General features: G+C 39.1%; 7 protein-coding genes and 1 non-coding gene across 12 annotated transcripts; 5 read left to right on the top strand and 3 right to left on the bottom strand.

Moving 5' to 3' along the window:
- Positions 1-1,969: 1,969 nt before the first annotated feature.
- LOC134004806 (E3 ubiquitin-protein ligase TRIM21-like) lies at positions 1,970-3,451 on the bottom strand. Its single transcript, XM_062444200.1, has one exon. The coding sequence runs from the start codon at positions 3,449-3,451 to the stop codon at positions 1,970-1,972; it is 1,482 nt and encodes a 493-aa protein (XP_062300184.1).
- A 3,152-nt stretch (positions 3,452-6,603) lies between these two features.
- Positions 6,604-8,247, bottom strand: LOC134004805 (E3 ubiquitin-protein ligase TRIM21-like). Its single transcript, XM_062444199.1, has one exon. The coding sequence runs from the start codon at positions 8,245-8,247 to the stop codon at positions 6,604-6,606; it is 1,644 nt and encodes a 547-aa protein (XP_062300183.1).
- Positions 8,248-13,788: 5,541 nt separating this feature from the next.
- glt8d2 (glycosyltransferase 8 domain containing 2) lies at positions 13,789-20,974 on the bottom strand. Of its 2 annotated transcripts, none has more exons than XM_062444006.1 (9): positions 20,956-20,974; positions 18,276-18,380; positions 17,431-17,605; positions 15,902-16,019; positions 15,682-15,766; positions 15,430-15,542; positions 15,065-15,231; positions 14,232-14,344; positions 13,789-14,013 (listed from the first exon to the last, which is right to left on the bottom strand). In XM_062444006.1, exons 1-9 carry the CDS (start codon positions 20,972-20,974, stop codon positions 13,835-13,837), a joined length of 1,074 nt encoding a protein of 357 aa, XP_062299990.1. In that variant the 3' UTR covers positions 13,789-13,834. The 2 variants fall into 2 exon arrangements, with proteins under 2 accessions (XP_062299990.1, XP_062299991.1); XM_062444007.1 differs by having other exon boundaries at positions 17,431-17,621; positions 18,295-18,380.
- A 4,874-nt stretch (positions 20,975-25,848) lies between these two features.
- Positions 25,849-30,995, top strand: ankrd16 (ankyrin repeat domain 16). Its single transcript, XM_062443653.1, has 7 exons — positions 25,849-26,273; positions 26,932-27,152; positions 27,308-27,350; positions 28,007-28,115; positions 28,195-28,356; positions 29,524-29,602; positions 30,164-30,995. The coding sequence occupies exons 1-7, from the start codon at positions 25,936-25,938 to the stop codon at positions 30,328-30,330; spliced, it is 1,119 nt and encodes a 372-aa protein (XP_062299637.1). The 5' UTR covers positions 25,849-25,935; the 3' UTR covers positions 30,331-30,995.
- trnay-gua (transfer RNA tyrosine (anticodon GUA)) lies at positions 26,384-26,471 on the top strand. The gene is given in 2 exon segments: positions 26,384-26,420; positions 26,436-26,471. It is a non-coding gene; the product is annotated as a tRNA-Tyr (tRNA).
- Positions 30,996-32,699: 1,704 nt separating the features above from the next.
- gdi2 (GDP dissociation inhibitor 2) lies at positions 32,700-47,890 on the top strand. The gene is made up of 10 exons (XM_062443652.1): positions 32,700-32,841; positions 39,978-40,085; positions 40,299-40,398; positions 40,566-40,700; positions 41,860-42,058; positions 42,194-42,325; positions 43,315-43,414; positions 43,611-43,782; positions 44,968-45,167; positions 46,586-47,890. Exons 1-10 carry the CDS (start codon positions 32,797-32,799, stop codon positions 46,736-46,738), a joined length of 1,344 nt encoding a protein of 447 aa, XP_062299636.1. The 5' UTR covers positions 32,700-32,796; the 3' UTR covers positions 46,739-47,890.
- A 594-nt stretch (positions 47,891-48,484) lies between these two features.
- Positions 48,485-51,507, top strand: asb13a.1 (ankyrin repeat and SOCS box containing 13a, tandem duplicate 1). Of its 2 annotated transcripts, none has more exons than XM_062443875.1 (6): positions 48,485-48,603; positions 49,158-49,345; positions 49,640-49,796; positions 49,872-50,006; positions 50,774-50,965; positions 51,043-51,507. In XM_062443875.1, the coding sequence occupies exons 1-6, from the start codon at positions 48,561-48,563 to the stop codon at positions 51,198-51,200; spliced, it is 873 nt and encodes a 290-aa protein (XP_062299859.1). In that variant the 5' UTR covers positions 48,485-48,560; the 3' UTR covers positions 51,201-51,507. The 2 variants fall into 2 exon arrangements, with proteins under 2 accessions (XP_062299859.1, XP_062299860.1); XM_062443876.1 differs by having other exon boundaries at positions 48,492-48,603; positions 49,139-49,345.
- A 117-nt stretch (positions 51,508-51,624) lies between these two features.
- asb13a.2 (ankyrin repeat and SOCS box containing 13a, tandem duplicate 2) lies at positions 51,625-95,235 on the top strand. Of its 3 annotated transcripts, none has more exons than XM_062443874.1 (7): positions 51,625-51,779; positions 53,029-53,216; positions 53,401-53,557; positions 53,683-53,817; positions 55,280-55,471; positions 56,032-56,186; positions 95,179-95,235. In XM_062443874.1, exons 1-6 carry the CDS (start codon positions 51,737-51,739, stop codon positions 56,157-56,159), a joined length of 843 nt encoding a protein of 280 aa, XP_062299858.1. In that variant the 5' UTR covers positions 51,625-51,736; the 3' UTR covers positions 56,160-56,186; positions 95,179-95,235. The 3 variants fall into 3 exon arrangements, with proteins under 3 accessions (XP_062299858.1, XP_062299856.1, XP_062299855.1); XM_062443872.1 differs by lacking the exon at positions 95,179-95,235 and adding an exon at positions 63,525-63,635; XM_062443871.1 differs by lacking the exon at positions 95,179-95,235 and having other exon boundaries at positions 56,032-57,086.
- The last annotated feature ends 27,964 nt before the right edge of the window (positions 95,236-123,199 follow it).

The following is a 123,199-nucleotide window of genomic DNA, read 5'->3' as shown; positions in this document are numbered from 1 at the left end:
AGACAGTTAAAGTGAAACTGTACTTCACTGAAACTCTTCCAGCAGCCAATAAAAACAAAGAAACTGCCGTTGTTGTTCTTAAACACAGAAAATATGATGTACTGCACTCACCTGTGTGTATATGAGACTGGTGCAGGTCTTTTAAAAGTTTTGAAGAAGCCAGATCTCTTTCTTTTCTTTTCTCTCCACTAACTGTGAGATTTTTTAACTTTCATTTCCTCATTGTGACGCTGAAACACTCCCCCTGTTCTTCCAGTGTTGCTCCACCCTCACTGCACTCACATTATTAATCCATTTTACAACAGAAGGAACTCACACACTTACACACATTCACAGCAGAAGCTGCCCAGTACAACCACAGTCTAATCTGATGGAGCAGTTGGGGTTGAAGGTCTTGCTTAAGGGCATCTCCATGATGGTAATGAGGGAGGGGCAAGATTGTAATTATCAACCCTGAATTAAAGTAAATTCATCTAAAAGAAAACAGAGACCACCTTGAGAGTTTTGTTTTATAATTGTATTATCTGTCAGTCATGTTCTATATACACTTTGAACCTTGTACAACTTGCAATGGCAATATAGTGACAATGCAAATTTGATTTTGAACGATAAAAACAATTATGAAGCCCAAGCAAGTTTCAATACTACTTATTGAATTAGGAAAAGAGAATTCATTTTTAGCAGAGTTGAAAAATCACCAGTAAAATCTTTTAAGAGTAAATTCAAGCTGGAAATCAGTGTGGCTGGATATCTTTACAGCGTATGATTTCTCAGTGCTGCATGTGTGAGTTCTGTGACTTTTTCAATCAGTGCTGTGTGGTCACTCTGTCTGAAATTGTATGAGTTGCTGAGCTCATCCTGACAGAAGAATAGTGGTCAGAGCTGCTGGTTTAACAGCAAACTGCAGCTGATGCAGAACATTTCTGTTGCAAGCAGTTCATCAGATCCTTTAGTGGAGAGTTCCAGGACAATCATGCCCCCTGATGGCCATGATGGGGGCTTACAGCTAATGACAGTAATAACCATTGGTAGAAGAAGTGTACAGATTCTTAAGTAAAAGTAACAATATTGCAATGTAAAACAATGCATTGCAAACATAAGACCGGCATTTAAAACATTATTTTATTAAAAGCAAGTATTGCGTATCAACATATTTAAAGTATCAATAACGACAATACTCATGCTGAATGGCCCCTTTCAGAGTGATTATTGGTGCACTGATGTATTAACATGTGAGTTACATTTTAATGTTGTAGTATGTCGGGTACAGATAATTTGAGCTCTTTGATTCAACATTCAACAACTTTACTGTCATTATGCAAACAAAGAAATCGCAACTGCATCAAACTCAGATGGTGCATTTGTAGACAAATATATATACTTTACAAATATTTAAAAGAAAAAATAAGATATAAAAAAATCAGCAATAAAGAGTGCAGAATCTAAGCAATATAAGTAAAAAATATAAGCAATATAAAGTATAAATGTAATTAACTATAAAATACAACAAAAATAGAACTGACAGTAACAATGTGGTGTTTCCCTCATCTTTAAAATATCCCCACTGTTGAGCTCAGTCTTTACAGTCAGGTAGGCCTGTTTCATTCTCTCAGCCACACAGTTCTCTTGTAAATCTTCCTGACTGGCTCTTTGTGGTGAATTTGCTGCCTATTCTATCGATTGCACCAAAAGTCTCTGACGCATGTAACAAAGAAAACTATGTACCAGTAAAGCAATATTGCCTATGAAGCACACACTATACCATGATGTGCAGCCTATGTAATTGTAATATTAAAAAACAAAGAACAAAAATATTTTACATTTCTTATCAGGCGGGGGCTCACTGCCTCATTGGGGCTGTGGTGGTATACTTTAAGTTGATGATTAGTGTAATGCTTGATTTATTTGCCATGTATAGCATTACATTGTTATTGAGAGGTGCAGTACAAATAAACTCTTCTTGTCTCATCTAATCAGTGTGATTGACAGGAGAGATGATCAGGGGGGCGGAGTTTTTACCACCATTATTAGTACGAGGACCAAAGACCAGGCAGAGTTCTTCCATTAATTTACATCCTGTAAAGGAGTAGATAAGAGCTGCAGCATCTACATTGTAAAAAGAGACCAGACTCTCTTCATAATCCACAAACACCCCCACCTTCTGAGGATTTGACTTCAGAAAGAGAGGAACATGGGTGTCATCAAAAGCTCCATAGTCAAATCCATTTCTCAGACTTATAGTCCAGTAGCCATTTGCAGGGTGCAGGCTGAAGTCTCCCTTCCTGTTAATCGACCCTCTAACCACTCCTAAAGTCCAGTCAGTCTTGTCTTTAACTTGAACCTCATAATAAAATCTTCCTGAAGAGAAACTTTGTTTTCCTAAGACTGCCAAAGAAGGAAAACATCTTTCTGGGTTGTCTGGAAGATTCTGTTTTACATCACCATGACTGACTTGTTTCCCATCATCAGACAGGATGAGATTAGGATGTGCTGTTTCAGGATCAAGTGTCACAATCACTGCATACTGCTGGATCTTTTTCAGCTTAACAGCAGCACACATGTTCTTCATCTTGTTACTGAGTGTCTCCTCCAGCTGATCTACAATTCTCCTCACAGTCTCTTTAAATGATGAATCAACTCTGACCTTTGTCCAGTCTTTGGTGGGTGGAGTAGGGTTCAGGAATGGGAAGCTTTGGAGGAACTGGAGGAGGTCTTCAGTGTGTGAGAGCTGCTCCAATTCAGCACTTGTCTTCATCAGCTCAGAGATTTCTTCTTCCAGTTCTTTTATGAAGCCTTCAGACTGTTTCTCTGTTCTTTTCTGTTTCTCTTCAATCATCTCAATAAGTTCAACCAGACTTCTCTCAACAGACTTTATCAGATCATTGAAGACCTGCACACTGGCAGCTGTCTCTCTGTCTGCTTCTTCCTTGCTGAGCTTCACTGACTGTTTGATCTGCTCAATCTTCAGTTGTCTCGCCTGGATCATCTGCTGAACTTCAGCTTGTTTCTTTCCCTGATCAGCCTTCTTCCCTTCACATTCTTCTATCAGAGTAACAATGTGATGAAGCTTGTGATCTGTCTCAGTACAGGAAAGACACACACACATCTGATCAGTCTTGCAGAACAGTTCCAGAGGGCGATTATGCTTCTTACACATTCTGTCTTCCAGGTTCTTCACAGGATCAATCAGCTTATGTCTGGTCATAACTGTGATTTTCTGATGAAGCTCCAGGTGAGTCTCACAGTAGGAGGTCAGACACACCAGGCAGGACTTCACAGCCTTCAGTTTGGTTTCTGTGCAAACGTCACAAAGAACTTCTTCTGTCTTTGCTTGTTGTTGCTCTGAGCTGCTGGTTTTCTTTTGAACTGACCGTCTGAACTGAGCAGCCATCTGAGATATGAAGGTGTTGATGTGCAGCTCAGGTCTGGTGTTAAAAACCTTTTTACACATGGGACAATCATTTTGGACATTAGTATTCCAGTGTTGTGTGATGCAGTTCTTGCAGAAGTTGTGTCCACATGGTATGGTGACTGGATGAGTGAACACATCCAGACAGATGGAGCACAGAAACTGATCTTCAGAGAGGAGACTGCTGGCTGAAGACATGTCTAAAAACCGAACCAGACATTGAGAAAAACTTGTTAATGTGTAACTTGTTAATATAAATACAACTTGAATAACTGGAATAATAGGTTTTAAAACAGTGTTTTAAATCAGATATGTACATTAAAAAGCTTAACAATGGTGTTATTTATAGAAGTTCTGCTGAATTACATTAGATTGCACAAATCAGGTGTCGATATGAAATAACACCAGGACAGACAGGAAATGTTGAACCCAAACACATAAAATGCACATGTCTCTTAATATTTGTCTTTGTTATTATATGCAGGACTACATCTTTTATTAGATGGCATCTATAACAGGAGATCTGCTTTATATTTTCCTGTTGTTCACAATGTCTTTATAGATCAGACTGTTGTCAGCTGACACCATGCTGATAAAACATATTGGCTTCCTCACTCTTCTGTTACTTTGCAAAAGTTCAAGTATTAAACACAATCAGTCATCTTTCTTTGTCTTTTCAGTGTAAGAGTATCTTGAACCGCAGTGGAAACATTTTTGGACAGTTTGTGCTACTAGTAGACAGTTCAAGTGAAACTTTACTTCACTGAAACTCTTCCAGCAGCCAATAAAAACAAAGAAACTGCCGTTGTTGTTCTTAAACACAGTAAATATGATGTACTGCACTCACCTGTGTGTATATGAGACTGGTGCAGGTCTTTTAAAAGTTTTGAAGAAGCCAGCTCTCTTTCTTTACTTTTCTCTCCACTAACTGTGAGATTCTTTAACTTTCATTTCCTCATTGTGACGCTGAAACACTCCCCCTGTTCTTCCAGTGTTGCTCCACCCTCACTGCACTCACATTATTAATCCATTTTAAAACAGAAGGAACTCACACACTTACACACATTCACAGCAGAAGCTGCCCAGTACAACCACAGTCTGATCTGATGGAGCAGTTGGGGTTGAAGGTCTTGCTTAAGAGCATCTCCATGATGGTAATGAGGGAGGGGCAAGATTGTAATTATCAACCCTGAATTAAAGTACATTCATCTAAAAGAAAACAGAGACCACCTTGAGAGTTTTGTTTTATAATTGTATTATCTGTCAGTCATGTTCTATATACACTTTGAACCTTGTACAACTTGCAATGGCAATATAGTGACAATGCAAATTTGATTTTGAACGATAAAAACAATTATGAAGCCCAAGCAAGTTTCAATACTACTTATTGAATTAGGAAAAGAGAATTCATTTTTAGCAGAGTTGAAAAATCACCAGTAAAATCTTTTAAGAGTAAATTCAAGCTGGAAATCAGTGTGGCTGGATATCTTTACAGCGTATGATTTCTCAGTGCTGCATGTGTGAGTTCTGTGACTTTTTCCATCAGTGCTGTGTGGTCACTCTGTCTGAAGTTGTATGAGTTGCTGAGCTCATCCTGACAGAAGAATAGTGGTCAGAGCTGCTGGTTTAACAGCAAACTGCAGCTGATGCAGAACATTTCTGTTGCAAGCAGTTCATCAGATCCTTTAGTGGAGAGTTCCAGGACAATCATGCCCCCTGATGGCCATGATGGGGGCTTACAGCTAATGACAGTAATAACCAGTGGTAGAAGAAGTGTACAGATTCTTAAGTAAAAGTAACAATATTGCAATGTAAAACAATGCATTGCAAACATAAGACCGGCATTTAAAACATTATTTTATTAAAAGCAAGTATTGCGTATCAACATATTTAAAGTATCAATAACGACAATACTCATGCTGAATGGCCCCTTTCAGAGTGATTATTGGTGCACTGATGTATTAACATGCGAGTAACATTTTAATGTTGTAGTATGTCGGGTACAGATAATTTGAGCTCTTTGATTCAACATTCAACAACTTTACTGTCATTATGCAAACAAAGAAATCGCAACTGCATCAAACTCAGATGGTGCATTTGTAGACAAATATATATACTTTACAAATATTTAAAAGAAAAAATAAGATATAAAAAAATCAGCAATAAAGAGTGCAGAATCTAAGCAATATAAGTAAAAAATATAAGCAATATAAAGTTTATGGGAAAATACAAAAGTCTTATTCATTTTATGTTCCTATAACCAGTAATACTAATGTCTTATATTCATTTTTACAATTGCATTATCAGTTTGCAGCATTATATTTGGTTTAGTGGTGATTGTGCTTTTATATTATTAAAGTATGTGTTAGAATGGTTAGCGTGACTATTTTTATGACTATAGTAATGAAAATAAGTGTGTGCATTACACTCTTGCATTCCACACTTGTAGAGTGGAGGCCACAAAGCTAAAAGGTCAAGAAGCAGTAAATTTCCATCCTGTGTTATGAACTTTTTTGACTAAGAGAATGTAAAGGTCGCGGTGGTGGACGGAGACAAGCACGGGGAGGGCTCCAGAGGAAAAACAGCCCACCACCTGGTGCCTGAGCATTACTTTGTCCACGGTTTGTCGCTGTGTATCTGTTGATTTGCTCCTTCTTGCAAGAATTAAAAGTAACTTGACTTTTGAACTTGGTTTCAGCCTCAGTCTTGTATTTAATTTTTCTATCAAAAGTATAAATGTAATTAACTATAAAATAAAACAAAAATAGAACTGACAGTAGAAATATGGTGTTTCCCTCATCTTTAAAATATCCCCACTGTTGAGCTCAGTCTTTACAGTCAGGTAGTACAGTCAGTCCTGTTTCATTCTCTCAGCCTCACAGTTCTCTTGTAAATCTTCCTGACTGGCTTTTTGTGGTGAATTTGTCTATCGATTGCACCAAAAGTCTCTGACGCATGTAACAAAGAAAACTACGGACCAGCAAAGCAATATTGCCTATGAAGCACAGACAATACCATGATGTGCAGCCTATGTAATTGTAATATTAGAAAACTGCCACCAATGAGGCAGTGGGGGGGCCCACTGCCTCATTGGTGCTGTGGTGGATGATTAGTGTAATGCTTGATTTATTTGTCATATATAGCATTACATTGTTATTGAGAGGTGCAGTACAAATAAACTCTTCTTGTCTCATCTAATCAGTGTGATTGACGGGAGAGATGATCAGGGGCACGGAGTCTTTATCCCCATGAACATTAGTAAGAGGATCAAAGATCAGGCAGAGGTTTTCCGTTAATTTACATCCAGTAAAGGAGTAGATAAGAGCTTCAGTGTCTACATCATAAAAAGAGACCAGACCCTCTTCATAATCCACAAACACCCCCACCTTCTGAGGGCTTGACTGTAGATAGAGACGATCATGGTTGTTACCTAAGGCCATATACTTATATCCACTTCTCAGACCTATAGTCCAGAACCCATTTTCAGGGCGTGGGTCAATGTTTCTCTTCCTGTTAATCGACCCTCTAACCACTCCTAAAGTCCAATCAATCTTGTTTTTAACTTGAACTTCATAGTAAAATTTTCCTGAAGAGAAACTTTGCTTTCCTAAAACGACCGTACTAGGAAAAAACCTTTCTGGTTTGTCTGGAAGATTCTGTTTTACATCACCATGACTGACTTGTTTCCGGTCATCAGACAGGATGAGATTAGGATGTGCTGTATCAGGATCAAGAGTCACATCCACTGCAAACTGCTGGATCTTTTTCAGCTCAACAGCAGCACACATGTTCTTTATCCTTTTAGTGAGTGTCTCCTCCAGCTGATTCACAGCTCTCCTCACAGTCTCTTTAAATGATGAGTGAATGCTGGTGTCTATCCGGTATATGGTGCAAGGAACAGGGGTCAGGGATGGGAAACTTTGGAGGAACTGGAGGTGGTCTTCAGTGTGTGAGAGCTGCTTCACTTCAGCACTTCTCTTCATCAGCACAGAGATTTCCCCTTCCAGTTTTTTGATTAAGCCTTCAGCCTGTTTCTCTGTTCTTTTCTGGTTCTCTTCAATCATCTCAATGAGCTGAGCCAGACTTTTCTCAACAGACTTTATCAGATCATTGAAGACCTGCACACTGGCTGCTGTCTCTCTGTTTGCATCTTCCTTGCTGAGCTTCACTGACTGTTTGAGCTGCTCAATCTTCAGTTGTCTCTCTTGGAGCATCTGCTGAACTTCACCCTCTTGCTTTTCCAGTCCAGCCTTCTTCTCTTCATATTCTTCTATCAAAGGAACAATGCGATGTCCCTTGTGATCTGTCTCAGTGCAGAAAAGACACACACACATCTGATCAGTCTTGCAGAACAGCTCCAGAGGTCGATCATGCTTCTTACACATTCTGTTTTCCAGGTTTTTCACAGGATCAATCAGCTTGTGTCTTTTCAGGCCTGGGATCCTCTGATGAGGCTCCAGGTGAGTCTCACAGTAGGAGGTGAGACACACCACGCAGGACTTCAGGGCCTTCAGTTTGGTTTCAGTGCAGAAATCACAAAGAATTTCTCCTCTCGTTGCTTGTTGTTGCTCTGAGCAGCTACTGGTTTTCTTTTGAACGAACTGTCTGAACTGAGCAGCCATCTGAGATATGAATGTGTTGATGTGCAGTTCAGGTCTTGTGTTAAAAACCTTTTTACACAGGGGACAATCATTTTTGACATTAGTATTCCAATGTTCTGTGATACAGTTCTTGCAGAAGTTGTGTCCACATGGTATGGTGACTGGATGAGTGAACACATCCAGACAGATGGAGCACAGAAACTGATCTTCAGAGAGGAGACTGCTGGCAGAAGACATGTCTAAAAACAAAAGTGAAAGAGTCAAATAAAAACACTAAAATCACAGACAATGGAACAAATCACAGTTTTGGTTTACACAAACTTCCAGGTTCATGCTGCATTCCATTTACCTCGGAAGTTGGAAGTTGGAGAATGATGTCACACCTAAGTTTGATTTGTTTCAGTATAGAAGTCAGAAAACCAGTGTAGCCAGATTAGCCGCTGATAGCAATACCCCTTGTTATAAACGCATTTTATTGTATTTTTTGCATATTTATTTATTTATTTAATTTATTTAATTTTTGCACAAAAATTACACCAAAAAAAGATAATGACAAATAATATACAGTAAAGGGAGAGGCAGAAAACCCAAAATGGGCTTATTTAAAGCCTCCACCTAAAAATGTTAAAAATGTCACAATATTACAGAAGATAATATGACTACATAGAACAAACCAAATGTATTTCAACATATATATATAATAACAATAAAAATAAAAAAATAAAAATAAAAATAAAAATAAAAATAAAAATAAAAATAAAAATAAAAATAAAAATAAAAATAAAAACACAACATGTCAACAGATAGAAGTTGGACAGTGCTATGTGTATGACGTCAACCAGCTGCTGACTGAATCTGAGTGAGTTTATAACAATTGTGACTAAGAGTGAAACTTCTGAGGACATTTCAGTTGAGGCAGAATTAATGAGTCAAATGTAATTTTAAATGATTTTTTTGTTTTCCTTTTGAATGAATTCCTTATTGTTAATAATTTATTTCTATTTGAGTTTTACTAAAATTGTTAATAGGCACCAACATAAATCACTACTAATAATAATAATGTTTGCAGTAGTCATACAATGCAGTAAAATTAAATTGTGCACATGTAAACTATCAAAAAAAAATCTCGTCACTGCTAGATCCGCCCCTGCTGCGGATAACGAGAAAGCGTGGAGGATATGATGGAAAAGTGTTCAGGTTTTTCAAGTGTTTGCGTTTGTAACTCGTTCCACAGTCTCAGACTCAGTCACAACCATAAATCATTCAGTTCAATACAAACAAAGCGAAGCAATACATAAAACAAAAACATCAGAAAGGTCGGACCATTGTGTTTATTTAAACGGTACCGTTACAGCTGAAAATGACTAGGCTACAGAAATCCGAAAGAGACTGCCGTCGGAAAAACTACCATGTCAGACTTCTTTTGACATTGTTTTTTCCTTGTGTGATTATTGTCTGCTTTCATTTTATTTACTGTTTAAATTACAATGAATGTTATCAGCTGTACTCACCGGCTGTACAGAGGCTCTGCAGTAAAGGTCTGGACTCAAAGTTGTAGGTTGAGATGAGGTGTGTGTGTCTTCACTGCTGCTGTATTGTGGACTTGAGTTACTTTCAGTTTGACTTGTGTGACACGTGACTGTGTAATAGTAATCCTCTTTTCCCAGTGTTCATCCACCCCTGCATACAGGCCTGCCAGTTATGTTTTGTAGCCTCCTCACAGTTTAGAGGTGATTATGGTGACTTTAACACAAGATGGACATATTATATTTCACACTGAGCTTACAAAGTAAAACTGATTTTCACCTAAAATATGTTACATCAAATACATAACTTGAGTTTTAAATAGTTACCATGTCTAATAGCAAAATATTATAATATAGAATATCATTGTGTCCGTAATTTTACATTTGTTTGACAGTTGTTAGATGTAGATATTTCAGTTATGTTCATATTTTTATGCAGTTATTTGAAGTTTCATATTTAATTCTAAGGTAACAACGCAGTTATAAAGTCCATCACAGGGGGAAATTGCCAGGAAACCTGTAAATATTGATGGCTGAATGTCAAATTGGAAATAAATGATGTTCCAGGGTACAGGGTAGGCTTCACATAGACTTTACACATAGCTACATATAAGAAATATACATACACATACATATATGTAAATACTGATTACATATAACCTAGTTCTTAATTGGTAACAGTGACCATCAATTCAGTTTATCTCAGAATTGATTTATAAAAGCTCATACTGCAACATAAGTCTGACAATAATTGACACAGTCTATAATGCCCTCTGGTGGCCATAGTGGAGGCTCACAACTCATGACAATAATAGCAAGTGGTGGAAGAAGTGTGCAGATTCTTTACTTAAGTAAAAGTAGTAATATTACAATACATCTTCTATGAGAGGAACAATATGATATATCTACAAATCCTGATTTCTCAGAGTCTGAAATAATTAAAATGGGAGGTCATAACATTACCATTTATTATGATTACATTACCTGGGAGAGTTCAGTGATTCTATGTTGAATAACACTGAAGATATTGTTTTAAAACCCCTGTAAACTTGGCTTCAAGTATAAATATATCATGTATGTCTCTATTATTATTCATGACTAAATAAGCAACATCAAAATTATTATTTATTAAGAGTTTAACATTCAAAAACTAATATTATTATTATAAGACTACTATTATAAGATTCATATTCAAAAGTTGCAAAATCCTCAGTGGTGCATGAAAATGAGTGACACCCCCTTTTTTTGACTGGGCTGAAAAAGAACAGCACACATGGGGGGGGGGGGGAATACAGAAATCTCTATTTGAATATAATGAATATCATATGAAAGGCGCTTCACACCACATGCTTCCAGTAAATGCTAGAATTGAATTTAATGCCTGTTTTTGGTCTGGCTTGAAGCAGCCAGACCCCTCAGCTCATCTCGAACAGGCCGTCCATTGCCAGGGTCTTTCAATTTCAGCTTTTATGCTCCAAACCGCTGGAACATTTTACCCAATCATGTTAGGTGTGCTCCAACATTCTCCAACAATATCTTTTAAAAATAAAACTGAAATATTTCTTTTTAACTGCGCCTTTCGGTAGTCTGGTTTGCTGGTCTTAACTATTTTATTTTATTCCTGCTTTTAAAAATGGTTTTCAATTCATGTCTCTTGTGATTTTTTTACTGGTCAATTGCTGGCTTGCTTAACTAAAGTTTTCCTTTTGCATACTCATGAACCACTCCCACCAGTTTCTCCTCTATTGTAAACAGTTATTTAAACATGATTACAGTGACATACCTTTAAAATCATATGAATTTTCACATCAAATTACAACATATTAGCCATTTTCCTCCAAACTGGGACAGCAGGATTGTCTCAAGGTTAAAGTGATCATCATTTAGCCAGGTGTTAACTGGTTCTTTCCCCAGTGAAAACAAGCACCCATCCTTCTGGAGGGCAAACCAGTGAATTTTCTACTAGATTCAGAGTTTCCATCTTGAAGGTGACTTGTATAGTTGCTGAAAAGGAATTAAAGTTAGAAAATAGCATTGCTGTTACTTAGATTTTTCCGAATAAGTGTTTAAGATAGTAATAAGGAGTGTGACGAATCAGTTTTTGGACACTCTGGGTCCAGGAAATATGTCATAAATCAAAACCAGTGAGCTAAAAGAGAGTGAAAAGCTCCACACAGAGACATAGAAGCAAACCTTTTCTTAGCACACAGTCTTTAGATGAAGTGTTTAAAGCAAAAAACATTTATTCATGCAGTGTGAGAAGCACGTGAACTTTAGATTTTTTTAGTCTTTTAATGTTTTTGTGTTGATGGTTGACATTCATGTATCTGACTTGGTTGTGAGCACTGTTGAGATCCTGGTGTGCCACATGCTCACTTTTAGCTGAAATATGAGCAACATGCATACAAGAATAACAACAATAGTGTCAATTGTGTGACAGTCAAATCATAAACATGAATGATGTAGCTGTTCTAGCATGCTGTTGGAGAAGTCCCTTCCTGTTTGGCTACAATAGAAGCTTCTCCATAAAAATCCAACAAATGAAAATCTTTCTTGTCTCTCCTTCAACACCCGTCCCTGTTGTTGCCCATTTACTCTTACTGGGCTGTGAGCATTGGCTGGATTTACCATACAGGCAAACTGGGCAAGTGCCCAGGGGTCCTTGACGAGAAAGGGGCTTCAATGATGAGAGAGAAAAAAAGTGTGTCGGAAACCTAGTATGTCCAAAACAAAATATGGAGTTACAAGGTTTCCACCCAATAGCAGCCTTATCCAAACGGAATAACTGACTGTTTAATTAACCAGTCAGCTCTTTTTAAAGCCATACAGCCCATCTATGGTGCAATTATAGCAAAGCAAAAATGTAGAGGCTTCAGGTTGCATTCAATGATGCGTTCACAATCTTGCTTAAGCTTCCAAGATGGACGAGTGCAAGTCATGTGTTTGTTACTAAAAATGTCCCCGCTTTTAGTACTGAACAAACAAGGCTGGACTGGTACACCCAGATGCCTATGGACACTGAAGCTTATGTCCCCCAAACAACTTCTATTTTATTCCGATCGGAACACCGTTGTCGGGTGGAAGCCTCGTAACTCCACATTGTGTTTTGGACAAACTAGATTTCCAACAGTGACCATAATTATCAACTAGAGAATCAGTCAAGCCCTGCATCATATTTCTGTGGAGTTTTTTTCATTTTCTCCTCTTATCATTGAGGACCTCTTTCTACTCAAGGACCCCTAGGCACTTGCCCATATTGCCCTTATGGTAGATCTGGTCAGGTGTACAAATTCATGGTTCAGCTAAATGAATCCAAAAATGAATTATAATGGCATTAACTGACCCTACACAAAGTGACAAAAGGTCCTGTATATATCTGTACTGTGTTGTCCTTGTATTGTAATTTAATTTTAACTTTTCTATTATGTCTTGTGTTTATTTTAGTGATGTGTGCATGGATTTATCCGAAATAAAAGTTTCTTCTTCTTCTTCTTGTTCTTTACAGCAGTATGTAGGTGGAAGCTTGTTGTGAGTCTGCAGGTTTTTTCTTGCAGTTTTGCTTCTGTCTCACTAACATTCCTGCATACTGCCCACTGAGCTACATCCTCTTTCAAATGTTCCAGCTCCAAACAATACCTCCTGAACTTTATATGGAGCAACAGCACTAAATGCTGTTGTCGGGGAAATGGGTAATTCTGAGTTTATTTCCAAAGAATGTTTTCAAAGAATGTTCAGAAGCTGGAAAACCTGATTTTAAGTCTACCCAAGATACTCGTAAGTTGCTCATAGCTTAGTGATATGTCTTTAACAGTAACCAGACAAAGTAATTTATGTTCACGTCAAGATTTCATTGCCTTATTTGATGGTTTAAAACTACCAGGAAAGATGGGAAAATGTGAAAAATCTGATTTCCGAAAATTTATTTCAGGTTGTCATGGAGACACATTTCCTCAAGTTTACACAGTTCACAAAGTTGTAGAAATGTCACTATTCTGAGTTTGTTTTAAACACATCCGTACATATAATATTATAATATCTCTACAGGTATCTGTCACCAAAATACAACATTCTTTGGACAACAGATTAGTCACATTTTTTGCAATTTAGCCAACAGGGAACTCACTGTACCAACACTGTTTTATCACACAATGTTTGACCAGCATCGTTTCATATTCAAGGACATTCTTTAGCATTATATTCACTGAGTTCTTCATGCTTTCCAACGTTGTTCAAGTAAGTCCTGAACCTCTCATGCCTCATGCCAACCCGTGGCTCAGACGTGGTACAATCCACAGACCTCAGATCAGGTTCTCAGGTCGTACCAAGGAGAACTTTCGAGAGGGGTCTGGTATGAACCACTTCTCCCATAGATCTATATGCACAGCAGGGTAATTCCACGGTTTGAATGGGCCGTTCCAGTGCAGCAGGTGAGCTCCCTGCAGGAAGCTGTCTGAATAGCGAGCATCTGGACTCCAGCCTAGACACGGGCAAAAGGCAAGCACAGGAAAGCATCAAACTCAATATCTCAAACACTGCAGATCAGATTTAGAGATAAATTAGTCACATTTCTCTGTTTTAAAATTTGTATTGATACACTGAAAGGGGGTAATACTACATTTTCTGACTGACTGGCTCAGTTGAGGACTGCAATTTAACTGAAATTCTCCCATATGTGGAGAAGAGTGATGATCTTACCCAGGTGTCTGACATGCCACAGTGGGTCCAGTGTTGTATGTTTGTCATGAAAAACTATCAGCATGGGTGGAGTTGCCACGCCTCCCGCCATGGCACTGCTGTATATGTTATTTCTATTGGAGAAGACAGAGAAGAGGTGGAGGGTTTTTGATCTGGCAGACACTTCTACTTCTTCCCAACTCTTGAAAGTAAACAAATCAAAATTGATCTCTACTAAAGAACAGGTTCACAATGTCTTAAAATAACAGTCAGGTGTCCATATGAACAGTAAAATATGTTTTTACTGACTACTACAAGATCTCCTTCAAATGTGCTTTCAATGGAAGTGATGGAGGACAAAATCCACAGTGTGTCCACACAGTCATTTAAAAGTATATGTGAAGCTCATATGCGGCTTTAGCAGTCTGAGTTAGTCATATCAAGAGATATCTGACACATTTACAGTGTTTTTAGCATCAAATTCCCTCTTAGTGTTTCCTTGTTGAGCTGTGGTGGAAGGATAGAACAGAAGAACAGCACAGAAAGAGGACTGTGGATTTTGTCCTCCATCACTTACATTGTAAGTGAATTATGAATGGATCTTCTAATGGTCAGTATGGTTTCAATGTTCATTTGGGCTCCTGACTGTTGTTTCAAGACAGACTTGAAAAATAGTGAACCTGTCATTTTAATACGTAAAATAAAGCTTAAATTGCTTGGCACTGCAAAAAAGCCAACAAGCTTGGTAAAGAAAAGAAAAAGACTGGACAACATACAAGTAAATAGAATAAATTAATGAAAGAATGAACTAACAACATGTTTAAAAAAAACCCGTCAGTGGTCACTGTGCATACTCGAAATTTTCTTGCATCCATTTCTCCAGCTCTTTGGTGATCTTCTGTTTCTTCCACTCTTTGACATCTGCCACAAACACTCCAGGGTTGAAAGAACAATCGCTGGGGTTAATTCCCAGATCTTTTACTTCCTGTTTCCTGTAGTCCAGGAAGCCCATGTAGGTTGTCTAGGGGACGAACTCAGAAGAGAGGGAACCATATTTCAATCACTGAAACTAAAACTTTTGAAGGTCTGCTTCAGAGACAATAGACCAACACACATATTTTATTGCAAAAGATCCATGCTGGGTTATTGCTTTTTGATTTTCAGACATGATATTCAGAATGACAAAGAAATGTGGTACAAAATTAACATAAATATCCACCTGCATACCGATGCTGCGCACCATCTCGTGCGTAGAGGGCAGGTCACAGTCAGTGGCGAAAGCAGCAGCATGTCCTGGCTTCAGTTTCATACTGAACAGATCCTTGATGTCACCTGGAAAGAATGGAAAACCTTTCAGTGGTACAACATTTGCACATATTTCACAGTCACCTGTCACATCACTATCATCCTATATGGAAATGTTGTCATATGCACTTTATTGGATTTTTTCCTACCATGATCGTATACATACCTTGCACAATGACATCATCATCTAAGTATATGACCCTATTATGGGTGATGTCTAGCAGAGGTATGTAAAAGCGAACAAAGTTGAGCTGCAAAGCAAAAGATTCAAAAGGTTATTTCACTTATTTGAAAATGCAACTTCACCTCTACAGTAGGTAAGAGCTGCATCTGTCCATGTATAATGTTTGTAACAGTGCATGAACAGAAGCAAACTCAGAACTCACTGGATGTAGCAGATCAGGTCTAGAGGAATCTGGCTTCACCTTTCCTCGAAGAACCATGGGGTTAAACTCCAATAACTTGTACTTGATGCTTTTCAGCTTAGTCTTCTCTATGTAACGTCTAGGAAGAAGAAAAGATGGTAAGATTAGCCTTATAGGGAAATGAACTGAGCAGACAAAGGCCACAAAATGCTGCTGAAAGAGAAAAAACTGACTTTTTGTCAATTTTTACCATTATTTCCAAAGTTGAGAATGAATATCCACCTGATTTGACTGTTATCAGTCTACTGTAGATCTCATATTCTGAATATAAAAAACGCATCACACTTTCAAAACCAGAATGTTTGTGTGCATGGAACTCAATACCATTTTTGAAAAGCCATTAATACTGCAATTCCCATAAATCTCACTGATTTGGAAAATAGTCTAATCAGCATTGCTAAATCGGATTTCAGGCATAAAATATTAACAATGACCAGTCATTGCTCCAAGCGGGTAGCTCCCGGTCTGAAAAGTGAAGCCAATGCTGAAGCACCTTAAACCTACTTTCTCACTTGATTTATTACCCCAGTAAACACTTTCCTAATGAGTTGATGATCTCAATCATTAGTTTCAAGTCAAGAACAGTAAGATTTTCATTTTGTAAATTATTGTCTCAGTTAGAGGAAAATAGATGATAAAGCATTGTAGGCTCCAGGGCGTGGCTACCTTGTTATTGACAAGTTGCAACCACAGCGACAACTTTGGTTACGTAACATAACCATGGTGTAACTCCAGATACCCCATCAGAGTATCAGCATAGCTATTGCTATTTCAGAGTGTCTCTTCAGTTCATGAAAGTTAATAGTAACGTTTTGGTCAACTAAAAAAAGTCTTGCTCAGTGTCTGGTTGTACTAAAAAGATGCTCTAAGGAGTCGGCTCTAGTTTTTCCGGTAACTAATGGTTTTAGGTCTGTTCTTTGCTAGAGAAAATTAGCATTATCACAGTTAACCATACTATAAATACACTGTGCTAACCAAGTTTGCAGCTAGCGCTTGGGTCAGCTCCAATCCTTCATTCAAATATGGTCATTTCTGGCTCCAAAAATCCAAGATGGCAACAGTTAAATTGCTAAATTTGAAGCTTCAAAACGGCAGTCCATAAACCAATGGGTGACATCACGTGATTAAGTCCATATATTTTAATCTATGCATTGCACAATGAACAAGACCCTACACCATGGATGCTGAGTTGATCAACAAATCCAATCCATAATATGATTTCAATTGATGAATTTATTCAACATGTTCTACAAAGCTTTACCTTGACCTTCAGTTTTGTACCTTTTTGTGTACTTTTGCATATCGTTTGTAAGTGAGGATTACACCAGTAAGAACGATCCCAATCAAGTGATTCACAACCCCACTCTACTTGAAACAGTTATAGGTGATAAACAGACATATAAGAGCACATACCAACTTTAATGTAAAAATCATCACTTATTAAACCTTTAAAGACTAACGTGATTCATAGTGGAAGACAAGTCCCAAACCTGGCCATTTTGATGGCATCACGGAGAGTAACAATATAGAAGAACACACTAGCATCTGTGTTGCTATAGATGCTGTTGATGGTCGCCATGGTTGCACCCATACGTTCTTCTGATGCACAGATGATGACAGGGATGACATTATCCTCCTCTGACAGCTTCGCTTGAGGACCTTGTGCTGCGCTGCCGAGGTTCTTCCAGCGATCTAAGAGACACCAGGAGGAAAGGTTACAAGCAGAGGTTGTTTTAGCTTGTATGCAGGTTCCTTCATATATGGATGGTAACAAAGAAAATAAGCACATGTCCTGCCCAGATGTTAAAGAATAAGGCTGTCATCATAGAACTTTTTTTTTTTTTCTTACTGTCAACATAAACACTGAGAAGACTAAACCAGCACAGCATTTTTCCATCTCTTAATACTTTTTTACTTCCCTTCTCTATCCCTTACACTCAGCCCCAAGACCCCGGAATCTGACTGAAGATGTAAATGTTTAAAAATTGGCCACAAATATACAGTCACATGTTTAAAAAAGACTCAGTCACTTCCTAAAACAGCTGGGCACTGCAGTTTTTATTCAAGCTAGAAATAGAGCATTTGTTGGGGACTATTTTCAGCTGTGGACTGATATATATTTAGTGCTCTAGCGAGTATTCCTGACAATGGGACAGTGTAGGAGGGACTGAGCCCAAATAAAAACAGTGTTTGTGTTCATGGTAATGAAGAAACATGTCACCCAGTGATACAGTGTCGCTCATTGATGTGTTTTAATAGGTTTTTGACAACAAGGGAGGAATAAGATATATCAGGTTTTGGATCATTGTAGATCATTGTGGGAAAACATAAAAACCTGTTTTTGTACCTGAGACTTTGGGCCGAATGGAGGCTCTGAGTAGTGTGCTGTGCAGGAGGAGACACACCATCAGCACCAGCAGCACCAGGAGGACCCGATTAACTGAAATGCAGGAAGAAGTATCATGTACATGAACATATAGTAGCTTATATCAAATAAATCATCAAATTAAAAAAAAGAAAATTAATGCCACTTTCATGTCTGTATGTTAAGCAGCCAGGAGGTGACAAGCTTAGTTTAGCATGACTGGAAACAGCATCTCTAAAACACACTAACATGCTGTATTCTGTTCATTTAATCTATACTCAAACAGAAGAAATGACAATCTGTAGTCTATCAATCAATCAGTCAATGAAACTTTATTTGTATAGCACCTTTCGTACAGGTTAGTGCATTTCAAAGTGCTTCATAAATGACTGACAAGCCAGATTTAAAAGGTGTTATAATTCAAATAAAGATATAATAAAAGAATAAACTAGATAAGAAGCTAGATAAAATAGACAAAAACAGACAAATACAAATGATAAGAATGAAAATTCTAATAATATTAATAATAATAGAATAAAAGATGAAATCAAATTTTACAACTCATCACAATAAGTGAATAAAATAAAGTAAATTATGTCTATAAATCATTCTAATCAAAAGCCAGGGTAAGGAGGCAGGTTTCAAGTTAACGTTTAAAGAAGCTGCTGTCAGCTCCTCAGCAGTGTTCCAGCTGCTCACAGAATAAACCCTAAAAGCTGTCTCATCAAAAGTTTTAATCCAGCACTTTGGAACAAATGAAAGCCTCCAGAGGACCTGAAGTGCCATACTGTAACCATGTGAGACATGCAGGCTTATGCAAGACCATGAAGCGCTTTAAAAACAAGTAAAAGAAATTAAAAATCAATACGGAACGTGACAGGGAAACAACATAAAGACTTTAAAACAGGTGTAATTTGTTTTCTCCTTCTGGTCCCGGTCAGGACGTGGACCACAAAGTTCTGAATCAGCTGTAGTTGATTTATAACTTGTTTGGTTAGACCAGACGGGAGAGCATTACAGTAGTCCATCCTGCTTAGTATTAAAGAGTACTCTGTGTCAGTCAGATTGAGAAATGGGAAGACACAGAAATCAGAAAAGAAACAGCTAGCCAAGCACATAACTGCTTGAACGTTTCAGAAGGTCTTTTGTTCCAGCAGCAGTCAGATTTGTTTAATGAGCGCTTTTAGATGTTGTTCTGATGAAATGCTGTAGATCATGTTTCTAATATGTTTTATTTATTTATTTACTTGATTGTACTGTCTGTATGGTTGTATGTACTGTATGTATGAGCTGCTTGTTGGCAAATGAGTTTCCCCTTTAGGAGATTAATAACGTTTTCTAAAGTAAAACCACAAACTGTTGTTTTCACCTCTCTTTTTGTGTATGTATTAACTTGATGCATGTCTTAATAAGTGAGCTTTAGGTGTTTTGTTTTTTTAAAAACACCAACAGAGTTAATTCACCTAAATCCATTATTTATGCTAAGTGAAGCTAACTGTGTCCTGGCACTAGTTGAACAATTAGCATGTGGTATCAATCTTCTCATCTAACTCTCCGCAAGTAAGCAAATTTCCAAAATTGCTCCAATTATTCCTTTTAAAGACGTAATCCATTATCAATTTTTTTTATAGTGTTCTGTTCACTGATTGTAATTGTTTCAACACTAAACATTAGCATAGACATCAGTGTAAACTGAGTTGATACTCCAATAGCTCTCTTATAGCAACCGGACTACACATTGTGTTTCATACCAAAATTTGACTTTTTCCACCAGATGCTTGTCACACAGACCAGAGAGAGGATTAAATCTCCATCTGCTACCACTTACAAACCACTTTTATCATTTTTTGGCTGCTTATCCAGGTGCCATAACTAATTTGAACAGGTATAAGTTCCCAAACGTTCTTCTGTCTGCGCAGTATGCTTTCCAACCAGCAGATTTACACTGTAGCGTAATGTTCAGCCTAATTAAGGTCAAAGGCTGTACATATATAGGTTTTATAATGTTTTATAAAGAAGTGCCAAGTTGTCAGAGAACAGTTTGTTTGGTCTTAAGTTTCATCAGCTAAACAAAAGAAATATTTTAAGATAAAACAAGGAATTCAAGTCTGAAAGTTTTAACTTGAAAACATTACTACTACTTTTTGTACTATGACACATTTAAAATATGCATCGGTTTTTATAAGTCTCATTTTGGAAGCAAACTCCTCCAAGTATTGTGCATTCAGCCCCAGCTGCTGTTCACACACTGGATGGGATCATAAAATTTAACTTCTTACAGCCTGTCATCTGGTTACCTCATTACGCACCATCCCCCTGCACACATACACTTTTTCCCCTCTGTCTCTCTCTGTCTCACAAACACACACATACACACACACATATATATATATATTGCGTATGTTTTCCAACTCCCCTCACTGGAGAGAAATGATGGGGTATTTTACTTGTAGCAGTTGCACCAGTTAATTTTCACTTTTACCACAGAGCCAGGCTCATATTAATGTGTTAAGCCACAAGCAACCAACCGAGTCTGTTAGTGTTACTGCTCATCTACATTAAAACGAAACATGAGCATTTCTTCTCTGTCTCATGAAAATCTATGTCACCAATAATCAGAGATATTCCAATCAAATTTGTTCTCACTTACTTTTTCTCAAAAGAGCCATATTTCATGTTTGCTTCCAGCCACATCTGCGAAAAACACACACAAAAAGATAGAAAAGTTATGAAGTCATTCAAGAGAAGTACACTTTGAGAGAAACAAAAGATGATATATTTCTTGGCTTTAATGATGACGAATGACGGGTTGAAAGATCTGGCCTTTTCCTTTTCAACACCTGGCAACACAGCTGAAAGTTACTTCAAATATATTTGAAATCCATGAAGATGACAGATCTCATATTTTTTTTCGTACAAATAGAGTGGAGGAATTGTAAAATAAAAAACAAAAAAAACTTTCACGACACATGGTTAAGTGTATCCAAGGCTGAAGAACCAGGTTGTTTTTTTTACCAGAGATGAATATGGTTGACAGATGGATGCAAAGATAACTGCACAAAATATAGCTTTTTATATTCTAACATTCATAAATGATATGGCTGATGATGTTCTATATTTTTCTTTTTTTTTCTTCTTATAAATCCCTTTAAAAGACTGAATGTAGTTTGTGTTTATCCAAAGCTTATTAAAAACTATTAAAATTACTGTTGCACTGGGTGATATGTTCCTTAATCCCACACACGCCGTTCTGCAACCAGAAACACTCCGCAAAGTCTCAAACATGTATCAATCCGCTGCTGTAAATAGTCCCCAACAAACAAACAGTTCCCTCCTGTACGAGTAACATCTTCTAAAAACGACATTGCCGAGCTTCTTAAGGAAATTGTTGAGCGTTTTTAAAACATGACTGTATATTTGAGAGCTGATTTTATAGAGACATAGAGTAATGCTAACCAACTACTTTAACATGTTACAATAAATGGCTCCATTGTTGCTCCAGCTTCCCAGAGAAACATTAAGAAACCTCTACACATTCATAGTTCTAGGCCAATATTGTGACTCTTACTGTGTATCATATCGCCTACATCTGTACTTACACTTAATATTTTGAGTGCATAAGTGCGTTCACACTGAGAAGTATGGAAAAAGATAGGGTTAGGGTTAGCACTTTTCTTTGATGGTGAGACATGTTTTAGTATTAAAATAGGATCCTGGAGAGAGTGTTGATATCAGGGGGGCTTTTATTTTTTAGGTATCTGATTAAGAATTATTAAAGGAGGGTTTGATTGCCCCACAAAATCTAATCACAGCAAAACGAACTATATTCTGACATATATTTTGCTTATACTGATGTTTTTGACTGTGACAAACTGCCACTTTGACCTGACTCGCAGTAAATTCACTGAGGCCAAAAGCCAGCAGACACTGGATGACACATGTGGCTGTATTTCATCCAAAACCATCCACCACTGCCTTCCTTCCTGGTGCCAGGGCTTCATCAAGGATTCTACTTGCCTTCCAGCCTTTGAAACGTTTATATAACTCCAATAGCCAATGACATCAAATGACGAAATGCACAAATCAGCTGTGTCAAAGCCTAAAAAATCCCTCTTTGATTATTCTCCCCGATCCGTGTTTCCTCTTAAAGTCAGTAGATAACAAAGGGTTTCATTGAAATAACTATTTATGTGTTCATTGTAAAGTAATCAGACATCATCTCACCTACACTGTCTGCTTTTTCATGTTTTGGCACAACCCCCCTCTCAAAACCCGCACACTCAAAGCGAGCTGAAGCGAAGCAGGACGTACACGCTGTGTCATGCATTCGTTTCTGGTTTGTTTGTCATCGTTTCAGAGCAGCTCAGAACATCTGGAGCTGATTAGTTTCGGACACACTCCTTCCAGAATGCAGCGCTGCCCAAGATACTGTCTCTGGCCTGCATTCGAACAATTGGTTAGTCACTCCAGACTAATATGCTGTTAAGCTTACATCATGTTATACTGTATATTCTCCAATTTCAGTGCATTTGTAGTCACATTATCAGTGTTTTTTTGGAGATTTGTACCACAAAATATAAACTCTCACATTTTGAATACCACATATTCTTTATTTGATGCCCAGTGTTGGAGTTTCTTTCAACATACATTGGCACAACAGTTTCTATTAAATACTCTGGGGGATTTTATCATGCAGCCCTGAGCACAGCCCCGAAATAAGGTTTTAAAACACATATTTACCAACCAAAACATCTCACGCAGAGGCTCCAACACAAACCCACAGATACAAATAGACACGATGGAGCCATTTTACCAGCCTGCATGGCGGATACCAGCCAGACTGTAAAAAACATTGGACAAAGCCACCGTGATGTCATCCATTGGTTTGTGGGTTGTAGACTGTATAAAAAGAAGTTGACACTACTGTGTTTTCTGTTTAATAGCACCGGTTGACAGGTGTGCTTACGCTGTTTGTGTACTCTGAAAGGCACGGCTATCAAGTCAAGGAGGTGATGGACTCCGACGTTAGCATGGAGACCAAAGCAGGGGGAGTTAACAACATTATTAGAATAAGTTCTCTTTCAAATGAAATATCCCAAGATATGAGTGGAAAGTATTGTTCAACTGTGTAGAATTTTAAATTTTTCTTTAAAGAAGTGGAGCAAATCTGGTTAACAAAAAAAAAAGGAATGAATAAATGAAAACGAAAGTTAATAAAGTGATTGAATTAAAGTCATTTTTATCACTGAAGGCAAAACAAAGATATAGTAGCCTTTTAAATAGGAAAAAAACCCTGGCCTCTTCTCCCTCACAAACCATCATGCATTTAAATAACACATTGAAAACATCTGAGAAGAATTTTTAAGGTTTTATTAAACAGGTAATAGTGGAGAGATACAGGAAGGATGGGATTTAGAGAAGGGGGATGACATGTAGCAAAGGGTGTGGGTCGGAATCGAACACGTGCCGCTCCACGAGCACTTAGGCTATCTGTAAACCACTGGAGCGGACTGAGGGGTTTAATGTCTGTTATTACATGCAGCAGGCAGCGATGCTCCACGACTCAGATGGAGCTCAGGCAAACTTTAGACATATAGGATCATTACAAACTTAAACAAAGGGATACTATAAACTTAGTGTGTGTGTGTGTGTGTGTGTGTGTGTGTGTGTGTGTGTGTGTGTGTGTGTGTGTTGGATGGGGGCTGGAAGTTTGTCAAACACATAAGGGCATTAAGTCAGCACACTGCAAAAAGTTCAGAACCCATCCAGTTAACCACTTCAAGACAACAACTCAGTGTAATTCTCATTCATTAATATAAAGCCATGCAACATTTCCTTGATTTTCACTAAAGTTTTACTTGTTGAGACTTTTTAAGGAAGGAAAACCCAAGATGTCCCTCTTTAGTTTGTTTCATTGTTTAAAACAAGCTAAAAAGAGGCAGATCACTCCTCTCAAAGAGTACATCAAAATAATGAAACAATCCCAAAACCGTATTGAATTGTAAATTGTAAACACATTTATGTCATATGTTGCGCATTTAGAATTTTTTTGTTGCTTGTTTTAAAGTTAATTCAGGCTTGCAGTATTTGTAGTAGGACATTTTTTTCAGTGTGGAAGGACAAAAAGTTCTCTTGTCTACCAATGCATCAGGGATGTAAGAAAAGAGCAACATGAGCAATATTAAGGCGCAACTTACAACAATCATACAGCATACTGGAAAAATGTATAGTATTTTAGTAAATATGTACTTTGGAAGACAGAGATAAAACATGAAGGAGGTATGTCAGTACTGGCTTTATGTGTAATTCATCAGTATTTAGCACATGGAAATAAAACACATTTAAAATGTAGTTTACTCACCAGAAAGAAGGGTGGTGATTATAGTCAGTCTCATTCCTGGTGTTCCTGGTCCATGTTGTAAAACCTCTGAGAACTGAGACTCAACCCCAACAGCAATCCCTCTTTTCTCCTCTCCCACCTTTTTTCCCCCCTCTTTCTTTCTTCCAGATGTGACTCATCTTGTTCACGAGCCCCCTTGATCCTGTCATTCAGCCAGAAACGAGACCAAACCACATTTAATTGAATCATTGCAATGATTGTAAAATATACATTTCTGCTGAAAAAGCAGTATTTGTTCCAGCCTTGATGTTTATCCACAATGTGTGAAAGAAACTCCAGTTAGGTTTAAAAAGCTTAACTAACTTTAACTTTGACTAAGTTGATTTATTTGAACTATAACAAAGAACTTTAATATAATATTAAAGTGGCGTGTATGCAGTTTATACAAAGCTAATCTACCAATCTATATCCTGTAAGAAATTTGAAAACTTGTTTCGGGTTCTAAGGTTCTAAACGAGCATAATGCGTGTTGTCATAAAAACTACATTTCCCATAATTCCCACGGATGTCGCTCTACTTGAAAGGACAACTAAAGTCTATCCCTTATAGTGAAGCTTGTGAGAGTCAGTTAGCCTATAATTAACTAGTACTGTGGACGGCAATGATTTTGATCTATGAGCTATTGGATAATAATTAATAATGCAAAAATTAAAAATTAAAAAAAATAAAAAGATTGCCAAACGTTACAAACAAGTTAATTGTTAGACAGCCTTTTATTATTGTTAGCCTCATTTACTCATTTACTTAGGAAATCTTATTATTATTTTTATTAGTAGTCGTTTTGCCTGATTATATTTATTTGTATAATTGAAAATCAGACTATAATTAAAAGTAGTACATTTGTTTGGAAAGGTGTACTAACTTATAAAATATCAGAGCAATCCTTTACAAACAAGTAACATAAATGTAATGGTATATCATTTATTACGGAGTTAATTAAACACTTATAATGCATGGATATACTGTAAGGTGTAAAAAACAATAGCCTAACGTTAGTATCAACAATTTGTACATTTCATAATAAACGACAATGATAATGTGTTTGTGCACTTTTTGTAGCGCTTTGACAGGAACAGTGTAAGGTCATGGTTGGCCATGTAATATTTTGCTACAGTGTGAATAAAGCTGGTAACAACACTTCTCTCCAGCATGTCTCCAGACTGTTCAGAGTAGTATTTAGTCACAGTTGGAAGTCCAGCAGCAGTCTTTACCCCCCACCCAGCATCCAGCATGGACATAAACACTTTAAAACAGCTGGTGAAGCTCACTCAGGAGGGACAGTATGGCTCTCTGGAGGAGCAGATTACATCAGGTGGCTCAGCGGCGGTGGAGACTGTCCGCTGTAAACACTTCGGCCGGTCCGGAGACACCTTACTGCACTACGCAGCCAGACATGGACACCTGGACATTGTGGAGTATCTAATTAAGCGGGTAGGCATGGATGTGGATGTGTACAACAACGACTACAAGAGGCCATTGCATGAAGCTGCGTCCATGAGCCATCAGAGCTGTGTGAGCTATCTGCTGCAGGAAGGAGCCAAAGTGGACAGTTTGAAGAAGGCTGACTGGTGAGGATGGCCCTAATAACCTGGTCAAAATTAAATCCAATATATTGTTAACACATATGGCACCATCTGTTGGCTTTAAAAAGAAATCGTCATCCATCTGCTACCAGCTCCCTTCGATAGCTCAGTTGGTAGAGCGGAGGACTGTAGTGGCGTAATGCTGAAATCCTTAGGTCGCTGGTTCGAATCCGGCTCGAAGGAGGGACATTTTTTGGCTTTGATCAATCACAGAGTGCCCACAAATCAGGATTATTACCAGCGAACATGTTTAATTCTCGAGCCTTCTTTCGTCTCTTTTTTCCTTATATTTACAGGGGAGAGTTCGGCCATTAACCATGAATAGAGAGTTTCTTGCTCTTCAAATATATCAAAATGAATGTTAGAAAAATCTTCTATGGTGTTTTTTCTTTTTAAACAAACCTAATGCAAAATGAATATTCTGTTTGCCACATTTTCATCATCATGACTGCAAAATGTATTTAAAAGGTTGGGTTTTTTTTAGATATTATGATTTGTGTTGTTGTTGCAGCAGATTCTACATATCAGTAATATCTAGGAAACGTCTCTCACTGGTCTCTCTCAACAGCTGTGTAATGTCATGTGCCAAGTAGATTCAGTTCACCTCATTTGTTCAGTGTTGCCTCTTTTCTCTCACGCTCAGGACTCCTCTGATGATGGCCTGCACTCGGAGGAACCTCGAGGTGATCCAGGAGGTGCTGTCCCATGGCGCCGACCCGGGGCTGAGAAACAAGGACGGCTGGAACTCCTTCCACATCGCCTGCAGAGAGGGTGATCCTGTGGTCATACAGCACCTGCTTCTCAACGCGGCTGACGTCTGGAGGACGGAGAGCACGACGCGCAGGACGCCACTGCACACTGCAGGTGAGACAGTCTCACATCCTGATGTCCTGACCTCAGACTCCTATTTAGATCTGAGGCAGTTTTAAGCTGTAAAGATAATGATCAAAGTGTGTGTGCTTTGATTACTGAATGAAAATGTCAGATTATAACTCATGCTCTCTCTGTTCATTATCCAGCGATGCATGGCTGCGAGGAGGTTGTAAGGATCTTGCTGGACAGGTAGGAGCCCTTCCCCCTCAAAATAAATCATTTGTTAAGTCACATTTGTAAAGTGTTCCAGTTGGTGTGTTTCCTCATAGTCACAGACTGAAAATGCCCTTAAAAAATAAAAAAGCTTGATAAAACTGAGATTACTGGTTTAACATCTGGATTAACAGGTTGAATGAATAGGTGGTGCAGTGAAGCTGCTCAGTAGTCAGTAGATCAGATTGTGGTTGAATTGGGCAGCCTCCAAAAAAAGAGCAGTGAAAGTACCCTGCAGAGATAAAGAGGAGAAAGAACGTTTCCAGTTTTTACTTATTATCTGTGCCTGTATATGTGTGCTTTATAAGTGCTTTATATGAGAGATTAAAAAAAGGCATTGAGACGAAATAGATATGATAGTAGACTGATTTTCTTGTATGAATTTTAAAATTTAGACACTAAAATTTCTGGCTCAGTTTGTGGTCTCTAACATTAGAGATTCAAGGCGAGCACTAACATTTAAATGTTACCTGTTTGGTGTCTGAATCATATTTTATGTTTATCCTTGTCTAAGGCATGAAGTTATAATCCTGTTTCAATACATTTGATTTTATGTATTACTTGCTTTGGAATAAAGAGCTCAGTCAGATTTGCAGCTTACTGTCCTTCACCTCCACTGTCCCTCCTTCCAGATGTGGCTACACCCCAGACACCCGGGACAGCTGTGGAGTCACTCCTTTCATGGACGCCGTGAGGAACGGACACGTCTCAGTGGCCAGGCTGCTTTTAGAGAAGCACAAGGTAGAAAGATGCATTTCAATCCAGTAATGTTTCAGTGCACTTTAAAAATGATATTTACATGTGCTTGTGTGCACTGCAGGCTTCTCCAACAGCAGCTGACGTACTCGGGGTTCAGCCGGTGCACCAGGTCGCTGTCACGAGCCAGGATGAGGCGCTGCGGTTCCTGGTGAAGGAGCTCAACTTAGATGTGAACCAGAGGGCGACTGCCATCCAGCTCACTGCCCTGCATTACGCTGCCAAGGTTAAACATACTGTTTCTCTTCCCACAAGTCCTCAAGAGTCAGTTATATCTTAGACTGAAGGAAGCTGTTAAATAAACTAGCTAAAAGTCCAATGCATTACATCTTAAATTGAATTTATTATCAACCATTTACAATAGATAATAGCTGGTTTGTATCAACCTTTCTTTCTGCATTTACAGCCTAATAATCACACTATATTTTCAGACATCATGTTCAATGTTAATCATTTTTCTGTTTGGGAATAATTTTGCCCTTACCTATCTGTACTGACTGATGTAGCTGTCCTACCGACTTTGAGTCCCCCTCCACTTAAAAATACATTTTGCTTCTTGTTTGTTCTATTGGATGTTTGAGTGTCACTGTGCAGAATGATGTATGTGCATCAGCTGTTTTCACAAGGCGGAAAGTTTCTGTGTGCTCATCTTATGGCGCTTTTCCACTACACAGTTCCAGCACGACTCGCCTCGCCTCGGCACGGTTCCAGGACAGACCTTTTCCATTACAAAAAAGTACCTACTCAACGTGGGCGGGGTCGTCATAGCACGGCTCCGCGAAACTGCTGTGACTTTGTTTTATACGCGACACAAAACACATAAACAATGGAGGATATTGGGGCAGTAGTGTACTTGCTGCTGATGTGGCTTTTTGTCACACACAAAGCAAGAAAATTGAGCCGTAGCTGTAACGCTGCTTCCGGTATTTAAAAATGCCGGACGGCTCATGACTCTTCCATCGACAACTCTTCTGACCAATCAGCGGCCAGCAGTTTGTCGACGTCACATTTTAGTACCGGCTTGGCTCGCTTGGAACCTCACCAGAGCAGGTACTAAAAAGTACCAGGTACCAGGTACTTTCCCTAGTGGAAACGCAAAAAGAACCGAGGCGAGTCGTGCGGTTTTCGGTTGTAGTAAACTAATTAAAACGTACTCATGAATATTATATTCCATTTCTGCCAAGTCTGTTCTACTAAATGCCACTAAATTCTACACACTGCACCTTTAATAGAAGTTTATTTACTGTAAATACTTAGATCAAATTCCAAAGTTACATTGAGCGGGTTCTACAATTTGTACAACATATGACCTCTCTCCTTTTATTAGGATGGGAATAAAATAGTAGCAGAATTACAATATGAAGATGTTCTCACTTGAATGTGTGTTTTTCAGGAGGGCCACACGTCCACTATAAAAACACTGCTGGAGTTGGGTGCAGATCTTCATGTTCGGGACACAAAGGGAAGAAGTGGTAAGCAGTGTATCAGACTCCATGTTGTGTTTTGCATTTCAGCTTCATTAGCGAATTTATGATGTGTTTCTCTGTTGTAAAATATTCCTGGCTAAATAAGCAACAATAAAAATTCAAATTTGGGGAGAAAAAAAGTCTCAATTACTGAGAGTTTAATACTTAGCTGATGTGCTTCATCAGGACTATGTGAGTGTGGTTGAAACATCTGCTTGACAGCATTAACAACAGCCCCTCAACTCTCGTCACATTTCGACTTCGATGTCGCTATATCCTGATTGGCGTTCAGAGGCATGTGACATCACTTGTCCCACATTCCAGGCACATGTCTAGTTTTATAACGTTATGAAAATCAACTGGGCAACGAAACTAACTTGCTGCAAGTTTCGTTGCCCAGTTGATTTTCATAACGTTATAAAACCAGACATGTGCCTGGAATGTGGGACAAGTGATGTCATGGATAGACAATCCATCACAGTCTGTGAACAATGGTCAGCACATTTGTTTTGTCAGTTATGGCCCTTTAATACGATCATATTTTCATATTTTCTCTTCTACTCATAGCTCTTCACATGGCTTGCATTGGGCAGCATGCAGACGCAGCCAGGACACTCCTACAGCTCGGACTCAAAGACTCAGAAGACACATCTGGAGTAACAGCACGGCAGCACGCCAAGAGACCAGACGTAGTGAGAGTGTTTGAGTGTAGCTCACCAGATAGGAACAGTTAATATTCCCCAGTGATACGATATAGGTTATGTATTATTTATTTAATATAAGTAAGACAAATAACATGAAACATGGCACGGGACTGCAGTCATCAGTTCGATAACCAATCTTGTATTGAGTTGTGTAGTGTATTCTCAAGAAATGTGTGAACAAAAGTGAAATTAAATGTAATAATCTGCAAGCAAAACAACTCAGCTGCTATGAGAACATTTGTGGTAACTTATGATGGATAATATTAGCAATCTTTAGAAAGACAGTGTTGTTACTGATAAAAATAGAGTCAGATTGACTTTATGACTTCTTTCCGCTTGTCTTATCATTATCCTGTAACTCTAACTCATGACACCAGTTCAACAAAAACTACATAGTCAAGCTTTAAAGTCTTTTATTTTATTTACATGAGACCTGAGCTGGGTTCTACTGACTTCTTGAGACTTGACGTGGACTACAGACCTTAATTGCGTCCGTGGCAATGAGGACCGACCACATCGACCCTTGCACGTATGCATAATTGTTGTTATGCTGCGCAGTGATGTTGTGAGACATGATTGGACACGTTAAAGATAAGCACACCTGCTCGACTGCACGCTTGCGTGGACGTCTGCTAGACTGCAATCTCACAAAACAAGACCTAAGCTTTAAACATCAGCAGTCATGTCTGATAGGTCCATAATTTGTGGCTAGCTGATGTGTCTTTGTCTGAAAATACTGTTTGTAATAACTAGTGTATGCATGTAAGTGTGTATGAAATAAATGTAATTAGAAACAAATACGGTTTGAATGAAAACTTCTAGGTTTTGGGTTATTACTGGACTCTTATTTGTCTTAACTTTGTTTTCTTGGACTTAGGACTTAGAACAGTGACTGGTCCTTGACGTGGTATTTAATATTTAAAGTCAAGACTTAAAAGGGCCATACAATACAGTGTCTTGTATGTGCTTTGCATCCCTTTAGATGCTTTTGAGAATGAATAACTTCATTAGAAAATGCTGAGCTTGTAAATAATGTTACACTGAGTTTTTGGCTTGTGAAAGGGGGAATTTCACCTTTTTAGAATGCCTCATTAATTAGTTAGACTGTATATCCTATAATACAGACTAACATAGGATGTGACTAATACAGAAGCCAACTTCATGAATGTCACTGGGTTTACTAAAGAGGTGTGTCCACTGTGAATCTGCTCCACGCTGGCAACACAAATAGTGACAAGAGAGTTGGATTGCACATCACTGCACTTCAGTTGTTGGTAGAATTCCTGACATGATTTAATGATGAGTTTCTGTTCTAGTAGCGATTTGAACACATTTAGTTAGACTTCATTGTTCAAAAACCAACTAAGAGTGACAGTTGGTTGTGTATGCAGGTTGGGAATGATTAAACTCTGCAGGGAATACGCAAAATGTAAGGGTTCTGATTATTTAACAATAAATAACATACAAAACAAATTACTTCTAACACTTCAAAACTCATTCATTCAAGGTACATTTTCCTCTACTCAAAAATATGTTTTCTTCTTGTTGCTTTAGTTGGATGTTCTCTTTAATATACAGAATGATAAAAGGACAGTTTGTTTTCACATTCATCCGCTGAAGGTGGAAAGTTTCTCCCTGCTCACCTTAAACCTGAGTTTATTAGGCATGTACATGCAAGATGATTTTGTGACATCACAACTTCTTTGGAGCTGATAATGATCCAGTAGCAACTTAAGCGTGATGTGGAAATGTGAAGCCTCCAGTGCACAAACACTGAGAATGGACTTAACATTGAAGCATGAACACTAGTTATATTTACATTTATTAAATTAATAAGCTCAACACCAAACGTGGAATTGAAGAAAAACCTTAGAAAAGTATACAGTTATTGATAGGTCTGGAACAACGCTATTGATTATGGTTGATTGATTTATTAAGTTGCAAATACAATATTCTCTAAAACTGAAACTTTGTATGTGGAAATGTAAAGCCTGCAGTGCTCAAACACTGAGAATGAACTCTACAATGAAGTAGGAGACATCTTGTGTCCAGAAGTTAAACTTTTTAAATTAATAATATTTACATATTCATAAATTCTAGATTTTTTAATGATGGAGAAGGGTGTCATTTTAATGATTTTAACAAGATAATTGTACTTTTCTGTCACACACAAATTATGTCTTGAAGGGATCTTCATATATTGTCTGCCTGAGTTCCTCATAGGAATCTAGCGATCAACAGCACACACACAAAAATAAACAACATAATAATGATTTGCTTCCTTCTTGTACCTGTGCTTCATGAAACAATGGTTCGTTATACTCAGCCATACATGCAGTGTAGGTTGTCAGTAGTCTTCCTGGTGATTGACAGCAGGGAAGCCCCGCCCGGGAGGCGCCTGACGCGGAGAAGCAGCCCCTTCTCATTTCCAGCCCCACTGAGCTCCATTTTCTTCTTTCCCGATAATCAGGACCAGAGGAGTAAAGACTTGGAAAAATGAATGAAGAATACGACGTTATCGTCCTGGGCACCGGGCTTACGGTGAGAAACATTTAAACGGGGTGATTCCGTGCAGAGGGAGTGATTTGCAACCTGTTACCAACGCAGTTAGAAGTTGACAGTTTGGCTTCGAGCTAACTGGGCCTTTAATCGGCAGGGCTAGCGTTAAGTAGCTAGCTTAGCCGCTAACCGAGAGGTAGGGAGTACCTGTTAGTCAATGGAAGCTGTAAGCTAAGTAGCTACCGCTAACTGTTAGCACTGTGCTAACTGCAACTACCCTCTGTCCCTGGAAAGATTAACGCTACGTTAAACTGTTAATTTAGCTTAATAAAATAATTCAAACCATCCATTTCTCTAGTTAATGAGTTATCTGTCGACTCTGGGTGCAATATGCTCCGTAACTAGCCGGTTAACGCTCTTTGGGCGCCAGCTCGAGCAGCTTTTCTCAGTCAAGATAAGATTATACGCGCATAATTAGTCTGCTAACGCTAGCGACCGAAATGAGGCTAACGATAGAATTACGACGTGTCATAGTTTCACCGAATAATCTCTGACGGGCAGTGTCTTTTTCACTCAGGTGTTGATATCGTTTCATCTGCTGTATTTTATATAGGTAGCCAATTATCACATGTAAGTAGTCATACGGTTGTGTAGATAGCTAACTAACAGTTAGCGGTTAACTTAAAGTATCTTAAGCTTCCGTGCGGTGCTTGGACTCAACAGGCTGCGGAGTCAAATTTAGCGTTAGGTCGTCTGCAAGCTCCATAAAGCTAGTTTCAGCAAAGTCAACGAAGCTTCAGCACTGTAAATGACTTAAACGTGAAGGTATTGGAGGGGGAAATGACTGGCTGGCTGCTTATTCAAATAACTGGATTTCCTTTGCACCGTTCAACTGTCAGAAACCTGAGCAGTAACGTTACATTATACACTCCAGTTTAATTCAATGCGTTGATTTGACTGAAATGAAACCTGAAGAGCTCATCTAATATAACGTAAAGTGGCAGTTTACGAGCTATTCTCGTATGTGTACGCTTTGTTTACACGGAAATTACCTTCTTCAACATTAAATATGCCGTAGTCTTCACAGGCAAAATGACACTCTCTGGCCTCCTAAGTGAGCTAGCTGTCAGTTTTACATGGCTGGAGCATGACAGGGAAATCCCGTGATGACTTTAGGACTTTATTAGGGGCCAAGGGGCAGCTTCCAGTACATCTGTTAGTGTCTGGACTGTTCCTACAATTTCAAACATCAGCACATAGTTTTGATGGGAACATTATCTGCTTTCAACCCCTAGCTTTAATTTCCTGTTAAATTATATTTCCTAATGAAAGCAAACAAAAGTTCCAACGCTGTTTTTTATGCTTCAGGCTCAGAGCCTGAAGAGCAAAAAAAAACAGACCATCATAAAGGGGGTTTGGTTAAGTTTTGGTGGGCTGGATGTTGATTAAGCCCACATTTGGGTGTGGTTCCCCAAAGACTGAGGAACCGAAAGTATGCTTCAAGTGCTCTACAGGCGAGGTTGAGCGAGAGTCGGACACACCAGCCTTAAAATCCCTGCAGTCTGTAGCTGAGCTGGCACCGTGTAGTTTTACATAGTTCAGTTCCCTTACGCGAATCAATGACTTTACTTTCTGCACATCTGACAACTTCCCCTTTTTGTACCACACAAACCCTGAAGCTGTTAACTCCACAGGTTATAAAGAGCTGTAATAGGCATATAATCAAAATTCTGAACTTTTACTGTATTCACTGAGTTAATAAGTTAAGTCAAGTAGTTGCAGTGATGAAATAAAGACGCCCTGCCCTGCTTTCATTTTCTGAATGTGAGATTTTGCGTCCAAAACACTTAAATTTGCACTGTCAACCAAGACTTAACATATACTGTATTCTGATGTCAGTATGTTTAGTATAATTTAGTTATTTTACTCACATTAGATCATGCCACTAGACAATACCCACACATTTAGATGCCTGCAGCTTGCAAGTGTTTCATAGGAAGGAAAACGTATTGTACAATGCAGCTTTTACAGGGGAACATACTTCATTGAAGCTTCTTTTTTTCCCCTTCTAAATTCATTCATCCTGCTCCTGTATGCTCCTGATTAGTCAGGCCTTTTGTACTCCCTCTCTGCATTTTTGATAGGTTTTAAGTGGCTGGAGGGGGGATGGGCTCTCCCATCTGCCCACTACTAATGACACATGAAGGGGAGTGGCTTGGCACAAGATATCAAACTGTACCTTAATACAGTCAGGTTGGCGTTATGATGCCGTCGGGTTCTTCCAAGTAAGCAGCTCTCTTTTTTTCACCTGAAAATGACAGAGGCGTTCAGGGCTGCGTGTTAGCAGCGGTTGAGGAGGTGGTGGGTTGAGGTATATATTCATGGCCTGGTGTGACAGTTGGGCATCGATCAGGAACTACATCAGCACCGACTAATGTGAAACCACAAGTGTGGGTGAAGAAGAAGTAAGTGATGGAGCCCACACACTCAAAATTGAAAACATTAGGTCGGTTTCCAGACTAGTGCTAGACTAAAGACAAGATTCAATGAAAATATCATTAAAAACTTTTCTTTTAGCCAAAAATTTGAGAACTTATCCTTATATGACCCATAATATACAAAAATGGAAATATTTCAATTTTTATTTGTACATCTGAAACAAATTTAAACTGAGAAATGCCTGAATATGAGCAGTATGTAAGGGTTAAATCTTAAACTGATTATCTTTGGGTTTTGTGTTATTGGTCGAATTAACAAGCTATTTGAAAACATCACGTTGGGTTTTGGCAAATTGTGACCAAAAAAGAAAGTGTTTTCTAATAGTTCATATGACAAATAATAAATTGAGGAAAAACTGGCAGAAAAAAATCATGAGCTAGCCCTAAATTTGAATTTATTGAAGCATAAAAACTGAATAACATTTCCCATAGTACTAAATGACTTGTGCATTAACCAGTTAGAAGCTCACATTATTAGATGGTGTGAGGACTCCATCGCCACCAAAAGCAGGAAATGATAGTCGAGACAATGCAGCCGCCACAATGCTTGTTTCCTCTCACGCCAAACTAAACAAGCTCAGTTCGTTAGAAGTGCTAGGCATTGCCAAACAAGCAACGCAATGATGAAATAAACACAAACATCTTTTTTTTTTTAAAGAAAGAAAGTTTTCTTTCACTGCCATTAAAGGTCTGTACATTCCTGTCTAATGCTATGAGCTGATCACATGTGCTGCATGTAAAACTTAGTTCTGCCTGTGGCTTACTGACACAGCTGGCAGATTAATGCAGGGAAGTGAAAAGTAGACTGAAGTACCAACACTTTCTAAAATTGCATGAAGGTGTATTTGTTAGTTCCCATCTCCTGATTAAAAAAAAATAAATAAATAAAATTCCACTGTGGTGATTTGTGGTCATTTCTGGCTGCAGCGACTCCAGCACATTACAGTCCAACACATTCTTGTAACTTCAGAGCGGAGTTATAAGCCTGTTGTGTCATTTTCAGTGTGGTTAAATCAAAGCTCGTATGGTCACGCTTCAATAGTGAAAAATCTGTCATGTGATCGTATCTTTTTGAAGTGCAGAGAGCCCCGTGTTGGACTTTGCGGCCTCTCGCCTTCTCTCTCTGATTTTTTTTTTCTTTATGGCTCTTATGTGTTAAAAATTGAACAGGGACTTCGCCTCTCTCTGTCTCCGCTCCGAATGTTTTTTATTGGCTCCAATTTTCCGCACGACTGCACACCGGATCAGCGCGTGTGTGTGTTTTTTTCCCCCTTCCGTCAGCACGGACACTACTATCTGGCAGAGGTAGTGATGAGTAGGCTGCCACCGGCTCTGTGTCAAAGCCCGTATTTATATAAGCAGGCAGCGGGTCGCCATCAGTCACGTCACATTAAAGGACTGACAGTGACACATCAGAACTGCCTCCCCTCCACCACCTCCCCTCCTCCACCTCCCCTCCAGAGATGCCTCAAAGTCAACAGCATCGCAAGATCACACAGGAGCAGACGACACCCAGACGCTCACAGACCGAGGCGATCCGGTTTCACTGCAGCGTGTTTTATTTTAGGGAGAGCACCTATGTAGAAACCTTCTCGGATGGAACAGGATGTAGAGAGGTTGCTGTGTCAGTGAGGTTATGACGGGGATGGCTTAGAGGTACAGTTATATTTAGGTTGAGCACAGCGCCGCGTTTATCTTTGGTAGCTTTATTATCTTCAGGGCCAGATTTCATACCTGCCTATCATTGGAAACTTCACGTTATGCGTGGCGGTAGATTGACCGACACACAGGTTTCACGGCACATCAAACTGCCAGATATGATCCGATAACATCTCAGTACAGTAGCACTCTGTCGCACTGTACAGTTTCAGTTCAGGCAAGTCAGGTTGAGTCATAAATACTCAGTGAACTGAAACACTGGGATGCAGCAGCACTTTTATCCACCAAAAAAATCCCTCAAAACAGGATGACACTGAGGAGCCAACCTCAAAAGGGAAAAGAGGAATGATAGGTCGAAACATATGGTCGTCCACATAGAGTCTGGTTCTGCTTAAGGCTTCTTCCTGTTTAAGCTAGTTTTTCCTCACAGCTGTCACCAAGTGCTGCTCGTGTGGGAATGTTGGGTCTTTTTAAATGAAAGAGTCTAGACCTGCTCTGTGAAAAAGAGCCTTTAGATAACCTTTGTTGTGGTTTGGCCTTAATTAATAGGCAGATAATGTTCTTGATTTGTTGTTTTTTCGTATAGAAAATTGACCTTTAAAATAACACAAACATATGGAGACAACCTAAAACATCTTGTTTTGTTTAAGCATTACACTACAAAATTCAAAGATATTAAGTTAACCATCATTTATGTCACAGAAAAGTATCGAATCCTCAAATTTGAGATGCTGCAACCAGCAAACATTTGGCATTTTTCTTTTTTAAAAATGATTACAAAGGTTATTTGATTATCAAAATAGTAGCAGCTCTGTTGTTTTTTTTTTTTAAACTATCTTGCTAATATACTCTTTCATGCAGTGTGCTAACTGGTTGGTTTGTAAACAAAGGATGTTGCAACAGTCACATTGTGAGAATTTGGTGAGAAATCTTCTAACACCATCAGAGTTGTGACACGTCTTCGGTCGCAGAGCGTCTCGATCGGCCGTTTTTGATTGACAGTCTGGTTTCTGTCACGAGCCAGTTAGAGCTTTTACTACTGAAGACCCAACCAGCCTTTCCCTCCTCTGTATGATGTATGTTATAAGGCAGGAGTGTCAAATACATTTTAGCTCAAGGGCCACATGCATGATCTCAGGTGGGACAGACCAATGAAACCATTGCATAATAACATCACATTTTTCTATAATAAACCAACTATTGACAAAATAGATGAATTTAAGGATTAAAAAAAAAAATCAAGACATTTTTGCAGCCTGGTCTGTCAATCTGGGGTTACCCTGGTAAGAGATACTGATGAAATGTGTCCAGGCCCACTGACACAAATTTGTCCTTCACATCAGTCAGGCATCTCAAGTTGGGTTGGACCTCCTGGCGGGGCTGGATCTGGGCCGCGGGCCGTATGTTTGACACCCCTTTTTATAAGGTTTCATTTCGAGAAACAGAGCTGTACCAAATAGACAAACGGAGCATGAAGTTGTTGTGGTCAGCAGAATTTCCGGTTAAAGGTGTCACAGCAACTGTATGGTTCCTGTCACGTTTCTGTAACACTCTAGTTAATTATTATCTCTGCAGTACTGAGTCATCCACCACTCAAATGAGAAAGTAGTGCCTTAAATTGATTGTAGTCACTGTGAGGATTGTACTGTCGCACTCCGTTAAAATGAGCCTTCATTGACTATAATGTAATTAGGTGTGGCGCATTTTTTTGGCATGTGGAGAGTGACACTAATGAGTCCTAATTGAAAGAAACAAATGGCAGGAACTCTTGTCACTTCCTGTGTCATAAGTCCACAGACGGCACACACAAAAGGGAGGGCGGGTGACATCAGCCAGGAAAAGTGGCAACGCATACTTGTATCTGTGTGTCTTATGTGAGAAAACAAGTTAAACGGTGCTCAGCCTGAGAGTAAAGCTGTCAGTCAGTAGTACAACACGTTTTAAAGTCCACACAGTCACATGACGCCATGTGTTTTCCTTCATCTATACACACTCACTGTTGTAATCGCGTTAAGCATTAAGGCCTCTGGTTCCAGACTCTGGCAAACATGCAGCCCTCCCTCATCATCGCTACCGAGATTTAAAGCGCTGTGAAAGCTGCAATCGCTGTAATCATCCTCCCCGCTCCACACGAGCACGTCACACGGTATGTTGGTACTGGGTGTGTCAGTGTTGGATTCTGGGATCCGCAAGCATTTAGTCATACAGGCTGGTTTGTTTGTTGGTTTTTTTTCTTCTTCCTTTCAGGCATTTGTGGCTGTGAATGAGCTTTTAACAGCTGAGCAAAGAATTTGTTGTCATGGTAACATTTCATACTGCGTTTATGTCATCCTGTGGTTTACAGAGAAATGATTGAGTGTGTGTGTGTGTAGCAGAATCCTTGTAGTTTGTAGCACTGATGCAATCATAATGTCTACACTGTAAGTAAGACATTGGTACAGGAGTCTCTACAATAGAAATATGAGCTGGATGATACAGCCAATAATGTTATGACTGTCTTTTTTTCCTCCAAACATTAATCAAACATTTATTAATGACTGATGTGGAATTTCTGAATGTGAATTTTGAGTCCGCAATAACAGATGAGACTTTTTCTTGGTGCAGCTGCAGCATTTATGAAGTGACTCACTGTAGTCTGTACTGAACATTTACCGCCAGACTGACAACTTACCGCTCACATTTTACCACACACTCATATTACACACTTCCTTATTCCTTAAAGCAGCTACGCTACTCGTATAGCAGCACCTCCCTTGTAGTTGTCCTTTGAGGAATGAAGAGAGGGAAGATTCTGGGATTTATTGCATTAGCCGATGACTCAAAATCATTAGCAGCCCCTTGATATTAGTGATTGTGTGAAATTTTAGCAGCAGCACTGATGAATAAATATAGAGGAAACACTGCAGTAACATTAGCATCTTAGTCCTGCATTGGGTCATGTTACATTTTTCAGCCTCATCAGTTCTCCCTCATCTTCACGTCCTTACTCCTCTTTGTGTTTTGTGATCTCTCTCCCAACAGGAATGCATCCTCTCAGGCATCATGTCGGTGAAGGGGAAGAAGGTGCTGCACATGGATCGTAACTCCTACTACGGAGCTGAGAGCGCCTCCATCACACCTCTCGAAGACGTAAGTTGAACTCTGACCGTTGAAGAAAGACTCCTTATAGATCTATTCTACCAATGACTGCTACTTTTTTTTTTTAAAGATACAATATTCACCTTTATCTTCACTTCTAGTTAAACCTTTTCGGTGAAGCACTGTTTACTTAAAAGCAGGTTTTATTTACTTCAGTTAGTGGTAGCCTTGTGAGTAAACGCTCTTCCTGTGTTTCCCCCGCAGCTCTTCAAGCGCTTCAACCTCCCCGGCAAACCTCCTGAGTCAATGGGAAAAGGACGGGACTGGAACGTGGACCTCATCCCTAAATTCCTCATGGCCAATGGTATACTTACAACACTCAGCTATATATCACATGCAGCTTGAGCTTGTTATATAAACCTCAGACCTTTACACACATAGAGACGGCCTAGTGTAAAACAAAGTTCCACTTTATACTTAAAAATTACCTCATGTAGAGTAACAGTGATGTTTTGTATCTCTCTCTCTCAGGTCAGCTGGTCCGCATGCTGCTGATCACACAGGTGACTCGCTACCTCGACTTCAAAGTGATCGAGGGCAGCTATGTGTACAAGGGGGGCAAAATCCACAAAGTCCCCTCAACTGAGACCGAGGCTCTGTCATCTAGTAAGTTATCAGAGAAATACAGTGAGAAAATGAATGTGTGGATATGTTGTTTTTATGTATTTGTTCTATTGTCCTCTTATTTTCTTCTTTTTTGAAATTCTTTTCTTTTGAGTTGTTTTTTCTTTTTCCTTTCCATCATTTACACCAGTGGTTCCCAACTGGTGGGTCGTGGTCCAAAAGTTGCTCATTCTAAAATGACTTGTAGGTAACGTAGAGCAGAGGTCACTAATAGGCGGACCGCGGTAACTGATGAAATATTGAGGATTGTTCAATTTTGTCCAAGCGTTTCTATTTGAACGGGCGCAGCTTCTCCAGCTATTACGGTAAAAGTGGAGCGGCCCTCGGAAACCCACAGACTACTGTGCATAGCCAATCTTCTCACGTGACGCTAATCAGCCAATCAAATCCGTGCATTCGGACATGCAGAGAGACTGGACTGTCAGTGAGATACACACTGAGAAAAGAGGAGAGACAAAGGTGGCAGATAAGAGCTAAAACTAAGCACTTTATTTAAGAACCACAATCAAAAGCTTTCTGTAATGCACTTTATTTTAAAATGCCATTTTTATTTGATATAAGAAAAGAACATTTATTTATCTTATTCTTATCTTATTGTCTGGAACAGCGCTTTTACTATGAAGTCCCATTTCCCCCACTTCCTATTCAGAGGCAACACCACGTGAAACTTTTCTAGTACCAGTAACCCTGTCGACACAGATTTTCTTTGTGGGTCATGTGACCCTCACCTTGCAGGTCCTTGGACTGTAGCAGCTTTTTGCAGAGACACAAGATATTTACACAGAACTTATTCAGCTTAGTTTTACTGACACTGAACACAAAGAATAAGCTCCAAACTTGTTGTTTAAAGCCCTGATGTCACTCTCTTGCTGCAGTGCTTCTTATGTAATTGAGTTTTAAGCCTCAGTTGTAGTGAAGTTATTTTAGGGGCAGTAGTGAGCAGGGTGTAACTTCAAATCCAATAAACAGGTAGAATGGGTGGATGGAAGTGTACTGAGTGAGTGTGAAGTTGGTCGATGTGTGGATCTGATGTGTGTGTGGGGGGGGAATCTGGACCCCGACGGACCCTCAGTTGGGAACCACCGATCGATGTTCTTTCCACTCGCTCTGTCTAAAGTCTAAACTTGTCGCTCTCCCACAGGTCTGATGGGGCTGTTTGAGAAACGACGCTTCAAGAAGTTCCTGACCTTCATCGCCAACTTCGACGTGAACGACCCCAAAACCATGGAGGGCGTCGACCCCACCAAGACAACAATGAGGGCCATTTACCAAAAGTTCAGCCTGGGCCAGGAGGTCATTGACTTCACCGGCCACTCCCTCGCTCTCTACCGTACAGACGAGTCAGTAGTCCTCATGATTGTTTCATATACATTTTCTTTATACATATGTTCACTTACTCACACCTCATTGTGATGCCATGTCACCCAGCCTTATTAAACTGTACACTCTCTTTCTCTCTCTCTCTCTCCACTCAGTTACCTGGATCAACCATGCATCGAAACAGTAAACAGGATAAAGCTTTACAGTGAGTCTTTGGCCAGATATGGAAAGAGCCCATACCTCTACCCACTGTACGGCCTGGGAGAGCTGCCACAAGGCTTTGCCAGGTAAGAGACTCACCCTTAGATACATGTGTAACATCTGCCAAATAATTAAGGGCAGGAATCTCCAGGCACCTCACTGTTCGACTCAGATTCAGAGAACTACATGTGGCCTTTTTTTCCCCATCAGCATCACGTTATTAAGTTAACATTTAGAACGCCCCCCCCCCCCCCCACCCCTAACTAAACAGTTTGCACCATGAGTTTTAAATGTCACTGCAGCATCAGATATGCAACATGTGGCTCTTATCAACAAAAAGGTTGCACTAATTATGGAAGCAAAGAAGCAAAAATGAGGAACTAAACTAGGAGCTATAAAAGTATGTTTCCTGCGTCAGTTTCCATAGTATCACCGTAATATTTATTGATGCTCAAACAGTATGTTGTGTTAATGAAGCGTTACAGTCTGTTTGACCCCTGCCAACTCCACCATGATACTGTCTGAAGTAGGCCCACTTGAGCGGAGGACCTGTTTGCTACTATTGTAGAAGAGCTAAATTTAGTCTGTTGTTCTAGTAAGGAAAAAAACAAAAGGTGTCACTAATGACATTAACAGCAGCTCTGTTTTATTAAGTGTCCCACTGAGACATGACAGTCCACCAGCGTTCACAATACCAGCACCCTGAAACAGATTTTATTAGTTAAATATCTTTGCTTTTCTTACTTTTGACATGTCAAAATGGTGTTAAGGTGTTTTTTTAGGTCATGATTCCACACATTTTCCCACAGAATCGACCTTTTAAACAGTAAACAGTGAGGAGCCATACCTCGAGTCAGCTAATCAGTTCAGTATTAAACATAATCTTGTGTCACATTATTAATATTGTAGTATTATACGGCTCACTATCATTCATTCATTCTCATATTGTTTGATAATGCACAAAACTTAAGTAGCAGCCTGATCGACCAATAGGGCTGCAGTATAATGTTACTGCCAGAATGACCTCATTGATCTCAGTTATTGATTATTGGTTTTTAATGTGTTTCCATTCCAGGCTGAGTGCTATCTACGGTGGGACGTACATGTTGAACAAGCCCATCGAAGAGATCGTGGTGGAGGATGGAAAGGTGGTGGGAGTCAAGTCTGAGGGAGAGGTAAGCGTCTGTCTCTGATTGGCTCATAAAGTCCTCCGGAGACATTATATGTGATATTTGTGTGTAATGATGATGAGTTCATAATACAAGTAAATATAAGATGTATTATTACTTAACTATACTTATAACTTATTACGCACAATGGCAATATTAGACTTTTGCAGGCATTAAGCCCTCTACCCCCGTCCTCCAACAGATCGCCAGGTGCAAGCAGCTGATCTGCGACCCCAGCTACATCATGGACCGCACCAGCAAAGTGGGCCAGGTGATCCGAGTCATCTGCGTCTTGAACCACCCCATCAGCAACACCAATGATGTCAACTCCTGCCAGATCATCATCCCCCAGAACCAGGTCAACAGGAAGCACGGTGAGAGCACACAGGAAGCCAGCAGTCTACACAGACACAGCAGCGTCTCACCTCTTTATTTATATATAGAATTATATCAGTGAAATAGAGAACGATTTATAAGAAGATATATAGCCATTTGAAATAATAGTAACTAGATACTATGCTAGTACTAACTACCTTTTTTCATATCAAGATGCTGAAGTATTGAAGTTGTGCTCTAGTGCCAAGCTGGTTGGTTTTTACACACGCTGTACAGAGTTGGAATTTTATTTCTGCTTAAAATAATCGTAAATGTCGGTCAATTCGCACCATCAAATCACGTCTTCTTCACATCACTTTTTAGCAGGTTTGACACTTTTAAATGAAGACGGGTGCCAGTCAGAGTCACATCTAACAAATACTAATTCTAAAATAGAAGGAAAATAGCTCCGTCAAAGCCGTAAAGCAAATCGAAATGAAATATATTTATTATCTGCAGTACATCTACCCTTTAAACAAGTGCAATACAAGCAGCATCTGGGTATGTATGTTTGAACTTGTGTGCGTGTGAGATTTTTAACTTTAATGTGAATTTTTCCTTTTTGAAGTCTTTATTTGAGCTCCACTCGGGCAGTGCAGCAGGAATTGTAGTATACCTGTACAGTGACAATTAACTATTTTATTCTATTCTATTCACCAAAAACCAGCCCTGCAGAAACAAATAGACCACATCTGGATTGAGTTTTCAATAGGAGTATTAATTGAAGCAAGCAAAGCAGTCTCAGAGTTTAGTTCACTCGGTAAAGAGTCAACTAAACCACTGCAGTTCAATCCAGTTTTCAGTTTAACAAACATACATAAAACATAAAATGTATTAGGACAGGATATAAAAGCAACACACGGCAAAAAAAAAGACATTTAAAGACGATTAAAAGTGTTAAATTGGACATGAAATGAAGCTAAAATAGAATAAGACGGATACAAACAGGAGAATAAGAAGTTGCAGTGCAGTGTGAGATCCTAACCCTTTTTGACAATATACATGCTGGTAATTTTGTCAGCTGTTACCCAGAGCAGTGAGAATGAACAGACAGTGTAGTTACAACAAGTTGACCCAAAGCAAATGTCTTAACAGAAACAACTAATAAGACGCATAACGGAAGATAAAATTCAAACACAGTCAAACCATCAGACATGAACTTCTTCCTTTCCTTGTTTCTCCAGACATCTACGTCTGTATGATCTCCTCCGCTCACAACGTGGCAGCACAGGGGAAATACATCGCCATCATCAGCACCACAGCGGAGACGAACGACCCCGAGAAGGAGATCAAGCCCGCCCTGGATCTGCTGGAGCCCGTCGAGCAGAAGTTCGTCAGCCTCAGCGACCAGTTCGCACCCACCGACATGGGCACCGAGAGCCAGGTACAGTCACCGAGATATCACGTAACACAAGAAGCACATTTACAACAAATCAGGTGCACTCTGTGTGTTTATTTACATTTCCAGCAGCCATTTGATTCCTCTCACTCCAGTACAAACTGAAACTTGTTTGGCAAGTACTAGACAGGATATGAACTCAGTGGTTTTTACACAATGTTTTAAAATGCCTTGAATACCAGAGTAGTAGTTGCGACATTGAACTCAAAACAATTAGAGTTCATCCTCAGGGGAACTTTAGTGCCTCACTTCCTGGTCCTTGTGTGAAAAGGAAGTTGATTTTGTTCACCAGATACACAATGTGATCATTTACGTCATCAGGCAGAAGCTGTAGATTAGACCTGATAATTATATACAATGATTTATAGCAGCTTTCATACAGGTTAATGTTCAAAGTGCTTCACAGCTGATTGACAAGCTGATAATAAGACAGAACAAGTGACAACATAAGGAAAAGGAATAAAAACGATGAGGGAACAAAAACAAATTAAAACAAAAAAATTGAGACTCAGACAGAGATGAGAAAATAAAAACATTAAGAACATTTAAATAAAGTAAAATAAATAAGAGAAAATGTAAAAAAAAAAAAAAAAAAAAAAAATGAAGAGGAAAAAGATGAGATATTCCTTTATTAGTCCCACAATGGGGAAATTTGCATTACTGCAGCAGCAAGTGGACAGTAAAAATAGAAGAGGAGCAATAAGAAGAAGAATAAAGAACAATAAATAATAAGTACGATAAGCAATAAGAACAATAATAGTAAAAAAATATATAATATATAATAAAATAATATAATGATTGTTGTGATGGACTACAAATCCCAAAACTACATGTTACATATTTCCAAATACTTAAACTAACACTGACAATCAGAAGATAACACACACACACACACACACACACACACATGTGACCTTTCCAAATATGCAGTGTCAGCATTGTACAAGTGTTGCACAGTTCAGATGAGTGACACACACTGTGCTCCATGTTTAAAAAAAGCAGTGATATAAACAGTTAATCCATTAATAACATATTTCTATTTTGTACATGTACTCATTTCTGTTGCTATTTTCATTTTGCGTTAAAATGGATTTAAAGGTTTTAACATGAAACGTAACAGAATCATTAGCCTAGCATGTTGTATGTTATGTAAGAACACGTTATCTATGAGCCTCGGCTGTTTGGTGCTGTGTCAGCGATACGTCCTGCACAGGAAACACCTCTGGAGTCTGGTTCCTTCCTTTTAAAAAATAAAAGAAGAAAGAAATATTTGTAGATGGTTTGAAACTAAAGCAGAATTTAAGAATCAAACCTGATATCTGACCTGGATTATTTTATCTATTTTAATGCGCACTGAGATTTGAGCTCTTGATTTAAAACATCATTTTTTTCCTCCGCTCTAGATTTTCATCTCCCGTACATACGACGCCACGACCCACTTCGAGACCACCTGCGACGACATCAAGGACATCTTCCTGAGGATGACTGGCTCGGAATTTGACTTTGCCGAGATGGAGCGCGGGAAGAAGGACATCTACGGCGACGCGGCAGAGTAGAGGGCGAGCCGACCACGCTTCGCTAAGAACACTCTCCGACGGATCATCAACAGACGACGCTGCCGACATCGGAAATCTTACAAAAAATAGAAAACCTACACAAAAACGTACACACCAATGGGCCGGCCGATTATCCAAATACACGGTCGGCCCATTGAGGAAGTTCATGATATAGAGAGATATGATATAGTATTGTTGGATAGGGTTCAGGGAGGGAGCTATGCTTTTTTCTTTTTTTTTTTCTTTTTTTTTTCTTTTTTCTAATCACATTCAGACGGATGTTGCACTAAAACACTGGTTATGCCTGATATACAGTTAATACCCGACATTCTTTCTTCTGCTGCTGTCATGTTTAAAGATGACGCATAGTCCAAAGATGCCAAATCAAAAGACGAATCATAATCAGTAGTATTTTACAGAGTGTGTGTCGGGGAGGGGAGAGGAGGAGGAACAGGGGGGGTCTCTGCAGGTAATATTTCATGTGAGGGAGAGAAAAGTGGCTTGGCTTTGTCAGTCTGAGTCTAATCATGTGAGCAGCTGAGGGTTCCTTACCGGGTGTAGCGATACAAGCACACCCAGCAACAGCAGCAGCATGAGGAGGCACCTCAGCCCGTCAGATAATATAGTCCTATTGTGTGAGATCAAGTGGTTTTAGGGGTGCGTGGGCTTGATATTTTTATGTTGTTGTTTTTTTTGCCCCCCTCTTTTTTGTTTTCCCGTCGTCTCATCTCCAGCACAGCACAGCCAGACACTATATACCGTAAGCCAAGCCACCAAAAGGTGGGCGACCGTAGTCCAGCATAAAACTACCTGAACCTGTATTTCAACAGCTTGAGTTACTATAACGCATCAGAGGAGATATATTAGTTCCTGTATTATGCAAAAAAATTTTAAAAAAAATGATGGGTGACCCGAGCATTAACAGCTGATTGATGGGAAGTGTGGTTTGACTGTAATCGCTTAAGAAGGACCAAAATGTGTACTGCAGCAGTATTGAACTGATGAGAGCCCCTGTGATAACTTCTGTTTTGAACAACTGTATAAAAAAACAAATAAATAAATAAATAAACATCTCGGGCTCAAATGATTTCTGTACTGCAAAGTAAAAAAAAACAAAAAAACATCTTTGTCAAAAATCAAAGCCGTGTGTTTGATTCATTTATTCGCTCTTGTGTGTTCATCAGTGTTTGTGTAAAGTGAACAGTGACTGCTAGATGTACAACACAAGTTAAAGACATCTCTATACAGTCAACAGCAGATTTATACTGATGGTCAGGGGAATCATCATTGAACTTGAGAATGAATTCAACAATATCACTGGTATGATTTCAGGTAATAGCCTGGAACTACAGCTGTCACATTAGGAAAAGTTGCATCATGACATATACTTCATAATAGCAACATTTGCAGTTATGATTCCTTAATTAAAAGTAGTTTAAAAAAACATTGTATTGCATGTAACAATATAGTTCATTTTTTGATCTACATCTTACCAGGAAATTACAATGATACTAACATACAGATACATACTGAAAAGTCTGGCTAGTATTAGTTACACTATAAAATATACCTAATGTTTTTATATATGACTTAATGATATTCTTTTTTAAAATGTCTTATATGTGTCACTACAGCACTGAGTATCCCCTACATACCTAAACTGGGAACCTTCAAATACCACGAGATTACTTCCAGCAACACGACACCTCTCACCTGTGAACTACGACTCCCACAATCCTCCGCTGCCTTCATTCGGCGCTTGTAACGTTAGCTCATGTTTTGGCGTATTTGTAACGTCTTTAAACATCTTTACGGGTAAAATATGGAGTTGACAGCTGCACGCCGCTCGTTTCTTTGCGATACTGGTGAGCACTGTTGACATGTGATACTTTTTTTTAACGGCAGGTGTTTGTTAGTTTGATAAAAAGAAAGGCCGGGAAATCTGTTTACGTCTTACCGTATTAGCTCGTGCCCTGCCTACGTAGATATTTACATAGGAAGACACCAAACTATTGTTTTTATTAATATCACACGATAAAAGCTAATAAGCGAGTTAAATACGTGTTATATTGTTACATTTTGTTAAGGTTTGTCGAGGAAAATAAAGTGCCAGTGCACACGAATCTATTAGGGCACAAAAAGTAGTTCCTGTTATTATTACTTATTAGTTAATACAGCAACTATAACTATTCATAGTCATTTCATATTAAATTATTATTATTATTATTAAAAGCTTAAATTGATAGATATATTTAGCTTAGACTAAATGGGTTAATAAGAGTAACATTTAGATGTGTATAAAACAAATATTCAAAGGTACTTAGAGTTTTATGGAGGACATAAAAAACAGCTTCTTAAAAAAGATTTTATTTATATCAAATAAACTGAATAAAATGGCAGGTTTGTCTGTTTGTTAAAGGTTTCTGGCAAGATCGGACCGCCCTGCATGAAGCAGCGTCTCATGGCAGAGCTCTACAGCTCAGACAGCTGATAGAAAGTGGAACATCGGTCAACATGGTGACAGTGGACAACATCACTCCTCTCCATGAAGCCTGCATACAGTCTCATCCTAACTGTGCCCGGCTGCTGCTGGAAGCTGGAGCTCAGGTGGGATACACAGCCACGGCCTTACCCTCTTCACCATGTATGGAGGACAAAACCTGACTTATTTAGATGTGAAGAAATAAAAAGCTCCAATAAACTGGGGCGCCTTATCAAAAACACTGGTGGTGTTGCAATCTAATACAGAATAACTCCTACTTTTGTGAAGTTTGTGAAGCAACCTACAATCTTTGAGGTTGCCACAGATTTGGCTCAACACCTCTGACGCAGTATATGAAAAAAATAGAAAATATGTAGATCACTAAAAGTAACACTTAATCATTTCCCTGGTTCCTCCAGGTGGATGTACGGACCATCCACGGCAGCACTCCCCTCTGTAACGCCTGCTCCTCTGGCAGCCTGGAGTGTGTCAAGATGCTGTTGCAGTATGGAGCCAAAGTGAACCCGTCCCTCACAGCTCTCACTGCCTCACCGCTCCACGAGGCCTGTATACAGGGTAAAAACTTCAGCAGAGTCTAACCAGTCATATCCGCTCATTCTTCTTCAAACTGAAACTTTGTTCTCCTCTCAGGTAATGTGGAAGTCGTGAGGTTGATGATAGCCAGCGGTGCCAAGCTGGAGGCGTACGACGTCTATTTCGGTCCACCCCTTCACATCGCGTGCGCTAAAGGACGCTTGGACTGCGTCAGGGAGCTGCTAAATGCAGGTCAGCAAGAAGACTGCAGGTCAGAAAAAATGTGTTAACAAAATAAAGTATAAAACACCTCTATTTTATTATTTTTTAATTGTGGTGCACATATCTAAATGTTCCTACTTTCACCTAATCTACCTCATTTAATTTCTTATATCTCCCAAAAAGAAGAGACCTGGACTTTTTAGGGCAGTCTGTCTCTTTTCATTTGATGATTCATATTAATCATTTTTCAGAATTCACAGTTGGGTTAAAGTACTGTATCAAGAGAACAGTAACAAGTGAAGGTTACAAATTTAGGTTACACAGTTTTACAAATCTTGTGATGAGACTGTTTAGATTCAGTCTTATCTGAAGTTTTGTGGCAGTTTTATAACACACTTTCCAAAATGAACAAGCTTCTGTTCTTTTCCACCAAATCATAGAGTCTGTTCAACGAGGTTTAAACTACGGCACCCCCAATAGTGATTTCATTGTACAAGCTGTAATATGTTCAGGTGCAGCAGAATTGGATATTTCACTGGAATTTTAAATATGGTGATTCTGATTTTTCTTTTAATGTAATGTAAATGTTAATGTAATGTTAATGTACTCTTCTTGAAATGAACTTTTTTGATTACCAGCTAATATTTATACTAGAATTTAAAGTTACCAGCCAATCAGAATTTCGACAAGCCAAGTTTAAGCTTAGTCATATTATTCAAATTATTTCAATTTATTTTAGTTGTAATGGATTCATAAACCCAAACACACAAGTTTAAGTTCATGTTAATGTCCCGCAGGTGCCAATGTGAATTCAGTAAAGTTCCATGAGACAGCTTTGCACCATGCAGCACGAGTCAACATGTTGGACATGATCAAGCTGCTGATGGAGTATGGAGCCAACGTGTACGCTAGCGACAACCATGGAAGAAAGCCTGTAGAATACACCACGCCTTCATCTCCCTCTTACGTCTGCTTCAGGTTTTATGAAAGTATGTTCTGCTATTGTCAGTCCTTTTCTTATGTCAGTTTTGCTTTTGAATCATTGATAAACACTGCTTCTCGACAGGTAATCCTCTGAGCCTGCAGCAGCTTTGTAGGATCACTGTGAGGAGGATGCTGGGTACCAGAGCCTCAGAGGTCATAGGTCAGCTGGACATATCCCACCGCATCCACAACTACCTTCAGTACTGTGATCATCCCACATCACTGCAGACTGTCACATGAATGGATTTTCTACAACCTGCATGAGAGAGACTGGTCTGCTTTAAATTTTAAATATATTAAAGTCCCCCTCCACTCAAAAATATGTTTTTCTTCTTGTTCCTACAGTTGGATGTTTGACCTTCAATGTGCAGAATGATGTATGTGCAGAGTTTGTTTTCACATTCATCTGTTAAAGTTATCCACCATATTCCTTTGTTGTATGTCATGTGACTCAGGATTGATATCTTAATTGTTGCTTAAATTATGTCAGTTGTATTTGTCCTTGTATTGTAAGACATAATGGAGCCTTATTTGTCCTGAATAAACATTAATTAAAAATAAATATTAGTCATTTATTCACAGAGCATCGCTATTTGGTGTAAAACTCCTATATATAGCAAAAACTACAAGTCCCAGCATGCGTTTCGACGTCTTGGTACGTCACGTGACTCCCGCCGCGTGTAAACATTGAGAGGACGCGGTTATTTATAAACACATCGTGTCTCGCTGTTTCTGCGTTAACAGTGCTAATTATTGGCGGAGAAAAGAAGCGGAGGATGGAAACTGAAAATACTCGGCCGTACTTCTTCGGAGACATCGGTGTGTAGAAAGTATGGACGACACAGTCCGAGCTTGACCCAGTTTTGACGTGTGTGTGCGGCGGCATGACTGTCAGCTGGTAGCTAACGTGTTGTAATGTAGCTGCTAGCCTTTAACAACCGCTCTACTGTCAATTCAAATTAGCTTCTAATACGAAAGTCGTTTCTCTGCTACTGTAGAAGAGGTTTACACATAGCTTTTAATATACTGTATTGAAAATAATGTCATGTTGTGTTATGTCTTTACAGTCTGTTTATAGTCTGTATTGTATCAGAGTGTCAACAGTACATAGTACAGTGTGCCATGACTTTAAAGGACAGATGCACTGTTTTTTAAGTCTGTCTTAAACTAACAGTCAGGAGGCTAAATAAACACTGAAACATGTTTTTCTTGCTGTAATCATTCCTCCTGTTCATACTGACCATTAGATCCCTTCATGATGCACTTACAATGGAAGTGATGGAGGACTAAATCCACAGTCCTCCTTCTGTGTAAAAACAAATATTTAAAAGTTGATCTGAGGCTAATATGAAGCTTCAGATTTCCAAATGACGCAAATCAAGTCTTCTATGTTTAGACGTTACAGTGTTTTTAGTGCCAAAGTCCCTCTTTTTGTTACTATACTTCCAACACAGCTCAACAGGGAAACACAAAGAGGGAATTTGATGCTAAAAAGACTGTAAATGTGTCAGATATCACTTGATATGAATAACTCAGACTGATGAAGACTCATATAAGCTTCACATCTACTTTTTAAATGTCTGTGTGGACACACTGTGGATTTTGTCCTCCATCACTTTACATTGAAAGCACATTTGAAGGAGATCTTTTAATAGTCAGTATGAACAGGAGGAATGATTACAGCAAATAGAACCTCTTTCACTGTTAATATGGACAGCTGACTGTTGTTATAAAACATACTTGAAAAACTGTGAACCTTTAATATATGTCCTTTAATATAAATTGTGTTCTTAAATTAAACTTGGACAACCTTTGATAGAAATAACATTTGTTTTTGCTGTCACCTCAACACTTTTACACCATAGTTATATGCCACCACTGGTAAAGGCAACAATAGTAATGCCAGTAACTTATACTGTATCTCTTAATATAACAGTATCATACATTAAATGCAAGTTGGTGGCATAAAAGAAAAGCATTTTAAAGACTCCAAATAACAACAGTTACAGTTGTCCCATCTCTACACATATTGTGGTGTCTGTGCAGTATCTGACGTTTCCCCCTGCAGGCTGCTGGTCAGAGAGAACAGAGGTCCACAAAGCAGCATCTCTCGGGCAGGTCTCCAGGCTGCAGGATCTCATCCAGAGCGGAGCTTCAGTCAACATCGTGGCAGTTGACTCCGTCACACCGCTACATGAGGCCTGCGTCCGTGGACAGGCCCAGTGTGTCCAGCTGCTGCTGGAAGCTGGAGCCCAGGTGAGCCATTTCATTCATTACACATACTTAACCGTTCAACTCAGAACCATGACGCTCTGATTATATGTCAGTGAACACAGAAGAATTATGTCAAACAAACAAAAATGTTAGTAAAAGAAAAGGAAGAAGGGTTTTTAGACACATTTAGTGAATAAGGAGAGGAACTACTTTTTTTGGCTCTCAGGTGGATGCGCGGAACGTGGATGGCAGCACCCCGCTGTGTGAGGCCTGTTCAGCAGGTAGTTTAGAATGTGTGAAGATTTTGCTGGAACATGGCGCCAAAGCCAACCCTGCCCTCACCTCCCGTACAGCCTCCCCCCTCCATGAGGCCTGCATGGGAGGTGAGTGCCTCAACTCACTTCACCTGCATTTTGTTTTCTTTTACCCAACTTTTTAAGCTGGGTGAGAAAACGTCTTTATTAAGTTGTTTTATTAGTAGTAAATAATAATAATGATCTCTTCTCAGGAAACTCAGACTGTGTGAAGCTGCTGATTGAACAGGGTGCTGGTCTGGAGGCGTATGACCTTTACTATGGGACCCCGCTGCATGTGGCGTGTGCTAACAAACACACAGACTGTGTTAAAGTGCTGCTAAATGCAGGTGAGTGTCGGTGTGAAACAGGATGGAGAAGTAGTACCATCAACCTGCATGTCAGTTGGTAATTACATACACTCTTCTGCTGACCTTTTAACTAATCATAGCATGTGATATAAGACTTATTAGAGCTGAAACTATAAATCAGTGAGTCAGAAATTTAATCTGCAGCACATTTAGTTATCAAGTAATTTAATTTAACATGTGAAAACAGCAAACATGTACTAATGTGAGGATTTGTTGCTTATCTCTGTTTTTACATAATAATAATTATACTAATATGAATACTACTACTACTAATAATAATAATAATGATAATACGCTTTATTTATACAGCACTTTTCAAAATCCAAGTGCTTTGCAAGGTAGAAAAATACAAAAATCATAAAATAATTGTGTGCACTGTTGGTCAGACAAAACCACACATTTAAAATGTCATTTTGGCTCTGGAAAACTTGTGCTTGACATTTTCCACTATTTTGGACATTTTATATGCTAAACTAGTCGTCACGTTATTAGAAAAATAATCTGTAGATCCATTTATAATGAAAAAGGATTATTTGGTTATTTGCAGCTCCACTTTCAAGTAGTGGTTGATTTAAGTCTTGTATACACTGTGAAAATGGACCTGCAGTAACTTTGAGACTTCTACAAAGTGTTTGTCACTTTTTCACTTTTTCTTCTTTTTTAGTCATATTATAACAGCACAGTGATTGAGCTGTAAGTAGTAACCATTTGAAAACTGTCCCATGTTGGTTCATTTCACAGTAACACTTTTTTAGATTTCCAAACAGTTTTTATCATGCCAGAATCAAGCAAATTGATACTTTTTATTATGGCCATGTTTTTCTTATCAGATGTTACAGCAGACTTGGTGAATATTATTTCAGTAGCCAGCTCTTAAAAGTTAGACGTTAGAACCTCTTTACTGCTACATTTTCTTTAGAAACATTTGTCATATAGAAACATTGTACAATAACGTAATTATCAACATCATCATGTCTATACATGGACATTACCTTGATCATTTTTTTGACCTCAGTATCATTACACTTCACATTAGCAGCTAAGAGACTATTCATGTCACATTGGTTAAACAAGTAGTGTCCTCCATTCCTCACTGTGTACGTCCTGAGTGGAGACTGTAGAAGAATTAAAGGTATGTGTAGCGCCCACTCTCCAATCCCCCCCCCCACCCCCTTACATTATTATGCTATTATATTATCATTATATCAGTGGTATAAAATTATTTTCAAATGACAATAATATTGTTTATTGTGTTTATTTCTGAGAGACAATATATCGTCCAACAAAAGTAGGTATCGTGACAGGTCTAGAAACATATACAGGCTTCAGAACACTTGTAATTTATAAAGTCAGTCTAAAATGATATGTAGTCCTTGAAAAAAGGCTGACATAACATGAAGATGATTTGTAGTGTAATACCTAAAGATTGTTTTCCTTCTAGGTGCTAAAGTGAACGCTGCCAGGCTGCACGACACTCCGCTGCACCACGCCGCTAAAAGCATGCTAGTGGACATGATCGAGATACTGGTGGAGTTCGGAGCCAACATTTACGCCAGAGATCAACACAACAAAAAACCGGTGGACCACACCACTCTGGGCTCTCCGTCTGCAACCTACCTACAATCTTATGAAGGTACATTTCACAGAAGTCTAAAAAAAAAACATCATAAACGGTGTAGTGCTGACCTACAGCCAGCAGATGGCATGCGAGGATCATTTTTCACTTCCAGGAAATCTCAGACATGACACCTGTTGTTGATGATGGTGATGCTCTAATACACAGTTTGTCACATATAGTAACTGGATGATTTACACCTCTTGACTTCATTGACAGATCTTTATTTAGTAACAGTGCTAAACAAGGACTGTAGAAGAGTTTTTAGACTTTAAATAGTAGCAGATTTAGGTAGAAAACAGTTCAAACTTTCCCAAAATGCCATATATACAGTAAAATAATTCTTATTGTATCATTCAGCAGAGTTCACTGAAACTAAGTGCTAAGTGCAGTTTTTGCTTAAGTGGTTGAAAGAAACTAATACGGCAGAACCTGTTTTAGTTTCTTAACCAAATGGCAAAAATCGTCACTTTGCTTCTTCTTGTCAACACAAAATATCTTCTTTTTGCATCCTGGAACATAAATATCCATAAACTCGTTTACTCTTTTTTTTTTTTTTTTTTTTTATCTGTCTGTAGTCACTCCCATGAGTCTGCAGCAGCTCAGCAGGCTGGCTGTGAGGAAGAAGCTGGGCACCGGTGCTCTGAAGGACATAGGTCAACTGGATATACCAAAACTCCTCATCAGTTACCTCTGCTATCAGTGAGCGGGAAGAGCCTCCAGGAGGAGCTGGGTGAGCGCTCACAGAGAGACTGGAAACTCGCTGCGCTGCCGCACAAATTCTGCAAAGGTGCCGTTAGGTTTTTATAAGAGTAGACAGATAGTTTAGTTAAATTCACCTGCTTCTTAAATTACTGCACCTTAAGAGTCAAGACATCTGCCAAAACGAAATAACTTCAACTAGGTTTAAATATTACTATCATTAAAAGTTATTAGAACAAGCAATTTCCATTTACCAGAACTGGAATACTTGTGTCGGTAAAGGCACAGTTCAGTCCAGTGTATGCCAGGATCAGACTGTAAGATATCAGTCCAGTAATGCTGAGGTGTCTCGAGAACAAGCCAAGAGTTCATTTTTTATGGAGTGTTTTGAACAATGTTTCACCACACATTAAAAAAGCCAACATTAGATGAAGCAATAAACCTCAAAATCACATTTTTTAAACTCCTGTTAAATATGCAGCACGTCAGACCTCATGACCCACACTTGCTGGTCTCATTTTAGCCCCTGTAGTGTGTCAACTGACGAGTCTCTCAGAACTTTTTTTCTGTTACCTTAATCCTACAGGAGTACACACACAACCATAAGCATAGAGAAGTGAAAGAAGGTTGTTGTTGTTGTTGTTAAGGTCTCCTACATTTATTATTAAGTTGTAAAGATTTGACTTTATGACACCTCATCTGACAGTGAGCGTGTTAAGGGTCACAGGTATCATGTGGTCTGATCCTGGCATTTATTAAGTAGACTTTACCCTGGATTCTGATTCTGCACGTGCACAAGTCAAACTGAACAAAATGCAAACAAACAAACAACTGGGAAACAAACATATCTTTAATGTAACAAGTAACACCACTTGCACTTTTTAATCTCTCATTAGATTTCAAACTACTCTCAACTTTGATAATTGCATTGTGAGATGTACTATAAACTGTAATATATTACTGTAAAAATGAATTGATAATTACAGTTTTACAGCATGCGTGTAGTAATCCTAGACGGATGCGGACACTTACGTCGACCTGCCGACAGGAAATGATGAATCAAAACTTTACACACAAAATCCAAACCTGTCTCCTCCAGAAGAAAGCTGTACTCACCACTCGGCTGGTTTCCATTGCTATAAACCATCCTGGTCGCTGGCACAGGTTGGTAAACACAGTGTGAGATGGAGATGGTTTTAGTAACCTGCTGATGCCAATGGAACCACCAGTATGTAATCTGAACTATAAATCGCTGCTAAAAGCCTTAAATAGCATTCAACACTGTGTTCTAGTTAAATAAACAACTGTAACTTCAGAACAGAAGACGTAACGTTAATAATTGTCATTGGGTGTGAATTTTGTGGACAAATGACAGAGCTCAGGGAGGGGGAAGAGCACAAATGGTTTTTGGCAATGTCAGGGTTTTTTTTGTCTGCTAAAGGTTGCTGGATTGATTTGCCAGAAAAATGCAAGCAAGGCATTAAAGCGACAGGTCTACGGTAAACGCTGAGTAGCAGCTAAAATGTGAAATGAGACATCGCAACATTCCGGGCATTACTTATGGAATGAAGACAAGAGCAACATCCACAGGAATACCAGGCAGTGTTGTTGTCACGGTGACACTCCGCAGATGCCGCCTCGCTTCATCTCAAGATTCCTACGATTGGAACCCTGCGCCTGACGACCGCCTTTGTTTGATACAGACGGCGAAGTTTGAAGGAGACCGTCTGTCTATTTATAGGCCGGTGGCTGTTGCTCCACTAAATCTGCCTATAGAGACGACCCAGATGCAGCTCGGAGAGGTCTCGGTATTTTTAGCAAGACGCTGTTTATGAATTCCATAAAGTGCTTCAGATTGCTTTATTGGCTCTCTCGTCTAGGTTGGCATGACCTGTTTGTGAGGTTTCATAACTCGCATTTATTGAATCGGGGATAACATCTGCTTTGTCATTCTTTTATGCATGCTTGTTTGAAAAGTTTTGTACTAGAAGTCCAGTTGTGATATGTTTGTTTCTGCCAGGATCAAACACATAAATCAATCGATCGGAACAGACAGCAACGCACATTCTGTCTTTTGCCCTGAACTTTAGCTTCAGGACACCGTGTTCGTATTGAAGCAACATCACTTCATCAATAACTGAGAAGCTCTGGTACTGCTCTGTTTAAACTCATTGAGTTTGGATACTGACACTTCTTCACAATCAGGAAGTGACAAATTCAAACTTAAAGGACAGGAACTTTGCGTTAGGAAGCAGATCTTAATCAACGCATTATCATTAGAGCTTGACTGATACTGGATTTATAGGTTTGGGTTTTTTTACACAAATAATGAAAGACCCGGTTATAAGTTATATAACCGGTGATAAACTGAGCTCTCTACTGGACAAACTATGACATGGAGACACTGTTTCAGAGTGACCTCAAAGACATCTTTCACATCTACTAACATTTCTTGCTACTTATTGATCAACACATATTGGAACATGTATTAGTGTTTTATCTTCCATAAGATAATATCAGATGATTCATCTGTTTAAATCCAATTATTATTACACCATATACAGTTGACAGATGAATTCGTACAGTTGATTGAGGTCACAGGTATACTCACTTTGGCTTCAGTGGTCACAAGTATACTCAATGTTTCAGTGGTCACAGGTTGTACTTTGAGGCCCGTATCTTCAATTTAGTCCAACACTTCACCCTAAAAATACTCAGTTTTGTTACATACTGTATATCTGGGTTATCGTAATTCTGAGTTTCTCATAGCAATCTCATCAACATCCAAGTCTAAATCACAACTCGGATGTTTCTGAAAACTCTGATATATATTCCGCTTGGTGCTTCATAACATAGAAGTGCCTCAAAGTCAAGCAAAGTCCATCGTTACACGAGATTATACTGGACTTTACTGGATGTGCTGGTATACTATCAGTGCACAGTATTTATAACCTTTACTTGGCCAACTCTATAATCATACAACTGTTCTGAAATGTCCCGTGACTTGTGTGAATCTTTCCCATCTCCACCATCAATCCTGTATGATGACAGCTCAACATTATGGGGATTTTTGTACATCTGACACCAATTTAGATACAAGACGATTCAGCAAAATCTCTGATTACGTTCACTGATGTGTTTTTTTTTTACATCCAAAAAAACCTCTTTCTTGAATGATACCTTTCTTGTCCATAAAAAGCTGAGCTCTCATGTCTTCTAGATCTTTTTTCCTTTTCAGTATAAGGTATAAAACACAGTCACACACGTGTAGTTTACTGATGTCATTCTCCAGGATTTTTGGGTGTTGCACCATCACCATTTCCAAACGTTTTTCCTTCTATGCGGAGCTGCCAGCAGGCACAGTTACCTCTCTCTGCTTTAAAGAACAAGAGGTCTCCTGTCTGCTTTCGTGGAGGCCTGCACCTGTGTGTTTACTGTTTGTCTGACAACTCTGTACAAAGCATTCAAAAGTAATATTCCGGGATTTCAGACCCTCGTCCAAATCTCTCGGTTTACTCCCCTCGTTTGACACTTGCCCCGAACGTGCCCAAGCTCCTTGATTCCAGCCTGAATATGGAGCTTGTCTGCTTCACACCATAAAGATGCCAAACTGTTGCAGCTTGATCAATCGAAATATAAATTCCTCAAAAATAATCGTCCATCATTACAAGATATTTGGACTATTCACGATGGAAAACAGCTTTGTTCATCATAATCTTAGCCTGTAAATAATCTTGAAGCACAGATCTCTGGTCTTTTACAGTACTTCCTAACATGGAGCGTTCCCCTTTAAGTCTTGCTAAAATATCTGACCCTGATACAGATGGGGCTTCTACTTGTGGCTTAAAATAACTATCACAAAACGTGGTTGGTTTCAAAGCACTTTAAGCTTGCAGAGGAGAGGAGGGCAGGCATGCAGGGAATGTTCAAGTTATCTAAGATGAAAAATGGTCCTTGCTCCAAAATAGGAATGTTGAACTTTGGGTTGAACAACAGAGTGGTTGGTTTGTTGTCAAAGGTTCTTCTTGGTAAACGGCACTGGCAGTACTTTCAGTAAATGTGTTGTCTTATTAATTTAAGTAAATCCTGATTTACTCACTAAACACTGATTTACCTGTTGAAGGTGCTACAAAAAAACTGATGAATCTATTATAATAAATATTTATCTTATTAAACTGTACAGAACTGTTGCTCTGACTGTGATGAATAAATTATGCTGATGATGTGTTTGTTTTCTTTAAACTCTAATAGATGATACTGAATGATGGCTGAGTTTTGCCTGTTTACTCGTCATTTTGGGGTCAGTGGGTTTCACGACATTATACATGGCACAGTGTTCAGTTTAATTGCTTTTAAGATCATTTTTTAGCCTATTTAACTATTAGGAGGCTGAAATAAGTTGTTTTTTGTCATTTTGTTTTAAGTATTAAAGCATGTATGTGATTTAACTGTTAAAATATGTCACTGTCAGGTAACTTGAATTGCCTCTTGAGCTCCTGGTTTGTTTCAAAAATTGAGTACAACACCTAAAGTAACAGATTATATCGTGGACATAAGCTCAAGTCAAAAAGTCTGATTGACTTTCATGAGTATTCATGTTTCAAATAAATGTTTTGTCAGCTAAAATGGTGCTAATTTACCAGAGTTCAATCACGACTATGGGTCGAAGCACGTACAGCATATCCAAGCATAAGCTGAGTTGCACTCATTGCCCACTAGGCTGTGCTATAGAAAAGGAAATAACGTGTAAACCATTCATTACTAGTGAGCCAGCAACAAAATGCTTTGCACAAATCAACATGTGTTCAGGCCCAGAAGGCAAAGAGAAAAACAGAAAACAAGCTTCTGTAACTGTGGTCACTCTCCCAACTTGTGGCTAATGAATGTGCTCCTGCTGATTTACATGCATCTGTCAGGAAACACAGCTCTCTCTGTCTCATGAGAAAATAGATCTTCCTTATTACACTGTAAACTGAAGAGGGGGGGGGGGGGGGGGTTCATATTGTGGCAGTAATGGAGAGGAAAGGAAAGAAGAGGGCAGATTGGGAGTGTAGATTGTGGATTTGAGGCGCTAAGCAGACAGGAACTGGGAGGCTTTTGTTTGAGAACCAGAGATAAACAAAGAGCTGGATGCTGTGATGGTCCAATGCTATGCTGCTGCCCCCCCCTCACCCCACCCCTTAGACGCTGCAGCTTGAAAATCACCACCATGAAATGAGCTACAGATGTGAGACGCTGCACACCAGACTGAATCAGTGGTTTTCATAGAGACGCATAAACACAAGATACACTTAGCGCCAAAAAAAGTTCCTACTGTACACTTGCCTTGTATTGCACACTATATTTACAGCACGGAGTCACATGACACACTTTTACACAGTAAGGTGAGTGAGTGTCATCGTGAGTGCCTTGTAGTTAAGGTCTGGAAAGATCATGTTAAGATGTTAGGATCAGCATTTGCAGCAGATGTTGAACTGAAGCTAGAGCAGCATCTTAACTCAATATAAATACATCTGCAGTAAACAGTAAAAAGGCCAGAGTGTTATCATACCAGTATTGTGTTAAACTGCTTTGTCATGACTTAGGTTAAAGGGTATGGGAGTCACAATGCAAATAACATGATGACAGCTACAGAAAGACCTGACGTTAAATTATTAAAAACCTTTTTAGTAATTATTTATTCACTTATACTTACAGACAGAAATGTATCCAAAATTGAAAAAAAAGTGGAGTTGGTCACCCTGGCTGAAAGGAAACATTTATTATTTTGGGAAACATGTTTATTTGCCTTCTGTCTGAGAGTGAGATGAGAACTCTCGGACTAGTCTGATGCCTGTGTGTTAAAGGACCAGTGTGTAGGATTTACTGGCATTTAGCGGTGAGGTTGCAGATTCCAACAAACTGAATACCCACCTTCCACAACACCGAAAAACCCCAAACAAAAACACTATGTAGATCTAAAGGGCTCATTCTCACGATTCTTATTTTCAGTTGATTAAACGCTAATTAAAACACACTTAGGAATATTATCTTCCATTTCTGACGACTCTGTTCTGTTAGATGCCACTACACACATTTCTACACGCTGCACCTTTAAATCCAGAGTCAGTTAGCCTAGCTTAGCATAAAGCCTGGAGGCAAGGGTAAACAACTAGCTTCCAAAGTTGCCTACCTGCACCTTTAAGTTCAGGGGTTAACACATTATATCTCATTTGTGTAATCCATACATGAACAAAAAAAGCAAGTTGTGATTTGATGGCTATTTTGACCAAATGCTAATGTGTAGCATCTCTGACTTTAGCCTGGTACAGCTGTTGGTGTCTGTACAGGCATAGTGGTACCAAATCTGCAACCCCACTGTGGAAGAAATGCTACTAGCACATAACTGCAAAATTGTTTGAACTTTAGACAGACTTCATACTAAGCTAGGCTCATAAATGTGTCCCTGTACTTAATGCACTGACATGAAATTGATACAGGTGTTCTCATCTCACAGACAAAGAAAGCAAATAGTGTATTTCCCAAAATTTTGAACTATTCCTTTGAAAACAGCTAAGATGTCTGATCTGTTATTTTTTCTGTAATTCTTTAGTACAATTCAGTCTAAAGGTCAATATTATGTAATATGATTCCTGAAGAACTCCTTTGAAAATAGATAGTACTCATTGTTGTGTTGTTGCCAGCCTTCTCCTTCCTCTGGATGCTTGCAGGATTCCCATGTCAGCCTTACTTTGTAGCATTTTAAAGTCCTGAATTATGTTGTTATTCTTGTGGGCGAAGCGTGGTGAATTGACGTATTGAAAATATTTATATGGAGCTCAAACTAGTCTGGACTATCTATCATTTTCTATCAACACATCCCACAAACCAGTGAGTACAGAGCAAAAAAATACAGCACATATCCAGGAAACGTTCATATAGTAAATTATAACTTGAAGAAAACACACCAAAGATGTTGGGGGGTGGGGTGGGGGGAATGATTTAGAAGATTAACACTTTAATTATGACTGTCCTGTATCCGGAAAATTAGAGACTTCTTTTAGTGGCTTCTTGCCTCAGTTAATTGTTTTCAGCAGGAGTCTGGAGGTCCCCAGTCAGTCTGCTCCCACACTTCCAGTAAGAGACTGCTTTGGTCTCAGAAAATAATATTCACGTGTGTCTGGATGTTAACGCCCGGGGTCACCCACTCGCACGCATACAAAAGGGATACTTCAAAAGCCACTGGATGACCAAGCCATCTGGATGTATTTTCTGAAGCAGGGAGTCCCCCAAAACAGAGTTGCTCGATTCAAATATTGTCGTCTAGTGCGAATGAAGTCAGCAGAGTTTCCTTCCCAGACGCTTTCCCTTGTCTGCCTGTGTTTTTCAGCTGTTGTGACGCATGCCTGCTCAGCAGTAGCCGACTGGCCAGCGCTCTCTCCCTCAGTGTTCCAGGGAAGTTCAAGATGGTCTGGCATGCGGCAAGGACTGGCTGCCTTTCCGCAGCTCTGTGGAATAGTATTTGTTATTAATTTTTTTTATGAGGAAGTGAATAACCACAATTCCTCTGCTTTCACCAGAGCTTGAGCAATGCATTTTAGAGTGTTTTTAAATGTCAGTTCTTAGTGTAGTGGGACACATAAAAGATTGTTTCTTTCCGTACCTAGACTGGACCCTGTTTAGACCTAGGATACAATATAATAATATATGATAGTAGTAATAATAGTAGTACACATACTGTATGTCTGAGATGAACACTTGGCATACATATACAAATCCATACCTTGAAAGTGTACACATTTGTATTTAGGTTGGACTGGCCACGTAATAGGGCTCTATTAACCCAAATATCTGTCTCTGACTGACTGATTGTAAATGTTGAGGCCAGAAAGATGAATTGTCATAAGTGTGGTTAGGGTTAGGCTTAAGGTAAAGGTTAGGTTTATGGTTAAGGTTAGTATACAAATCTCTTGATAGTTTCACATATTGTCCCTCCGGCCTATCCAATCTAGCACCATCTCTGATTGACTGACTGACTGAGTGATGAAGTTCCACCATTTGTCAGCCCTGTGTTGGAGTTTTCTCATTGGCCGTTGCTCTTTCAAAATGAATTGGCACTGCCATATAACCGCCAGTGTATGATTATATCCCACCCCAAAACAGTACAATGAGCTGAACCATAGCCTGTAGAAAAGCATTGATGTGGTGTCTGTGACATTTTTGGATGTCCTCATTCCTGCTAACAACAGACAGCTTGTGTAACAGTTTTACACATTGATTTAATTTTCTCTTCCAAATGTATTGTTTGTAACATGGGGCTTTGTTTAAAACCTGCCTGATTGTCTGACTGCTTGCATTTCTTGCCCAGTTGGGCCTACTTTAAGATCTCAGCAGTTCCTTTTGTGGATATAATGTTGTCACAACCCATACAATCAACGGCTAGATCTACAAGAATAAAATCCAAGTTGTATTTAACTGTAGTTTTCCATTAATGTTTCCTTAATAGAGCAATTATAGGTATAGTGGTGTGTATTAAAAGCCCCTTTAGATGCTCTGTAGCCACTAAAAAGACCTAAAAGCTGCTTGGTGCATATACAGTCCAATGTGTTGAACACTGTTCAGCTCCAAAATCAGAGCAATAGCAGTTACACACCTTACTTAAAGAGTCAAGCACTGGCCTTTTAATTCCCCCGTCCAGATCTACTGGTGTCTGTCCAGGGATCAAACCGGCAACCTTCTCGTCACAAGACCGCTTGTACTTGGCATCTTCTTTTTCGTATATGCATTTCTGCAATGTAACTTGACAGGAAAGTCCTTGAACTCATTCTTCAGTAGATAAACAGGGTTACCAATAAGATCTGGGCAAATGTACCATCAAAACATTGAGGAAGTAGCAGCAGAGAACATACTCTGCCTAAATGTTTGCCGGCTGTCACGCTGCTTCAACTGTCAAACTTGTGAAGATGACATACCTGAAGGTGAACTTTATGCCCCTTTAGCATCCAGCACTGACAAATAAAGAGGCAAATCATTCTGAACAGACTGCATAACCTCTGCCTGCTTGCACTTAGTGCTCTACTGTGCAGCTCCCTTTGTAGCACATCAAAACCAAATACTCATGTCGCTGAAGGCAAGTTGGTTGTATAACTAACCTGAGTGACTGTTACAAAACCCATGGCGTGAAATCAGAACAAGACAAATGGCTCACAATCAAAAGTCAAAGAATATAACTGAAATGTGCTGCAATGTTTCCATGGTATTGTTTTGTTATCATGCATTTAACGGTTCCAAGAACGGAAATGAACTGCATCAACAACAAGCTTAAGTTCAGATATGAGTCTGCCAATATGCTCCTGATGGGCTCATACTTGTCTATGTTGAGGTCATAAACACAAATCAACTAACATTAAACCAGCGGTTACTAACCTGTTTTGTCTGACATACAGCCACAGTCCTGTCAGATGTACAAGCACACCCTCATCAACACAACTGTGACTGACCTGTTTGTTTGTTTTGTGTGGATGAAGCCAAATCATCACTTAAACTGTGAACCGAATCTACCTTCGGGTACAAATAAACTTACCTTAACCTTAACCTATCTGTCACCATCCAAATGCCCTCAGTTGATTTTGAACTGGATGCTATATATCACTAGTAATTATGTAATAGTAGATTTTTAAAAAGTTTGAGCTTTCAGTGCTAAAATTTGTTCCAATTACATTTGCTAAGTCATCTATTTCACCTGTTGACACGTGCTTTTAGCTATTTCACAATTTGTCCATTACTGTGTAATTAACCCATCTATTTTAACCCTTTATCTGTTAGGCTACTGTTAGCATTATGCATTATTAGCATATTTTTCATTACTTTGGCTAACAATTTCAATCATTTCTCCATTATTTCTAGCCAGCTATTTTAACCATTTAAGCTATTTTACCTATTCATTCTTTACTTTTAGCTAACTATTTGTCCATTACTTTTAGCTAACTATTTTAACCATTTATCTATATCTGTTAGCTAACTGTTTTAACTATTTGTCCATTACTTTTAGCTAACTATTTTAACCATTTCTCCATTACTTTTAGCTAACTATTTTAACCATTTATCTATATCTGTTAGCTAACTGTTTTAACCATTTCTCCATTACTTTTAGCTAACTATTTTAACCATTTATCTATATCTTTTAGCTAACTGTTTTAACTATTTGTCCATTACTTTTAGCTAACTATTTTAACCATTTATCTATATCTGTTAGCTAACTGTTTTAACTATTTGTCCATTACTTTTAGCTAACTATTTTAACCATTTCTCCATTACTTTTAGCTAACTATTTTAACCATTTCTCCATTACTTTTAGCTAATTATTTTAACCATTTCTCCATTACTTTTAGCTAATTATTTTAACCATTTATCCATTCCTGTCAACTAACTATTTTAACCATTTATCTATAACTGTTAGCTAACTGTTTTAACCATATATCTATTACTTTAAGCTAAATATTTGAACTGTTCATCAAATACTTAGCTAGCTGTTTAGCCATCTCTACTTTGCTGACTAGTTTTCACACACTCTTAATCAAAGCTTGTAGTGTCCAGATGTTACAGCTGACTATGTTAAAACTGACTCGATGTGTGATGTTTAATCATATCCTAATTTCTATTTCTTCCAAGTAGCTCAGCTAATCTTTCCATGCTATTAAAGTACTTTTTAGGGTAAAATATCCCAGTAAAAGTTTGGAGTCATTGCGATGAAGTACTGAAATTAGTTCTTCCTTCTTCTTGAGTGTTGCATGTGTACGTATTTCATAACCTCCAACAGCACTTCCAGGCAGCGCTGTACTATCTGTCCGTACTGGATGATGGAAGGTCATTCTTCTGTCTGAAAAACAAACGTTGAGTACAGAATGTGCTGCAGGTAATGTGGCCTTCTCTCTGTGACAGTCATTAATTAGACCTTTCACGCCACAGCGATGGCACGCAGGGATTGTAATAGAGACCTAGAATGTTGTAACACTACTCACCAGGAAAAAAAAGTATGTTAGTAGCGTAGTGGGAGAGGCAGAGAGGAGGAGCGGAGTGTTCAGGTTGTAAATGTCTTGGCTGGGGCGCAGCATATTCATTAACTTACATAAGATCGTGTTTATTGCTCGTGACACTGTTTCTGATTGGTTAGATGTGTGTGTTGAGACATTTAAAACATTGTTTTGGTAAATAGTTTGATTAATGTCCTAAACCAGAACTCCAGGAACTTTGGGTTACCTAACTGGTTGGCAACGTCCCATCATAAACCATTTCCATCCCTGATAGAAACACCAGTTTATCAGAGCTGGGAGTCAGCTGATTCATGCGAACCCTTTCAGTAAGTTAGATGTAGTAATTTTTTAGTGCTTCCTTAATGCAATAGCGTCAGTATATATTAAAGCTGCGATGATTAGTTGATTAACCAACTGACCTGTTCTAAATTAATCTGCAAATGTTTTGAAAATGGATGATTTGTTTCAGTCAACACAAAAATGCAGATCTGTCTCAACATTCTAGCTTCTTACATGTGCACATTTTCTGCTTTTCATTATCTTGTGTGATACTAAAAAGATGTACTGTTGGTGAATATATCACCTTCAGCAAAATGCTAACCTAAAATACATGAAAAATAATCAGTCCAATTTTTAAAATTTCATTTAAAATGTTGTGATCACCAATTCCAGTAATCTGTACTGTGTTGGGTTGGAGGCAGGATGAGCAATCAGCCTAAAGCTAAAGATGGTTTAGAAGTTTTTAGTGTTCTGTAGATTTCAACTACGGATAAATCCAATGAGGAAAATGTGTATCTAACTATAATTAAATCACCTTGAAAAAAGAATAATGGATCACAGGATCTCAAAAGCCAGCTTAGTTTGTTGTTGTCTAACATTATCAGGTCCTGTTCCTGTATAACCAGCTTCAAATTAGTGCATTTAACAGCATAGTGGAAAATAACAGCATTGACATCACCTTTTAAATTTTGTCCTGGTTTTTCAAGAATTATAACTCTTTTGTAATTTGCTCCAAAAACTAGGTTAAGAGTGCAGTGGAGGGTGAGCTGAGGTCAGAAAATGAATCAACACGTATTCAGAACATTTTAATTGATGATAAACATGTCAGAAAGAGTTTTGGGTGCAGCAGGGACAGACTGCGTGCATCTACACGCCTGCATTTATGGAAAAACAACACTGAAGGAAAGGTTAGGTTTCACCAAACCCTCGCTGAATTTAGGTGTGTGTGTGCCTCTATGTGTTTGTGAGTATATTGCGTGCCACAGCAATAAAACAAAGATTCACGGTTGATTCAACAAAGAGTTTTTTTCTGCAGCATTAAATCACTCCTGCTCTCTAAACTTTAATAGTTTATAGGAAAATGAGATTAGGCTGAACTTATCAGCCTGGCGCCTGTGAGCTGCTGAGGAGAACAGCTTACACCTTTGTGGCAGTCCTTGCTCTGCTTTGAACCCTCGTGTGCCTCCACCTCTTTATTTTTGGGGTTGGCAGGTGAGACCGACTGCTTACTTCACTGTCTCATGTGTTTATCGGTGGGTGATAAGGTGGAACACAGTGGAACCTTCCTGTAGGTAGTGAGGCATGAAGCTCCCACAGCTCAGCTTCAGCTCATTGATAGAACAGCAGCCAAACTTAAAGTAAAGTAGCGCCAGTGTAAGATGAGGCTTAAGGTTACGCCTGTCCAAACAATATCAAACATATGCTATTTTTAAACTTTCTTTTTTGTTCTAGACGTTTCTTACCATAGAATTGTAGAGTCCAGTGAGCTATTTTGAGCGTCCAGGATTAAATGTTCTGTTCATTTTTCTGCACAGACGATATTAGGTGACTGACAGTTGGAGCACTTCAGGGCACGGATGGACATGAAAGTCTCCTGGTGGAATCATTAAAACATATAAAATGTCTTTTCCTTTATTCATCCTGTCACAGAACCTATAAGTCAGTTGTGTGTGACAATAAGAATGAGCAGAAACAGCACCTTTGACACTTTTGCCTTTTTCTCCACTCCAAGGTGACTGAGGCTTTTGGGATTTATAGTGTTTATACCTCTTCATACCAAACCAAACTGACAGAAAAAAATATAGTTTCTCAGAAGCAATGTTGAAAAAAGTTTAGTTTGAGGCCACAAGATAAATCTATATGCTGCTGACATGGCTCTAGGAATGGCAACGTCAGTTTATCAGTCAGTTGATCTACCTCTTTGTTCCACATTAACATGTCTCAACAGCTACTTAACATTGCCAAGTTTATGATCTCCAGAGGTCAAATACTACCTACTGCTTCAACTTTAGCGCCAAGTTTTCACTTATCCTGTGAAACCTCTGGTGCGTAGACAAAAAAATTACGACCGTTATGAACATTTTTTCTATACACCCCTTGAGGTTGACGTTTGTGGTTTTGACTGAAATGTCTCATTAACTGTTGGATGGATTGCCATGAAATATGATCCACACATTCATAATCCCCTCAGAATGAATTGTAATACATTTGGTGAACTTAACTTTTCATCTGGTGTGGACCATCAGGTCAAAATTCAACACCTACATAACGGATGACACTTTCAATTAAGAAAGTAATCATTTTAAAGAAGAGATCTTGTGGCTTTCAATAATGATTCGTCTAATTTTAATCCCTGTTGACATGTGTGTACGTGTGTGTGTCTGATAAAAGTAGGAGCACACACACACACACACACCCACATGTCAGAATTGTGCCTTTGAGCTGTAAGCTAATGCTTCACTCAGGCTAATGGCTCCATATATATCTCTTTTATAGCACAGGCCTTGTCCTGTGTCCTCAGAACGTTGACATTTGACCCTGATCTGGAGAGACCCTGACATGCGCCCCCACCCCCCACACTCCTTTCTATTAACACTTTAAAGAAAGTTAAATGCAGATCTGCCATCTCACAGCTGACACAGCGTATTCTCCTTTTCTCTCCATATCTCCACTGACCTACTGTTTCTTATCTGTTAACAGTAACTGCAGGAGCCAAATGGCCATGTTGAAAATACTATTTTCCATAGGAAGTGCTTACTCACACTTTCCAGACTGGCTGTGAAAACTGGAAAATCAGTGAAGGATAAGAGGGCAGAATAGGGGATGAGTGTGATTACTGGAAACTGTCCATACCACCAAAGCCGCCTGCCGCTAACCCAGTTCTAGTATGACTCCCTTGGGGTGTGTGTGTGTGTGTGTGTGTGTGTGTGTGTGTGTGTGTGTGTGTGTGTGTGTGTGTGTGTGTGTGTGTGTGTATGTGTGTGTGAGGGGGTAGAGGTGAAAGGGCACCAGGTTAGCAGTGTGAGGTGGAGGGAATAAGTGGGTCAGCCAGCTGGCCCAGAAATAAGGAGAACTGGTGGGGGGTTATCTGCTCTGTCTGCTCACACACACACACACACACACACACCCACACACACACACACACACACACACACACACACACACACACACACGTATATTACCATTTACATTACATGCATTAGCACAAAAATGAGAACATTTGCTGTGGTCCTGCAGTGGCATGAATACACACACACACACACACACACACACACACACACACACACACAACTTTCCATACATTTGAATGGAAGTGTGAGCAAACCCAACTTCATTCAGTTTAATTCAAGACTTTCAAACATACTTTCTGAATGCAACTTTCCCATCCTGTACTACAAATATTGATATGTCCTCAAGGCGTAATGGGAAACCTTATAACACATAAATACTGTTAAGAGAGCAGCCATTGGTGAAGCAACATTAACATTCATTTGGCGTCATGCTTCTGGTCTTTTACAATAGGTCTTCTCAAGCAACAGAGGGTGACTAATCAACATCAGTCCAGGGACAGCAGATGTATAATAGCCTTTTGGCTAATTCTGGCATGTTTACATTTGTTAAAATGTTTTATTAAAGTGTCCCTGATCATTAAACCTTTAATTAAGTAAATATAAAATTTGTATTGCACTGTTTTAATTATTTATTTATTTAGTTATTTATCCGTTCATTGTCTGTAGGTTACTGATTTGAGCAAAATTGTCTTCCCTTTGGAGACAATAAAGAACATCTATCTATCTACAGTATCTATCTATCTATCTATCTATCTATCTATCTATCTATCTACTGTATCTATCTATATCCATCTACTGTTTCTATCTATCTATCTATCTATCTACCTAAGTATCTATTTATCTATCTGTCTATCTATCTATCTATCTATCTATCCTTGTGATTGGACTTCACTTTCATTATAGCTCTGTTTTTGGTCTCCACCAGCACCTGAGAAAAAAAGCTGCGAGACTAAACCCAAACAGTGAATTTTTGAGCTGTAAAAACAAAAACAAAAACTAGTTGTAAGACTCCAAAACTAGCTATCATTTCATCGGTATGTTAACATATTAGATTGGGGCAAAAGCATGACCGGTCAGATGAGATTATCCAAACTAAAAGTGAGCTCACGTGAAATGTTTTTAATGATACCCTACTGCAGGGACATCGTGTTTTGAAAAACTGCAGCACACAAAGTAGGTCAATGTTGAACTGGTCGATGTTTACAACAGAAATTCGAGGTAATAATTTCACTGTTTGTCGTCATTTTCTCTTCCAAATAAGTTTGGCTAACCCCCTTTTTTCCACAACTTGAGTGATGCTCCTGCTCCTTCCACTGTCGGACTTCATTGTACTGATGTCACTCATTGCCAGATCTCTATTCGCTTGGAGAGCTCAACGATATTATAACTAATGGGAATAATAAACTGGAATTATAATAACTGTAAGCATGCCGTTTTATCTTGTGTAAGAGCAAAAAGCTTCAGTCTAGAGCTTCACCTTTTCACCATTTTTTAAAAATGATCCAGGAATGCATTCTTGCAGAAAAGGGGAGGAGGACAATTGTTTTTTACACAAGCGTAGCAAAAAATTGACAAAGAATGCAATGCAGCTCGGGGTTGCAAATCTCGCTCTCTTGAGAATGCGCTCTGTTGCTTTTGGTTGAGGAACTAAAAAACTAAATTCCAAGCCTCTAATCACAGGATAAGACCTGGCCATGCTCTGAATGTCACACATGGATCGTATCTGACAGTCTAATTGTCTGTCTGTGCAAGTCCACTCTACAAAGAAAATATTGACATGTCTCTTAGATGTGTCATTCATGTCCAGCCAGATAAATCTCCCCTTCTAATTCTAAACCCCTGACCTGTCAACTAGTCCACACAGTGTATTGGTATGTCTGTAAATGAGCTGCATGTATCCCCCTGGACTCTCTCAGGATATTGGGTAATGTCTGGATTCCCTGCATTGTGGCTGTTTGCAGCGCTGAGCTCTCGCTCTCGCTCTCGGTCTGCTAAGGCAATTGTCGCAGCGGTGAAAGACATTCAGCACGCCGCAGCCAAAATATGGAATAACGACGTGAACGGATTGCAAGTTTTCCATCCAAGGCGACGTGCTGAATGTCTGCTACGAGGGGGCCGAGCGCTCTGAAAGCAGACGCATGTAATACGAGATGGAGTGTGTGTTCGTCTGAGCCGGTGAATGAGGAGAGAGAGTGTGAACAACCCTTTATTGTATGAGAGAGAGAAAGGGCCTCATGACCAGTGTGTGTGTGTGTGTGTGTGTGTGTGTGTGTGTGTGTGTGTGCGTCTGCATGTGTTTGTGATCAAGCACAAAACACATCCAGGCCCACAGCCACAGTGTGTGAGAATGTTTAGTATCATGGATCATCCCCAGCTTAGTTTGTGTGGTAGCATCACGAACAATATGGTTTAAAAGTATAATCTCGATCATTTCTCTCCGTCTCAAATTGTTCCTTAAATCTCCAAAAACTGCGACTTTTCAAAGGAAAAAACTACTTAAGAGAGTCTTAGTGACGTATTCTTCCACCACGAGTGTCCAGAACAGCTTCAGTAGTGACGATCAGCATTCTTCCAAAACGTAATCCCTAATTTGAGTTGAGTTGATCGCTCCAAAATCTCCCATAGGTGCTCGGATTGTTGAGATCTAGTGAGTGTGAAAGTCATAGCATATGACTCCCCACTATTTTCATACTCTCTAAAAACCATCCGGCGAGCCTTCACGCCCTGTTTGGAAGCATCTGTTAAGTTCCTTCACCCATTTATTCAGACTTTTCCTTTTCCCATCCATCTGTCTGCAGACATTTGCACTTCTAGTGCACAGTAGAGGCTGACTGCTACACACGCACACACACACACACACACACACACATGCTGCCTGTGGTCTCCTGTGGTAATCAGGGAATAGTTATTACGGTTAGCAGTTACTCTATACTGTACTTTATGACGTACTTGTGCTGTACTTTTTTATTTATTTAAAAATATATATATTATACATTTCAGCTATGGTTAAGTTATAGTTAATACTGAGGTTACTTTTCAGATCTAGAATTTAGAAGTAAAACAGATGGTGTATTATGTATTTTATAATTGATATAAATGAAAAAGCCACAGAAAAAAGGGAGAATATTTAGCATGATGAGTGCTTATACTTTAGGCACTGAGTACTTGCTTTTGATTCTTATCGTTATACCTCTTCCACCACTGGCAGCTAATAACCTCATCTCAAATTTACTTTATTTTTTGTCTCCAAACTAAAAGTCTACAGCTGCGCTAATAATGCCTCATCGATGAAGCTATACTTAGACACAGGGGGCCTGGAGTGAAACACCTTTTGCAGATGAATCTCAACTTATCTGAAGCACTGGGCAAATTAAAACGTTGATGTGCTAGTGATGCTAAATGACAATGAAGGGATCATTAAAATTGGTAGGATTCATCCTCTGGGGACCATGAATGTCTGTGCAAACTTTCACATCAAAATCAAGACATTTCTGGACCATAGTAGTGGATCGACTGGTGCCACTGCTAGTGTGGTTAAAAAATTACTGCATTTATGTGCCTCAGGTGAGAAAGTAGATCCAGATATCAAAGTATGTAGGTCAATACAGTACTTTAGTATTTATTTTCAGTATTTTACATGGAAAACACAGAGATTTCACTACAAATGCACTTGTAGTCACTGTAAATGTGTATGCTCACATAATGTAGTGTATTACTGTATTAAATATACAGCACAGAGAGCGAGAGGGCAGAATATAGACAGAGAAGCAGAGGGAGAAAGTTTGGCAGCTGGCAGCGTTCAACATTACAATGAATTTATTGGCAAGTGTCAGTTTTCTGAAGGAAAACCCTCTATGAATATTTTTACAAGACAGTTAAAATTCTTCAGGGTCCTTCAAGCGGATCGTTTTCAGGGAAATTCATTTGCACGCTAAAAAACTGTTGACAGATATTTTGGAGGCAGCGCATGTATGTGTGTGTGTCCTCGTAATGGAAGTGTGTTTTAGGGTAGCAGGCAGGTGCGCTGTCCTCAGGCTTTTAGGCCTGGCAACAAAGGGTCAGAGGTCAAATTCTTACAAAGCTGGTCAGTGGCAGGAGGTTTGACAGCTTGTCAGAAAGTTGCAAACTTAGCGCAGCTGACATCCGCTGCAAACCTAAATAGACTGAGGATGTCAGGGAGGAAATTTACCTGAAAAACACTTTAAAAGGAGTGAGAAAAAATAGCTGTTGGCATTTGTAGGGGCCTTTTTTTCTTGTTGCCAAATGCAGACGATGGAACATTGACACAGAATGATGGTACAGAACATTTTAAGGGTCTCCACAGTTTAGTTTTTCCTTTAAGTGACACACGTAATGACACACATTAACCTGTCCACATCCTATTTCTTCCATGTTACCTTATATAACAAACGCACCACAGATCAGACTCGTCATGCTTGCAGTGAGAAGCTCCACTCCCGGTTTTGTCCTTATAATGGTTTTTTAAGGAGATGAGAATGGATTACAGCGCTGCTGGAATGACAGACTTGTTTTCTTTTGCCGCCAACCACATCCATCTTTTGTTTCTTTGGTTATATAATCCCTCCGCAGACGCTCTCACAGCACAAACGTCTGGGTGGTTTGCCAATGCGGTGGTGTGTGTATATAAGTTTTCACAGTGTAACTGTATTAATCTGTACAGGTTACTGGCTTTGTGTTATAACAACGGCCGTGTTTGCATGGAGTGCATTATTTTGATATTAATTTGGTAAGACTTATCATTAAAGAGTATTACAAATTTAGTCACATGATAATACCATTTTATATATATTCACCTTATCCAGCTGTGACTGCAAAACATACACCAATCAGTCAGAAATTGGTCAAAATGTCTGACGTTGATGGTTATGGTGAGTCTCTAAGAGCGTTTCTGACAGCATTGATTTGTTCTCAAAAAACTCTTTTCACGTCAGTAATGTTGGATCCGATCAGTAGAACTCATAGTTCTGTTCCGTAAATAACAGTAATTGTCAATCCCTGGTCTGCGGATTGGTACTGGGCCATGGAACATTTGCTACAGGGCTGTGAGGAAACAATAAAATTAGATAAAAAAGAAACATAACTATAATAGTATGAGAATGACATTTTTTCATGCCATTTTGGGGTTTATTACCTTGGCGCTTGTGCAGTCTGTCAGCGTTGCACAAGTCAATTCAATCAAAATCAAGTACTGACATTGCGTGCGTTGAGTTAGATGAAGAACCAGGATATTAAAATACGTTTAAGCTAACAAACAAACAAACAGAAAAGACACTTACCTTTCTTGTGTAGTACATTGAAAAAAGGGGAGAGGTAGAGGAGGGAGAGATAACTTGTAGGGGGGACACACAGAAGTGGACGTCTGGGTACAGAAACTAACACTCATACGTTCCACTTAACAAGAGGAGTAGTATGACAGGTCTACAGTTATTTTTGTATAATTATAACACACAACTAATTAATATTTAACTCAACACATATATTTTGTTACTATATAATTAACTGTTACACAAGTTCAAACCAATTTCAATTAACACGGAATTCTTTCAAATTTTTTTGACCATAGCGTTTATTGTTTATTAGCAGTGACAAGCTAACGTTACTCTGAGGCAGTAGCATTTTACAAAGTGAACAAACGGTCTTGACTACAATGTTTCCATTCTTGATTTTAAATCCAAATGTTTTCTAACATTAACTCTTAGTTGATTCGGTGTCATGATTATCTGTTTATCATGGCTTATTAGTTTTCTCCTTTTAACGTTAGCAAAGAGAAAACAATAGCCTTGTTCGTTGATAGCAACAGGGTGCAGTAGGTCAGACTGGCAGTGCTTTTTATAAATGTTTTTCACTGGAGTACAAGCTATGGCCTGTTGTGCTAATACACTGTGGATTTAGGATTCAAATTCATCCTTGCAGATTAACTATAACGCTTTTTCCCCCATTTTTAAACGGTAAATTTGTTTGGCTCATACTCCTTATTACTCCCCGTCATGCCCCGAAGAGCAGGAGTCAGATTTGGAATTAAAGTAGGTTCCAAGATCTAATCAGTCTGTCATCACCCGCTTAGCTACTTGTTCTGTGAACTGTAGTTCTGTTATCACTGCAACCAAGTAACTAAGTAACAAAAAACATAAAACACTGAGAGACAGGAGATATAAAAGGTGTACGTGATATCACATTGTGACCGACAGTCTAACCTTTTTATAACATACACATATGATTCCCCAGGCCTTTTAATGCCGCTCCTCTCCCCACCCTGTCAGCTAAGGCGCATTACAACTGTGGTAGCGGTATGCCTGCAGGGAAAAGCCAGCCACAGACTGTGTAATTAGCTGTTGCTTCATAAATCAGGCAGTAATTACATGCAGACTGTGAGTGCAAATGATTAAAGTCTTAGCACACGTTTTCGCTGCACTATCAGAACAGCTACTGTAAGTCTAGCTAAGTCTAATCCAAGTTTTCTAAATATACACTGTGACTAAATGTGTTTAAACACCTCAGTTCTCCTTTTAGAATTACCAGGAGAGAACAGACTGAACTCAATTCATCTGCTGTGGTAACAAATTGTACTAACAGTTTGACAGAACTTGGCAAAAAAGGACATTAAACGCACCACTGTTTCCATTCCTAGAACAGTTTTATTTGGTTTTGGCAGTGCTGAATGAAACTCTGGTTTTCAAATCTTCAAATTCTGTCCCAAACACTTCTCCCGCTGTAGATTTTCTAAAACTCGAATTTTCTGCTGCTCCATAACAAAACAAAAAATAATAACCTTAACTGTTGTTATCTCAATAATTTTCATAGAAATAAATGACTCCTGAATGAATGAACACTGAATCGTGAATTATTCTGTATTCCATTATTAGTGATACTGACCAAAATAAGAAGCTATTGTTTGCTAGTAAGCTATTAAAGCTGCATTATTTCTAGCCACTTGGGGGCAGCACAGCTAGCTGTAAAAACATTGGCATAATATAAATGTGATTACACATTCATCAAACACAGGAAAACATTAGCATTCATTTAGAGTTGTGTTTCTGACCAACACAACAATTCACTCTTTTTTTAGCGCTGTTTTTGGTCACCAACAACTTCTTTAGCTGCTAAATGCTCCACTACGTTCACCGCCAGCTAGTTGCTAACTTTATCTGTCTGTTGTTTGGGGCTGTATTGTAGCGTACAGTGGGTTTACCAGCCTTTTCTATGGAAACAGCAAATTTATGCTCCTGGAAAAGAAGCTTATGATAGAATTGTGGGCTGTAAAATCAAAATAATGCGTAGAAAGATGCTAAGAGAGGGGAACTGCTAAGTCAGGTTATAGTTCTTTTGTTTGCCAACATGAGCTACAAAAATAATTGATTGTAGCAGCTTTAACCTCATAAATAGTGCTAATACAGGTCTAGTTTTATACTTAACTGAACATGACCACTGAACTGATGAGTCAGATGCAGCGTTGTGACGTCACAGTAATCATTTGAATTATTTTGTCATTTACACCACTCTCCTCTGATTAGTAGCTTCCTTATTCATCTCAGACATGAGGAAAAAGATAGAGAACAGTAAAGGTCATGATTTCCTTATTGCTACTTGTGCTTATGTTGACTTTGAACCTTTTCTCCAAGTCACTTTCCATCAAATGCCTGCTGTGCTGTTTCTCCTTTTTCCTTCCTGGCCTCACACCTCTCACTCTGTCTGGTTTGGTATTTCCACAGTTCAATCTCTCCCTTGTCCACCATGTCCATACATTAAAGATGGAAAACAGCTGCGTGCCTTCTGGATTTCCCAGCATTCAGTTACTTTTGGAAGACTCCCTGGTCTGACAGGCCTCACCTTTAACTCAGCTTTATATATTTCACCGTCTGGACGGAAACAATGACAAAATGCAGACAGATCCGCTGCTGTCCAGAGCCTTTGATCCAGAGTTTAGCACCTAATGCCAGACACATGCATACGGTGTGTTCACTGAGCGAGCACGCACACACTCACACATACACATACATACAGAAACATAGAAGCCTGGTTTCCAAATCTAATAAGTTACAGGGAACACTTTTTGGAGAATGAATCAAGAGATATAGCACTCTCAGATGATTTGGTTTGTTGCTTTAATACAGACTCACCCCTCAATGCCGTTTATCTTATTATGTCATCAAACACGATCACAATGCAGATCCGACTATTGCTCATCTTGAAAAGCACTGATGTTGTATTTGTGGAGAACAAAATTCCAGGTTTGCTGGCTGAAAAATCTCTACATTTTTCCAGCACCGCCAACCTGAGATAGTTTCAACATACTTGTATCAAACAAATCAGACAAATTCATTCAACATGAATTGTTGCATCATTTGAAGAAGTGGTCTTGGTTGTGATCAATGTTGTCTGGATCAAGGATTTTTTTTTTAAAACACATAAATGGTTTATGAGGACTTTTATTGACTTTATTGATCACCAACCATGAAATTTTAGTTCTTGTGACCCAAGACAGTGCAGAAAATAACTTTGAATTTTTTGACAAACTGGAGCATGAAAGATCATTCTTGACTTTTGGAACAGAATGCGTGTCAAAATCATCTCAACTCAAAGGTCCTCTTACTAGTTTTTTTGAGATTTTTTTTAATTGATAGGAGCCAGCCACAACAGTGACATCCTCCAATATTACTGGAAATACAGTGCTGCTCGCTAATCCAACCTTAAATTTGACTGATACTGATAATATGGTGTATTAGTATAAATAATGTTGAATGTAGACTACTACTATATTGAGCATTTTGTCATTTTTAAGCACCAATATGGTGAAAAGGAATTTATTACAAATGAAAAAGCATTTATCATAATCCAAGAAATGTGTTATAAGAACTTTTATTTGATAAATATGTATAAATGTGTTAGTTATTTTTAAGGTAATCTGCTCAAACCTTCAGAGCATAATAACCGAAAGTTGCTTCACCATACTTTTTGTAATTCATTATTGGTTCAGTGAGCAAGCCAGCACTAGGGGAACAGCTTGGACCATACTAAGATAATCAATCAGAAATGTATAATAACACTGAGAGACCAGTTTAATAATGATGGAACTGGTGTAATATGTTCTCTCTTCCTGGTATTTGTTCATTACAATTCCAAGTTTGCTTAAATTTTCTCTGTCTGTGCATTTGTACCAGTTAAAGCCATTTCTGTTGTATCTTCATTTAATTTAAGGAAATTATAAATCATCCATGTACAATTAATCAAGGGATTGAGGGTATCAGAATCATCTGGTGCTACACGTAAATATAGTTGAGTGTCATCAGCATAACAATGAAGATGAAGAAGTAAAAGAATTGAAACATTTTTATTTTCTGCACTCACTTTAAGATCATTGATCACTTTTACAAGCACTGTTTCAATACTGTGTCCCTTTCTAAAAACCAGACTGAAATTGTTCATGAATCTTCTTGTCATGTAGGAAAGCATCCAGCTGTTTAAACACTGCCTTTAAACACTGCCATAAAAGGTAGGTTGGAAACACGCCTAAAATTACTCAAAACAGAAAAGTCAAGATTATGCTTTTTGAGTAAGAGCTTGAGTAGAGCTGTTTTGAGTGCAACTGGAAAGATGCCTTTCTCTAGAGAGCAATTTACAACGTCTAGTACATCGCAAATCAAACCATCTAAAAGCTCTTTGAAGAAAAAAGTGGGAATTGCATCCAGGGAGCAGGTGAAAGATTTTACAGAGTTCCCCTTCACTAATTTTACAAAAAGAATTTTCCCGAGGAGGCACGAGTGTCCTGATTTTTGACTGTATTTGCAATACTACCTCGGATATTAATCTTATTTTCAAAAAAATATGCAAACATCTCACATTTTGACATATTTGTTCATGCAAGGAAGGACTAAAAGGCCATTGATGATAGATAATGCAATGCTTGGGTTGTCTCCGCTTTCACTGCTAATCTTATAGAAGTATGCCTGTTGCTCACAGCAGAAAACTTTGTTACAGACACAGAAGGATTTTGTAAAGATCTCTCATGCATTGTTCATTTGTTTTCCTCCACATTCGTTCAGCTCTACGGCACTCCTTGAGCAAATGTACTCGCTCATTTTTTTCAAGGCATTTCCTTCATTTGTTGTTTTAGTTTTCAGAGATAAATAGTAATTAATAGCACTGAAGTTTCACTTTTCAATATAATATGATATAATATGATATAATATAACCCTGGTCTTCAAAAGAAACTACCCAATGAGTTGGGTAGACTTTCTTATTAGTCAGTGCCTGAATGTTTAACAGATCCATCTATCCCTTTTGTTCATGATTTAACTGTTTGGCTGGTCTTCAACCTTTAAGGGGGACAGTGATTAAACTAGACCCTCTCTGCAGCTGTTTCTATGCTTTGATTTTTCTATCAGAATTTGCCGTTTCATTCTTGTAGAAAGCACAGTGTGTATGAGCATGTGCAAAATGTCCCAGGTCTATACAGAGGAGTACACTGTACTGTTGTTGCAAAGTCCTCTTGTCATGATAAATAATCCATGAAATAGTTTGCCAGTGCTGACGTCCTGTTTCGGCTCAGTTGAAGCCCATCCTATCTTAACAATGTAGATGTTTGTTTATTCATTTAGTCTGTAATGGAGAGATGAAAAGATGAAAGCAGATACACATCTTTATTATGTAATGAGAAAAGTGAACGGTTGCTGGGATGTTTGTGTGTTTTTACAAAATGAAAGAAACTGCATGGGAGGGGTGGTAACATATTTTCTGTCCATTGATTTTCATGTGAACAACTACATCAGCCTGACAGGTAGCTTGACTGCATACTGATCCAGTACACTATGTAGATCTGTCACAGTAACTGCTTTTGTTGGACGATATATTGTCTCGGAAATAATCGCGATAAACGATATTATTGTCATTTAAAGATAATTTTATACCACTGATATAATGATAATATAATAGCATAATAATGCAGGGGGGGTGGGATTGGAGAGTGGGTGCTACACTTCTTTAAAAACACAGACTGTCATTATGGGACAGAGTTATTTACCTTTAATTCCATATAAGCAGCGCCGCTGGCTTCTTCGGAACTATAGCCTCTTAGCTGCTATTGGAGTGAAGTGTGGCAGTGTTGAGGTAAAAAAAATGATCCATGTCATCTCCGTGTATCATACATAAGTCGATGTATAGACATGATGATGTTGATAATTACACTAATGTACGATAAGTCGATAACGTATTTATTGTGACAGGCCTCACACTATGGCTGTATGGCTGGTAGATTAGCGAACATATTTCTAGAGGGCCTTCTTCTTGTTAGCTACCATAATGTACATAGATAGAAGTAGTGTTTCATCATATTCGTCTGTGTTATATTCCATATTTATCATATAGCAATAAGACAATAGAAGGAGGCTGGCCAGATATCAAATTATAATGAGATATAGCTAGCAGGGAAAATAAAAGCACTATCCTCTTCTTCTTTGAGTTGTGCAATGGTTGATGCACTTCCTTTGTGGTGTAAATCGAACCTTCATTTTCACGGGGTTCATGGTGACAGCGAGGCTTATAGGGAGCCAGTCTAAATGCTGATAGTGTCATTGTTCTATAGACATTCTCTATAATGATAAGTTAAAGCAAAAAAGTTGTCTATTTCCACTTTCCACAAACATTACAATTCATCTTCGGTTTTTCATCTCGCTCTTGACCAAAGAGTTAATGGACTGACTAACTGACAACTGACCGCTTGGCAACACCATCGTCAGCTAGAAAAATATCTCCATTCTGAAAGGTCTGAAACTTGGAGGCACATGGCTGAAAGTACAGACATCATGCAGACATCACAGTTTGCGTGCACAAGCATGTCTCACACTTAATTTTCTCTCTTTTCCTGTTTAATCTTTACTTCCAGCCAGCAACTAAAACCTTCATTTTTCATTCTCCTTCTCTCTCTCTCTCTCTCACACACACTTTCAGCCAGTATCCAACATCTGCTTTGGTGAGACATTTAATTTCACTTGTTACGTCAGGCACACACTCCCGACTTCCAAGCAAAGCCATTAGAAAACATTATGCTCGACAAAGTCTGAAGCTGCGAGACAAAGGAGGCTTTTCACAGCAGCATCAGGCCCGTCCACATCTCCAACGTTACGTCTGACCGGAGGTTAACATGAGGGGCATTACTACATTACATACAGAAATAAGCAATCACAGCTGAAACTGACCATGACTACAATAGAGAACAAAAAGGATCATCCCATGTGTAGATTTTAAATCTATCTGGATTGAAGGGTGATCACTGAAATCTTGAAAAAACTTTTAAGAGACTTATTTTAGGAGAAAAATTGCATCAGAGCATTGTCAGGTTTTGTGCTAACAGTACCCATAAAAAAGCAGCAGAAATCATGTCATAAGTTCTCATATTATATTATCTCCCAATTTTAGCCAAATTAAAAGACAAAAAATCTAGTTGATAAAACAATCTGACCACGAGGTCTATTTAGCTGCTGGTCTACAGCTTTTTATCACATCACTGATGTTCATCAGCTGATGCTGTTCTCCCAGTACTGGTGGGATTGAAAAAGTTCAATTTTCCTCTTTTCTGAGCACAGGAAAATAAATCGTGATTGCTGCATATTAGACTACATTACAAGTTAGGAACAGTGTTTTTGCAGTATAATATTGATCATTTATTCTTTATATCTTTATGCATTTGCATGTGTTTTGGTATTCCCATTTTAAGAAGATCCTAACAAATACAGAAAGAGGAATGTATTTCTTCAAAGAGCGTTTTGGACAGCCCACGTGTCCTCTTTGAATTTCAGCACATGTATTCCACTTCAGCCTTGACCTGGAGTCGTCAGCAGGACTGTCTGCACTCCCTTTGTGATGCACTTCCAGAGCCGCGCTGGAACTGGAACAGAAGCTGACACGCGTCGACATGGTGGAGAAAGACGACACCGACTCAGGATATCAGTACACACAGTTGAGGGAGAAACAGAGATGTTTGCTTCATGTTTCAAATTAGAAAAGTGGGTCTGGAGAGACAAACTGATACTACATAGAGGAAGAAAACAGACAAATTCAGGTCAAAGCTATTATTGATTTCTATTTTTTGAATACTAATCACAGAGAGCAGCAGATAAGTTCGTAACGGGGCCTTTGAGTTTCAAAGACATGGGCATTAATCAGGTGTGGGGTTTAATAAGGTGTAATGAAAGACACTATCAAGTTACACTATTGGAAAGTTAGGATCCAGCAGTTTTTGAGCTTGAACCATACTAGGGATTAACAGTCAGGATACTGAAACTTGCTTTTTTTTTTGCATTTATTTTAACCACACTTATTTAGACCTCCAGCTTTACTGAGGTGCAATACTAAATTACTGGTTTAAACCCTCAGTGGAAAAAAACCCACAAAGTTGGCAGATGTCTTGAAAGTAACACACAGATTTCCAAGTATGTTCACAAGTTGGTTAAGTTTTATTGTGTGTTGCAAACTGCGAAAGTCCTTAGTTTTTATATTGTTGTGGGGGTGAAAGCTGCAGGCATGTTTTTTTGGCTTTTAGCTGCTAGATTTTAGATTAGATAGAAATGAATCTCTTAAATTGGAAATGGATGTGTGCTATGGCACTGACTTCTTCTGAATTCTTCATATCATCATCAAAAAACTATCAATCTGCAGTTTTTTTTAAACTCCAGAGGAACATTTGGGGCACCATTCTCAAGTTTTAACAAATATATATATATGTCTTTTTTTGTGGTTTCAAAAGCATCCTAGCGTTCCAAAAAGTTGAGGTAAACATATGTAGAAATGCTATCTGCTAGTCAAAAGCTTCAACCTGCCCTGGAACACTTTCCTTGGGGATTTTGTACCTTACCGACAAGCTGATGACCGACCATTCCATAGTCTTGGTTGCTAAGGTTGTTGCTAAGGTTTTTCAACGTGTTGTTCACGTTGCCCACTCTTCGGATCGGATTCTGGCTCAAACAAGTACAAATGTATGTGAAAAGTTACCATTTTGAGTAAGGAACAAGAAAAAGTAGTACAATCTACTACGGTTTGTTACATGGTTTGTTGACGTTGCCCCCTGGGAAGCTGAAGTCTAAACCAATCACAACAGAGTGGGCTAGTAGGGAGTGGTTCTTAAAGAGACAGGAGCCAAAACGGCCTGATTCAGACAAGTCAAACTGAGGGGCTGCATAAAGGGTCACTATAGGATAAATAAGAAGTTTGGTTTTAATTGTAAATCAACCAGATATATTCTAATAAAGCCCCCGAATAAAAATATAGACCTGAAAATGTGCAGAAAATGTCCCCTTTAACATCAGAAGAAAAGCTATATTTAAATGATATCTTCTACACATAAAGTTTAGTAAAACTAACAGACTAACTGTAGAAGTTGAGCAGTGGCAACAACTCTGTGTGCAATTCCTCAACTGATCTGACTGAATTTATCAACAGCATAAATAAAGTCCACAATACTTAATCTTCCGTTTGTTTGACAATGTTTTCATTATCAGCCACCAGTAGAAAATAAAGAACTAATCCCCTGAGCTTTTATTTGGAGTGGGTCACACCTGAAGCTAAGGCACGTGTCACCCCGGGTTGCTGGAACATCTGCAGGACTGACAAGGGTATTCTGGGAAGGAGGTGGGGTGTAGGTTAGGGGAGGGGGTGTGTACCGCCAGATTGCACTGGAAGCAAAAGCTGGAAAAAGAGATGCTTGGTGAGAAAAAAAAGAAAAGGAGAAAGTTCTCAGCCGTGGTTGTGGTGTGGCACGTAACCACCGTACAAGAAACGGCTGCGTGCATGTGTGTGTGTGAGTGTTTGATGTGCCAGATCTGTGGGTCCATTAGCCGCTCTCAGAGGAGCAGGAAACCAAATCTTTTCATGGCTGCTGTAAGTCATTTTACCATGTGGGACTGCCAGGGTCTTTAAACCTGTCTGCTGCATGCATTAGAAATGGGGCCAAATAAATAACCCCTGAACCAGCGCTTGTGTGTATGTGTGTGTGTGTGTGTGTGTCCGTGGTTCCCCCGCATAGGAAATGAAAGACCAATTAAAGTGGGCTGTGTCAGGCTTATTAGTGCAAACTGTGTTTACACAGGGAGTGTTGGAGAGAAAGAAAAACAGAGGAGTGTGAGAAGGAGCTTAGATCAGCAGCAGGGACACAGTTTAATACACACACACACACACATATGCATTCACAGACACACTGATATTCGCTGAGACACGACTATGCATACACATGAAGATGAAAAAAGGAAAAGCAACACACGTTGATTGTTAGATGAAAATATATCATCCTTCTCAGGACATGATCACCCCGTGGTTCCTCACACTTGTCTGTGGATGTCTATGCAAGGTATCAATGCCTGTGATTGACAAAAATAACAATGTACACACCAACTGCTGAGATCAGGACTCAAAACAACTCCTCCAGTTACTTATTTGGAAGAGAAAAATAAAGTTTTGCTGTGCATTGAGGGAGTATTGCCAACATTTCAGGTGTCACTTTCAGTTTGACCTCCAATAAAGCAGTTTGGATAATCTGGCTAAAGGCTTTTTTTTGCAACCTCCCAAGCTTTTCCCCCATCAGGCCTTACCAATACAATGTTATCATAATCAATCAAAGTTCAAGCCAAACCTATGACAATAAGACCCAAGTTGCAATAAACCAAAATGATCCTTTAATGGATCCCTGGGCCCTATGCTGACTCTAGAGTCTTTGTTCTCATCAGGTAACGGGTCTATTCATCCTTTGGCAACCTGATGTATACATTAAGAATCAAGAGCAGTTCATTGAGAGTCGACGTAAATATGTGAGCTGTGAATGAGTACAAGACAGACGGAATAAATCTGTCTAAATAAATCTAAAACTATCCCTGGCGATGCGTTTGAGTCCAGCACGTTGTTTCGTTCATGTGCAGGCTGAGTGCTGGCTGTCTGCCTTCCACTGCGGCCACCAGGGATCACTTTAACTCACTGTCAGCTGGAGATCTCAGTGTGCTGTTACAGCCCGCTACTGTCGAACAGAACCACGGACTGGATAAAACATAAATTCCAGTCCGAATCGGTCATCGCTGCGGTCGCATTGGATCGTCAGGCCGAGCCGACCTCTAACACCACTTAAAGGAACCTTTGGGGACCGGGTTTCAGGTTTGCGACCGCATGCACATGCATGTACGCAAGCTGATACAGTAGCTTGAAAGTGACTGCTTGCACACACACTCACACACACACAAAAAAAATGTCTGTCGGGATTACTGCATCCCGTGATTACAGCTCGACAGCCTGCCAGAGCGTGTCGGACGCCAGCCATTGTTCAGTGCTGCATGAGTCTGTCTGTCAGAGCGCCAAACCACACTAACTGAGGACCTGAGGGAGGACGGAGAGGAGGACAGGGAGTGGGGGGTGGGGGGGGGCAAGGGATAGGGTACATTAAATCTGCTCCATGAGAGTGGACGCAGAGTAGATGATTGTTATAGCCAACCAACTTTTGGTTTTGGGAGGATTACTGGACTTTAATTCTACAGAGGCCACGTGTGTTCAGAAAGAAGAACAAATAGTTACAGACTACTTACAGACTACTATTGCTTCCAAAACAGCCAGAGGATGTTTTTTTCAAAGAATAAAGGGTTTCTCAGACAGCCTTGAAAAATGTGTTCTGGGGTTCCTCAGAATCGCCAAACTCCACAAAATGAGTCTTTTATTTATATCAGACTCACCAGACCCTGCATTAACTACTTTGACGTGTATTGTTCGTGGCATTTTGGGTAGATCATTTAAAACAGAGAGAGGCAGAGAAGGTCAGGAGGAAAAAAGGCGGAATAGCATGTGAGGATAAATGTCATGGAAGCAAAAAGCTGCCAACGGGTAGTGTGCTTCTTTTAAGACGCCCATGTTCTGTCTTGTGGCTAACTGTGAAGCCGATGTACTCACCTCAAAAAGGACCCACACGGCAAAAGCACAAAGACTATTTTTCTTTCGCTCGCAGCAGAATCTCCACTAAAGTTCCACTTGCTTGTTTGTTCGGGAGCTTTTGGTCTTCATCACTAGAGATGGTCGCTCAGTTATTAAGGTCAACTTTGAGGCCAACATGGACAAGAACTCAGAATAATGGAAGTTTGAACGTCTGCAATTTGATGACAACTTCAGACGTCATCTACTGATGAAGATCGTGTTACGTGCCAAAATAAAATAAGTGGGTCTTCAGTGTTTTGTCACTTGATTGGAGTAGTATAAACAGTAAATATATCAGACTGAATCTTTGGGAAATGTGTATAAAATATGCAGGAAACATCTTGTGTATGTGATGGGATGGTCCAGCAGCAGTGGGTTTATAAGAGCTGCTGGAGCTGTAAACAGGATTGATGAGAGCACAAAGACTCAATCACAAGGTGCAGACCATGAAGCCGAACAATAAGCTAAAAGACACTAAAAGTGTCAATAGAGCTGAAGGGGAATCAGGTCACATGCTGCGTTCCATTTACTTTTAAAGTTGGAAGTCGGAGCTGGGAATGATGTCGCACCCAAGTTTGAATCATTCCAGTTGAGGAAGTCAGAAAACCAGTTCTAGCCAGATAGCAATACCAGTTGATAAAAACACATTTTGCTGTATTTTGTGCATACTAACAACATAGCAACATGTCCTGATGTGTGTACTACAACTTTCACACTGTTGATGAACAGGCCTATCATTTTGGATTTTGAGGTCAGGGCTGGTGAGGTTCATCTGACCTTCAGAGTGGTCAATCCGACATCAGGGCGCACTCCAGTTGAAATGTCCAGCTGGGAACTCCGGCTTCCAAGTACAAATAGAACACACCAATAATTCTCAGCGAGTTTGTCACATTTCACATTACACTCTCATTTCACCCATTTTTTATATAAAATATTAATTGGGGAAACTTTTTTTTTCCACTTCTTATTGGAATGAATGCCTGTAAAAGTAGATAGATACAACACAGTAGTATGGTTTCCAAAATGTTTCGTTGTAACATAGAGGTGATATGTGTTTGGGTCAAAACATGCAAACCACTGCTGTGATTATTTAATGTTACATGCAAGTATGTTAGCAGATAGACCTCAGATAAACAGAAACATTCTTCTTGCTTGACCAACAGGGTGATCTGCATGGTTTGTAATCATGCCAAAAGGGGGTACAACCCCACCACAAAAAAGCATGGTGCATGTCAAGTTTCATTTACTCAGGTCCCACAAAAAAGGTTTGTGTGACCTGAACTGGAGATTAATACATCAGAAGGCAAAACCCCTGCAGCTTCTCTAAGGTGCATGAGCCACATTAAATCTGAAGACCTTATAAAACAAAGCTCTAATGTTACAAAACTGCATTGGACTTCATCATGTTTCTTAAAGGACTATTACAGCCAACATGCAGTTTTATGACATTACAACCTTGTGGTCTAAAAAGCATCTCCATGCTGTAACCTGCTTCTCTGCTCTGATTCTAAACTCTCAAGGCTTTGTGAAGGACTCCATTGTTGCCCAGGTATTTTGGCAGGTCACTATCTGTGTGACGACAGATAAATGGTACCTGGCTCACCTGCTTCAGCTGCTCACAAAGGGAGGATTTTGTGTGAGGAGTTGAGCTCCCTGCTTGGTTTACAGCCTCCAATGGGAATCAGGAGAATGAAGCAAGAAAAGGGGGGGGGGGGGAGGGAGGAGGATCAGGAGATGGTATGGAGTAATGCAGCTTATCAGATAAAGCTGTTCTTTTTTGCATGCCAGATCATTACACAACTGGCACAAAACAGATGTAGAAAAAAGGAACACACACAGATTCCCACTGGTTCCCAAAGATTGTATGCAGCTAAAACGATGCAACGCAATGGTGTCAAGTTGATTTTTAAACATTCTCAGAGTAAAATTTCAATGCCCGTCATTTTTTGTGCAAGAACATATTGACCTCAATGATACTTTAGCCATTGTGCATTTTACAGTATTTTTCAGAATTTAACTGCTTTTGGTTGACTGACAACTGAGAGCCAGTATTGCTAGGGCATTGCTAACTTACTGTCAACTTCCATGATTTCACTGCAGAATATCATACACCCATTTTCAGAAAACCAATATAGCACTGGTTATATATCTTTTGCAATTTAAACCATCATTTTCCCCTTAACATTCAACATTTGGGTGGATATATGAGTCAGAAGGTGGATGCTAGCAAGCTAGGGTAATTAGCCTGATAACCGACGAGCTTCCTCTAGCTTCGACTCGGAAATCGACTTGTAAGCAAGCTAGTTAGCATCCGTTTTCCGCGTAGACAACCTCACTTATGAACATGACCACTGATTCCCACTACTCATTACTTTTCGTTAATGTTGTTTCAACACCAGTGTCTTTGCGTTACTGACTCACAATGCAAAGGAGGAACGTTTTTTTTAAAAGTTCTTCCTGTCATCCTGATAGCTGACAGAAACCAAAGTGTATGTGAAAAATCATAACACATTTGAAAAACTTTTGACAATTCAAAAACCTCTGGGAGGCGCTTGTTTAGGTGGCACTGCCAACCTAAACTAGGTGGCACTGCCAACCTAAACAAGCTTTCCCCCCCCACTGTTAAAACAGACGTTGAACTCCTTGGCGCCTTATTTACTGCCCTCCAGTCAATCTGTATTTATCTATATCTCTATCTGTAACTGCTGTGCTGTGTGTATTTGTGATTTCTGATTGTAGCTATGTGATACTTATCTGTGCAATGATAAAACCGCAGTAACACACTGTACCATAAAATCCACCACCTTAACTGTGAGGTCATTCAAATGAATTCAAACTAGTGAGCACGTGCTAACACTGACTTTATCCAAACATCTTGACAACAAACTGCTCAGATGACCCTGACTAAGACAAAGTGTTCTGACAGATAATTATATTTTATTTAATAATTAAGTCATTAATTCTGTCTATTTTGAAGTCCCGCCAGTAAAATAAAAGAAAGTACACTGCTGTATCTTGTTATTTTCTGCTGTTCTTGTTTGGCAGGTTCTACTGTTTCGTGTTAAGGCTAAATCAGAGTTAATTGCCTTTCATCATACCCTGGTGAATCATAAGAGCCACCGTGAGGTGAAGTGTGCAAGCAAAAGGTTGGAGGGTTAAATTTGGGACAACAACCTGTGATGCACCCCTGAAGGCTAAATGGAGGCCCCAGAGCCTAGAATACACCTCCACAAATGAGAGGTCATGACCCATGATGAGTGAACAAAGGCAGTTTGTGTGTGTGTGTATGGGCACGGAGGGGTGAGAGAGTCCATGCATGCAGTTGGCAGGTTGACAGGTCAGAGTGTAGGGGGGCAGAGGTTACCTTGAGCTGCAGAGGAGGCCAGTGATCTTCTTACAGCAAGGACACACACACTTCCTGCAGCCGAGAAGGGAAAAAATAGACATCTGTTGAACAGAGGGCACGTGAGAGAGAGAATCCCAAAAAAAACATAAAACACATATTATAATTCTGAGGTTGGCCAGATTAGAGCTGCCAAACACATGACACTCTGCAACAAAGAAGAAAAGTAGAGAGCAAAACAACACAGAGTGGGAGGATCTGGAAACGCTCAGTGCAGACAGGGGAGCAACACAAAGCTCCGCAAGGAGTCGAATGAGTGTGTAAACATGCCACGGGCCTCTGGATAGATCGATACTTACACAAACTCGCCCTGCAAGGACCTAATGTGCAAGTTTGTTTTAGGTGAATAAATTGGTTGTGATACATTTGAACGCCTCGCTTGATAGATAGATAGAGATTATCTCTGTTGTCCTCTTTTCCAGTTCTCAACAAAGAAAACTAAGTTCTTTATCTACAGAGTACAAGATCTTTATAAGGAAAAAGGAACTGTGCCATCAGTAAACTTAAAAAAAAAAATCATGCTGTCTAATGCACAGTCCCTTGGTTGGATACTTGTCTTTTTATTATTTGCAATATTCATTGGCACCCTGATCATTTTGTTGCCATATCTTAAGAAGAATTGTTTTTAAAATTAGCCTCACCATTTTATCTCTGTTGCACACAGTAATACATCACTGTGTATCAAACAGTCAAATCACTATGTCATTACTCATGCTGCCTTTTCATCATGTGGGAATTACAACTTGTAGATAAATCAACATTTAACTTGTAATGACAAATGGGGAACTCATTTTTCATTGAAAGCTTGACACTTGTTATAAGTAGTCATTAATTAAGTGTTGTTGCGGTTGTAGTTTTGTCGGGGGGATAACATGTTAGCTATGTAGCTAACGAGAGTGTTCTGTGTATTTTGTCAGAGCTTTTTCATGTAAATACAGGCCTGATGAAATCCACACTAGGGTTCAAAGTAAGACTGTAAGACAGCATGGATTTTCAGAAAGGGGACGAGTGAAAAGCAGAACCAAAATAAGATCGGCAGCTGCTATGTTGACTTGTCTCATGACGTGAATGCTTACAACTTGTTACCCTTTTCTAGCTTTTATTTTAACATAGCATAACAGGCTATGGATGTTAATCACCAAATGGCAGTGATGAAACTGCAAAGGAGACATATTATGCACATTTGTAGGAATATTTTAGCATGATTTACAAACTCCTTATTTATCTCATACTGACTCTTTACACAACCCCTCAGTTCAGCCTCTGTCTGAAACAGGCCGTTTTAGCTCCTGTCTTTGTAAGGTCAAAATAACATTAACCAACCAAAAAACAGATTTGACCAAATTTGGGTCCATTCTAACCACTGGCAGAACATCTAGTCACATTTTGTGACATTGTGGGGTCTAAGGATGTCAGCGTCAGCATGTCAATCTAATACATTTGTCTGAAGCCTCTTGTCCAGGTTGCAACAAAATCTCCTCCAGGCCTTTCTTGTACCAGACCATCAGGGCATATAAAACTTTTTGAGCCCCTTCACTAGCAATAGAAATATCAGAATCCTTAGAATCATTTCCTACAAACACACTTTCATGTGGAGATGTAATAACCTTCGTAGCCTGTAAGAACCAACATGTATATGCCATTAATAAAAACAACATCTGGGTTGTCAGGTTGTGAAATCTCCATTTGGTAACTTATCTTTTTAGATCTGTGGGTCATCAGGAAGTTTCCTTCATATAACCATTTGACATTTGACCTTCTGGAACTGCAGTGCATCTAAAGCACAATCTATTTATTGACAACTTATATTTAAAACTCATGACTAGATATATAGTTTTAAAAACCCATTATTGACGTATTAACATTTATATGTGTCGAAAAATGTGACTTTTACCACAACCTGGCAACCTGAATGTTGTTCTCATTAAAGGTTTAAAAGTCTCATTAAATGTGATTTATAAAGAACCAGGAAATTGTTAACCACTTGTAAACTCTTTGTAAGGGGTACCTAATTAGAAAATAGTACTAAACTAATGTATTGTTCACTGGATAAGCCCCTTGAGGTGCATTGTCTAACTTTCAAGAGGGTCCTGACAATTTACCAGTTTAAACAGGGATTTACAGCAGGAAGAGCAGGCTGGAGGCCGTAATGAATTTAAAATGCAAAGACAAAAGTTATCCAAATGATTGAGTTTTGCTTTTAAATATCTGCTCTTTCCTCATATGAAAGATTCTTACTGCAAAATCTGTGAAATATGAAGTGAATTATTAGTGTCTGGCATTTTATTGTCAAGGATCGCGCACTTGTGGTACAGACGAAATCTTCTTAAGACAAGTTCCACCGAAAACCACAAACTGCCAAACACTACAGAGAGAGTGAAAGAGTCAGCACAGTCATCATCTCTAATGTACGAATGGAGTTTAAACATATGGGAGTTTTGGCAATGGAAAGAGACAAATGCTTAGCACATCAGTCAGCCAAATGTGGGTTATATTCAGGACAGTGTGCGGGAAATTAAGAGTGTAAGAGTGAGTGAAGATGAAGGAGACACGGTCAGGACAACACGACTGTCTGGATGAACTGGAACCCAAGAAAGAGAGGAAGAAAAGGCGGTGGGACAAGTCAACGTCGTCCTCTGGGTTCTGCTGCAGAAAACTGGGTCAAGAGGAAGGGTCCAGACCACCACTATGCACAGTCAACTTACTTCAGCTTTTCCTCAGGAAACACAGAAAGGGAGGGGACGCACGCCGACCCTGCGCTCTGTTCTTTAGATGAAGTGCTAATTGAGTCCCGTGGTGGATGACTTTCAAAAATAGGCTTTCCCTTGTTCCAAACCCCCCATCAAAGGCTTCCTCGTCACATGTTTCAACAGTTTGTGTGTGTGTGTGTGTGTGTGTGTGTGTGTGTGTGTGTGTGTGTGTATGTGTGTGTGTGTGTGTGTGTGTGTGTGTGTGTGTGATCCGATGAATGTAAAGGTTATACAACAGCTCTGTAGGTGCAGGAGCCAGTGAGGTTTTTAGAGAGGCTTAGCGAAAAACGCTGAGAGAAGCTTTTCCTAAAGCTCTGCGCTGAACTACTTTCAAATTTGGCACTCTTCTCATGTGTCAGCAGTCTCAGCAGCACCAGCAGGACTTCAGCAATACAACATAACGACCTACAAAACTTAACAATAACGACAAAAAATGAATAAATCAAATATCCATGAAATGATCTAAAAGTAAGTTTTTAACTTCAGCGCTGTCAGACAGAATGTGTTCTTGGCACATGGATTCACAACGTAGAGTCCAAAATTAAGGAAGCTATCATTAGCTGTGTTGCACCATCCACTTTTATATGCTATCCCTGAGGTTACACTACTCCATAAAAGAGGCATGGCTTGCAAATCAGTTATGAGACAGGACTGTGAAACTGTGTTGGACAAATGGGCTGAGCTGTCACTTTTTCAAAGAGTCGAGATTAAAGGAATGAGACTATCGAGTTAATCCTTCCAATGAAGTTAAACACAACACATACTATGGACTAAGTTGTGGAATTGAAGGGCTTCTGCTCATTTGCGTTTTTTTCTTTCTTTCCTGTCCCATATTAATTACTATATTCAGTATAGCTTGCTAGTTGTATCCATTTTGTATTAGCAAAGAAAACGCTAATTTACTGGCAATACCTTTTGAGCCAGTGTGCATTCTTAAAACTCTCCTTACTTCGGTACAAAACTTGCACATCTTTATATTTTGAATATTTTTTGCCCATGTTTGAACAGTTGTTTTTAGAATTATTTGATAAAGCCTTTGAATGGATGTTGTATGATTGTTGTAGCAAGATTCTGGCTAGCTACTGTTAGCTATGGATTCTTGCTAGCAGCTGTTCGCTAATAGCTCCTCCTGTAACCACCACGATATTTAGCTTTTTGATATATCGCATTAACAAAGGTTGATGGAAACAGCAAAACTTGAAAAAACTTAAATATATTTCCATCATGTTTTCTAGGTTATATTATTCACTATTTTAGGTATGAGTGGCGCTTGTTTAGCTTGTTGCGCATTCTTCTTCTGCAGTGGTTTAATGGCACCTGACTGGACAATTAGCACCACCTGCTGCTTATATTGATAAACCAACTGGCAATATTTACATAATAGTTACGGATGGAAACGAGCATAATTTTAACTGTAGAAAAGTAATTTTGAAAATGAAATCCATGCAGTTTGATTTGCATAGGAACCTGGTTCCAAATTAATGTTTCTTTTGCAGGCTGTAGCACGTGAGGTAGGACGGTTGCCAGCTCTCTAAGTGTTTGTCTGTGTCTGTAGGTACAGAGAAACATCCCGTGACACTGACCGGGTCACTGGAGAAGAGGACATCAGTTAAAGTTAAGGACTATATTTTGAAGTGAGTCTCATTTACAGTTAACAGCATTTTCACGTGAGCTCCTTGTATTACAGGCTTTGAAGGATTTGAAAGAGCTCATCTCTCTCCCCCCGGCTTTGTTTACAAGCAGTGCCGTGTCTTTGCAGATGGATCAAGTTGGACTCTGTTTAAAAAAAAGCTGCACGGCTGCTGCTTGGGTGGCTTCATGTTTGACTGTGTGGCCAACGTGGCTGTTTCTACCCCACTGACAAGAGGCCCACCTCCGGATGAGCTGCAAAAGAGAGAGGGTTGGGGGGGGTCAGGTTTCAGCAATAAAAACTCAGTTACCGCTCAGTATTCTTCTTCTTGTCTCCATCTCCATCAGCCCTTCAAACTCTCTACAAGCACTCGCTGCTCTCTCACCTTACCTCTACGTCCTCCTTGCCCCTAACCCCTCTGTCCTGGGCTTGTGTGTTGTCTTTTGCCCCACTTTGACAGAAAATCAAAAGCTTTGCTGTGTCAACATCACAGGCAGCAGGAGTATCATTGTTAGGCCAGGCTGAGATGGAAACAGTGAGCCAAAACAGATAAAAGCAGGGATCCTGTGTCGGAGCCATTAGGGCGGCTCTATTGACTGAAGTCTGAATCATGGGTCATTGAACTTCTGGCCTTGAACAATAGCTAAGAGCAATATGTAGAGTGATTCCAAGTTTGGCATCCTGACTGCTTTCTATTTATTGGTAGAATAAATATCTCAGTCAACTACTTTAAAGACAATTAACTGTGAGGGTCACTTGAAGTACCTGAAGTTTATTTTACATTATTTCATTGCTCTACAGGGAAGTTAAAAAGTTTTTGAACATTTGAACATTTAATATCTACTGGAGTTTCATAAGCTATGATTACAGGTGGCATGACTGTTAAAACTGTAGCAGCTATTTCTTTAGTAAATTAAAGAGTACGGTCTACACCTGCTCTATATGCCAAGTGCCTTGAGATGAGTTTGTTGTGATTTGGCGCTATATAAATAAAGATTGATTGATTGATTGATTGATTTACCTTCCTGCTATTGGCGACATAAGCATGTTTTTGCTATAACTGTCCTGTCCTATAGGTGGTGTAGTTTGTCACATGTAGAACTGGTCTGACGATGACTGTGGTGTGGCTATAAGGATGCCAATGTCGGTTTTAGAGACTAATGTTATCGGGGTACTTTAAATGGATTGCTATGAAATTTTCTACAGATGTTCATTGTCCTCATTATCAAATCCTGTTGAATTTGGTAATCATTCGGTAATAAACTTTTCCTGTTGTAACTGCATGAGATTGTCGGTTTGGTTTTGCTGGTTGGTCCTCTACTTCAGTCCAGATTGACATTACTCAACAACATTTGGAGGAAATCTGGTACAGATGTTCAATATCTGCAGAAGATGAATCCTACTGACTTTGATGAAGCCCCGACTTTCCTTTTACTTTGTAGTAAAGCCGTTTCACCATTCGGTCAAAGCTTTCATTTTATACAGTGGAACATCTCGACAACTATTGGATGGATTACCGTCAAATCTAGGTTGATAAATTGGTGTGTTTGAGAGTGCATGAGCGTCTAAAAAAACAATGAACCATGTATGATTGTAATAAATTGTGGCGTTTGTTAAGGTTCCATAGGCCTTTTCCACAGAAGATATTCTCAGTGTCCTGGTATTGTGCTTGCTGGCTCACTTTCACGCTGTCATGGCTTTCTAGAGCACTCGAATAGATCAAAGGCGTTGTTAATGTTATTACTAAGGCTTGTGTTTTTCCTCCTATGACAAGTCCTTCCTTCGTGCTGTGACAAAGACCCACTTTATCATGTCCCAAGAAAGAATTTGGAGTGCTGCTTGCTTCCTCAACATCATGTATTCTCTGTGAAAACAAGATATGGCACAAGAGGTTGTCATTAGTGTGAACACATTGGAATATCAGTTAATGAAAACTTGAAGGGAACGGCTGATAGGAATTTTTAGTCATTCTGTGCCAGAACATAATGACCTAAATTCTAAACATAAGCCATATCTGAAATCACTACCTTGGTCCTTCATTCACGACTTATAAATCATCGTTATTTTGCGTCATCACCGACCGGGACGTAGTGTCATATGACTGAAATGTTCACATGGATAATTATATGGTACATTGCACTGTGGGATTTGTTGGCTAAAAGTAGTACATGTCATGGACACTTCTTTTTTTTCATTCCCATAGTGGGAAACTTTGACGGCACATGTGGAAAAATTCACGCTCAACAGAATACAAGCATTCATTTCAATTGGGGCATCTTCATGATGGATATATTGTTGCTGTCCGAGTCCAGTGATGTTCAGGTTCAACTGTAAATAAAGGATCTCATACTCCTCAGTACTGTGACAATTTTATATCCTGTTATACTTACAGTGTGAAAGCCCCTTACAGCTTTACTGGAACATACAAGGCCCTCAAACTTAAAACTAGTGTTTTTCTGAGCTCCTGAGAAGTTCCTGGATATCTGTTCTTACCTGACATCAACAATATGCACTGAGTGTAAACACGAGGCTAATGAATGACTCTTTAACTCAGGTTGCTCCAGCACTCCCTCTCTGTTTTTTCTGCCCTGCCTGGGGAGATCGGGGGGCCTAGCAGTGCAGATCTCCTCTGGATTAGTGAGGAATGCAGCCTCATAAGGGGACTTCAAATGTACTTTTCGTTTTCAAAGTGCTTGGCCTTTATCAATAGCAGCCTGCTGTGAACCCAGTGCCTAAAAACAAACCGGACGCTTAGACTGGGCTTATCACAGCAGTGGCCCGCTACTGTATGTACAACCACCCACTGAAATCATTCCTTGAGACACTTCAAACAAAAATATATGAAAAAAAACATGCAAGAAAGTCCACAGACCTGCTGGGTGTAGAGAGAGCCAATAATCAGATATGACTTGCAGCTGAGGTGCTGTTACATAAGTATAATTTATTAAAGCAGACGTTTGACCTGCCTTGAAAATGATAATCCACAGCCTTACTTTAACTGTGACAGCACATGATGAAGAGTGTGTCAGTGTTACGCAACTCTCCACACATCACTTATTTTAGAGTATTCAGATGAATATAACTCAACACTGTCTCACAATAAGGACAAAAAACTTCTCTGCACAGCTCTATGTGGCCACACCCCTACTAAGTGATGTCACTGCAGGTGTTCCCCAGTCAGTCAAAGGTAAAAACACCTGCTTTGACCCAAGTGCTGCTCTTCTGAGTTAGTGTGACTCTTGTTTAAAACACATAATTTGTAGTCAGACGCAGTGAACATAAACAGGCCAAATATAAAAATGCAGCAAAGTGACACTGTGTTTAACACTGTTTAAACCAAAGGAAACACAGTGAACCTTTAGTTGACAGCATGAGTCATAAGGTTGCACTGATTTGATTCCCGGAGGAGAATTATCTGGTAGTTCTGTGTAGCAACTGCAGCAATATTGTGATGCCCTGGATTTGTGGATAATATTAACATGAGGCATTCTGTTGAATTTGGGTGCAACAACTGTGAACAATGAGAAACATGAGCTGTGCAATGGATGCTATGCTGTTGTTGGTCTGAATGCAGGTTTAGGACTTGGATACATCAGCATTTATTATTTTTTTTAGCCAAAATCAGTTCAGTGGGTCAACAGATTTGCTCACAGAGGTGAAGTAAATGTCTTAAAATGTTTCACATTGAGTTCAACTCTTTGACCTTTAAGTCCAAAATGGAGGAAGCCTCAACCAAAAGTAGTTATTACTACCTGTAACGATAACTATTAATAATATTGCAATGTTATTGTCATTTAAAGATCGTTTTATACCAATGATATAATGAGCGATTGGAGAGTGTGGCAATATTGAGGTCAAAAAAAGGATCAACACATCCATGTATCATACAATGAGTCCATATGTAGATATGATGATGTTGATAATTACATCAACATGTCGTGCTTTAATAGCAATTTCTTCTTCTTCCTCTTCTATTGTTTAATGCCAGATTGCATCCAGTTCAACGTATGATTTCCACCCTCAACCATAATTAATCACAAGGTGTAACAGGTTGCCTTTGATGAAGTGTGGTGGTGGAAAAAGCCCTGTGTTTTAAAGGATAGGAGCAGGGTGAGGCCAACACTTCAGTGAGTAATGTGAGTGGAAGTGGTGGGAGAAAGAAAGAAGTACAATACAGGATGTTTCTATGATGATGATAAACAGCTGCCTTCACCTCAGATTATTAGTCTCCGGTTGTCAGCTGAAGTACAAAGTACTCCAAAAGGTACAGACTTCTGAAACATTGCCACAGGAACAAGTGGATAAATGGATCATTCATATCAACCAAACAAACATTTCACCTCGCTGTTCTCGACACAGTAAGTTAACACTGGGCTATTCAAAGGAGACTCAAACTGTTAGCCTCTTTGGGTGCTGCTCAACACTGTAAAAAAACATCCATGTTGACAACACACTGGATGACAATTGTGTCTTAAATCCATACCAGACACTGATTTTAATCAGGTTTTGAATCTGGAAGAGTGACAAAATGAAGAATGAAGTATATAAACTAAAAAGCCCTTGAATTTTCCAGTGTGAATGGACACCATTCTCCCACAAAGCAATACACCAAGGAAAGGAAGGAGCTACTATGACATTAAAAATAATAGTGGATGATGGTCAAACAGCTGCAGGAACACTTCAGGAAACAAAAAATTAGATTTTTGTTATGTTTAACTAGTGTGGAATTGTGGAGCCACAGTTTGCACAGCACATATATTGCATAATTGAATGCTTGTATAAAACAATGCAGTATCTAGTTTAAAAATGTGTATACTCTGAAGCTTAGTATACAGAATAATACAGCCTTAGTAACAGAGATTTGCATTATTTGTAATAATCTAGAAAATTAAAAAAACACACGCTTATTTAAATATGCATGACTACTTGAAACCACACAGTGGTGTTAGCATTAGTACTAGTCTGACGTCAGTTTTTTTGCAGTGTAACTTGTCTTTCAGTCAGTATTGGCTGCTGTGAAACCTGTTAGCCTTTGGCCCAGTGAGATAAGAGCACCCAGGTCAGTTTCCCCTAACACTGAAACCATTTCGTCCTCCTCCTCCTCCTCTTATGAAAATCCCTCCCAAAAACAACTGCCGGGACTGTGAGAAACCGCTTCCACCTGTGACATACTTGAACATCTCTTAAACATCGCTTAAACACGTGAAAAACACACAAAAAGACGTCAGCTCCTTACCTCTTAATGATATGTAGTTTCACTGTGAAAACACAAGTGCCCTGAAAGAGAAAGGATGGCTTTCTACTTGTTTTTTATCTCAAGATATGACATGAAAAACACGGAAATGGGGATTCAAAACTAATGCAAATAATGTCTTTATAATTTTTTGATGCAGAGATTTATTCTTTTATTGGCTGATATTTGTTGACTATGCAATAAATAGTTACATTAGCACTATGATGTTGCAGAAAAGTCAAATGCCTGGCAAATGCTGTTCCTTCCAATTCAGTCCTGAATTATAGTTAAAGTATATGGCCAAGAAGTAGAATACAATATTATAATGTATATTTCTTTTTTCTTGACATTTGGCCAACTTTTCGAGCAGCTTTTGCAATACTTTGGAGAATCAATTACTGATATTTTCCTCCCAGAAGTGAGATTCAAGAAATTTTAACACTGAGGAATCCTGCTTTTTCAATTTTCATCAAGGCCGATGGAAACACACTTCATTCTCATTTTAGAGTTTGCAGCATTTTACAAGTTGGCATATGATGTATTTGAGTGAAGAGAAAAACAGTCTGAATGTGCTCGAGGCTTTGAGGAGATCCTTTGTGTGCTGATTAAAGACTAGTGTTTACCTTGCCCTTCAACCAGAAGGGGAACGCACTGGTCCAAACATGGCTTTGTTCACCATCATACCCCTCAATATCAACCCACACACACGCACACAAACATACACACCTGTAATTCACTGGAAGAGCTCTCACATAAAGAAGGTGAACCTTCCCTATCAGTGTTTGTATTAGCCCCCCATTAGTCCATGGCTGAGGCTAATATACAGAGTGTGATGGAGCTGCAGTTTACATGAGCTCATACCTTTCAGCTGATATAAACCTCGGCCTGCTGGCTCACGTGTGCGTGGCGCTCAGGAGGAGGCATGAGCATGAGGTCAACCCAACTCCAACACAGCACCCACAAAGTCAGCAGTGGGTCCTCCAGGGAAGCTTGACATCATCCTCATTAGAGGAAGACATCATCAGCATTAAATGTTCTGACTCTGCACATTTTTATCACCTGGTGCACCTACTGTAATGATGATTGCAGAAGGTCAGTAAAGTTGTGATCTCACACTTCAACCTGTTATTCAGGTTACTTTGACTAGTGAAGTGTGGGCATAACCTTACTAAAAGATACAGAGATAAACACAAGCACAGTGTAATGTTGCTACAGTAACAGGTACCAACATCTAAAATTCATATAACAAAAACTTTTTGCAGTGTCTCATCAATGTTGATATAGCCTGTTGAGTATTAACTTTATATAAACTTCCATATACTTCTATATAACCTACAGACTAATGATGACCATGCTATTAACCAATATTTGGAGTCTGAAAGGAAGTAAAAAGCAGTTCTGCAATAAAACAAATGTAAAGTAGTAGTTTTTAAAACAACAAGCACATGACTGTAGATTTCAACCTGACAGAGGTCATAACACAAACATGCTCTCATTTACACTGTGTGACTCATTTATACTTAACTGAAATACAAATTGCAGCTGTGATGTCAGTATTGGACGTATACGTATACGAAGGAGATTTGAAATCAGCTTCTGTTTCTGCCGACACCTTTTAGGGGAAGACGTGTGTGTGTGTGTCTTTGCTGTTAGCATGCTGTACGTGCAGATACACATTACCAGTGCACGTAACAGCAGGCTAATCACAGTCATCTTTGCACCTGTAGTGTTTTACAGTGATATCACTGCTTGATAGGGCAGGTGTGGTTTTTACTAACAACACATGGACTTCAGGAATCATTACCAGTCTTTTCCTGCTCGTAATATCAACAGCAGATAAAATCAGCTTTTCAAAAGTGCAAACAAGGACAGCAAATAGAGGGATGCTATGGTTATATAAATGCGTATAAAGACTATTTTTTGGACCACCTGTGAGAAAATTAAACTGAGTCCTTCCCTTGGCAAGCAAATGTTTAGGTATATGCTACATGTGTTGCTTTACTTGTGCATATTCCTGAATATTAAGTGAAATTAAGTGAACTAAATTGCCACAAACAGGAGAAAACTGGGGCTTTTGGGGCCCCTGGGCACTCCTCCTAACTGTCCACATTTTACATTCTCTTAAAGTGGGTAGTGCAGTTTCATGCAGACAGATGTCTCTTTTAGAAATTCTTCAAATGTCTGAAAGAAAAACCTGTCGACCCCCTCCTGACCCAGCCTGATTCGTCTCGTTAACTCGACTTACAAAGTGAGAGGTGACTTTGTGACAGCACAGCAGCTCTTACTGTTCTGCAGGCTTGATGAATGAGACGGCAAACGAATGATAAATGCCCCGGTTCCCCCTGCAGAGAGAAGCCACATGTGCATTCAATTCAATCTGCTCACGTGAGCCATACACAGGAAGAAAAGTGAGTATATGTGTGTTTACACAGGCACAAAAGAGCTTTTGTCACCCTAAGGCACCACAGGTGAATGACATCATCCGACCCACTGTGGGACTGCAGAGAGTTGGGATTAGAAGAATATGTGTGTTTTTGTGAGTGTGTGTGCGTCATTAGCTATCAATTTTCCCATGAGAAAAATTCAAAGACACGCATCATCTGCCACCATAACAGATATGCTCCGGGGTTACAATCATATCTATTCAGGTAAAACTAAATGAGTGAATATATACACACAACACAAACAAAAACATGTGACTTCATACATGTTGCACCAGCAGGTTGGGTTACACACTGTTATTCTAGCTCCAAACACAAAGGCACCATTTCTACTCAGGGTTAAATAAATGTCAAGAAAAACAAAAAAGACAGGATTTTAATGTTCACATAAAAATAAATGTGGAGAGTCTGGTGGGTTCATACTTTAATATTGTTGTCTCGTTGATATCGGCTTTGTTTGCAATCATCATAGCTGACATTTGGACTGTTTTCAGCCTAAATTCAAACATTAGGAATAATTCAACATTTTGAAAAAATACAATTATTCACGTTCTTTCATGCATTAAATGAGACATTATACCACTCTCATGTCTGTGTGTTAAATACAGACCTGGACCTGGAAAGTGTTAGCATATAGCTTAGCATAAAGACTGGAAGCAGGGGTAAACAGCTAGCCTGATTTAGTCCAAAATTCAAAAGTTTACCACACCACTAACTAACTACCACACGTTTGTTTAAATGATGCTTATAATAAGCAATTATATGATGTGTTATGTGATGTAGCTATTTATTGCTAGCAACAGCCGGGAGCAGGTTGCTAGCACTATAGCACAGAAATGCTAATATATCTCCTCCCTAAAACCACAAACTGTAATGTTTTGGGTTTTAATGTGTAGGTTGAACATGACACAACCTGTTAATTAGTTTGTTGAGTATAATTTTTATATTTCAACACAGTCACAGCCATATTTATTTTATGACACTGTTTCATCCTGTTTCCAATGTTTATGCTAATCTATGCTAATCCTCCCAGCTTTAGCACTACTTTATGCACAGACTTAAGATAGATATCAATCTTCTCATTTCCCTTTTGTGTCATGGTATACTGTGTATACTGGTATATTGATGAATGATCTATCCTTATTACTTATCCTAATTACTACAATGTTTGCTAACATAAATAGGCTACTGTGTGCTTAGTTGTATGCTAATGGAAGGTTGGGATTAAGATATTTTTGGAATGAAGAGATTTTAAAAAAAAAAACAAAAAAAAACAACAACAATCCCTGTAAAAAGACACAATGACCACATTATGACACATTTGTTCAAACACAAGCATGTACAAACAGGGGAAAAAGTAAGGTCCCACAGTTGTATTATCCACATGACACATACAGTATTAATCACACACACACACACACACACACACAGTGGTCTCTGGTGTCAGTGTTTGCTTAGTTAATCCCCTGCTTCTGTGCTTCCTGTGCACCATGTCACATGTGACACCATGATACATGTGACTTCACCTATCTGGATATGGTAACATGGACACACCCTCACGAAAAGACACACAACAATATCCACACGCCGCTACTGTCAGAGTGAGGTCAGCATGGACCAACGAGCTCTTTGCACATCACTGATTTCCACCAATGCAAATGTTTGTTTTTCATGGTTAACTTCAGTCTTCACAGTTTCCCAGGTGTGTGTTCATGCTGTCTGTGAACAAGTGGCAAAACACACAAGGAGATCAATCTGTGTACGCCCTCCGGTTTGCAGATAATAATAAAAGTGAGTGACAACACCTGTCCAGTAAGATTTACGATATTTTATGAGGGATAATGGATGTGTTAAAGGAAATGCCACCAATTTCTCAGAATCCACTTACCACTGACTGTGTTTTTTATCTCTGTTTTTCAATCTGGACTACTAAATAATGTTTATCATCACAGATAATGAATCATAAATAGGTTGTAGCTCACCATATGTGACTACATTGTAAGCTTTCTGTTTTCAAATGCAGGTTTACACTGTCTAGGCCAAAATGATATTCTAATTGGACTGTGCTTAAGTCTAATGGAATGCAGCAGCAAAATAGTGAGTTTCTCATAGATAAGCTATCTGTGAAGTTGGGTTATGCAGTTATGAGCCCAATTATGAATAATGGGACACATTTTAATAAGATCTGAGTGATTATATGCATAAGGCAATAGCTTGAATAAAGTTTGAACATGGTTCATAGTAACATTATTTACTCTATTACTGAATTTACATGATTTTCTGGATAAATGAAGTTATTATAACTTAAGTTTAGGACCAGCAACCACCATCTCATTCTTATTCAGTTTTTTTTGTTCCAACATATTTAGGCGTGCCTAAGCCTTTCCTGCCTCCTTCTTTTCTCTCAGCACAGGAACACAGTAAAGCCATCAACAAATTGTTATCCCCACCCTGTCTCCTCAATGATTCGACCTCCCAGTTTTCATCTTATCACAATACGTGTCATGTTTGCCTTTAAATGAGGATAAATGAGGATGAGTGAGGAAGCTCAGGGAGAGATCAGCAGTCCTTGTGTGGGCATTAATGGAGACATGCTCAGCAGTAAAAGAACAACAAACACCTTACCCAACCACCACTGACTCATCAGGGTGGACTAGACATACAAAATAAACACACAATATGGCCAAACTAATATTTACATACTTAGTTCTATATAAATAAATAACTTCTAAATCAATAAAAGTAACACACAAGTATATGTGTTACATGTGGCTTCTGGAGAACACAGAAAAGAGACATAACCCCCCTTCTGCTTCTCAAACATGGCACAATCAGGAAGTATAGATAATTTAAATGATTGTAAATAGATAGATAGATAGATAGATAGATAGATAGATAGATAGATAGATAGATAGATAGATAGATAGATAGATAGATAGATAGATAGATAGATAGATAGATAGATAGATAGATAGATATACTTTATTTATCCCAAGCTGGGAAATGACAGTGTAGCAGCAGCATTACTCAGACACATAGTGACAATACAGTGACGATAACATATAGCACAAATAGCAATAGTAAATAAAATAAAATGTAATGTACAAAAGTATATACAACAGGTCAAATCTATAATATAACATCTTAATGCCAGAAAGACTCGGGGGGACAAAAAGAAAGGTCATCACTCCTTCACCATTAAAAAACTGTGTCAGGAAACTACATTGCTACTCAGGTAAAGAGAGAAGAGAAACAGCGGTCATGACTAGACTAAGACTTGGGCACTGTGTCCTGGCATGAGACTGTGAAAAATGACCATGTGGACAGTAAACACAGCCAGAAACAGAAAAAAACATCTGCTCCTGGAATGTGATATCTAAAGAGAGCAGGGCCAGTCGCAGTGTTAGCACACCTGGGAATGTGGACAATCATGTTAAAAAAAATGTGCCTGCAGACTAGAAAACAGGTGAATAACCCAAATAAGACTATACACACATTGCTAATGTGTTGGTGCTTCTTAGCGTATCATCAAATAGTACACAGCCAGCACGCTTGCTTGTGCTGTGAGGCTAACTGCTAATTTATACTCCATGCTTTGTGTAAGACTGACTTGCACGCCTTCCACAAACTGCAGACAGACAAGTCTTACCATGTTGCACAAGCACACATAATAAAACACACTTTGCATGCAGTACAACCACATGAGATGGAGGAGAATACAATACTCATTTTGGCCCCTAAACAACACTTTGTATACTTATGCCTTTATGAGCATCCCTCTTTTAATAAACTCAGCCTCCCACGCAACAGACACCACTGAATAATATAAACCGGATCCACAAAGCAATGCAAACATTTACAAATGTTACTACAAAAGCAATTCCAAAAGAATACAGAGGAGCTATTTTTGGGCGCCAGTGGTTCCTGAGGTAAAAGCCCAGTTCATTTCCTTTAATGCATACTAGACTAGTATTATGTGACTGACTGTTAAGCACTTCTAAGGCATGGATGTGAATGACTGTAGAAAAGACGACCTACTGCACAGATAATACCAGGCTCTTTAACACACAAGTCAAAGGTACAAAAGCTGTTGACATAAAAACATAAAAAGAAACGTTAACTACGACTCCCACGATGCATTTCTGTAAGTCGACTGCAAGTCCAGTCGACTTGAAATGATGTTTACCTGCCACCGACGGAGAAGTTGAAGATTAGCATTTTAAATCAAGTCATTTTGAGATTCTGTGTCAGCTATTATGGCAGCTGAGGCTCATGGGTATTGTAGTATCTAGAGCCTTCCATGCCAAACAAAAAGGATCAAATGTGATTTTTTAGAAACAAAGTTAAAATAATAAAAAACTAATGTCCTTAACAGTAACCTATATGCTTGTTAGACCATCTAGGACACTCGTGCTTCAAAGTTGATGATATCTTTAATTTTTAATTGAATTAAATTAAATCCAGAACCTGCCGTGTCTCCCTTGCAGCACATAACTTAACTTACTTACATAATCTGATTCAGGATTTCATTGTACCCTACAAGAGAAATTTTTAAAAAAGATAATTTAATTTAGTCTATTTCAGCAAAATGACTTTAGTAAACTAAAACACATACATGTTTGATTATGAGCAGCTGAATATTTCTATGTTTATTTATCCGTTTCATTAAACACTGACTATGTCCCGCCGTGCTTCAACCATCTATGATGAGCATTCCAGCTTTGTTACAGTAATCAACTGATGTTTGACAGCGATGTTCCGAAATGATCGGAATGTTTCCATAATCACGTTACAATGAAAACACGAGCGCATGTAAACACACCGAACACCACACCGTAGACTGGTGAATGCAGAGGGGGCGATGTGATTCACTTCAGCTCCTGATGACAACGGCAGCTGCTGTTTCGCCCCTCTGACTCCCCACTGGTTCAAACCCAGCAGGAGTCACACTGATCCCACATCAAAGGCCGCCCTGACACACACACTTTAAATCTACAGTAGAGCATTCTTCAGTGTGACCTCTGCCTAGCCCGCTTTTAAACCCTGTTGTATACATTAAACCTTCTCACACGTTGTAATGGCTCTAATCGTTGTTTAAAGCCAGACACAAGGGAACATGGAGGCCTGGATCTGCTAAGTAGGCCACAGCACATTAACACAGACAGATTTCAAGTGCAAAAACTGCTTTGCCCCAGTTCACTCCATATTTTTGGGTGTCCATAATGCTCCCTGTACCTGCTTAGTAGATCATATCTTCCGTGTTGAGCGGTGAAGATGCATTAGCAGCTTAAAATGTTTAGTTAGAACAAAAAAAACTGCAACGGGCTAAAATCAGTCAATGCAACAAACTGTTCAAGAGATAACAGCTAAAGAGGATTCAGGAAGAAAGGCGGAGAAAATTAGTGAGTAATTGAACGTTAAACCTTCAAAAGCAGCAGATTGATGGGAGGAAAGCCCAGAGGTGAGCTTGCTGCTGCTGGACCGGCTTTACTGACGGCCTCCAGACCTGGAATTCTTGTTTGACAGGCGTGTACGACCCTCAACACATTCAGTTCCTGAGAGGACAGCCAGCCACCTGTCCTTAGGTAACACTGACATACTGTAAATGTACGGTTTATGCAACAGTGCAATATGTATCCTGCTGTGCACACACAGCATAAAGCCTCCACATCCTTTCACATTATTTTGCAACCGTCATCTCTTTCTTTTAAATCTTCTTTGTACCTTTTTTGGGATTTTCTTTGTCAAATAAGATATTTGAAATGTTTTGCTTTGTTTATAACAGGTATTATTGTATACAAAAATTATGTTAGCCCTGTTATGGACTGGCCACCTGTCCAGGGTGTACCCTACCTCTCGCCCAATGACAGCTGGGAATAGCTCCGGCCCCCCCACGACCCTCTTTAGGGTAAGCAGTATGGAAACTGACTGAATTAATTCATTATTGCTTAAAATCTCTTACATTAATTCCTAAAACACCTTAACTTTCACTGGAAAATAAATGATTTTACGTAACCTGGCTGCTATTTTGAGACTTAATGACGAAAGTTATGCTACTTGCCAAAAAAAGGTAATTCTTAAGAAAGAAGAGTGGGCTTATGTGAACATTTTAGCATTCCTTAACAGCTAATTTGTGTATTTTCCCCATTCTTTAGCATTTTTCAGCATCCTTCATTCGACCTCCCCTCCCTGGTAACAGCTGTGTCTTTCACACTCTCATTTGTTGTCTCCAAACAAAGATAGCCATGATGACATCACAATGACATCACTACTGCATAATACTATTTTCTCAGACTTGATAAACATTACACAGTTGTTTTTTGTAGGTTGTACGGCATCCCACACGACCAATAAACTGAACTTCATGTGTTAAATTGATGGAGTGGCCCTTTAAGTCTGATACCATGGAAACAATAGATTTTGTTTTATGAGAGAAACATTGTGAGGCAGTATCATTCTCCTCCATGGCTGGGTACTGATACTCGATACCTTAGATATCGAGTATCAATACCTGCATTCCTTACTTGTTGTACCCAGATGACTATTTGTATGGTTTTGCTCGCAGCCAATCACTGCAGGCGTTGTTCTATTTAATGTGACATGATTGGCTCATTACCGCAGCAGCTACAGCCCATACAGACTGTGGTGATAATACTTCATTGTACAGTTTTGTACAGTTATGTAACATATATTTAATAATTTGAGCACTTTCAGAATGTGTCATGTTACACAACTGTATCACTCCATTCACATGATGGGAATCGAATAAAGTAGGAAAAAAAGGGATTGAATAAAGTGCTCTATTGTAATCTGTATCACGTTAAAGGTACTGGCATCGGGCCTGGTATCGTAATTTTTAAATGATACTCAGTCCTATTCTCCTCAGACAAGTGCAAACATAATGTTATCTGAGTTTCATTCAGGTTGACATAGAACAAAGTGGTGTTAAACTTGGCCAGACAACAAAAAAAACAAATCAACATGCACCTCGTCACAGCCTGTGTGGTCTGTTTGTTGTCTTGACAGATGATCACAGGTGACAAACACAGTTCTTCTGTTTCACCCTCATCTCCTCTCAGACTGTACCTATTGTACTACTATCTGCACCCAGAGGTCACAGAGACTGATGGGCACACGCTGTGACTGCAGCGGGACGTTCGTAGGGACAAAACAAGCAGCGGGACATAAGTTTCTTTGTTTGTTTTTAAAACAAAATATAGTCATCTTGACATGGGGATACATATACAGTCTGTAATCATGAGCACCCACCCACCCCCCGACCCCAACCTACCACTCCCACACCCCTGTGTCCGTCCAGGGTCACGTAAATAACATAAAGAAATAATAGTTATAGTCATAGTTTTTTGTAATGTGATAAGGTGTGTCACCCAGTGATTCAACATAATAATAATAAATTAATATAGCAATAAATCAATGATAATATTTACAGTACAGATTTAAACTGCAGTATGTTGCAATCATTCTAAATTCACAAAGAAAGAAAGAAAGAAAGAAAGAAAGAAAGAAAGAAAGAAAGAAAGAAAGAAAAAAGAAAAAAAAGGGGGTGGGGGTTATTTCACATTTGAAATGCTGCTGTATACAATAGGTTCACAGGTTTTTCAAGTTTTCCACCTTCCTCAAGAACAGCAAGCATCTACGAGAATTTCAAAATGAAATACAATAAAAAGGGAAGAAGGGGAAAATCAAAAAAATCTAAATAAGGTACCTATGGTGCTCCCTTTAATGGTTAAGTAATTAGCAATAGTAATAATCATGAATCATAATTACAATAACAAGGGACCATGTATAATTGGCATTAATCTCTCAGAGAAAACATCCTTTGCACCAGAGTATAACCAATGGCTAGTTTCCATCTAGAGTCCCTGTGATAGTCAGACACAAGAACTACAAACACTAGAAAGGGAAGACAGACATAAGTACAACAGGTAGATCAGGATGGGTAGATAGACATAAGCACAATACACATCAGGAAGGGCAGGAAAACATAGATTAGTACACACAAAACAGCACAAAACAGTACAGCAACAACAAGACAAAACAGCAGTGACAATAGACGATCAATACAACAGCAGCTAAAACATTAAATAGAGTTCCAGACACTAAAAAATGTCCTATCTGCCCACTCATCTAAAGTACATACAGTGCATCCACAAAAAGCCTAAACTAGCTTCCCCAATCACATGTAAGAATGTACATCAGTTCAAAAGCATGAGAAAACATAACGATAAAAATGTATTTGGTTTGATGCTGGGACGTTTGGTTTCTTAGAATCCATTGAATCCATTAATATTGTGAAGGTAGCTAATAGCTTCATAGCTCCTTAATAGCCAGGTATTTTGATAATCGATTAATTGGTTTCGTCCAATTGTCCAAATTCTCTAATTCCAGAATTTGGACAACTTGGGTCAACTTGGGCCTCGGGAAACATCGATAGACACCAAAACAATCACCTGCTGCCACCCTGTATTATATTCCAGTTCCAGTTGACCAGTATATGTGTACAACAGCTGTGACTTATCTATCTAAAGGTAATGAAAGGCCCTCGACATAAACTTTATCAAATCAACACACACCACGCTTGACCTTCTCTAATTTCAGCATTGACGTCACATGCTGGATCCACCGAGGCCTTTTTTGGCTTCCGATTACACAAAATAAGTCGCCTGGCGAGCAAAGCCTGGAATTATCACTCTCTTCAAATCATCCCAAACATGACGTTATCTCAGTTTCATTCAGCTCGATATAGAACAGTTTATCAGAGAGAGCAAAGCGGTGTTAAACTTGGCCAGACGACAATAAACCTAAATGACACGTGCTTCTCGTCATAGCTTGTGTGGTCCGTTTGTTGTCTTGACAGATGATCACAGGTGACAAACACGGTTCCTCTGTTTCACCCTCATCTCGTCGCAGACTGTACCTATTGTACTACTATCTGCACCCAGAGGTCACAGAAACCGATGGGTACCTGCAGTGACAGGAGCGGGGACAAAAAAAGCAAGAGACGTTTGTAAAGTTGCAGACGGCGGAACGATGGGAGGGACGATAAGACACTGAAACCGATGGAGGGGGGGGTAAACACATCCTGCATGGCGACAGAGGAGTGACACAGGACTACGTGTCCATTTATAAACAATGAGCTCATATGTACAGCACATTGTTCAAGCGTGTACGTATTAAGCGCTTCGTCCTTCGGGGGGGTTTATTGTTCTAAAACAGCATCCTAATACAAGAGGACGACTCTATTGAAAGAACCAGGAGGGTTTTTCAGTGTGATGTAACCGGCCTTTTTAAACAGAGCTAAAAAAGAGCCGCAGCTAAAATCAGCATATGAGGTGTGTGAGCTCTATTTGGAGGAGGTGTGTTTCTGCCAGTGTCATGCCGTATTGAGGGAATGATTCCAAAATAATACATGAATCTAGAGGCGAGTATAGGACGAGAACAGAGGGAACAGAAATAGCTGTGAATAGATTGAAAGTCATCTTGTACAACAGAGCATTACAGCCACAGTTAAAACCCGGAGATTTACACAACAATGCTGTTAGGACCAATCATGATATTATGGGAATGAAGTCATAGTAATATAAGAAAAGAGTCAATGCAAAAAAAAACAACTGTATTTTATGATTCGATTGGGTAGATTAGATTGCATGTGCATGTTTTACAAGCTGTGTGTAGATGTACGAACACACTGTACAGTAGATACAGTACAGTTACATATACTGTAGGTGTCCTCAGCTGGAACTGAACCATAAACATTGCCGTTCTGGGATGTGCATTTTAACCAGTATGCTGCTGGGCCAGCCCATATATACTCATTACTTTATTATTATATGATACTTATTACTTATTCCTTTTTTTCCTCAACATATTTCATATTTGTTCTAAAAATCTATGAGAAACCTAATTTTTTGGACCCTTTTAGCCGTGAACACAACACTGACATATTATTGTCTTATAAAGTTGCTATGGTGAATATAGCAGCAAACTGTTCCCAATTTAGACCTCCTAGCAGACACAGAGCAACATTAGCTTTCATTCTGGGTCGTGTTTCTGGTCACCTGATGAACACAAGACTAAAATTCACTCTTTTTTAGCTCTATTTTGGGTCTCCACCAACACCTGAAAATAATATCTGGCTCTTTAATTACTAAGTGCTTCACTATTTTCACATTCTAATTGCAAACTTTGTCTGTCTGTTATTCTGTGCTGGAAAGTTAGTGTTCACTAGGTTTATCACAGCTTTTTCTGAACCACAACCTGCACGCCATAAAACCAAAACAAAGAGCTAAAAGACACTAAAACACTGGTTAACCAGCGTTATGTCATAGTTGAACTGTGGGTTGAACTCTTTCACACTACACATATTTGCTTGATCCATTTTTCCATTTTATTTTTTACAAAAACACCAATTTTGCTGCTTTAAAGATAATAAAACTTTAAACACAAGAAGTGAGTCAAAATGTCCCGCAGCAGAAAGCAGTAAAAAACTAATAATAACCTGAGCGGAGTTCAATATACAGCAGGCTGAACAAACCTGCGGGCGTTACATCTTCATCCCACAGATTTTGCTGCTGCTTTGATGTCTCATCATCCTGTAATGTGACAGGGTTAGAACACTTTATTTGTTTTCCAGGTAAGCACGCCGAGCTGATATTGAATGTTGGGTAACAGCCAATCACTGTCATCTGCTGCTGATATGACGAAGCTCTGCTACCAAAGCAGACTCTAAACCCTGCAATGAAATTTCATTTTCTTGAGCACTTTGTTTAATTTTAGCACAATACAGCAGATCCTTTTACTTTAAAGAGATGCTTACCCTACAGCAGTTGCTTCAGTCTGGATTTCAGGAGTTCTTCTGACCCACCATAGTTTGAATATTGTTACAGAGGCCTCTACACCAAGATGAGTAAGGTTGTAGTCAGGACATGGACACATAATTATAACCAGAAGACAAAACGTCATCTTGGATTGTTCTAAACTATTCAATTACAAAGTATAATATAAGATGCCATGGTGTTGCATTATGGGAAATGTAGGATCCAGTGATTTTTTTAGCTTTATTTGGTGCTAAAACTCAGGATATCTCTGCTTCTGCTGCACAGATTTTGACTGCTGGGTTTAGTAATCTGTCTATTGAAAATCCTCCAACTTTATTAAACTTCAAAACCAAATCACTGGATTGCCCTTTAAAGCTTTGTCAATGTATTCTTTTCATGACTAAAAAGTTCTCAAATTTAAAACAGCAGACGCCAAATCATCCAACCGAATTCAAGAACCGAGCCAGCCAACAAAAAAACACCAAAACAAAAGAAGCCCAATATGACAAAGATGTGAATGAGAATGGAAATGTGTGTTTCCACTGTCTGTATTTAGCGGCTCTATCTGGCAACCTGTCGGGCTGATGTCAGTGTGGGTAAAGAACGGTATGTTCGCTCCTTTCTGCCAGAGTTAATCACCAAACCGCAGCCACCGCTCAAGCAGCGGAACCAGTAAACAACACCAGTATGACGATATGGAAGGCATTAGCTTCGGCTGCTCTCTGTGAGCCGTTTTTTTTTTTGCTCCCAACCTCAAATAAAGCCAGTATTTGATTTGGCTGCGTGTTGGCCTTCACTTGCCGCCCGCACTTAAGCCTCTCTGGTGTTACAAAAGCCAACTGTGGAGTGACTGGATAAAAACAACAACGCCGCGGGAGAGCTTACCTTCCCTCGTGACCTTTTCAACCTGCAGATGTGCTGTCATACTTGCTGTTCTGTACACACTGTGCGTTCAGTGCTGTTTTAGGAGCGGTGGTGAAAGTTAGCATCACCGGGGCGGGGAAGTAAGCCAAAGCCTACCAGCGCGTGAAGACACTCTAACTCTGAGGCAGTACTGACAATCTTCTAAAGAGTTACGTAACTAAACATTAGCCTGATGAAAACTTAAGTCTTCAAGACCTGAAGCTGATTATAATTGGTCTAAACCAAGCAGACAGGTGTTATATAAATATTTTAGGAACCCTTATATAATAAAATGGGACTCACTCAATTGATTCACTAAGTTCACAAAGCAGCCTCTTTTTAAGTTATGATTCTGATGATTTTTATAATATCGGAGCCATTTTTGATTACAGCCATTAGGTGATTTTACCATACAGGATGTAGTGTTTCATAAATTGCAGCAGACTACAGTGAGAGCCAGGTATTTGTCATGTAATTCAGTCATGAGCTCAGCATTACTGCATAAACAGATCACGAGTCGTTCTGCTTCTGTTGCATTAAAGTTTTTTGGGGGGCATGATTTGACTTTATGAGACACTGGACAGTAGAGAACAGCTAGGCCTAATAATGGGAAAGACTGATAGAGAAGATGGCATTCAACCAACGTCTCCATCCAGAATCAACCCAGAGATGTTGTGATTGCATGATCGGAGTTAGGCCAAACCTGGAGTACATACCAAATCTTTTATTTGATATTTCCTCGCTCCTTGATTCTCGGTTTGAGCTAGAAGTAACTCTGATCAGCCAAGAACCCATCCCAAGTATCCTATTTCTGCTGCGAGGATTTATGAGCGAGGCACTCAAGTGTTGTTTTCTGATTCACCATCCAGTTAAAAATCTGTCTGATCAACAGAGGGACCAAAAACAACTTTTTTCATTTATTAGAAAGAATTTTCTTTCCATGATCTGTTATAACCCCATTAACATAAAGTAATAAATATATATAATAGTATATATCGTAAAATAGTATATATATAATAGTATAATAAGCATTAATAAAGTAAGGCAGAGTCTGTCTCTCTAAAAACACAATTTAAACAAATGTATATTTTACATAATTTATCATCATTTCCATTCAGTCGTATGTGAGGCTGAAAACTCCCCCAGTGTCAGGTTTGACATGAGTTACATAATTTCCATTTTCCCTGAAACATTTAGCCCGATAAATTATTTAAATGATATTAAATAATAAGTTCACCATCAGGATATCAACGAATAACGATTAAATAATACAGATGCATTCTTCCAGTAGAAATAGTTCCAGTACGCAGTATAAATAGAGAACTGCAGGTGTTTGTCAAACAGGTAATATAATATGTAATATAACAGGCTGCAGGGAGAAATCACCGCCGCTCTGGCAGTGATACTATGAGCCTTTATTAGTGTCAGCACAGTATACGTTTGCAGATACAAACTCCATCAGAAGTTAATACAGCTGTGAAAACCGACAAACAGCTGATCAGCTGTTAAAGCTGACTGACAGCTGATCCAGCTGTGATCAGACGCTGCTGTCATCAGAAACAGACATCGCATGACACTACAAAGGAAAGGGCTACATTTCCCTAAAAGCATATTTCCTCGTTGTAAGGAAAGATCCTTACATGGTTTGCTTTTGTCTCTCCATGAATCCAGGCTGTGAGGGATGGAGACTTTTATAAAAGACCCAAGTAAGGGAAACGTGGATGCAGTTTAAGAGACTCAGGATGTACCTTTGGGCAGTTGTTCCCTGCATGTTTTCGATGTTTCCCTGCTCCGACACACCTGATTCAAATGAATGAATCGTCATCAGGTTTCTGTAGAACTTAATGACGATTTAATTTGAATGAAATGATGAAACACTGCTCCAGGCTATGTGAAAGTCCCCTTTGTTTCACTGTAGCCTCTCAGTGTTTGCTGTCCTCTGTGGTTCTATACATGTTATTTCAAACAAAACTGTGGGACTTGTATTATTAGGATGCACTTAACCTGAGATCTTGTCACTCGTAAGTTCTTAAAACCAACGAGGATGTAGCAGCACCAGGATCATTTGGGGACTTAAAGGCTGGGGTTTGCTTAAAAATGAAGGATTTTGTCTGGAGTAGCATTCGACTGCACCTAAAGACAGTCGCAGAAGTGTTTCTTAATGTTCTGGATTGCCAAACTGTTGAATGGCATCACTCCCAGAGAGGTTAGACACATGATAAATCAGTCAGATGGGAATAACAGCACACACTGTCAGACAGCCTTTCACTGAAGGCGATAATGAGACAAAAATGATCAAACTAGTTAGATGAAGACTAAAAAAAAAAAAGAGTTTGACAGAGAAGTACAAATCCTACATAATCTCACACTGCACCAGTTGCTGCTTGGCACGGCTGTGCTTCTCAGAATGTCGTATTAGGGAGGGTTATGTAACTGTAGGATTTACCCCGCAACCCCACCCCCAAAAAAACCCATGTCAGGAAGGTGAGAAGGGATGAGGGTTCAGGCAGTGTTCGACCGTCTGATAAGCACTGGGTTTGGAACATATTGACATATTGAAGAAGGTGCCAGTGCAGGGTTGACATGCTCTACAGTATGTTGACATTCCACCAAAGTTGCATACATCCGCACATTCATGGTCTGGTGTACTTCACTGCTTTCTGTGCTACCATATCTTGATTATAGCTCAGGTGGGAAAGCAGATCCGCAGAATCCAGTCTAGGAGTCAGTGTGTACATACTACACAACACACTATCTATCTCCTCAGGCCTTTCTCTTCCTTTGGTGGTCCACTTTATGCACGATTCACAACTTACGCTATACATCCAAGGTGGCCATGATGGAAAACCCCCTTTCATTACCTCATAAAACTGACACAGAACCAGACAGGAGTGTCTGTCACCCCGGCACGATAGTCCACCAGCTGCTGCAGCGAGACGGCCCCCGAAGGAACATCGTTCTGCAAGGGGCGGCCTTTCTACTCTTCTGCTGACTCAGAGAGCAAAGGGGGGGTAAAACAGACCCAGATGTGTGACAGCAGCCCTCCCTGACACTTCCCATCCGCCACACTCCTCCACAAACTTTAATTAAACCTGTCTGTGGAGATAAAGCCCGCTGTTATACAACAGTTACATAAGCTGCAGTTTGTAGGCAACAGCGAGCAGATTAGAGACCTATAATGTAGTTTCACACACAAGTCTCATGAGGACAATTAAAACACATGACCGCATTAGTTATTAAATAATTCTATAAAATGTCTGCACACACTGGTTAGACGGTGCTAATAAGCCAGGAATGTTTGGCATTTCATCTTTGCTAGAGTACAGTTCTTTTTTTTTTTAATGGACTTTTAACAGCGCCATTATCTGTGTCTCCCTGATTCCAGGCTTGATGTTAAGCTAGGCTAATCACGTTTTAACTACAGGTCAATGAAGCTGGACCTCTAAGAACATAAGATAATAAGTCCATAAGTCTGTTCCTTTCATTCTTCAAAAAAGTTGTTCAGTTTAAGCTCCAAAGTCCAAAGATTACATCCTCTCCTCATCTACTTAACCACACTTCTACACTCTAACTGTCTTCCTTGATTAAACCGGCCTCCGCAGCAGCAGCAGCAGCAGCCGCTTCTCTGATTTCAGCAGTAAACTTCACTGGGGGTCCGTGAGGCGACCTCGGCCCAGAGAGGCGGGGGTGAAATAATACCCGAGCCGCCGCCGAGCTCCTTGATCCTCTGGGCCAGTCAGACAGGAAGTGCTTTAATCAAGACTTCCTGCGCTGCCTTGTTTTGTCTGAGGGAGAAGAGGAGAGAGGGAAGAGTAATTCATCCAGCAGCTGTTGCAGAAGGCTCCGTGTCTTTGGATGAACAAAAGAGCCTCAGCCACTTCAGCACAAGAAACAGATTTGATGACAAGAAATTTTCCCCTTTTCACTGCTTCACAGATTTGTTTAAGTTGCAGGAAATCTTTCCAACACCAAAACCCCCTTTCTTTTACTTTGATATGACCCAAGTTTTACCATCTGTTAGCATCAGTGTTCTTTAACTCGTATTATACTGAAGTAGAAAATCTTGATGTTTTAAAGCACATTTATATCAGCGACACAGTGAAATAACTTAGCACATCATCATGAAACAGGTGGAGCCAGAAAAGTAATTACATACGCTGCGTTTAATTTACATCGGAAGTGAGAAGTCGGAGCTGGGAATTAAGTAACACCTGAATTTAGATCGTTCTAGTTCAAGAAGTCAGAAAACCAGTCCTAACCACGTTAGCCATTGTTAGCAATACAACTTTTCTTTATTTTGGACATAAAATCACCGTAGCAACATGTCAACAGATAGAAGTTGGACAGTGTTGTTTGTAGAACTGATTTAATGAGACACAAATAAGACAAAAGTGCTAATAAACAGGATATTACAACTGCTTTCACACTGTTGATGAGCAGGGCAGCCATCTTGGATTTTTAAGGTTGGGGCTGGTGAGGTTCTTCCCACCCCAGTTTGAAATCTGACTTCAGCGGGTGTTCCATTTGAAATTTCCGACCGGGAACTTGGAAATTCTGACTTTTGAGTACAAACGGAACGTACTATTAGTGACTAGTTGCAGTGCTACTTGGCGAGCAAACCTGTTGGTCAGTTCTATAAATTCATAGGTCAAAGTTCACAATAGTTGGCCGACAGCTTGTGGTGATTCCCTTTGTTATGAGCTGATTTTCAGGCCAAACTTATGCTGTTTATTGTTACTGGGCTGGTGGTATCTCTGGTTTAGCAAAGATGCAGTGTAAGACTTCTGAGAAAAGTCATTACATGGATCCCCTCTATTGTTCACTGTTGTGCTGAATCAGGTGACCGGATGTACACATAAAGTCATAAGGGTTAACAAACTCTCCACATGACTTCCATGTCTTCCCAATAGGTTTTCAAAAAGCATCATCAGGTTTCTGTAGAACTTAATGACGATTTCATTTGAATGAAATGATCAAACACTGCTCCAGGCTATGTGAAATTCCCAAAAAAACAACGTCACTGTAAAACATCATCCATGTGTGCTTCCTTACGCCTGTTTTAAATTATGTATTTTTATACAGGAGTTTGGTATGAGTGTTTTCTGTAGTGTGACAAACTCAGAACACAGTTATTATTGCTCTACACAGACTCTAACAAAAAACTCTTTATCAGAAATGAATATCTGAACTCATGCGGCATGACGCTCCAAACAATAGACACATTGTTGAGTGAGACATGAGCTCACTAACAGGCACGTTTATCTGCGAACCGGTTTTCTGACACATGACACTCCGACCGTTTCCTCAGAACATTACAGCGACTGTTAAAGTATGCACAGGGCCACTGCTTTAATAGCTCTCAGACATGAAAAAAACGACTTGAAACTGGAAGATTGCTGGTTCAAGAACTGTATATTATAATATATATAATATCAATATCAAGTAAATGAGATCTGCTTCAGAATACTGTAATGAGTCACAGTTTCACACATGTATCAAGTTGTGTGTTGAGGTTTAGCAGAGCAGGTTAAGCCAGGGTGAAGAAGTCTACGCATTGTTTTACATAATTAATTGTTTCAGTGGAAGTTTCACATCCACGTCTTCACAATCGCTGTAGACGTAAGAAGATACAGGGACGTCAGAGAGCCCGTTGGGATGTGTGGGGGTGTATTCATTTGATTGACATATCAAGTTGTGACACACACTTATTGTTCTTTTGTGCCCCGTCAGCTCCAACCTGAATTGCTTCCGAGTAAAGATGAATCAATCCTGTTGATTAGGTTTAACATTATAATTGCACCTGGTGTCTAATTTATTGATTTTTTTCAAAGTGCAAAGCTAGCTGTGGTCAGATCCATGAACATCAACACGAACATCCTTTTAATTATGACTTTTATCCAGTCTTATTCATTTTTATTGCTATTTACTCATTTCAATTTTTCATGTTTCTTGTCTTTTAAGGTAAACAATATTTGGTTTTCTTATGTATGGAAGTGCATAATGAAAATGACAATAATGAATCAATCCTTTATTTTAAAACCCAATGGCTTAAAGATTCCGCTAATTACTTCTAAACACGAAATCTTTATCTCCTGTTTATATTACTGACATTTTATGTGCCTATACAATCTATAATCTCGGGTTCTGTGATAAAACGCTTTTTTTATCAGTTCTTGCAACTAGACTGAGATCAAAGGTAACCACGGTCACTGTTAGGACACTGACACTCAGAAGAAGATCATGGATTACCTCCTTAAATTTTATCTTATTTTTTCTATCTATCAAATGCTGACATCAGCAGTCCCCTACAGGGTTTGTCCACTTCCTGAAACACAGAACACATCATCAAAGTACAGAAGGAGGGACAGTTTAAACATAGATTTAGTCTGAGTGCACAGACAGACATTAGAGGATTGTTAGGATCTGATGCAGGACCGTGACTGTTCTGTTCTCTGATGAAACACTCAGAGGTGTTTATCTTATCTGCTGATACGGAGGTCGAGGCCTTCGGATGTCTCGTCCTCTCTGTGTCTCTCACCCGTGTTTTGTCTTCATGTCTCCTTTTTTTTTTTAAACATTGGTGTGAGTCACAGCTGAACACACAGCTTGTCCTTCTGTTCTCACTCGGGGACATTTAAACACACAATACAGTCATAAAGCAGAGGAATCTACTGGAAAGAAATACATGTTGAATTCAATGTTTTTTGGGTTTATTTATTTAATAGCTTTACTTTTGTCTGTGTTCTTATTTGTCTTAGTTGGAAAATGCACGATAAACTGGCAAGAAAGTGTCCATACAAGGTTGATATGGGTATGATATTTGCTTAATCATGCGGGAAGGGGTTAAGTTGGATGTAGTCCTTTAATTTTTATTGGCTGTTTCCAAATATGGGCGTGTCTTAACTGATAATGCCAGTGGTTCTCTTTTGCATGTCGAGGATGTTTAAAGTGACACAGATTACATCACACACATCATTTGATAAGATATTTGCTTTTAGATGTTTTCTTACAGAAAGTGTATGACCAAAAAAAAGTCACGCATTCTGTCATTGTGTTACTTATGGATGGAATTATAGTGAAAATAAATAGTTCCATGGAACCTCCTCAAGGACATCCTCCACCTCCACACCCACCTCCCACACATGCACTGTCAGGTGATGGAGAAATCAACACATTACATTGCAGCACGCTCTTTATTTCTGCCAGCTATGAAGACACACACACCTGCTCGCATGTTATTGCTCTCAAGAGTTAGTCAAGAGCTTATGTATATACGCCCCTGAATTAAAAACGCTGATTTATATTAGGCATAATCAGATTTGGCTGAATCAGATTAGGGACATACATATAACAGCTTGGTTTGCTATGTGTGTATGTATATATGTCATGATTCATTTATGAGCAGGAAAAACAACAGAAAATGACAAATATGACCATATATTAATTATATATTTATAATGATACTATATATGTATAAAAAGAGCTGCAAATCTAACAAACCTTAAAGTCAGCACTTACGGTAAATAGTTTTCTTTCACATTTCAGATTCATTTCTCTCTAATACTTCTGCACTGCACTGTAAACTGACGCCTGACATCACTTACGCGTCCTCTGTAGCTGTTGCACGTTGGTTTCACACGTGGGGACTTTCCACTCGATAGTGAAAGTGTGTGATTTTTGATGTTTATATCTAAGCAGCTGATGGTTTCTGAGAAAAGTTCCCACAGTGTCTAATGGTCACTTTCCCAGAAATCAGCAGAGTAAAAATATCAGACCTCTATGGCCGTGTTTACATATCACTGACTGTGCAGGTATCATCTACGTGTTGTTTGTCTCTGACGCCACGTTCACACTATTAACATGTAAAAAGAGGCCAGCTGCCATGTTAAATACTACTGTACTCTCTGAGCCTCTTCAATGCCACTTTTACAATTTCATGCACTGATTATGTGAATTAGATTAGTTAAATTATATATACCGTATATATATATTTTTTTTGTGAAATTGTTTTAAAATTAAATTTTCCAGGTGGAGGCTACAACACAAAGCAACCAGACAGTAGACTTATGACTAGAATTAATAATATTGTCAATAAAGTTTAAATGTACATGTGATTGGAGTTCATCAGTAACATACACTCACTGGCCACTTTATTAGGAACACCTGTGTAATTTGATTCAATATTCAATAATATAAAGTACCTCACCACCACCACCACTTAGTATGACCTCAGTAATAAACATAAAGTAGAATGATCACTTTTTGACAATATTAACAAAAACAGAAAATGTATAAACTTTAAAAACAGTAGAATTTATGGAACAGCTGTTAATTGAGTTTTTTTGAATAGCCACTGTGTAAGATCTTTACACAGATATAAACATCATTTGCACCTGTGGATTTTTCCAAACACAGACCTGTCTATTAGCACACCTTGGTATATTTTTCCACGAGAAAGCAGCTATTTATATATATATTATATTATTTATATTTATTCATCATTCATTTATTATTGGGAACTTTAAGATCCA

The sequence above is a fragment of the Scomber scombrus genome, chromosome 22 (genome assembly GCF_963691925.1).
Source record: "Scomber scombrus chromosome 22, fScoSco1.1, whole genome shotgun sequence".
NCBI lineage: Eukaryota > Metazoa > Chordata > Actinopteri > Scombriformes > Scombridae > Scomber > Scomber scombrus.
Note: the sequence above shows the minus strand (reverse complement) of the source record. Positions and strands in the feature narration are given on the sequence as shown.

What these genes read in the sequence shown, in the direction of transcription:
- LOC134004806 (XM_062444200.1), bottom strand. Translation starts at nt 3,451, where the DNA reads ATGTGTAAAAAGGTTTTTAACACCAGACCTGAGCTGCACATCAACACC.
- LOC134004805 (XM_062444199.1), bottom strand. Translation starts at nt 8,247, where the DNA reads ATGTCTTCTGCCAGCAGTCTCCTCTCTGAAGATCAGTTTCTGTGCTCC.
- glt8d2 (XM_062444006.1), bottom strand. An exon ending in TGATGATGTCATTGTGCAAG is followed by an intron (nt 15,543 to 15,681) that starts GTATGTATACGA and finishes CATTCTTTCCAG; the next exon opens with GTGACATCAAGGATCTGTTC. An exon ending in TGGATGCAAGAAAATTTCGA is followed by an intron (nt 14,345 to 15,064) that starts GTATGCACAGTG and finishes CTTCTCCAATAG; the next exon opens with AAATAACATATACAGCAGTG.
- ankrd16 (XM_062443653.1), top strand. Translation starts at nt 25,936, where the DNA reads ATGGACATAAACACTTTAAAACAGCTGGTGAAGCTCACTCAGGAGGGA. An exon ending in AGTTTGAAGAAGGCTGACTG is followed by an intron (nt 26,274 to 26,931) that starts GTGAGGATGGCC and finishes TCTCACGCTCAG; the next exon opens with GACTCCTCTGATGATGGCCT. An exon ending in TGCTTTTAGAGAAGCACAAG is followed by an intron (nt 28,116 to 28,194) that starts GTAGAAAGATGC and finishes TGTGCACTGCAG; the next exon opens with GCTTCTCCAACAGCAGCTGA.
- gdi2 (XM_062443652.1), top strand. Translation starts at nt 32,797, where the DNA reads ATGAATGAAGAATACGACGTTATCGTCCTGGGCACCGGGCTTACG. An exon ending in GACCGAGGCTCTGTCATCTA is followed by an intron (nt 40,701 to 41,859) that starts GTAAGTTATCAG and finishes GCTCTCCCACAG; the next exon opens with GTCTGATGGGGCTGTTTGAG. An exon ending in GCTCTCTACCGTACAGACGA is followed by an intron (nt 42,059 to 42,193) that starts GTCAGTAGTCCT and finishes CTCTCCACTCAG; the next exon opens with TTACCTGGATCAACCATGCA.
- asb13a.1 (XM_062443875.1), top strand. Translation starts at nt 48,561, where the DNA reads ATGGAGTTGACAGCTGCACGCCGCTCGTTTCTTTGCGATACTG. An exon ending in TGCTGGAAGCTGGAGCTCAG is followed by an intron (nt 49,346 to 49,639) that starts GTGGGATACACA and finishes TGGTTCCTCCAG; the next exon opens with GTGGATGTACGGACCATCCA. An exon ending in CTGCTTCAGGTTTTATGAAA is followed by an intron (nt 50,966 to 51,042) that starts GTATGTTCTGCT and finishes GCTTCTCGACAG; the next exon opens with GTAATCCTCTGAGCCTGCAG.
- asb13a.2 (XM_062443874.1), top strand. Translation starts at nt 51,737, where the DNA reads ATGGAAACTGAAAATACTCGGCCGTACTTCTTCGGAGACATCG. An exon ending in TGCTGGAAGCTGGAGCCCAG is followed by an intron (nt 53,217 to 53,400) that starts GTGAGCCATTTC and finishes TTTGGCTCTCAG; the next exon opens with GTGGATGCGCGGAACGTGGA. An exon ending in TAAAGTGCTGCTAAATGCAG is followed by an intron (nt 53,818 to 55,279) that starts GTGAGTGTCGGT and finishes TTTTCCTTCTAG; the next exon opens with GTGCTAAAGTGAACGCTGCC.